The sequence below is a fragment of the Camellia sinensis genome, chromosome 12, assembly GCF_055761805.1.
Source record: "Camellia sinensis isolate YWXY chromosome 12, ASM5576180v1, whole genome shotgun sequence".
NCBI classification, from domain to species: domain Eukaryota; kingdom Viridiplantae; phylum Streptophyta; class Magnoliopsida; order Ericales; family Theaceae; genus Camellia; species Camellia sinensis.
In genome coordinates this window covers 109,541,176-109,685,354 of record NC_138972.1, presented here as the reverse complement: position 1 = coordinate 109,685,354, position 144,179 = coordinate 109,541,176, and the positions used below count along the sequence as shown (strand labels likewise).

General features: G+C 36.4%; 5 protein-coding genes across 8 annotated transcripts; 4 read left to right on the top strand and 1 right to left on the bottom strand.

Annotated features, from left to right (window-relative positions):
- Nucleotides 1-50,465: 50,465 nt before the first annotated feature.
- On the top strand, nucleotides 50,466-58,199 carry RRF (ribosome recycling factor, chloroplast precursor). 2 transcript variants are annotated; one of them, XR_003629872.2, is made up of 12 exons: nucleotides 50,466-50,812; nucleotides 51,467-51,620; nucleotides 51,739-51,808; nucleotides 51,916-52,011; nucleotides 53,999-54,096; nucleotides 54,396-54,507; nucleotides 55,790-55,831; nucleotides 56,251-56,307; nucleotides 56,402-56,452; nucleotides 56,598-56,644; nucleotides 56,832-56,888; nucleotides 57,939-58,053. XR_003629872.2 is itself a non-coding variant. In XM_028204788.2 (11 exons), exons 1-11 carry the CDS (start codon nucleotides 50,713-50,715, stop codon nucleotides 57,954-57,956), a joined length of 855 nt encoding a protein of 284 aa, XP_028060589.2. In that variant the 5' UTR covers nucleotides 50,466-50,712; the 3' UTR covers nucleotides 57,957-58,199. The 2 variants fall into 2 exon arrangements, 1 of the variants encoding a protein (XP_028060589.2); XM_028204788.2 differs by lacking the exon at nucleotides 56,598-56,644 and having other exon boundaries at nucleotides 57,939-58,199.
- A 6,801-nt stretch (nucleotides 58,200-65,000) lies between these two features.
- On the top strand, nucleotides 65,001-95,221 carry LOC114264193 (replication protein A 70 kDa DNA-binding subunit B-like). Of its 3 annotated transcripts, XR_014347017.1 has the most exons (10): nucleotides 65,001-65,255; nucleotides 65,354-65,435; nucleotides 78,674-78,727; nucleotides 89,760-89,878; nucleotides 89,976-90,246; nucleotides 90,355-90,472; nucleotides 90,618-90,742; nucleotides 94,258-94,415; nucleotides 94,613-94,733; nucleotides 94,857-95,221. XR_014347017.1 is itself a non-coding variant. In XM_082899566.1 (6 exons), the coding sequence occupies exons 1-3, from the start codon at nucleotides 89,735-89,737 to the stop codon at nucleotides 90,459-90,461; spliced, it is 522 nt and encodes a 173-aa protein (XP_082755692.1). In that variant the 5' UTR covers nucleotides 89,586-89,734; the 3' UTR covers nucleotides 90,462-90,472; nucleotides 90,618-90,742; nucleotides 91,042-91,120; nucleotides 91,198-91,325. The 3 variants fall into 3 exon arrangements, 1 of the variants encoding a protein (XP_082755692.1); XR_014347018.1 differs by lacking the exons at nucleotides 94,258-94,415; nucleotides 94,613-94,733; nucleotides 94,857-95,221 and adding exons at nucleotides 91,042-91,120; nucleotides 91,198-91,325 and having other exon boundaries at nucleotides 89,765-89,878; XM_082899566.1 differs by lacking the exons at nucleotides 65,001-65,255; nucleotides 65,354-65,435; nucleotides 78,674-78,727; ... (1 more) ...; nucleotides 94,613-94,733; nucleotides 94,857-95,221 and adding exons at nucleotides 91,042-91,120; nucleotides 91,198-91,325 and having other exon boundaries at nucleotides 89,586-89,878.
- An 8,528-nt stretch (nucleotides 95,222-103,749) lies between these two features.
- On the top strand, nucleotides 103,750-104,199 carry LOC145803803 (uncharacterized). Its single transcript, XM_082897159.1, has one exon. It carries the CDS (start codon nucleotides 103,750-103,752, stop codon nucleotides 104,197-104,199), a length of 450 nt encoding a protein of 149 aa, XP_082753285.1.
- Nucleotides 104,200-117,536: 13,337 nt separating this feature from the next.
- Nucleotides 117,537-129,389, top strand: LOC114264194 (F-box protein SKIP17). The gene is made up of 12 exons (XM_082899565.1): nucleotides 117,537-118,029; nucleotides 118,234-118,409; nucleotides 121,560-121,754; nucleotides 121,924-122,034; nucleotides 125,978-126,063; nucleotides 126,179-126,300; nucleotides 128,073-128,137; nucleotides 128,239-128,311; nucleotides 128,384-128,446; nucleotides 128,623-128,687; nucleotides 128,766-128,840; nucleotides 128,937-129,389. The coding sequence occupies exons 1-12, from the start codon at nucleotides 117,715-117,717 to the stop codon at nucleotides 129,163-129,165; spliced, it is 1,575 nt and encodes a 524-aa protein (XP_082755691.1). The 5' UTR covers nucleotides 117,537-117,714; the 3' UTR covers nucleotides 129,166-129,389.
- Nucleotides 129,390-132,602: 3,213 nt separating this feature from the next.
- On the bottom strand, nucleotides 132,603-133,841 carry LOC114264195 (uncharacterized). The gene has a single exon (XM_028204790.2). The coding sequence runs from the start codon at nucleotides 133,676-133,678 to the stop codon at nucleotides 132,758-132,760; it is 921 nt and encodes a 306-aa protein (XP_028060591.2). The 5' UTR covers nucleotides 133,679-133,841; the 3' UTR covers nucleotides 132,603-132,757.
- Between the last annotated feature and the right edge of the window lie 10,338 nt (nucleotides 133,842-144,179).

Here is a 144,179-nt window from a genome sequence, read left to right as displayed (position 1 = left end):
AATGCAGTTAGTATGATGCGCCGAGCCCGGTGCATGCAAAACAGATGAATGAATGCAAACATGTTGTCATACTGTATGCTAATTGAAACATGCCCTAATCTAACCATCATAAGCGGATAAATAAAAGGGAGAAAAACGTGGTGTTGGAAGACATACATCACACACATGCACACTTATTACAGTTGTGCCCTCGCGCAGAGGGTCCGAATAAATAATATACAGTCCCAAATGAATAATTACAATCCAAATATGTACAAAACCCTAAGTAATTAACAAATTACATTAGGAAAGCAATAAATTGGCATGCAAGCCAGGGACTACCTCAAATCTGCTTCGGATGTTGAATGATGCATGCTCGGGTTGCCTTATGCGGAGAATCCCTCGCGATGCCCCGGTTTGCCTCTGTTTGCAATTGTTCTTGGAATGCGTATCAAGCTCCAGAAGGCGCCGATTTTTTATTTTTTGTAACAGAGAGCAACAAAGGGGCATGACAAAGTATTTTCACATATGTATGCATGACTACTCTTCAGGGGGTGTAGTCCTCGATCCTCGTGCCACCAATCACGCATATCGATGCATGATGGCTGAGGAGTCGAATTGCACGACTCAATATGAAATGAATGCACATATAAACACAACAAGACCTAGACTCCATCATGGATAATCCGGAGTGTCGGCGACCGGGAATTGAGACACGTTCCGTCACTCGGAGTACGAAACGTCCCTCATTTCCTGTGCTTGGGCTAACTCCTGTCCCAAGCACAATGCAATATGCATGACATGCATGAATGCAATTCTAACATGCAACCTAGCATACACAATGCTATGAAATGGCATACACGATGCACGAGATAACATGGCATGCACAATGCGCTAATATACAACCTAGCATACACAATACTATGAAATGAAATGGCATACACAATGCATAATGGACTTACACCAACATGAGTGGACCTCAGCCACACTCACATTAGTGGCCATGGGATGAAAAATGAGACTCTTGAAATATGTGCACGCATGCATGCAAACCGAGGACCGAACCTAAGGCAACAAATGCCACTCTACCAAAGCATGGCAAGGCATGGAATATGGTATGCAAACATGCAAATTTCAGCACTGAAATGTGATACAAAACAGTCCCGAAACATGGAAACATGGCACCCGATACATGGAATGAACCCCGAAATTCGAACTAGGCACATGGAATGACTTATAGCTATACAAAGCATGCATTATTTGATCATGAAGCATCAAGAAAGATGCAAGACAGTCCCAAAACATGCATATTTCCAGTTTATAACAAGCCTCAAAAATGAACACAAATAGGGCTAATCTATCATGCAAAAATGGCCCTAAAAGAGAGATTAAACACAAGGGACAGCAGCTGACCCCAAATGGAAAAGAGCCCTTCAAAAATTTTGAAGAGGGGCTCAAAACAAGGCACTTTATAGTTTACATCAAGGCATGAAAATAATCACAAATAAGGCCAAACTATCATGCAAGAAAAGGCCTAAAAGAGAAGTAAAGAGACAAGTGGTAGCTTCTGTTCTCAAACAGAGGAGAGCCCTTCAACAAAGTTGAAGAGGGGCTCAAAAAAAGATATTTCACAGTTTACAGAAAAGTCCAAAACAGCTCACAAATAAGCCTAAAATACTATGCAAAAATTGTCCTAAAAGAGAGATAAAGAGGCAAGTGATAGTAGGAGACCTCAAATAGAGGAGAGTCCTTCAACAATGTTGAAGAGGGGCTCAAAAAAAGTTATTTTACAGTTTATGACCAAGTCCAAAACAACTCACAAATTAGCCTAAAATACTATGCAAAAATTGGCCTAAAAGAGAGATAAAGAGGCAAGTGGTAGTAGGAGACCTCAAACAGCTTGAGGTCCTTGATCAAACATGAAAAGGAGGTCAAAATATGACTATTTAAAGTTTGGGTCGGAGCCCAAAAAAACTTGCAAGTATGGCTTAGATAGCATGCAAAACAAGACAAGAAAGAGGGAAAAAGGGACTCGCCCTTGTAGAGCCAAGCTTTAACAACTTTTGGGCCAAGTTTGGGAGCTTTTCACCTCTGGAAAGTAGCCTCAAGTTGCTGGAATGGAGTGTAGATTGATAGGCTAGGAGTTGATGTAGAAATGGCCAAGAACCAAGGTATTTTGAAGCTTGAATGAGAGGGATAGAGAGAAATGTGTATACCAAGCTCAAAATAATTTTTCTAACCCTCCCAAATGCAGCTGGAAGTGCTGGTTTTATAGAGGGAGGAGGGGAGGAAAAAAGGGGGAAAAACTAATTCAAATTTCCCCCCAAAAGGGAAGACCTTCGGACAGTGGGTCAAATGCAGAATAGCTGGCACAGTTGGAACACACTCAGGAGGGCAAAAATGGCCGACCAGGTTCAAAAGGTTCAAGTGGCCGGCCGGCCAGGCAAGGTTGCCGGCCGACCAGTTTAGGTGGCCGACTGACCAGTTCAAAAGGGTCAAGGTGGCCGGCCACCCCCTAGGATGAAGCCCCAGAAGTTAGCTTTCCAATGCCGTAAACCTTGCAACAAAATTCCTCCTGTGCAAAAAGTTATGCCTGTTTTGGTAAAGCCGCGCAGATTCGGTCCAAACGGACTTTAACCAACCATATCTCCCCCACCCGAACTTTTCCTTAGAAGATTCTTGAGTGAAAAATGAAGCCCCGGAAGTAAGCTTTCCAATGGTGGTAACCTCATATCTTAAATCCAAGTATGCAAAGAATTATGCTCGTTTTGGTGAAGCCGCGCAGTGTTTTCCTCCTTCCCGGATTCATGCTGAATCACTCTTGACCAAAAAAAGTTGGTTTTTCAGAAAAATTGCTGGCCTCCCACTCTCCTACAACCTTTCTAACAATGAAAATAAGGTCTCCATCAAAAATGAACCCAAACCGATGCGAAACGAAGGTTCGGGGGCCAAAACACGCGGTCCGGGGGCCCGAAAACTAACTGTTAAGCACCGGAGGTAGCGTTTGACCACGAAGTTGGTCTCTCGGACCCTAGTGTCCCACAAAAGGGAGGAGATAAGATGTATGCTAAAAACCAAAGCAAACGGAGGTGGTTAAGCGGTCCCGAACCGAGGCACACGGCCGACGGCTCTGAAAAACTGGAAACCGGGCTCCAAACGAAAAAAAAATGGCCTACGACCGCGAAACGTAGCCTACGGCCACGGAGAGATGGTCTATGAGACCTCACCCTCCCTTCAAGAAGAGAAAATAGAGAAAATAGAGCCTGGTTCGCAAACCGAGACAAGACACGAAAGAGTCCAGAAGTCCGGAGACAAGGCTTGCAGCCGGGACTCTGAAACTTCTGAACGAGCGCAATATACAATATCACCGAGCGTTCAATCAGTGATGTCTGAGTCTTAAGGTCGGTCAAAAATGGGGTGTCTACAGTACCACTTCAGTAGTGTTATGAATTCTGCCTTAGCTGCGGGAGCCATTATATCATTGATAAACACGAGCTTGCTCTACCCTAGTAAGTCGCTAAGGTTGACCTCAGCAAGTACCTCTTGCTGCGGTTTGGGTCTATTTTGCATGCATTCAGGGGTGAGCTCAGGCGTTTCCACCAACCCTTCTTGGGACTCATCACCGTCATGTTTATTCGTCTCAGGGCCACCCTCCCATAGTATGAAGTCTGGCCCCTAAGACCGTCATAGGTAATAAACTGTCTTGTTGTCCTCGCTCACCTTAACAATCTTGGGTGGAGGACTTATGGACTTGTTGCTCCTCTTCTGCCCACTACTTTCTAGAGTAGCCTCAACATCCCAAATGTCTTCCCACTTCGGCAATTTTACCACCACAACTTTACCAATCCTTGGAGTTTCATCCATTGACAACTCAGTAAAGAAAACTGCATCCGAATAGTGTGCCTCCTCCACTCCAAATGGCTTTTCAGGCGCATTTATGGTTACTGTGCGCTTTCCCAACTTTGCCTTCACACATTAGTGATAAATTGATGGAATAGCCCCATATCGAGGCATCCAAGCTCTGCCAAGTATCATATGGTAATTTGTGACCGCTTTAATCAAATGGAACTTAGTTACGAAACGGAACTCACCAACTGCTAAGTCCACGACAACATGGCCCTTAGTAACTTTCTTCACACCACCAAAACCCGTCACAATGATAGGTTAGCTAACCATCTTGAACTCTGAGATACCAGCCTTTACAAAGGTGTCAGTAGTGATGATGTTTATAGACGCTCCACCATCGAGGAAAGCACGCTTGAACTCTACATCATTGATGTACGCTGTGACAAAAAGAGAACGGTTATGAGGAAATAGGTATGCTCTGTCTGCTTCTGAGAAAGTAATGGCCTCATAATCTTCCTAGTTATGCCAAGGCACATACTCCTTGGCTTCAGCAACTTTGTCATGGTCAACTTTGGAAATGTTAATGAGGGCCTTTGTTGCTTCCAACCTAGCGGCTTGCTCAGCCTCAGCTGGTAAAAGAAGGTGCGAAACTTAATAGAGTTTTGCAAGGCCGAAACGTGAGTATCCTCTGCAGGTACTGTCTCAGGGAGCTGGACAATGGCGATTTCCTCTAACTCATCATAGTAGGACGCCATGTGCACTTGATCACATACGGGCCCAAGGTACCCAATCATATGTACATTCTTTCCCTTCTCTTTGTGGTTAGGATAAGGGTCCTTCCTTACATCACGATTAATAGCATCTTTGAACTTCAGCTGATTTTGTATCAACTTTCTTCTTGAAGATACTTTTCAAAGTCCAACAATCTCTAGTAGCGTGTTTGGTGGTTGTTTGATAGATACAATAATCTGGGCTTTCTTTGTCCTTTTTTGTTGGAGGGACATCAACTGGAGGCAAAGTAAGTTCACCATCGGCTACCCATTCTTTAACCAAGGCCTTAACATTCTCAAGGCTACAAGGATATGGATTCCTGTCCTTATAACTCTTCCTCTTTTGAGAGGATGATGCCTCCCTATGCGAGCGGCTCCCTCTTGCAGAGGTTACCGCAGTAACTCTGCTACTACGGGAGTAGCGGTGACTGTCGCGAGATCTATGTAGAGGACTGGTGGTACTGAGGTTCCTAGTTGCCTAAACAAAGGCTAACAATGTAGGCAAATTATGATTCACCAAGAAAATTTTGTAGTCGCGTATGGCACCCTCCACACATGTGCTGACTAAATGGGCCTCATCCACTGGTTCATGACAGTCAATAACCTTATCTTGGAACCGCTTAACATAGTCCAGTATATCTTCACCTTCTTTTTGGACATCTCGCCCAAGTGTGAGGGTTGTAACTTTCTCTTGAACTTGGAAGAACTTTGTGTGGAACTTGTTCACCATCTCCTCCTAACTCTTCATCGAGTTGGGAGCCAAGTTCACATACCAGCTGTAAGCCCTTTCAGTAAATGATTTGGAGAACTCCCAAAGGTGTAGAGAGTGGTCACTGCCATGGACACCAAGAGTTTCAATGAACCTCACAACGTGTTCTCTGACATTGCCTTGTTTCCAATCGAACTTAATAAACTTGGGCACTGTATACCCAGTTGGGTATGGCATGGTCAATATCTCCTGAGAGTATGGGGGTTTCACTTCAAGGTCGAGGAGAGATGGTAGTTTCTTTTTGCAGCTTTTCTGCTCGAGCATAACTTGTACATCAGCTAGAGTAACAACGTGAGTAGGCTACAATGGTCCAGTCTGCTCCTAGCTAGCTGAACCTGCGGCTGTACCGTTTGCCTGAGGTACCACCGAAGGCACTTGGATCAGAGCCCGAGCCTCAGGGAATAGGTTAGGCACTAGGTTTGGGACTGTTACAGGCAGAGGTGCTTGCGTTTGGGCTGGTCTGGAAGCCATGGCCATAATAGCCTCAGTGAGAGTTTGCAAAGCTGCCAAGATGTCCCTCTATGTGTCCTAGAGTGACTGGACTGCCTCAACTACAACACTATGGTCACAGCCCTTCGCATGTGCTGCCCCGCCATTAGAAGAGCCTTGTTGCCGTGGGGGTTGCTGAACTTCATCCTCAGCCATTTTTTCCAGTGAAGTGCATAAACCATTGCGGGTATGAACTATCAACAGAGCAACCTCCCCAGCAGAGTCGCCAGAAATGTAGAGGGGTTCAAGGTTAGGAAGATGATTAAAGAGGAAAAATTATGCTAATACTCCAAGAGTGATGGAATGACGGGAGAATGAGTAACAGCAACTGTCTGAGAAGTTGGAGAGTGAGCGGCTGGGTAAGGGTGAAGCAGGTAGCTCAAAAAGAAGACAATGGCAGTGCACAAATTGGCAACATTTCCCCTAAGTTTCCAAAATTCCTCCTCTTGAACCTTGGGAAATGGGTTCTATTTATAGGCTTTTCCTTGGTACCAAGAGGACACTAAGTGGCCAAATAGAGAGAAGACAGGTGTCCCTAAGGATCACACAGAATATTCTGCCTTGAGCCACCAGGCTGAAGGTGCCACGTGTGCCTCTCCATGTACTGTGTACTATTTGTTTTCCTTCGAAATTACCTTTTTCAGCCTCAGCAAGTGTAGTTGCGATGGGAGTGTTTGGCCCTGCGGTCGTAGTTGCTGCGGTAACCATTTCCTACTACGAGTTCAGACAGTAGGACCGACAATATTAGAGATGGTGGCACCGATAAAATGCCTCTCCAAGTTGGGCGCTGCAAATATTGCCTCTGCAACTTAGTTGCTTCAGTTTTCTTATTTCCTCAGCAACTTCGGATGGCTGCAAAACCAAAGATATTAAGAATAGCGACGCTGAGGCAAAGTGCCTCAGCAACTTTCCCACTGCATTTGTTCCCTCTGTAACTTCACTTAGGCAATTTCCTTCATGGAGTCCATTTGGACCCTACGCAAGTCGAACCTGCTTTGGCCCATTGTTGGCCCACTTTCCCTAGGCTTTAGCCCATGCTCCTTCAGTCATTCTTGCTCGCCTTAAAGGGGCGACCCCAACACTTAGGTCCCTACTGAATTTGGGGCTTAATTTCTAACCCTCTACATTTGCCCCTTGCGTGCATAGGAGACACTTTCCTTGTTTCCCACGTGTGCATGATGTCAGTAACTAACCCAGGGGTTGCATCGATTGGGTCAAAAGTTGCATCAGCTTTGAAAAGATGCCCCCTTTGACTGATGGGTCATAATGGGCCTAGGGAAGCATGTTGGCACCCTTTTGCTTCTTTCTTTATAAATAGTGCCCCTTGGGTCCACCGGTCCCCCACTTCCGCCACAACACATTTTCTTGTCTCCTTGTCTTCTTCTCTTTCTGGCCCCCACCTTCCAAAGTCTTCTTGTCTTTTATTTATTCTCCTTTATGGCCACCACTAGGTTCCTACCTGATAGGGCTGTCCCTCCTAGTACTAAGTGGAGGAGGGCCCCATATTTTGGGGAGCTAGCTGGTCCACTTTGGAAGGCAGTCAACTCCTTTGTTCCCGAAGCCCTTTCTCTAGAAGAACCTTCGCTCCCCTTTAGTGAGGCCTCTTTGGATGACGCTAACATGGCGAACCTAACCTCAATGCTGCAGTTTCGTGGGGAGCGCGGTGACTTTCATACTGAGAGCAGTCTAGGAGGTAGCGGCGTCGGTCGTTGAGGCTCACACCGCACCAAGCAAGAAAAGACTCTGGAAGGTACTCAAACTTAGAAAAATACTCTGTGTGGGGATGTGGTTTTAGGAAATACTCTTCTGATCCTGGGGGACGCTCGTGATCCACCGATAGTCACCTGAAATGAATTAAACACTCCGGTCGGGCATGCCGGAATTAGCACTCCAACGGTCAGGTCAGTCTCTCATTCTAGGTTACTTGTATTCTAAGTTAAACTCCATAATTATCACATGCCTTTCTCAGTCTGCTATTCCTTTATTTATATTCGTTCCCTAGGCCTCGGGGCCTGGTCCACTTTTCGCTCATTATGCCCATATTTACTCGGCTCCATAACTCGGTGCCTATTCGGCCCATCTACCCTTTATACTCGGCATCTTTAGGGTTCTGGATAGAGCCGGGCAATACCTATGTTAAAGTATGCCTCCTTTAAAATTCGGCTCCCACAATTGCCCCCCAAACACCCTTCTAGCATCGGTTAGTCGGCGTGTTTGGTTCTTGGTTTGGAAAAACAGAAATTCGGCGATTAATCCTCTTCCCGATGCATGTCTGAACATGTACATGCTTTTCGGTCACTGTAACGCCTTCCCGCCTCATTCGTGCTTGTCTCGCATTTATTATGATTTGAAGTTCAAGTCCCTTCGAACATACTTTTTCGAATATTTGAACCTTCTGGACCGCTTATCGGTATTTCTTCTCCGACGTATTTTCTGCAACTCCACTCCATCCTCTTTTCGTTCTCTTTGCCTCTTGTAAGTCTTCTTCTCTTTTTTTTGCAATCCTACTTTCCATATTTATTTTTTGCTTTAGAATATCCTTGAGTTCTCTCTAGAATGGCTAAACATTTGTAAGACCTCCTCTATGAGGGTCGAATTTCTGGATTCTGAAAACATTTCTCTATTCCTGATGATGTTCATCTATCTCTAGTAACGGAGAGTTCCCTGGATATGGAGAGGGATGACCCAAATACAATCGTGTTCCCTCTCCTGTCCATTGTGGAGGGCGGTGTTCGCTTTCCTCTACATCCATTTCTTAGGGCCGTCCTCTGCCACTGGGATCTAATTCCCTCGCAACTCAATGTGAATTTCTTTCGAATCGTAATGGGAATTGTTGAATTGAACCGGCGCCTCAAGATCAACCTGGGCGTTCCTGCGATTCGGCATTGCTACGCTTTAGCCAAATCCTCTGGTCAGCTCGGGCGATACTTTCTCAGGGCCAGGGATACCGATCATCACTTGGTAACCATGCTTGCTAGTTCCGGCAAACGTGTTGATGATGTAATGGTCAATGTTCGGGGCAACTAGGAATTCGGCGAAGGCGAAGATCGCCTAGACCCTATTCCCAGGCGGAGGGGTGAACTAGGTTTCCGTGTGATTTCTTGTTTGTTTTTCTTTTATTCGGCTTCTTCTCCAAATATAACCCTCCGTTTTTCGCAGGCAATAAGTTCAAGAGGGTTCTGACCTCGATTGACGACGCAGTACTTTCGGACATTAAGACTGAACTAAAGTATTTTGGCCGTCTGAACATACAAAAACAAGGCAGGGCCGCCCATATTCTTTTGAGGTACGAGCCTACCTATACTACGTTCTTGGCCGCAGACAACATTCTGATCCCAACCGGCGAACAACACCATTCGACTCTTATCTTCCCCAGCTTCAAGTCCCTGAGACAGATTGCTCTCGAGACTTTCGATTTAGAGTGAGACTTAGAGCCGAAAGTCGAGGTGGACACCGAATCAACCAAGGAGTTTATTACCGAGGCTGAAGAGGTCGACGAAGCTCTGAAATCAGCGTTTGAAACTGCCAGTCTTAACCAACCTAACTCACCGTCCATTTTAGGTTGGGTAAAGTTTTCTTTCGGAGACATTTTTACAGATTTGGGGGACCTACCCAGCGATTTTTCTAAAGGCATGGCTGGGGAAAATCTCACGCAGATGGCGAGAAAGAGAAATGTCGAGCGAATGGACGCTCGAAAGAAGGCAGATGGCGAGAAAAAGAAATGTCGAGCGAATGGCCACTCGAAAGAAGGCAGAGGCCGCTCGTTCTGAGCCTGCCTCGGTTGAAACTTTACAACCCGTTACTGCGAAAGAAACGGCTCAAATCGTTTTAGATGAGACAGAGAGGGAGGCCAAACAGCAGGTCACGGAAGAGCAACCGGTTCATAAAGAACGGGGCAAAAAACGTGATGCCGAAGGAGACGCAGGCTCGGAGGATAGTCTTGTTGGCAAAAGGCCTCATTTAGAGGAATCCGATGTGGTTGTTCCTTTTGTTGTTCAACCAAGGATCAAAAACATGCCAATCTATAATGACGCATTCGTCATAAAGGATCCGGTCGTAGCGTTGTGCTTGGCCACCTCAGTTTCACTACCGACTGATATGGCCACCTTTCAAGAGAAGCCAGATTTGGAGCTTATAGCACTCGCTGCCCAGTCTGCCCTTCTAGTGTGTATACGATATTCTCTTTTCTGCTCATTTGATTTGGTTTGCACACTATATTGCTTGATGTGATAATCCCGATTTGTTTTGCAGACGGCTGGAAGGATAGCCGAACTAGGCCGCCGGCAGCATGATGCCGTCGAAAGAATTGGCCGCTTAAAGTCTGAAGCTAAAGGTGAAAGGAGCAGGGCCGAGTTCGAGGCGATGAGGGCCACTATGGAAAATATGTGAGCCGAAGCGAAAATGCAAAGGGCTCAGACTGCTGACTAGCTCAGATCCGAAGTAGAGGATAGGGCGAACGCGAGCAAGGAATCGCTCGAGTTAGCCAGGGAGGCGCTTGCCAAGGCAGAGACTGAGTTAAAGGAGTTGAAGGCGGCCAAGGAAAAAGCCGAATCTGAAGTTTCTACGGCGCTTGAGGCTGGGAAGAGCACCGCCTTAAAGGAATACGTAGACGAAATCCCCAAATTCGAAAATCGGGGATTCAAACATGGGTGGCTCAAAGCACTTGCTGCCGTTGGAGCTACGTTGGCCGTGCCAATTCCATACGAGCAAGTGGATGTTGAGCCACTTGAGTCTGACCCCGAGGATTGATCTGGGAGACATTCTAGTTTTATTAAGTATATTCAATGTATATTTTTTGGATTTTCATATGTAAAATGTCCACTGCCAGCGCCCAGTTTATGAATGAAAATTTTATAAGCTCTCGAGTTATTTTTCGTTTTGTCTGTTGTATGAGCGTATAGTTAGGAGAGTCAGCAGTTAGAACAAAATGTCAAGCATGCGTGAGACGGCAGACTTAACGGCCGATTAGAATTAGGGATCTAATTTAGTCAGAAACAAAATGAATTCAAGACTCATGCTCAGATGAATGGCTGGGGCACTCAAGCCGTATAGATTGATGAATCTGCCCTTGCCCCAACTGGTTCATGAATGTAGAACACCGAATAAAACGTAAAAATGTTTGCACGCAAGAATCGATTCGTGGAACGGCTGGGGCACTCGAGCCGTATAGATTAATGAATCTGCCCTTGCCCCAGCTGGTTCGCGAACCGATTACGCCGTATTTTAGCGGTTGACAGGGCGATTGGGGCTTGGTTCAGTCGGCGATAGGATGGGCTATTGACGCTTCATTATTAATGAGGTAGCCTCGGAGATGCTGCCCTTTTAGGGAATAAATGGGCGTGTACTTCGTGAACGAGGGTCCTATTTACGTGCTAACTGAGCATCTCAGTCTCGCTCTTTAAGAAAGGCGAAATAAGTGCGAATGTTAAATAAGCTTTTCTTCAACAGCAGAGGGGAAGCGAAGACGCTAGCTGAGCTGGGAGGTGCCATGAATCGAAGCGGTGAACCATCACGTACGAGCGGTAGGACGTCGAGGGGTCGGGAGAGACACCAATCTCATCGACGTCGAAGTAGATCGCCTAGGAGGGATAGTCAGCCGCAGCATAAGTCTCATCCTGGAAGGGAATCTGACATAACTCCTCGCCCATTGAGTTTTGCAGTCTTCGTGGGTAATAGACCGATAACGGAGGCGAATTCCATCATTCAAGACCAAAATGTGGCAGTCGAGTTTGCTCGACAGATTTTTCTGCCCGAAGTTCAGCAGTCGATGGTAGACCGTTCGGACTTCAAAGTGTTTCGTGAAGGCATTCACGGGGTGGTGAGGGGACTTTACACGGCTTATGAGATCGGTATGCGTCTCCGCGCCGCTCGTCGAGACATAGAACAGAAAGACGAACGCATTCGGAAGTTAGAAGCTCGCGCCAAAAAGGCCGAGCGCGAGCTGAGGAAAAACATGCCTGCCTCGCCGCAATCAGCCGTCCCCCCTAACCTGGTTGTCGCAGAGAGGGTTACTCAAAGGCTGATTAGTGTTGCGATCGCCGATCATAGTACGACGAGCATGTTTGCGATCGAGACTGCGAGAAATGTGGCCTATGAAAAGGGCTTTCATGACGGCCGACTAATCGGAATTCAGAAGACCAAAGAGAAGCTCGCCGAAGAAGTTTGCCAATGTGAGAATCATGGCTTTAAGCACGATTAGATCAGGGCATGTCAAGCTACGGAAGCTCTCCGGGCATCGGGAATTGATTCAGCGCTGCCACTTTACCAACATGCTCATTTTTCGTTTTCTGCTTTTGAAGTCGAGAAGAGTGAGGATGAGGACGACGCCGTATGAAAATACTGTGTAATTGTGTAATTATTGCCTGATTGAATAAAACGTCCTATTTTAAATGTTTCATTGTAATCTATATTCGGCGCACACGTGTTTTGCATATGTTTTTCATTCTACAAACATTGTCTGGCTCAAGCAGTCATTTAATTCCGAACGGTTACATGCCGGCTTGTCGTAATCTATATTCGACACACACGTGTTTTGCATATGTTTTTCATTCTATAAACATTGTCTGGCTCAAGCAGTCATTTAATTCCGAACAGTTACATGCCGACTTGTCATGATCGTTCCACCGATTAGGGTCCGAATTCGGAGACTTGTACCGGTTGGCGTGATACGTCAACGGGGTTCCGAGTTCAGAGGCTTAATTAGCCCAAACGTGCCATGCTCCAGGGGCTTCGAATCCGGAAGCTGTCATTCCATCTTTAATTCCCATAACTAAAAAAGGCAAAAATTAGTACGTGGAATGGCTATGGCCAACATCTATTGGCATCCGTCTTTTGGAGTTCAGTATTACTGATGTTGCGTCGGGGTCACCACAAGGATTAAAAATAGATTGCCTCGAACTTTTTGCCCTAGTAATTTCACTAACTGTGTTCAGACTTGCTTTAAAACAACTTTGTTGCATGGGGTAGACAAATGTGAATGTCAAATGGAATTTTCTTCAACAGCAGAAACGGGGCTCGAACCTTGGCTGAGCTTGACACTACAATGAATCACAGCAAGGAACCCACCCGTGCGAGAGGTGGGGCGTTCAAAGAACGGGAAAAACGTCGACCTCCAAGTCGTCGAAGCAGATCACTCCGAAGGAAGGAAGCGGCCGACGTAGCGCTACAATCGTTGAATTTCACTTTTTTCATGGAAAATTCCTTTCTTGTCCTGGATCTTGGCCTTAACACTGTCAATGGTGTCAAGGCTCTCGACCTTGAGGATGATTGTCGTGCCGGTGTGAACATTGTGGTTCAAGCGCGGTCAGATCGAAGAATTTCGAGCGACGGGCACCCTCTGGGCAGCGGGCGTCGATCCGGCGCTGCCGCTGTACCTTCATGATCACTTCCCTTCTTTCGACTTTGAAATTTGAGAAGGGTGAGGATGAAGGTGGCACCGTGTGAAAGTAGACTTTGTAATGTTCAAACACGAATTGCGTTTTTGCAATTATTGTTTAATCAAATAAATTTTTTTATTTTACAAGTTTGTATTTCATTATGAATTTTTGTTAAGCATCTTATTTCGAGTGTTGGCACGTTTTGTTTCGTTTATGCCATTGTGCCAGTTCGAGTTACATGTCTGCTGTATTGTGCATTGAGGGCGCTCCGAATTCGGAATGTTATTCGACTTTTGGAAGCTTTATTGACCCAACGGTGTTATGCGCCGAGGGCGCTTCGAATCTGGAGACTTGGCCCGACGTGACGCGCCGAGGGGGTTCCAAATTCGGAGGCTTTATCGGCCCAATGGCGTCATGCGCCGAGGGGGCTCCGAATCCGGAGACTTCACTTGGCCAATCGTGATATCCACGAAGGGCGCTCTGAATCCGAAGGGTTTACTTGGCTAATCGTGATATCCACGAAGGGCGCTCCGAATCTGGAGGCTTTATCGGCCCAACGGCGTCATGTGCCGAGGGGAACTCCGAATTCGGAGGCTCTATTTGGCTAATCGTGATATCCACGAAGGGCGTTCCGAATCTGGAGGCTTTTATCGGCCCAACAGCGTCATGCTCCGAGGGGGCTCCGAATCTGGAGGCTTTACTTGGCCAATCGTGATATCCACGAAAGGCGCTCCAAATCCGGAGGCTTTATCGGCCCAACGGCGTCATACGCCGAGGGGGCTCCAACTCCGGAGACTTTATTTGGCCAATCGTGATATCCACGAAGGGCGCTCCGAATCCGGAGGCTTTTATTGGCCCAACGGCATCATGCGCCGAGGGGGCTTCGAATCCGGAGGCTTTACTTGGCCAATCATGGTATCCACGAAGGGCGCTCCGAATCCGAAGGCTTTACTTGGCCAATCGTGATATCCACGAAGGGCGCTCCGAATCCGGAGGCTTTATCGGCCCAACAACGTCATGCGTCGAGGGGGCTCTGAATCCGGAGGCTTTACTTGGCCAATCGTGATATTCACGAAGGGCGCTCCGAATTCGGAGACTTTATCTGCCCAACGGCGTCATGCGTCGAGGGGGCTCTAAATCTGGAGGCTTTATTTGGCCAATCGTGATATCCACGAAGGGCGCTCCAAATCCGGAGGCTTTATCGGCCCAACGGCGTCATGTGCCGAGGGGGCTCCGAATCCGGAGGCTTTATTTGGCCAATCGTGATATCCACGAAGGGCGCTTCAAATCCGGAGGATTTATCGGCCCAATGGCGTCATATGCCGAGGGGGCTCCGAATCCGAAGGCTTTACTTGGCCAATCGTGATATCCACGAAGGGCGCTCCAAATCCGGAGGCTTTTATTGGCCCAACATTGGCTTTTTGGTCGGAATCCCCCTTTTTAATTAGATTTTGCAGAGGATGGGATTATATCTGCCCAAGAAGAATCCTTTCATTTACAAAGAAGGAAGATATACATGGAGAATCGTTTCAAAACTGAGATCATTCCCCACAAGTCAGGTTCAATGACAATTCTCGAGTTCCAGGGCCATAACCTGTTTTTGAGCCAATATGGAACCCTTTCGATGATGATCGTGTTAATCGAGAATGCTTCGATTCGGTAGTTCGGGAGGGGGACAGAATGCTGGTGCAGAGTGCCGGGAACCACGGATTTGCTCAATACCGTGTTAGGTAGGAAAGCGCAGCAGCTGATGGTAAGTGCTAGGCACGGCTTGGATAGCATGCAACCAAGTTTACCCCATGATGATATTATACGGTGATGGGAGCTTGATGACCAAGAATTCTACATCCATCATTCGGGAGCCGGCTTGAACGGGTAGTGTGATCTTCCCCAATGGATACTCTGGATTCGCGTTGAAGCCAAACAATGGATGGGGAGTTGGAGACAGGTCTGATTGGTTGAAACCGAGTTTGATGAAGGTTTCGTAATTCATAACCTCCGAAGTGTTTCCGTAGTCTATGAAGACGCATTCAACAACGAATTGATTTACGTATAGCCCAATGACCAGTGGATCACTATGGGGGAGTGTTACGCCGATAAGATCGGAATCATTGAAGATAATACACGGAGCTTCGTGGGGCTGCTTCGATGGTGAGAGTTGCTTCAGAGGGCTTGAATTGCGTGTCCGACAAGTGGCGTTGGAAGGTCGTATATCATATGAATGATTCCGAGCGGAGGTGAATCCTACCGAAAGGCAACAGTCTTGATTGCGTTCTTTCATACGTGTTGCGGAAGCCGACCATCTTGCACCAATTCCTCAAGGTGGTCTTTCAGAGCATAACAGTTGTCCGTATCATGACCGTGATCTTTGTGGTATTCACACCGTCTATCTCGTCTTCTCGTGTCGGGAGGTCCCACCATTTTGGATGGCCATTTAAAAAACGAAAGATATTGAATTTGGGACATAACTGAGCTGATTGAATCTGACAGCTCCGTATATTTCTTGTCGGCGCGCTTTGTGCGCCTATTATCAACTTGCAGTTGCTCATTTGTTCGGTGTGGGCACTGATCGCTCGGTCGGCGAGAATCTCGTTTCTTATCTCGTTTAGTCTACTGGCGTGGTTCATGGCTCTGAGGAGGTACGGAACTTATCGGCTAGGCAATCTCAAGGGGGGCCGTTTTGGTGGTACTGTGTCCAGCTTTTACCCGCAAAGCGTCATCTTCTACTTTGCAGTATTCTTCTACTTTCTTCATTAACCCCCAGATTGTTTTGGGGGGCCTTCTAGTTAAAGAACTGCGGAGGGCACTATCTGGGTGAAGTCCCATTTTAAAGGCGGTGATGGCCATGGAGTCATTGCAAGTATCATCTACAAGATTAAAGCATTCCCAATATTGTGCCAAATATGCTCTTAATGTCTCTCTTGCCAAGATTTGCATTGCCCAGAGAGAGTCGGCTTGTTTTGGCTGGACTTCATTTGTGATGAATCTGGCCCTAAAAGACTTCTGTAATTGGTGGAAGGTTTTGATCGAAGCCGGCTCCAATTTGTAATACCACCTAACAGCCAGTGGTCCCAAACTGCTGGGGAATATTCGGCACATGAAGGCTTCGTCATCTGCATGTAATGTCATGGCTTGCTTGTAGTGGCGGATATGGTCAATGGGGTCTGACTTGCCATCATAGAGAGTGAATGACGGAGCTTTAAACTTTTTGGGCAAGATCGCCCTTGCGATCCGTCGCACAAAAGGATCATGCTGGTCCTCGTCATCTGAGTCGTTTCTCCTGCGCTTATGCCTTACGCGTGGGCTCTCTTCAGAGGAGCTGGAAGTTGTAGGTCGTCCTTTCTTTTTAGGCTCCGAAGATAGTGAGTTTGAGTCACTATCAGTGTCTTGTTGCCGGGGTTGAGGCCGTCGACCACCTGCTTTCAAAGATCGCTCCGGGTCTTGGCGCACTGCTTGTTTGGACTTTGCCACCTCCAATGCCAAATCCTGACGGAGACGCTCGTTCTCAGTGATCATGTTATCCAGCCGCTGCTCATTTTGCTTTGCCTGCTCCATGATCACCTGCATTGCCTCGTGTTCTGGAGTCGAAGGTGAACCTAAGTTCAAAGCGCGTCTTACTGGGTTAGGCTGCGGTCCGCGCGTGTTTGTTGGAGTGAAGTCGTCTATCTATGTGGTGTCATCAGCGACTATTGGAGGGTCCTCCGTCACGTCCGCCATGGATATGCTTGAGTATTCCCATAGACGGCGCCAATTGTGGGGATGTGGTCTTAGGAAACACTCTTCCGATTCTAGGGGACGCTCGTGATCCACCGATAGTCACCTGAAATGATTAAACACTCCGATCGGGGGTGCCGAAATTAGCACTCCGACGTTCAAGTCAGTCTCTCGTTCTAGGTTACTTGTATTCTAAGTTAAACTCCACAATTATCGCATGCCTTTCTCAGTCTGCTATTCCTTTATTTATATTCATTCCCTGGGCCTCGGGGCCTGGTCCACTTTTCGCTCATTATGCCCATATTTACTCGGTGCCTATTCGGCCCATCTACCCTTTATATTCGGCATCCTTAGGGTTCTGGATAGAGCCGGGCAATACTTGTGTTAAAGTATGCCTCCTTTAAGACTCGGCTCCCACACTCTGCATTTTTCATACTTCTTTGGGACTTTTTATCTTCACTTAGTAGTCACACGGTCTTCTTCCTTGTCAGGGTTTATTGGTCTCGGAGTGCGGTACCGTTTCGGTTATACCACTTTCAGGTCCCGGAGGTCCTTCGACTGTCATCGACATTTCCTCAGATTCAGACGACGATGATGAACTTCCCATTGTTTCAAGGGTCTCCAGGCTTAGAAATCGTAGAATGGTACTTCCAGATGTCGAAGAGGAACCAAGTGCTAAGACCAAACCAGTTGCAATGGCTGAGCCTGTTGCGAAGGCTGTACCAGCTGGTGAGAATAAGGTTGCAGATATGGAGAGAGATCTGATGCCCCCTTTGTTGAAAGTGAACAAGTCTCCTTGATATGGGAGTTATAGAGAGTGTAGTTGTTGAGGGTGCAGCGCCCCCAAACCTTGTTTATTCTGCCCGTTCTGACCATTCCTCTGTCGGTGGGGAGCATTTTCTCCTTGAGACGGCAAGGGAAGATCGCGGCGTAAGAAACCCACTGGAAGTTATACCACCTCTCTTTGAAGCTGTATCTGGTGGTTCTTCCCAGTCCACTAAGTCTCCATTGGTTCAACAGACCCCACTTCCAAAAGTCCAAGTGGCTGAAGGGAGTGCAAGTGTAGCGGCTACTTCCACTGTTCCTATTGTGGTCTCCCTAAATTTGGACCGACTTGCAGAGGAAGTTGTCACCCTAGCCACTCATGCTATTACTGCTGCTGCTGGGACCTCTAACCCAGTTGCTTCAACAACCTCTAAGCAGCTCGCGGACTTGTACCTCACTCATTTTCCCGAAGTGCCAGCTGACTTTGGGGTATCCCAAGATTTTTATACTGGGATGGATACTACTACTACACCAGATCTGAACGTTGGAGACTACCTAATGGATAACCTCTTCTTGGAGAGATGGAGTGATAGAGGCAGTTTTGGTTTGTCTCGCGAGATCAGCTCGTCTGGCCAACTCCCCGCGTCCACACAATCCAAAGTCGTCGAGCAGTCATCCTCGGGAGAGGTTCGTCGTCCTCAAAACTTCAGTCATTCTACAAGTCTCCCCTCACGATCCAGGCTGGCGGTGGTATGAGAGAGTCCCTACAGCCCTCATGGAGGGTTTCTTTTCTAAGTTATTGGGTTTCTTCTGAAGCTAGCCCCATCATTGCCCGCATCCAGGCATTGCGCCTTAGCACTTTCACTATTTTTAATGTTCCTAGATCTATGGTGCAAACAGCACTGTTGGAGTCACTTGCTGACTTCATTCGCGACCTCGCTACTAAGAAGATTCTGACAACCCCCAGCAACTTCGTAGAAAGTGCTAAGGCCAACTTGAGTGGCTTTAAGAGGAATGGTTTGGACCTATCGTGGATGAGGGATAGGGTTCAAGAAGTCAATGGCTTCCTTGAGCATACAAACAATGTGGCCGTGATTGCATTCTTGGAGGAGACTATCAAGGAGTGTGAGGATGCCTTGGAGTATAACCGGCATAACCTAGCTCGATTCAAAGAAAAGTACTCTACACTGGTTGCTCAGTTACCTTAGCATGTAATCCTGATGGACTTCCTCATGAAGGACTTGAATTGATGTATTGTGGCTTTGTTATGGCTCTTTTTCTTTTTACTTTTGCTATCTTTTTTCTTTCTTCTTTTCCTTTTGAACGTTGTAGTCATGCTATGGAGAACTTTGATGTTTATGATAAGAAAAGATATTGAGTCTTACTTTACTGTCTTCCTTTCACTGTCTCTTACATAACTTCTAAAGACAAGCAAAACTCGGGCCATGAATAGAACTTCGTCACGACTAAGCTTTTTACATGGACAAAATTTCACTAAGTATGGAAAACTTTCCTTGCACTAAGTGTTTACAAGAGTAACAAGTTTACTAAGTGTATAACCCTTTCTTTACACTTTGCTTTGGAAGTATTAACAAATAAACATACAACTCTTTTTTTTTTTAAACAAAAGAAATTAAGAAAATATTCTTTGACATACTTGGCGTTGATAGGGCCAGTTCTGAACCCATCATCTACTCTTGTCAACCTATAATACCCACTACTGCTTGCCTTAGCAACTTTGTAGGGGCCTTCTCATCTAGGTGAGAACTTGGGGATTGGTTGCCCTCGCACGATTGCGTCCACTGTCTTCCACACCAAATCCCCCTCCTTGAACTCCCTGTGTTGAACAGACTGATTGTAGGCGTGAGCTATGGATTGATGATACTTTTCCATTGCCCGCGAGGCCCAACCCCTTCTTTCTTCGACGGCCTCTATGTCATTCTTTCTGCTGTCCTGAACTAAGTGTGTTGATATAGCCATTCTTGCTGAGGGTACTGCCAACTCAACTGGTAACACAATTTCGGACCCATATACTAGGGAAAATGGGGTTGCCTAAGTTAGCCTCTTCTTTGACGTTCTATACGCCCAGAGTGTTACATGGAGTTGTTCAAACAATGTGCCCCCTGTTTTATCCATCATTTTACTCAATATTCAGATGAAAGTTTTGTTGGTTGCATCAGCTTGTCCGTTCCCTTGCGGGTAGTACGGGGTAGACTTATGGTGCTTGATCTGATAAGTGTCCAACAGTCTTCCCATATGGCGGTTCACAAAAGGGATCCCATTATCAGACAACATCACTTTGGGTATGCCAAACCTACAGATTATGTTTTCTTTGATGAAGTTGGCCACTGCTGCCCCATCTGCCTTCCTCATCGGTATAGCCTCTACCCACTTGGTACTAACTTCAGTCAATGCAAGTATCCATCTGTGGCCCTTAGATTGCTGCGCTATAGGACCTACCAGGTCAAATGCCCAAGTATGAAATGGGTAAGGGGTCTTGATGTTGTGCAACTCAACCACCAGTGCATGTATCAAGTTCCCAAATTTCTATCAAGATTGGCATCTCCTTACAAAGTTTTTATCATCTTCTTCCATTGTCGACCAGTAGTAGCCGAGGTGAATAAGGTGCCCATATAATCGTTGCGCTCCTTGATGCTTGTAACAGCGCCCGTGGGCCTCGTGCTACAGTTCGGACTCGATTTGTGTCACGGTTCTTAATCTGAACCAAAGAGTCCAAATCTGGCAAATCGTTTTGAGAAACAGATTTTTGAAAAAGTAGTGCCAAACATGGACTGCTTTGCCAGATACAGAGTCGCCACCTAAATATTTTAAAATGGGGAAATTTAGGAAACCCTGACTCGGTGCCGAAGGCCACGTGTCCGTCATCACCAAAGTTGCCTCGGCTCGGGAACTTGGGTACGATCGGGGAAGGTCAGCTATGAGCACCCCCTCTCGCCCGGTCTGAAGACCGGCCTCTACTAACCGTGATATCCAATTTTGAAATGTTATGTGTTCCTAAACCAATTGTTAGCCTAGAATTACTATGTTATGCGCGCAGCAAACAAGTATAGACCAAATCGCCCAAATTGGAACAAAACATTTCATGTTTGTTTTGAAAATGGTTTGCTACTCGCAAGTAGGCTAAAATGCAGATTTTGCCACCCTCAAGTGGGCTTTTAGAAAAGATGATTTTGCCACTATCTAGTGGGCTTAAAACTCACAGTTTTAATGCATTATTCCAATTTAGGTGATTCAACCTCCATCCACAGGCATTCAAGCAGTTATATCACATAAGCAGCTAGCCTCACGGTAATCATGCTATCATGGCAACATTCACACGCATGCGATATGCTAAAGCATAAAAGCTTACCTAGTACTCCGAGCCAAAACAGAAACTAGTTAGTAATCATATGCATGATCCTAGTTCATGTTAAAAATGGCTAATGCAACACATGCAAAGATGCACTCTAAACAGGCTCAGCCAACCCTAAAATGGCATATGAAATGCTACAAGTAACATGTATTCAATTTGGAATTGAAAAGTACAATGTAGTTTGTATGATGTACCGAGCCCGGTGCATGTCAACAAATGCATGAATGCACGCATGCATAGCATAAGGTATGCTAAAATAAATGTGCCCTAATCTACCATCATAAGCAGGTAAATAAAAGGGAAGAAAGAAGTGGAGGTTGGAAGACATGCACACACGCACCCACACTTATTACAAGTTTGCTCTCGCTCGGAGGGACCAAATAAATATTACAAATTAATTAACTACGCAAGCTAATTAAATATTACAAATTAATTAACAAATTAACTAATCTAGAAAAACAGGTAAACTGCCTCGGGAAATGCGCCGCCATGCATAGGCTGCCTCTGTTTTCTTTCCTGTGCTCCTCTAGAGGCTGCCAAAATTTCAGGACTGCTTCCTTGGATGCTGGGAGACACCACCAGCTGGGTGAAATTGCCACCGGCACTGAGATGTTGCCACCGGCACAAAATTGAAGCTGTCGGCAGAGAAAAGATTGCCGGCCGGCACCTTACACTGCCGGTCGGCAGAGTATTCCTGCAGAACCTGCAACCCACAGCAACAGAGGACAAGGCGAAGCATGGCAGCACATTTCAAGGCATATATGCACCAACCATGTCTCTTATCATTGTAATGACTCAAAGGGACATGTGCCTCGATTCTCAGACCACCAATCACGCATTTCCATGCATGATGGCTCAAAGAACCAAGTATGCAACTTTGATTTCAAATGCAATGCAAACCAAATAAACACACAAGGAGGCCTAACCTCTATCATACTCATCTCAAGAGGCAAGGTGATGCATGCAAGATGCAATGCAACTTAGGCATACGAGTTAAGGATGCAACATGCCGATACAAGCAAACATGCAAGATGAGCATGCAAATAAGCAAAGGATGGTCTTAAACATGAATTAGGCAGCTCTAGTTAGGCCCAAAACAGTGGCCATAATATGAAAATGAAGTGCCTCGAAATGCGTGCACACGGGCACGCAAACCGAGGCAATGGCATATGCAATGCAACGGCTAAAATGGCATATAGAATGCAACATGGACTTATACTAACATGAGAGAGCCTCAGCCACACTCACATAAGAGGCCGATGAATGAAAATGGAGTGCCTCAAAATGTGTGCACACGGGCACGCAAACTGAGGCAATGGCATACGCAATGCAATAGTATGGAAATGGCATGCAATCATGCTAATGGAATTTCAGCACTGAAATGTGGGGAAAAACAGCCCCGAAATGAGGCGAAAACACAACCGATGCGTGGAATAGTCCCGAAACATGGACTTTGGCACCCGAAATGGCCTATAGCTATATCAAACATGCACAACATGGATATGCAATGAATAGACAGTAGCAAGGCAGCCCCAAAATTAGCATTTTACTAGTACAACTCATGGCCAAACAACAAGCAAAGATAGGGCAACAAAGGCATGCAAAAATGGCCCTAAACATGAGGTTATGAAGCAACTCACGGCTGCTAACTCCAAACAGGTTAGGGCCCTTCAACAACATTGAAGAGGGGCCCAAAATAAGACTATTTACAGTTTATGGCAGCCCCAAAAACAGTATACAAATATATTAGAAATGCAATGCAAAAATGAAGCTCAAAAGTGGCTATAACATGAGGTATACAAAACATTCACCAAACAAGAAAATGCCCTTAATAAAACATGTTCAGGAGGTCAAAATAAAGCCACTTTTAGTTCGGACCAAGGTCCAAAAACAGCAACATCAGGGGCTGCCAAGACATACAAAAATGGGACCAAAAAGAGGATATAAAGGGAAGTACAACATGGAAGTCCCAAACAGTGTTGAGCCCTTCTTCAATGTTGAAGAAGGGCTCAAAATAAGCCTATATACAGTTTACTACATGCCCAAAAACAGATTACACATAAGCCAAAAATTCTATGCAAGATTATGGCATTCAAGGAGGATATTGAAGCAAGTGCAAGCTACTGTCCTCAAACAGGAAGAGGTCCTCAATCAAAATGAAGAGGACCTCAAAATATGATGATTTGAAGTTTGGGTCGGAGCCCAAAAGTTCAAGCAACTATGGCTTAGATATGAAGCAAGAAAAGGCTAGAAAGGGGAAGATGAAGACTCACCCTTGAAGACCAGCAAACCAACACCTCTTGGACCAAGTTTGGGAGCTTTTAACCTCTGGAGGACAGCCTCAAGCTGCTGGAATAGGCGTTGGATGCCTTGTGCTATGAGTTGATGAAGAAATGGCCCAAGAACAAGGGTGTTTGATGGTTGAATGGGAGAGATAGAGGGAGGTATATGGATATATGTATGTATATATCAGATATATCTATATATCTCTGGTTTTTTGTTCCAAGAATCCAACCCTAACAAAGGAGGAGGAGAGGTGCTTATATAAGGCAAGGAAAACACTTAACTTACAAGCTAAGTCAAGGGAAAGGGGTCAAAGGGGTTCAAGGGGGGTGCAAGGCTTCTAGAGGAAGCTAAAACAGCTGGCCAAGCTTCTCCAAGAAGCTTGGCCAAAAGGTTCAAGCTTCTAGAAGGTTAAGGGGTTCAAAGGCTCACAAGGTGCAAAACAAACGCACATGCACGTGGGGGATCGATTCTGTGCATTCCAGCTGGCACAGCTGGAATCCACTCAATCTGCAGAATGCTCCGGAAGGTTGTCGGCTAGCAAAAATTGCCGGTCAGCAAAATAAAGTGCCGGTCGGCACAATAAATTGCCGGCCGGATATATATAGTGCCGGTGGATGGCCGGTAAGGTCAAAAAACTGCTGATTGGTGTCCAAATTGAAGCCCCGGAAGTTAGCTTTCTAATGGCGCAAACCTTGCATCAAAATTCCTCCTGTGCAAAAAGTTATGCCCTTTTCCGTGAAGCCGCGCAGATTCGATCCAACCGGGATGATGCCCGACTTCAACTGATCATATCTCCCCCACCCGGACTTGGCTTTAAGAGATTCTTGAGTGCAAAATGAAGCCCCGAAAGTAAGCTTTCCGACGGTGGTGGCCCCATAGCTAAACTCCAAGTGTACAGATAGATAAGCTCGATTCAGCGAGGGCTGCTCGACTCGCTTCTACCCGAATTCATGCCGAACTTCTCCCAAACTAGTTTTCTCCTCTCCTTTCCTCTTTTCTTCAACTCCAAAACCCTAAACAAAGTGTTTTGAAAGATTTGCCTCTCTTCTAGCCGAAGAAACTGATTCTTTGCCCTGCACATCTCTCAACACCGAGCAAACCATCAGTAGTGCCCAAGTCTTAAGGGCGGTCAAATATGGGGTGTCTACAGCTCTGCCTTGTGGGTTTCTCTCAGCACTTTGTTTGCCTCATCCTTTGATAAACACGCCAAAGGTTTCCCTTCAAAGCTTTTGCGGTACAGCTTGCCTTGGTGAAGGAAGAAGAGGGCCCGCTCTTAACTCTAATTGCATCGGCTTTGCTCTCAGGCAATGTGCCATTTCCAAGATAGTCAATATATAGCAGCCTCCATTCCTCACTACTTAAGAAATGGGCTTCTTCCTATTTAGGGTAGGACTGACATTTTGCACATTGCCTCTGCAACTTAATGCTTTTCTTTTCCATCTCTGGCCAGTAATACCCTTGCCTCTATATCCGTCGGTATAGACTAATATCTCCATTTCCACAGGACTTAGCATGGATCTGCTTAAGTCTATAAGTTTCTTCTTGTCTGCCGACGCACCTTGCCAACAGGTTGTTGGGACTACCAAAGTACAACTCTTCTATAAGGAGCAGAAATGATGCAAGTTCTGCTGGTCTGATTGTTCCCTAGCCTGTTTTCAACTACAGGATTATTTCTGCTTTCCACCCCTCAGCAACTTGCTCTGTATGTTCTTCAGCAAACACTATTGGTGTTGTTCTTTTCTCGATGACGATGGCTATACTATCATCTAGTACATCCACCTTTGCCCCCAGTGTAGCCAAGGCATTGGGGAAACGACTATGTGTTCGATGGGTATGTTGGATTTGGACATCATCAAATCGAGTGAGCAACCTTTGAACTACGGTGCGATATGGGGCTAACAGAGGCTCCTTCAAGACGAAATCACCCATTGTTTGCTTGACAGCTAGCTTGGAGTCACCCCAAATTTTCAACTTGCGGAGGCCCTTCTTTTGGGCAGCAATTAGACCTAGTATAAACGCCTCATATTCAGCCTCATTGTTTGAACATTCAAAGTCAAGTTTATATGATAGATGAAACTTCTCTCCTTCTTAACTGTTTAGTGTTATGCCAGCTCCACCTTTCCTAGGTTTGGAAGCTCCATCAAATTTTAAGTCCCAATAAGTCTCAACTGCAGCTGCTGAGACATGGACCTCACCTGGTAGAGGTACCTCTACAGGTTCATGTCCACCAGATGGGAATTGGGCCAGTAAGTCTGCAAGTGCTTAGCTCTTAATAGCCTTGGGAGTAACACAAGTGATGTCATATTCTGCTAGAACCAAAAGCCATCTTGCCATTTTTCCAGTCAGAGCGGGCTTGCTCAGCAAGTAACGGACTGGATCACTTTGGGTCACAACCTGGATTCGGTGTGCCAAAAAATAGTGGCGCAAATTCTACGCTGTGAAGATTAAGGCTAAACAATGCCTCTCAATTGGGGTATATCGTGACTCGGCACCATTGACTTTGCGGCTGATGGAATAGACTGGCTTCTCAATGCCATCAATGTCTTAGAAAAGTAGAGCTCCAATAGACCAAGGTATAGAGGTCAGGTACAGTAGCAGAGGCTTTTCGGGTTGTGGGGCAATCATGGTAAGTGGAGAGGTAAGTGCTTTCTTCACTAAATTAAATGCATGTTGGTGTTCTTGCAACCATTCAAACTTGTGATTCCCTTTCAGTAGTGTCCCAAAGGAAAAGGTTATCTCAGCAAGGGTTGGAATGAACCTCATGAGGTATGACACTTTGCCTAGGAATTTCTTCAAGGCCTTTTGGGAGTGTGGTGGTGGCATCTCCATGATTGACTTAATCTTATCCCCATCTATTTGAATTCCCCGCTGGTATACAAGAAAGCCAAGGAACTTGCCGACGGTAACTTCGAAGGCACACTTGAGAGGGTTCATCTTTAGGCAGAATTTACGGCAACGCTGAAAAACTTTTTCCAAGTCGCAGAGGTGTCGGTTTGCCTCAGTAGACTTGACCACTAGATCATCCACATATACTTCCACTTCATGATGTAACATGTCATGGAACACTGCAGTCATAGCCCGTTGGTAGGTTGCCCCCGCATTTTTCAAACTGAAGGGTATCACCGTATAGAAAAAATTTCCCAAGGGCATTCTGAAAGCCATTTTTTCTGCATCTTCTGGTGCCATTTTGATCTGGTTATAACCACTGAACCCATCCATGAAGGAGAACATCTGATGGCCCACAGTAGAATCGACAAGTGTGTCAACATGGGGCAATGGAAACTCATCTTTTAGGCAGGCCTTATTCAAGTTGCGAAAGTCTACGCAAACCCTGATTAGGCCGTTCGACTTCTTCACAGACACAATATTTGCTAGCCTAGTTGGGTACTGCATAGGCTCAATGGACTTGGCCCTCTGCAACTTTTCTATCTCTGCCTTAATCTTTACTTCAAGATTAGGGTGATACTTTCGAGCATGCTGCTTGATTGGCTTAGAGTTGGGAAATGTCGTTGTATGTCCAAGCAAAGACCAGGCATCTCATTGTATGTCCAGATGATGAGTGACAAGGGATGGGTCAAGACCAGGCATCTCGTTGTATGTCCAAGCAAAGACGTCATCATACCACTTCAGTAGTGTTATCAATTCTGCCTTAGCTGCTAGAGCCATTGTATTCCTGATAAACACAGGCTTGCTTTGCCCTGGTAAGTCGCTAAGGTTGACCTCAGCAAGTATCTCCTGCTGCGGTTCAGGTCTATCTTGCATGCATTCAAAGGTGGGCTCAGGCGTCTCCACCAATCCTTCTTGGGACTCATCACCGTCACGTTTATTCATATCGAGGCCATCCTCCCAAGGTATGAAGTCTGGCCCCCAAGACCGTCATAGGTAGTAAACTGTCTTGCTGTCCTCACACACCTTAACAATCTTAGGCAGAGGACTTATGGACTTGCTACTCCTTTTCTGCCCACTACTTTCTAAAGCAGCCTCTAGTTCTTGGAGTTTTACCCTTGCAACTTTACTAGTCCTTGGAGTTTCATCCGTTGACAACTCGGTAAAGAAAATTGCATCCGAATAGTGTGCCTCCTCCACTCCGAATGGCTTTTCAGACGCATTTATGGTTACTGTGCGCTTTCCCAACTTTGCCTTCACACATTGGTGATAACTTGATGGGGTAGCCCCATATCGATGCATCCAAGCTCTGCCAAGTATCATATGGTAATTTGTGTCCGCTTCAATCACATGGAACTTAGTTGCAGAACGAATCTTACCAACTGCTTGGTCCACGACAACATGGCCCTTAGAAAATTTTTTCTCACCACCAAAACCCATCACGGTGATGGGTTAGCGAACCATCTTGGACTCTGAGATACCAGCCTTTGGAAAGGTGTCAGTAGTGACGATGTTTATGGACACCCCACCATCGAGGAAAGCACGCTTGAACTCTACATTATTGATGTAAGCTATGACAAAAAGAGGGCGGTTATGAGGAAATGGGTATGCTCTGTCTGCTTCTGAGAAAGTAATAGCCCCATAATTTTCCTAGATACACCGAGGCATATACTCTTGGCCTTAACAACTTCGGCATGGTGCACTTCGAAAATGTTAATGAGGATCGTTGTTACATCCAACCTGGCAGCTTAGCTCAGCCCCAGCTGGTCAAAGAAGGTGAGAAACTTAACAGAGTTTTGCAAGGCCTAAGCATAAGTATCCTTGTAGACTGCCCGAACTCGCTCCGCGCGCCACTCTTTCTAAGAGGGTGCGAATTGGGTTCTAGCTACTACAGTTCAGACTCCTATCACGGTTCTGAATCTAATCTCACAAAGTGCAATGTAAGACTGATAAATCACCAAAGAGACCAAATCTGGCAAATCACTTTGGAAAATCGATTTTAATCAAAAGCGCCAAACATGGACTGCTTTGCCGGATTTTAGAGTCGCCACCTAAATATTTTGTTTTGGGAAATTTAGGAAACCCTGACTCGTGCCTAAGGCCACGTGTCCATCATCACCAAAGTTGCCTCGGCTCGGAAACTTGGGTACGAGAGGGGAAGGTCATGAAATGAGCACCCCCGCTCGCCCGATCAAAGATCGGCCTCTACTAACATGATATGTTGTTTTTGAAAACACATGTGTTCTTATTCCGGTTTATTAACCTAACTTGCTATGTGATGCGCACAACACACAAGTATAGACTAAATCACTCAATTTGGAACAAAACATCTCATGTTTGTTTTTCGAAAATGGTTTGAAGTTGCTACCCTCAAGTAGGCTAAAGTGCGGATTTGCCACCCTTAAGTGGGCTTAAAACATGATGATTTGCCACTTCAAGTGGGCTTAAAACTCACATTTTGATGAATTGTTCCAATTCAAGTAATGAAGCCTTTATCCACAGGCATTCATGCAGTTATAGCAATTAAGCAAATAACCTCATGGCAAGCATGCTATCATGGCAGTCACTTACACACATGCAAGGATGCTAAAGTGAAAACACTTATAGTGTACTCCGAGCCAAAACAGAAAACTAGTTAGAAATCAATGCATGATTCTAGTTATGTTAAGATGCCTAATGCAACACATGCAAAATGCAACTAAGTAGGCTCGGCTACCTAAGATGGCATATGAATCCAACTCGATAACATGCTTTGAAACACGTATTCAAGTAAGTATTGAAATATAATGCAGTTTGAATGATGCATCGAGCCCGGTGCATGCAAGACAAATGAATGATGCACGCATGCAAGCATAAGGATGCTAATTGAAATATGCCCTAAACTAACCATTGAAAGCGGTTAAGTAAAAGGGAGAAAGACGTGGGGTTGGAAGACATTCACACACACACGCACAGTTATTACAACATTTGCCCTCTCGATGGAGGGTTCAAATGAAATGAATGCTAACTAGCTATGCTAATTAAGCTAACTATTACAAATCATAACTAATTAACTATCTAGTTAACTAATTACAAACACAAATGAATAGCTATACACATTAACTATTTAAGTACAGAACCAACGAATTAGCCATCTAAGCAAAACAGTTAAAAGGGCCTCGAAGGCGAAGGATGCATGCATACTCGATCGGCTTCCTCCCGAAAATTTGTCGCTTTGCCACCGGTTGCCTCTGTTTGCATTTGCCTTGATCCCGAACACCGGACCAATCTTCAGGTTGTTTCTGCTCTAGAACCAGAACAACTTTGAACCACCTTCAAGCTAGTGGGCTGTCAGCCACCAGGGGAAGCTGTAGGCCACTTAAAGTGGCCGGTCGGCCACTTGCTCCTGCACACTCCAGTTTTGCTGCAAATAGAGTACAAAAGGGGCAAGGCAAGGCATTTGCAGGATATGTGTGTATAACCACCCTCCTTATCATTTCTCAAGCTCAAAGGAGTGCAGTACTCGACTCTCGGGCCACCAACCGAGCATCGCAATGCACGATGGCCGAGAAGCCAAGTTTGTACAAGTCAATGAATGCACAAATAACACACAAGACTCAAGAGGCCTCCACCCTATCATGCACAATCAAGGGGGACGGCGACCAAGAAATAAGGCACGTTTCATCACTTCGAGTATGAAACGCCCCTCATTTCTCATGTTTGGATTAACGTCCGATCCAAACACATGTAATGCAACACACATGCAAACAACATGCTTATCCATCAATGCTAGAGAGGTATGCACAAGGCTCTATTATGTAAGCAATGCATGCAAGACAATGTTAAGGGAACAAGAGCACTAAATCAAGTGAAGAACATTACACATGAGGCATGCACTACTATGCACAAACAACCAAACCAGCGCAAAACAGAGTTATAACAGGCCAAAATAGTGGCTAAAATGAACCGAGAAGATAGCATGAAAAGCAAGAAAATGATGTTCATGCGTTGGCTCATAAACGAGGCATAAGGCTCAACTCTCAAACACAATTAAAGAGCGATATATATGAGTGTATAATGGAAGTATATGCTCTGAAATACCATGCCAAATGATGTCATAACATGCAAATAGCACAAGCTTAGCATGTTAAAGCCTTGAAACTCAAAACTAGTCAAGCTTATTACACCATAGCTATACAAAACCAAGCATAAATGACCAAGACTACTTCAAACAGATCTAAAGCATGACAAAAGATAAGCAAAAACATGCTGAAATGGCAGCTTAAAGGTTTAGACAAGCATGCATACGTATTAGCTCATAAACAAGGCATAAACCGCAACTCTTACAAGCATTGAAATAGTGGAATATGTGAGAGTGTGACCATGCTATATGCACTAAAATCATGTGAGAAATGAGGCCAAAGCATGCAAACAAGCCAAGCAAAGCATGCTAGCGACTTTGAAACTCGAAACTAGTCAAGGCCCTTTACACTACAACCATACAAGGCAAGTCTCACATGGCCGAAACCATTCAAAACAGAGCTAAGGCATGCTAAAATACTGGCAAAAACATGCTGAGATCAAGCTAACATAAGCTAGAATGAGAGGCATAAAGCATGATACATGTTAGGCCAACAAGTAGGATTGCACTACAAGTACAAAAACCAAGCAAGAGGACACCCCACCAACTAAAATTAGAGTTAAAGGATGTCAAAATAACACCAAAAACATGCTGGAGTGAAGCCAATACATGCTAGAATAACAAGCTAACTCATGAAGCATGTTAGGCTAGTGAACAAGTTTACACTACAAGTGCAAAAAGCAAACAACAAGAGGCCAAACCAACCCAGAACAAAGTTATATCATGTCAAAATAAGGCCTAAAACATGCTAAGATAGAGTCTTAAGAAGGTAGAAAAACATGCCAAAGTGTTAAGCCAACAACACATGCAAACAAAGCTCAAAAGGAGGGGACCACCCCCATCCATTTTGGGTCTCAAAACCCACTTTCCACCACTGAAATTCCTCTGGAATTCAGTGGTAAAAAGGCCAAACAAAGGTGATCTCAAAGGCCTTAAAGGATAGCACAAAGCAAAGCAAAGGAAAATAAGCCACAAAAATGGGGTAGACCACCCCTAACTCAAACAAGGCCTTAGACAACCATTTTCAACACTTTAAAACAAATGTTTTTGTAGTTGAAAGTTAGGCCTAAAATAGCATGCGAAAAGGGCCAAATAAGCAATGAAAATAAAGCTTTAAAGAGGTTATGGGACTCACCCTTGAAGTACAGCAACAACAGCACCACTTTTGAGCCAAAACCAACTTTTAGAACTCAAATAAGGCTTCCAAGTACCTCAGCAACAAGGTGAAGGTGTTTGACTAGGTGTTTGTGTGCAAAAGTATGAAGAAATAACACTTCTAAGCACAAATATAGAGAGAGGGAGAGAATTCTAGTGAGAGAGGGATATTTTTAGCTCTTCAAAAATTCTGAGCCCTTAGAAGGGAGAGGCACCTCCCTTTATATAGAATTACAAGCCTCAAGCTTGTTTGACAAGCTAGAAGCTTGTTACAATCCCTCCATATGTATGGAGGATGCCTTTTGTGCCCAACAACTGGCACAGCTGGCACCAAAAATATCTAAAAAAATAGAAAAATGGTCGTAGGCCACTTCAAGTGGGCGACCGACCACTTCCACTAGCCTATCGGCCACCTTAATTGGCCTACAGGAGGAAAAAGTGGCCTATAACCACCAAAAGTGGCCAACATGTCGTCCCCTCCCTCTAGGCAAGGGGTAACAAGGTATGGCACAAAAACAAACCAAAAGGAAGAGAGTTAAGAGACCACAAGACAAAGCACTCAGCTAGAAGCCCCGAAAACTAACCTACGGGCCACTACAAGAGGAAAAAGTAGCCTACAGCTACAAAAAGTGGCCTACAGGCCTCTCTCTCTCTCTAGGCAAAGGCACCAAGGCATGGTCCAAAAACAAACCAAAAAGAAGAGAGTTAAGAGGTCCCGAGACAAGGTGCTCAGCCGAAAGCCCCGAAAACTCGAAACGAGCACAAACATGCGCAATCATCGCGTGCACAAACAATGACGTCTGAGTCTTAAGGTCGGTCAAAAATGGGGTGTCTACAATCCTCTGCGAATTTTGCCTCTACAGGTACTATCTCAGAGAGCTGGTCGCTAGCGATTTCTTCTAACTCATCATAGTAGGACGCCATGTGCACTTGATCGCACACGGGCCTAAGGTACCCAATCATATGTACATTCTTCCCCTTCTCTTTGTGGTTAGGATAAGTGTCCTTCCTTACGTCACGATTACCGACATCTTTGAACTTCAGCTCATTTGCATCAACTTTCTTCTTGAAGATACTTTTCAAAGTCCAACAATCTCTAGTAGGGTGTCTGATGGTTCTGTGATAGATACAATAATCTAGGCATTCTTTGTTCTTTTTGGTTGGAGGGACATCAACCGAAGGCAAAGTAAGTTCACCATCGGCTACCCATTCTTTAACTAAGGCCTTAACATTCTCAAGGCTACAAGAATATGGATTCCTATCCTCATAACTCTTCCTCTTTCGAGAGGATGATGCCCTCCCTGCGAGCGGCTCCCTCCTGTAGAGGTTACCTCAGCAACTCTACTATTGCGAGAGTAGCGGTAACTGTCGCGAGATCTATGCAGAGGACCAGTGGTACTAAGGTTCCTAGCTGCCTCAACCAAGGCTGAAAAGGTAGGCAGATTATGGTTCACCAACAAAAATTTTGTAGTCGCGTATGGCACCCTCCTCACATATGCTGACTAAATGGGCCTCATCCACTGGTTCATGACAGTTAATAGCCTTATCTTGGAACCGCTTGACATAGTCCACTATATCTTTGCCTTCTTTTTGTACTTCTCGCCCAAGTATGAGGGTTGTAGCTTTCTCTTGGACTTAGAAGAACTTCGTGTGAAACTTGTTCACCATCTCCTCTCAACTCTTGATCGAGTTGGGATCCAAGTTCACATACCAACTATAAGCCCTTTCAGTAAGCGATTTGGAGAACTCTCGAAGGCGCAGAGAGTAGTCACTGCCATGGACAACAAGAGTTTCAATGAACCTCACGACATGTTCTCTGGCATTGCCTTGTTTCCCATCAAACTTAATAAACTTGGACACCGTATACCCAGTTGGGTATGGCATGGTCAATATCTCTAGAGAGTATGGGGATTTCACATCTGGGTCGGGGAAAGATGGTAGTTGCTTTTTGCTGCGCTCTTGCTCGAGCATAGCTTGTACATCGGCTAGAGTAACAAAGTGAGTGGGCTAGAATGGTCCAGTCTACTCCTGGGTTGCTGAACCAATGACCATACCGTTTGCCTGAGGTACCTGGATCGGAGCCCGAACCTCAGGGAACAGGTTAGGCACTGGGCTTGGGACTGTTACAGGCGGAGGTGCTTGCGTTGGGGCTGGTCTGGACGCCATGGCTATAATAGCCTCAGTGAGAGTTTGCAAAGTTGCCACGATCTCCCTCTGTGTGTCCTAGAGTAACTGGACTACCTCAACTACAACACTGTGGTCGCTGTCCTCCGCATGTGTTGCCCTGCCATTGGAAAAGCCTTGCTGCTGTGGGGGTTGTTGAACTTCATCCTCTGCCATTTTTTCCAGTGATGTGTCTAAACCACTGCAGGTATGCACCATCAACAGAGCAGCCTCCCCAGCAGAGTCGCCGGAAATGTAGAGGGGTTCAAGGTTAGAAAGATGATTAGAGAGGCAAAACTATGCTAGTGGTCCAAGAGTGGTGGAATGACTAGAGAATGAGCAGCGGCAACTATCTGGGAAGTTGGAGAGTGAGCAACTAGGTGAGGATGAAACAGGTAGCTCAAGAAGAAGACAATGGCAGTGCACAAATGGGCAGCATCTCCTCTAAGTTCCCAAAATTCCTCCTCTTGAACCTTGGGAAATGGGTCCTGTTTATAGGCTTTTCCTTGGTACCAAGAGGACACCAAGTGGCCAAATAGAGAGAAGACATGTGTCCCTATGGATCACACAAAATATTCTGCCTTGAGCCACTGGGCTGAAGGTGCCACATGTCCCTCTGCATGTACTGTGTACTATCTGTTTGCCTCCGCAACTACTTTTTTGAGCCTCAGCAAGTGTAGTTGCAATGGGAATGTTTGGTGCTGCAACTCCCTTTTGAGCCTCAGCAAGTGCAATTATAGCGGGAGTATTTGCCTCTGCACTTGCCTTCTCAGCCTGAACCTCAACAAGTGCACTTACAACGGTGAACCTTGCCGCTGCACTTGCCTTCTCAGTTCTATTTGGTCAGTACATGCATTATCAGGATTCCATTAGCCTGCTATCGGCTATGTTTGTGTTCACCTCAACGAAACCTTCACCCTTAGCCACCTAACCACAAATTGCCCAGCTTCCTAGGGCGAAGGCCACAGTCAAGCCTGCTATCAGTTGTGCTGTGCCTTAGCACCAAGCCTAAGGAGGGCTTCCTTGGTCCTGTCTGTGCAACCAAGGCAGGTCCATAACCTGGGTGAATGGAAAGGGAGTCCCTTGCACTCAGGCTGCCCTACTCCCATCTTCGCAGGGTCACCGCTGTATACTAGTATCTGTGGGCCTGCTATCAGTTTCAACCAGTAAACCTTGGACTATCAGCGCCCAAGTTAATAAACTTTTGCGGGGGTCTATTATCAACCCTAAGCTAGTAATGCCTTGGGGCCTGCTATCAGCGCCAAGCATTAGCCTCTACTTGCAGAGAAAAGCCTCTCTCAAAGGCTGCTATCACCTTGATAGGATATTTCCTCTGCAACTTAGTTGCTACAGTCGTAGTTGATGCGGTAACCATTTCCCGTAGCGAGTTCAGATGGTAGGACCGACAATATTAGAGATGGCGGCGCCGACAAAATGCCTTCGCAACTTGGGCGGTGCAAGTACTTCCTTTGCAACTTAGTTGCTTCGGTTTCCTCCTTCCCTCAGCAACTTCGGATGGCGGCTGAACCGAAGATATTAGGAATGGCGGCGCTGAGACAAAGTGCCTCAGTAACTTTACCGCTGCATATGTTCCCTCTGCAACTCCACTTAGGCAATTTCCTTCGTGGAGTCCATTTGAACCTTTGGCGGGTCGGACCTGCTTCGGCCCACTTCCCCTGGGCTTTAGCCCATGCTCTTTTAGTCATTCCTGGTCGCCTTAATGGAGCGACCTCAACACTTAGGTTCATACTTAATTTGGGACTTAATTTCTGACCCTCTACACCCTGATGTCAACCTTTTGGCCAGCTTGGCAGTGGCCAAGGAGGCTGCAGATGAAGTAGAAATGGTCACCCTTGGTGATGGTGAACGAGTCATTGCCACTGTTGAACCTCAAGTATGCTGCCGTTGCATTGCATGCATTGAAATTCTTGTGTGTCACTCTTACCACGTTTTGTAATTGCTTGTTGTACTCAAAAACTACATACAACTACATACATAAAGTATGCAAATCAAGTGTCATTGCTTGTTGTACTCAAAAACTACATACAACTACATACATAAAGTATGCAAATCAAGTGTCAATTATACACTGTTATTCATACACAAAAAAAAAAAATTACGTAAATGAGACGTAATCAATCACATAAAACATAAATGGATCACTTTGAGTGACTTGTATTTTTATAATAGGTCCTACCATTTGATGTATATAGTCAGGAAAGATGTTGAGTCGATTTGGTTGTTTCTATAGAAGGGGCAGTGTCCTGTGGAGTTAAGTCTTCTTAACTCTTTTTTTTTTTTTTTAATTTTTGTTGGTATTTGTTTATTTTTTAGTTTTGTTGCTTTAAAAAAATCGTGAGACTTAGGGGTGGTTGTATGGATGCGAGTAGTAATAGTAGGGGTAATTGTATTTTTCGAATCTATCTAGATGCATGTCATTTTTCTGTTTCTTTGATTTTATGATTTAATGAAATTTTTTTTATTGATCAAAAAAATATATATAGTCATGAAAGGATTGTTTTATGTAACTAGTGTTGTGTTTATAATATTAGATCAATGGCAAATTACGCACGTACCTTTTGTAGTTTGACCCTTATGTCATTTTGATTTTTGTAATTTTAATTGTATCAAATTTAGTTTAAATTTTTTTAATACTGTTTAAGTTTAGTCCTAAAAAAGTCACTTTAAAGACTAATTGAAATTATGGCACAAAATAGTCTGTTACCTATCTTTAAAACAATTTAACGGTTGGTGTCTAATTTCAAATGGTTCATTTCTTTTTAAATGAATTATTTCACTCTTGATTTCTATCTATTTTTTCTTAACAAATGTCATCAATTGAATTCAATTAATACAATGTGGAAAATAAAAAATATAAAAACTAAATTAATACAAAAAAATAAATAAATTGCTGGTCATGAGTATCATCTAACTTTAATGAAAGAATTAATTATATGTACGAACATTAACAAGGCATGTCAATAAGAGGATATGGAAAGTTTGAAGAGTTTGAAGCCAGCCAATTGATTCTTTCATGATTGGTGCCTTCGTTATGCCTGTAGATTTTCTTTTCCTTTCCAGTAATGTTTTTAATGCTTTTGTTTTACTTATTTATTTTTTTTTTTTGGAATTGTTATATGTGAAGTGTACATGCTAAGAATAATACATGCCAAGAATAATACAGCAGTACATACATAATAAATTCAATAGCATTATATAAACATTTTCTGTTCCAAAATCTTTGCAAAAATCTATCGCCATGAAATATTTTATTTCGAAGGTAGATGTGTGGTGTAGATGTAAAATTAGTGAGACGTGAGTCATACCTACAATAATTGTAAATCACCGATTATTTTTTTAAAGTTATTTTTTTGAATTTGTAATATTGTTAAAAACTTTAAATTTCTTATTTTAAAATATTCATAATTATTGAATCAAGAAAGAATCTCCAAATGACAAGAAAAATTTATGGATAGTGAATTTGTGCCATATAAAGCCACAAGAATACAACAATGCTACAAATCCAAAAAAATATCCAGAAAAATCAACATATAATGCAAGTGCAGAACACACAGCGCACAATCTTTCCCGACATATTTCCTGCTAAAAAATTATGAATGCTTAGATTGACGCATGAGGATATCCATAGATTCTACTACTTAGGAGGAACGCTACCTTCATCTCTAACCAAACATTGAAGTTTAAAACTTGAGTAGTCAAGAAGGATACGATTAAAAAAGAAAATTTCTCAAACAGCATAATAAGAGTAATATGTAATATGTTGAACAGCATAACTAAAGAATGCATTGACATGTGGAGTAGATAACAGAAGAAGAAGAAGAAGAAGAAGAAGAAGAAGAAGAAGAAGAAGAAGAAGAAGAAGAAGAAGAAGAGAAACGTACAGATGGTGTCGCCAACAAGGAAGTTCTTAGAAGAAGACCAAGTCTTGTAATCAAAATGGCCTTTGTTGGTCCAACCAGAAGAGTCCCCAACCTTATACACAACACCACCGCCACAAACATCCTTAATCATCACTATCATCATCAACAACATAACTAACCACTGCTTCCTTCTTGGCTAAACCCATGACTCAAACCACCACAGAGAGAGAGAGAGGCCGGGGAAGACAGTGAATGAATGGTTGAGAAGAATCAGTTTCCTAGTGTGAGGCCTTATATAAGCGTGGCCAACTGTACTCATCTCATCACCAGTTGTGATACGTTAGGAAAGTTTGAAGATTTTGGTTTTGTTGATTTCATTAACAAAAATAAAAATGGTAGTATGTAGTATGAAAAATTATTTTTAAATTTTATTTTCAAAGTGAGAGATAAATGTAAATTTAAAATTAGTAGAATGTTCATTATAATCCATAAATTTAGTTTGTTTAATCATTTTTCTAATTCAAATCTTCAAAAAAAAAAAAAATCTAAATACATAACATTTCAACAATTATGATACGTGATCGTCACCAATAATGAATGATTAGATTGTCCATTTGTAATGCTAAATAAATTAATTAAATTGGCACAAAGATAATATAAGATTATTAGTTTTATTATATTGTAACAGAATTCTCTCCTTTTCACCTTTGTTCAAGAAAAAAACAGAGAATAAAATTGGCCAATCTTTTCCTCTCTTTTGTTTTTTTTTTTTTTTTTCTTCTTTAAATCAAATTTACATTCATGAAATTAAATCACATAAGAAAATAATATATATATATATATTTATACTTTACTGTAATAAAAAAAAAATGTACATATGTGAATGGTATGTGACTGTTTAAACTTGAGGATCTTCTCTCGGGGTCATGCTATGAGTAATTTTCACTCAACCCCCAATGAATTTGAGCAGTTGTAACTATGAGTAATTTTGAGATCATTCAAATTAATAAATAAATTAACATGGGTGTACTTGGTATAACATCATATAGAAGGACTAATGAACAATCTAACACACCAAATTTTTTTTGATCAGTAAAAGAAAATTTATTGATGAAAATCAAATGTACTTAATACAAAGATAAATATCAATAAAGGGAGGTGAGTGCCTAAGTATCAAAGCAAACTAGACAATTTCAATTAGGTTTTGACCAGAAAGCAAGCCAATTATCTACTAGCACTACACCATGGCTGGAGAGAAACCAACCGAACAAAACAAAAAGTAAAGGAAATAATAACCATCCCCAACACCCAAAACACCAATCTTAACAGTCCATTCATCTACACCTCATACCAAACAAAACCCCCTTCCAATTCGTACCCTCATAACAAACAATCACCTCAAACCAATACCCTATCTCTTGAATTTTGGAAGTACCATTGATGTTTTCAGTAACTTCTTTTTTCCTTTCTTTATTCCTATAACTCGCATTGTTGGGATATGAGGCCATATGAACACCTCCACCCTCATACCTCTTAGAAGATTCTTCAATCTTGACCGAATTGCTACTCACTATCGGAATAGAAGACTTTTCAACAACGCCAACCCCTTCCACTATTCCTTTTGGCCCAAGAGAGAAAAGTGAACTTGGCTCATAGGATACTTGCACAATCTTATTTTCTCTAATAGGAACTCCAAGATCTACAACAGTGGATAATAAATGAATACACCCATATTTATGTTGTGGGACAAGCACACTCTTTAAATTCAGTGGTTTCATTTGCACCAAGTTTAGCACAAATCCTTCATAAAAACCATTTCTCTTCACACACTAATTGCCAGTTGATGATGACTCATTTGATTTGTTTGAATTTGAAGAAAGCACCATTTTTTTGTCTCCAAACTCTTTTTTTCCCATTAACAGAGATTGGATCTTTCCCTACACTAAATTTGAGTGCTACATCTTTATGAAAATCAAAGGTTTCACATATCCTAATAGGGTATATGTTTCCTTTGTACTCCAAACTTATCACTGCATTTATAGGCTTCATGCTATTTGTTATCAATCTGACCTTGCCATATGCAAGAGAATCTGTATTGTTAACTTCAACAAACTGGATTACCTCACCTCACAAGCTATTAATGTTTTTGAATGCGTTAGCATTCCATGAGTTCATTAGAACTCCACAACAGCACAGCCAAACATATCTCTCCTGATCGAGATTTATCTCTTTTCTCCATTCTGTCACTGAAACACACCAATCATAGATCCACCCCTTCAATTAGTCATACCCCTCCTTCATAGCTTGTGATGAGTTAAAGGTTAGGACTACACTTCTACCTCCCCCTCTCCTGACTAATATCTCACCCAAACCTTTCTTGCGTAATTCGTCTCTGAATGCCGAAAAAGAGAAGTAGTTTTTAAGCTTCATATCAAACTCACAAAGAGCCATTCATTATCTAACTCAAAAGCTTTAGCCACTAAATAATTCTTCCTATTAGTAACTACACTTTTTAGTGCTTCAACATAAGATTTTTGATCTTCAACCATTGTTATATCTTGCTTAGACCGCCTTTGTAAATCTATCTTCAAAGGTTTACTTGATTCTAGCATGTGCTGCTTTAATTGAGGCTTGGTGAACACTGCATTTTTAACTTTAAGCTCCTTATTCTCAACCCACAAACCATTTGCTTTTTGAACAGCCAAATTTTTTGCTTCCGAGCAATCGAATCTGAAGAAGCTGAATCTTGTACCTGTTACTATCCTTCTCTTCGTTGGAATGAACTCTTCACTAACCTAAATTTGTTGAACAGGAAGTACAAGCTCTTTGGACCCATTGATTCAGGAATGTTATCCACAAAAATAGTGAACAATCCATCATTTTGGACACCAATATTGCTACCCTCTTTCCTTTTCAGAACTAGGTTCTAACCTCCACTAACTCTACCATCTAGGAATCTTTTTTACATCTCGTATGACACTACTCTTTCCTCCATCCTATGGCCGAAGTTGCTCTGTATATCTCCATGTTCTTGACTTCTCCAAGTCATAAACCAAGAACAAGACCAACCTCAATATTGACACAAACAAGTCCAAACCCACTAGTGTAATTAAAGGGATACCAGAGTTTACAAACAGAGACACTAGAGTTCACAAACAAGTCCAAACACAAGTAGAGACACCGAAGGTAATATAACCTGAGTTCACAAGGATGATACCTCACCTTGCAAGATCCGTCGCCGAAGATTGAAGTTCACATGGCACGGATCTGACCTGCGAACTTGCCACACAGATCTACATCTCTTCTCCTCTTTGTTTGTCTCCAGAGAGCAGATTTGATGGAATAGATCTACGTCCACCTGCTCTGGATCGAACGAAACCGAGAGTGAAACCAAATTGATCCAATCGAACGAAGAGAGATAAAGAGAGTTTGTCACCAAATCAAACAGTGGTCTATGGTTGCTCCAACTGTGAGTAATCTAACGCACTAAATTAAACCAAGTTTTTTCTCAAATTAATTGGGATTAATTATGTTTTTTTTCTTAATAAATCAAATCAAATCAAACCTTAAATCCTATCAAATGAAATCTGTTACATGAATTCTGCTTCTCTATGAATTCTGCTTCTCTATTCTCAATCTCTTGTACATAAGAAGTGGGTGATAATCGTTAGGTTATAAGTCGGTTAACCATTCTTTTTTTGTGATATGTGTAGAGGATGTCCTTGACCAAAGTCACCCTTCTTCTCTCCCTTTTAACGGAAATTGAACTTTTAATCTCTTATATGTAAGGAGTGATGACTATACTATAAATAAGTTGGTTAGCATTATTTTTGTGATATGTGTAGAGTGCTATTAAATTGAGAATTGAATCATGAATTTTTTTTTTAAAATAGTGAATTGTAATATTTATTTTATTTAATATAATATATAAATTTATATACACTTAAAAATCTACTACTATTATAAAAGTGTGACGAGTTTTCATATTTTCTACTTTTTAAAATTCCAATTTTATCTTTTCAAATCTATTATATTTTTTAAAAGTCATGAAGAGTCTATGCCTTCGTTGGGCATAAGCTAAAATGGGCTTTTTTTGTTAAAATAACCACAAAAAAATAAAATAGATTTTTTAACGCAATAAGACAAAATGTTACATCCAAACCATAATCATTTCATTTTCTCTCTCACAAAAGTCAAAAAAGCCAAAAAGTCTATCTCAAACGAAACTTTTTAGCCACAGACTAAAATAGTCAAAAAGTCAACTCACATCTCAAATGAATCCTATATAAACCATTATCTCTTTATTTTTCAAGTATCCTATATAAATATAAAAAAATCGCCTCCCTTCTTATAATAAAAAAAAAAGTTGTCTCCTTATTTTTTACATTGATGAGAACAAAAATAATTACTCTTTATTATTTCCTATGTCTGCTTCTATACTGATATACATAATATTTACAATTGTCCATCTTGAATCAAATTACTCTGAATAATTTCAATTGAATCTTAAAGTTGTATGCATTCTTTCGAATCTAAACAGAGGAAAGCGCATGTGTTATCTTCATACACTTTTTTTTTGTTTAAATTATATTTTATGAAGTGTAATATTTTACATGGTACTTTAATAACTAAGGTATAATGTCAAAATTCTAAACAAGAACCACTTTCATTAGTTTTATTTTTCAAATCTATTTTTTAGTTTTTGATTTTTTATATTTTCTCAATTTTGGTAATTAAAGATAATAGAATTTCTTCTTATTTTATATAGATTATACTTTTACGTGAAAATCTAATATCTAATGATCTAAATAGAATTTAATAAAATATTGGTAAAAAAATTTATAAATTCAATTATGTACTGATTTTTTATTTTATATATATATATATATATATATATTGTTATTATTATTATTAATTAATATTAATAAAGAATACACAACAAATTATTTTCTAAGTGTATTTAGATTAACTGAATCTAAATCTAAAAGTAAAATTAAAAAATAAAAAAGTATTAAATTAAGTGAATCTAAAAAGAAAATAAAAGAATTATTAAAAAAACAGTGTCAAAGACAAAAAAAAAATGAAAACTAAATAATTTAAAACAAAAGTTTGAAAAAATAAACCAAACCAAGCACTATAAACTTCTCTTTTTTTTATATCTTTCTTCACTGATCTCTAATTTTATACAAATTATTCACAAATTCCTTTCAATTTTTATGTGAATTTAATAATCGAATTAAAAAATGGTGCATACACAAAAAAATATAACACTAAATATCTACATTATGACCAACTATTTAATTATGAATAATTAACTTCTCATTGCTACCTGTATTATATTGTTACAAAATATTTCATATATTACTTTTGTGATATTTTATATATGTCAATATCTATATATATAAATATAAATATGTTACTATATTCATACATTGTCAATCTATAATGCTATATTACCATCCGATATTTTAATTTTCTAACATGCATCGCTTTAGTAATATAGCTATATTTGTTAGGAAAAAATTACAAAATTATGTATTATTCTCCTATCAACTTATGTTCAATACATATACATACACATCATACAAACAAGTGTCCACAATAAATACTTTCAATAACAAATTAAGACTTTGCAAAAAATCTCCATCACAACGATAATTGTACTTTTTTTTCCTCACATAAAAAATCACATTATTGAGGAAAAATGAATTTTGAAATTCATAATAATATGATATTACCTTAAACTCTTACTCATCAAAATATTTTTATTACAACGAGTTATAATGGTGAGTAAGAAGAAAAGTAAGAAGATGGTGAAACAAAAATTAAATAAAATCTATTGCGACACGCTCTCCAAGCAAAAATTAGACAAGCTGAAATAGGAATTGTCCTATTTGTTATGAAATTCAGAAAAAAATAATGCACCTCATGCACACATTTTAGGGGGAAAAAAAATCAAATGGCACCCAAATATTATCGTAGCAACTCAATGATGTAAAAAATAAGTACACCAAATAAAAAGTTTCGATCAATTTTTGTCATATGCTGATTCCTCATAGATGACATAATAAATTATGTAATTTGACCATTTCATGAAAGTGGCTCTGCAAATACTTATAAGCATGAATCTATAAATATCGTAAAAACAATTATAAAATTCCTATATCGGTCGAAATATTAAGCTATAATATTATTCTATTTTCTTTAAAAAAAAACTATTATTTTCCATATAAACGAAAATAAACAAATAACTAATGTTATATTTTTCATTGTGTAAGATATTTATGACATAAAAAATGAGACTCAATAACTCTTGATGTATAAAAATATATTACATATTAATATTAATGTATTCTTACACTAATAGTATGCAAATAGTATGTAATAGTGGGTTCAATGAATTTGTATTATGAGATGAACTATTAAAGAAATTATATAATTGTGCAATTAATTTTATACATTCAATTGTATTATAGGTACGGATTATGAAAAATTGAAGTGGAAAGTTAATAGAAAAAGATTTGTATAATATTATATATTTAAAGGACTTGCTTATTATTTATTGTTTAAGATAAGATTGTGATTTCAACAATTTAACTATAAATTAATATTCATATTTATAAAATTTCTCATTTATCATTTAAATTCTTCAACCAAGTATGTATTCATTTCTTACTTAGTTGTATTTTGGATATAAATCAATTTATCCATACAAGTTTCTATACTTTGTATACATCATATACCAATTTAAGAGACATGCATAATTACAATACTACCAGTTAATAACAAAATCACGTGTCACGTGCAATCATGAGTACATTAAAAAATATTTAAACCTGAAAAAAAATATCAACATAATTAAATTATACATGTACATACAAAATAATGTAGATTAATTGATATATATTTTAATAATTTTATAAAAATAATATAATTTCACATACAAAAATAAAAATTAAAGAGAATTTTATTTTCAACTTGCTCATCATAAATTTTTAATAGTTTAAGGACGTAAACAAAAAAATTAAAAAAATTTAAAAAAAAAAAAAATTAGTTCAAGCCCTCTAACACTTCTAACGTCATTTTCGAATCAAAGTACCCGGCATAGTTTGTTATGGTGTGGGTGTTTGGTAGAACTTTCTTTCAACTTAAATCAGCTTTTGGCTTAAATTAAGCTATATAGGTGTGTTTGGTACAACTTATGGGCATAGATTATGGCTTAATTTAAGTCAAATTCGGCTTAAAAGTTGAAGTTGCTCCCCAGGTGCTTAATTTTACAGCTTATGCGGGAAGCTGTTTAGTCAAATATGTAATGACTTAAATGCCCCTCTTATATTTCAACTATTACCAAAAACCCACCTATATAACATTTGTTCTCAAGCATTGTTCATTCGAGAGGGAGAGACAGAGGCGATTTTCGACGAAGACAATTTATAGCTCTCGACGCTGTTCGTAACTCTCTCTCTCTCTCTCTCTCTCTCTCTCTCTCTCACACACACACACACACACGAACCAGACCTCTCACTCCCTCCCTCCCTCACTCTCTCTCTCCATCGCGCATGTCGTCGGCGGCTAGGGTTTCTCTCTCTCTCTCTCTCTCTCTCTCTCTCTCTCTCTCTCTCTCTCTCCATCGCGATCTGAAACTGGAAATCATCTCTGCCGTTCGCTCTCTCTTCGCTGCCTCTCGCACCTACATCGACAGCTGGTCATCTTTGCCGACCGCTGTTTGCCGGCTAGGTTGAAACCCTAGCACCGACGGCTGGGTTGAAACCCTAGAAACAAATTGAAGAAAAATAAAAATAAAAATCAATATTAATATTAATTAAAAAAGAAAAAAAATGAATTAATAATTAATAATTTTAGTGTTATATATTTTTTAAATGAATTAATAAAATGTATATTTTTTTATACTAATTAATAATTTTAGTGTTAATGACACTAATAAATTAAACAAAAATAATAATTAAAAACAATATAATAAAAATAATATTGAACAAAATAAATTAAACAAAATAAATTGAAATAAAAACAAAAAAAATAAATTAATCAAAATAATAATAAAAATAATTTATTAATATTGAAATAAATTGTGCAATTTATATCCATTAAATAAATTACACAATTTAATTGTAATGAAAAAGAATAATAAATTAAAAAAATAACAATTGTTATATTTAATTGTAATAATTTTTTTTAATAACAACAGAATCAGAAATGTCAAAAAAATTTAATATTGTATATTTTCGTAATGAATTAATTATTAATTGATACTAATTAATAACAATTGTTGATTATTAATATTATTTGATGCTAATAAAAATTAATTATTAATATTAATTGATACTAATTAATAATTTTAGTATTAATTCAAACTAATTACGCTATTAATTGATACTAATTAATAATTTTAGTATTAATTGATACTAATTAATTTATAATGGCAAAAAATTATTACAATAATACTTCTATTACATTTTTATCAAGTGTATCAATTTTATATTAGTCGATACTAATTAATACTAATTATATTAACTTTTATTAATGAAATAATTTTTTTAAATTAAAATTGAAAAGAAAATGACAAAATTATCATTTTTATATCATATAAGGGCAAAAAAGTCAATTATACAGAAAAAGTTATTTTACAGCTTATTTAACAAATACTATTCTGCTACTTAAATCTATAATCCCACAGCTACACCAAACAGGTTACCAGCTTATGCTCAGAACTGTAAACTATAATCTGTTAAGCTATAATCTATAATCACTTTCCCACAATTCTACCAATTTGTGTCTTAGAGTGGTTAAAAAAATTTTAAATTTAACAACTTTTTATTTGCATATCCGTTTTTCGAAAAGTGTATATTTTTAAAATTCTCTCATTAAAATTTATTAAATAAGATCTGAATATGAAATTTAAAAAATAAAATAAAATTTCACTGATTCAGAGAAATTTCACCAAAATTAGTAAAATGTCATTGTAATTGATTTTAAGTTTCACTGTCAAAATTGCTCAGAAAAATTTCCAAAATTACTTATTTTCTGTTAGAGAAATTTCAAAATTGCTTATTTTTTCCTAAAAAAATTATGAATTGCTTATTTTCTCTCAAATAAATTTCAGAAAATTAAACAATTTAGAAGTCAGTGAAATTTCTTTGACTTTTAGTAAGAAAACTCAGTAAAAAAAAAATTCAAAATTTCATATAAATCATGGATCTTGTTTGATAAATCTTGACAAGATAATTTTATAAAATATATACTTTCAGATCAAAAATTATTAAATTTTAAAATTTTAAAACACATTTCAAAATAGTTATATATGAAGAGAGAAAGCATTAGAATTTGATGATACCAATTGGTAAACAGGGCATTATTGACATTTACAATTAAAATTTGTCCTTATCTTCATGGAATTTCAAATCTTAAAGACTTTAACTACTAAACAAATTATGACTATCGTTAAATTCTTACACAAATATATATAATGATCCCTCCAAATTTTTTCTAAATTAAATAGTAATAAATCACAATAAATTACACAATTTACTCAAATTTTAATTTAACAAGACGATTAAAGTGATTGTTTGTTACAACTTTTGAGGTGATTATAATTTATTTTGATTTGAAAGTCTGTGTCAGACTATTTAGTACAACTTTTACTTATAGTTTTATTAGACAAAAATAATTTAAATAAATTAAAAAAATAAATATTTAAAAATTAAGATAAAAATACTTTTAACTTCTAATTTTTAATTATCAACTTTTAATTTTTAAAAAAATTCACCAGGACCCAAATCGTTTTTATTATGAGAAATGTTTGGAACCCCTTTTTGGGGGTTCGATGACTCTCAATTTCATCTTGGCCCTTGATATGTGTGTGGAATATACTCATGTATTTGTGGACCCCAAATTATAAATAGCTAGAATGAAAGCATCTCCAATGGTTAAACCATTGGAGTTGCCATTGCTATAATATAGCAGATGTGTTGAATTTTCATGCTCCAATGGCAAAACATAGCAGCTGCCAAATTTGAGAAATGCAGATGTCATTTATGTCAACTTAGCCAAAACCAACTATTTCCCTCACTCCTTATTTCATTCCCTCCCTCCCTCACTCTCTCCCCCAACAACTGTTTCACTATTTTTATGTTTCAGAATTCACCAAAAAAAATTTCATGAATAATGCAACATTTTACCATTTTACCCGAAATCAAATGGTAAAAAAACAGATTCATAGAAAAATTATAGATTCAAAAATTACAGATTCATCAAATTCAAACAGATTCAAAGAAGAAAAAAAAAATCAAACAGATTCAGAATTCACCATTTTACCCGAAATCAGCACATTCAGATTCACAGAACAGATTCACAAAACAAATTCACAAAACAAATTCATTGAAAATGAGAAATACCTGGTTTTTGAGCATCTTTTTGAGCGTATACCATCGCCGGTGGCCGATCGTATTTTTGAGCATATACCGTCGCCGATCGAAGACAGAGAGATGAGAGATAGAGTGACAGTAAGAGAGGGGTAGATCTGGATAGCCAATCGAAGAGAGAGAAAATATATGGAGACAGAGTGAGAATGAGAGGGAGAGAGAGATGGAGAGGGAGTGAGAGAGAAGAGAGAAGAGAGAAGAGAGAGAGAGAGTGAGAGTAAAAGACGAATCTGAGAGTGAGAGACAAAGTGAGAGACGAATCTGAGAGTGAGAAGATTCAAGGTTCTTCATCACCGATCGAAGAGAGAGAGGAGAGTGAGAGGGAGACAAATCTGAGAGTTAGAGAAGAGAGTGGGAAGATTCAATGTTCTTCATCACCGATTGAAGAGAGTGAGAAGATTCAATGTTCTTCATCACCGATCGAAAAGAGAGAGAGAAGTTAGAGACAAATCTGAGCATGAAAGGGACGTGGAGGAGGAATGAGAGAGACAGTGAGAGGGAGAAGAAGAAAATGTTGATGATTCTACACAAATCATCTCAACCATTCAAGACCAACACGTGGACGATAGGGATGGCATTTGATAGAGCCGTTGGGCTCTGTTTGGCTTTAAAAAAAAAAAGAAACTCAACTTGATTATAAACTTAATTTTTTATAAATAGAGTCGTTGGGCTCTGTTTGGCATTTGATAGAGCCGTTAGGCTCTGTTTGAATTTTTATAAATAGAAACTCTTTATCTGAATTTTTTTCACGGTAACCATTGTATATTTCATTTTTCTTTTCTTCTTTCTTCATCTCAATTTGATTTCATAATAAACTTTCGAAATTATATTATTTTTAGTTTTTTCACGCAATCACTATGGAAGGTTCATCAAAAACAAAGAAAGGAAAATCATTTATTACTGAAGAAGATGTGGCAATTTGTAGAGCTTGGTGTCACATTACTAAAGACCTAATTGTTGGAAATTCGCAAGCGCATACTCATTTTTTGGGAAGAATTTTTTAAAATTATTGCTTGTTGCAGAATGATCACTCAAGAACACAAGTGTCTATCTCATCTCGATGGGGTGTAATCATGAAATGTTGCAACAAATTTTGTGGATGTCTAGTACAAGTCGAAAATCTACATCCAAGTGGGGCGTCACAAGTTGATATAGTAAGATTTCATTTTTATTTATTATGTTAGTTTTTTTTATTTTGTCTTACATAAAAATTAACTAATTAATTAATTTAATATTTTATTGATATAGGTGCTTCAAGTAAAATTGTTATACCATCAAGATGAAAGCAGACATTTTGTTTTTGAACATTGCTGGCCAATTTTGCAAAACAATATCAAGTGGCAAGATGTAACTCTAACGAACACGGTGAAGTCAAGAATACATACACCGTTTTCCCCTAATTCAACCCCCAATTCCCCTATAGATAACTGCATTTCTCTTGAAGATGACACCAGTCCAAGTGTTGGTAACAATCCAACTGTTGGTGAGGGCAGTGTCTCTGCAAAATGTAAAAGGCCTATGGGTAGGAAAGCTGCAAAAGAATTATTTCGGAAAAATCAAGTCGTTCAAGCTGAAGTTAAAAAAATAAGCACTTAATTGGACACATTTAACCAATACCTTGCTAAGTAGGAAAAGAAAAAAGATGAAAGAGAAGAAAAAAGGATTCAAGCATTGCAGGAGATGAAAGAACTTGAGATGAAAAAAACATGACTTTGAGATCAAAAGGCAAGAACATGAGATGAAAAAGGAAGAACATATGATAATGACTACAGACATTTTTCATTTAGACCTTCAAACGAAAGCGTATTACCCAATGCGAAAACATGAGATTTTTGCCAAGTGGTCCTCAAATGTTGGCAGCCCAAATTATTATTTCCCCTGCCTCCTAATGAATAATTACGGGATAATGTAATGAAATCTTCACCAAGTGGTCCTCATATTTTTATTTTGTAATGAAATTTCATATTTGTTTTTATTTTTGAGTATTTTCTACAAAAAAATATAATATTATTTTTGCAATGTATAATGTAGCAAAATAGTTTAGTATAATTTAATTTTTTCAATAAAGTATAATAAGAAAATAAATATATTTTTTCAAATGAAGGCAATAAAAAGATAAAATTTATTTATTTATTTATTTTTCCAATTTTTAATTTTTTTTTCATTTTTTATATTTGTTTAGTCGGGAATAATATAAATATATAATTTTTTTTTTACAAACAGTTAAAAAAAGTTACAAAAGACAAAAAATAAAGTAAAATAAAATAAAATTACAAAAAAATCTATATTCAAACAACACTTACAAATTTGAAGGCAAATTTAGTTGAAATTTGTCAAAATAATAAATAACTATTGAAACACTATTACTATAATTTAATAAAATAATATTATTTATTATCAAATTATAACAATAATAATGACAATATAAAAATAAGCATGGGAGATGCTATGAGAGTGGGGATTATGAGGTGATATATGTGTTGTTTTATTATTTTGACATGTTGGGGTTTTTCGGCAGAGTAGTATCTTATCCACAGCAACTCCGTCTTGGAGTTGGTTGACAGCCTCTCAGACCACAGTCCCATCCCCCACCCTCCCTTAGCTCCATTTCTAACCAGAGTTGTCTTCTCTCTTATCATTTCAACATATACATACAAATATATATATATATATAATCTTCAATCCTAAATCTGCATCAACAATGGCGATGTCGTTCTCGCCTGCGACTCCTGTACGCACAATCTACCACCATACCAACACCAACAAGCCAAACCCTCTCAAAACCCTCCTCTCCCTCCGAGGTTCGTAACACTTCTATCTCCTCAATCTTTCTCTCTCTTTCTTCATAATTTTTGTTTAATTGTTCATACTTCGAATCAAGAGGTTTGCGGCATGTGATTTGAACCTGTAATTAGGTCTGTATGGGTACATGGTTAGGCCATATCAAAAATTTACTCAAATTTGAGTAAAAGCTTTATTTGATATGAAACACTCCAATAATGAACAAACTCAGATTTAAGTATAAATATATAAGTAGAAGTTTCACTAAGATATATTTGAGAGTTACAAGATGGCCTTGAAAATTTTGAATAAACATTTGAGTTTCCTTGATTTGGTTGAAAATTTGAGTAAAACTTTATTTGGGTCAAGGAGAAGGGGATATTGTTTTGTGTGGTTTTTACCCAAATTTAAATTTGATATAGGTTTGAACTTTGAGTTAAGGATTGGAGATGTCCTTACGGGACATCTTTTTATCTCATCATTTTATTTATTTATTGAAGATTTTCACTGTGACTCGGACTTGGTCAGTGGGGATTTGCTGTTTGTTTACTGACTCTGCCGCTAATTGAAAAATCTTTCATTTTAACATGGTTACTGGACTGATTGTGTGTTAGTATTACGAACGCCACTGATGTACATATGAGAATCTTTGTTGTTGACAAACATTGTTGCAGATACTAACCCCAGAGGTCCTGATTGTGCAAAATGTAATTCAACTTTTCGCAATGCCATTTCGTGGAGCTCGGCTGCAAATTACGTGACACTTTATGCTGGTGCAAGAAGATTTGCAGGGAAACCCCACTCTGTGAAGGAATTGTCTGAAAGAAGGCAAGTTGATTGTCTCGCATTTGGTTCTTTGTAGTTGCTATGGTTGTGAATTAAGTTTAAAAAAATCTCTGGCTTGTTGGTTTTTACTTGGGTCTTGTTTTTGTTGATTACTCTTCAGAACAGGAATTTTTAGGTGTGCAACTATTGAAGAAATTGAAGCTGAGAAATATTTGATTGAAAAAAGTGTTGTAAGTTTTTAATGATTGTACATGGTACATTCTAAAAAATTTAAAATCATTGTTGGGATTTCCTTTTCTTTGAGACTTCTAATATGCAATGTCACTTAATTCACTAGAAAGAAAAGATGGAGAAGACTATTGAAACTGTTCGGTCCAATTTCAATTCCATAAGGACAGGGAGAGCAAACCCATCCATGTTAGATCGGGTTGAGGTATGAATTGCTGTGCAGTGTATTTGTGATTTAGTTTTTTCTGATGATTGTTTATTGAAAATTTTCAAGGTAATTCAACTAAAGGCCTTTTCTTTCTTTTCTTCCCATGATGCCATCAAGTTGAAATGTTTCACTCCTTAAAATAAGCTTCCAATCTAGAATCAAAGAATTAAAACTATCTATAATTAACTGTGCAAGATTGATGCTTTAATGGCTATTAAAACACAGATGTTAAAGTCAGTTATTTGCAGTATGCACAACAGTGATGTTGATGGTGTCACAAAAGAGGATGGGGATACATTGGGACACATTGTGGGAGGGGTAGCATGTTACATACAAAGCAACCAAATTATGTATTTCGTTGGTTTGAAGTGGCTTCCGTGTATGCAAATTTATAGCACAAGTTTCTTGAATTAATAAGGATGGTTTACTCTTGCAATTGAATAATCCGATGTAGTCATGTTAGCTCCTTTGTCATATCCTACCAATATTGACTGGGATTTAAAAGTGTCATATAATAATGATGAAAGTTGTATCATGATTGGATTGTACATGTGGTTAGAAAGTTAATTTTTCCAAATATGATGAACTAGATTTTGAGCTTATCCATTCCTGGACTAGAGTGAAGGTACCTAAACAAATTTCTTCCTGCATCAAAGAGAATTTAGAACCCAAGCCACGGCCAAAGGTTACCAATATTATGTGGTTGTGATATTAGGGTGTCAAAAATTAAGTTTCTGCTTAATTGGGGAATTTGAAACCCTGTGAGTAATGTTGTGGCTGGCAAAATGTGGTGGAGGATCATACTTAATGTACCACTAACTTTGATAGCTATAACTGAGTGATTTAAAGCTTATATAAGCTCTTTATCCAACATTCCTAGGAGAAGGTTCTGTTATTGACTGCTGATACTAAAAAATGTTTGATAGCTATACTTAATTTGAAATCCTGTGAGTAATCTTGTGGCTGGCAAAATGTGATGGAGGACCATACTTAATGTACCACTATGTTTGATAGCTATAACTGAGTGATTTAAAGCTTATATAAGCTCTTTATCCAACATTCCTAGGAGAAGGTTCTGTTATTGAGTGGCTGTTGATACTAAAAAATGTCGAATCCCATGAGAGTAGTAAGACTTCTTAACAAGTTGTGAGCATTGTTTGGCAACTTTGGAGATAAGAAAGGAAGCTACATTTAGAAAACTTCACTTTTACTATTTTAGTCAGCGACAAATATGTTTAATGATGACTACTATAAGACTTAGTATATCTACATCAGCAGTGATTTGATTTTTTTAATTAAAGAAAATGGCATGGTGTGCATGAAACTAGTTTTAAAACAAGTAATTGATGGACTCTTCTCTTTACTGAACAAAAGAGTAATTTTGATGTATGTCAGTGATTTTGTATGAGTTCCTAAACGATCTCTCTTAAAAAAGGTGATGGTGAAGTCATATCTTAGTGGGTGCTATTTAGTATTATGCCTAAAATATTGGAAAATCATTAGCCTATTCATTGAAAAATGTTATCATGCTGTGGAAGAAATCAATATGGCTGAACCATTCATATGTTGCAGTGGTTAATATGGTTGTAAACTGGCTAGCAAATAAAACTTACACTAGTAAATTAGCAGCGTGTTTCTGTAATCATCCTTTGGAGGTCAAAACATTGCTCAAACTCAACCAAGGAGGGAGAGATTTTCTCTTTTCATGTTACTATTAATTTGATTATACTGGAAATCAAGTACTCACACTCAACAAAAAATTTGCAGACATTTTTTTTGTTTGTTAGTTTTGACTTATGTAATTCCTATGCCGTCTATTTTGTTTGAATTTTTTAATTAGTTTTGACTTATATTGAGATATGCATAGTGCTCTTTCTGATATGAGGTCACTCTGGCAACTTTTGTCGAGAGCACCATCAAAAAATCAATATGCATCTATGGTGTATGGTTCAGCATTTTCATTTCTTTTTATTTTTATTTTTAGGTGGAGTACTATGGGACTCCAGTCAGCTTGAAGAGCATAGCGCAAATTAGTACCCCTGAAGCAAGTTCTCTACTGGTGCAGCCTTACGATAAATCCAGGTACAATTGCCAAGAATTGAAACCTCATGGGGCTAATTACAAGTTGGATGAGGGGAACGGGTTTTATGCCTTGTTTGTTCCTCTGCAATGTATTTGGCATGCACAAGCTTAATTGAGGACTTCCATGCATACAAATTCTTTTTAGGAGAACAACATGACTGTTGAATTCAGTAAATTTTCTCTGACCTGTGGGCTGCCTGCCTATAACATTGTAAAAGATATAGAATAAGATAATTATGGTCCATCTCTTTTCTGCTCTCTATTATCCATGTATCTTTTGACACTTAATGGTTTTTCAGCTTAAAGGCTATAGAGAAGGCAATAGTTAGCTCTGATCTTGGTTTTACTCCAAATAATGATGGAGAAGTCATCCGATTGTCCCTTCCTCAGCTGACATCTGAAAGAAGGAAGGTATTATTAGTTTGTTTTGCTTGATCTGGTGCATTGTGAACAGTGTTTCACAATAAAGCTGATTCAGGATGTTTTCTTTGGGTTATTTTTTTTCTGAACCATATATATGCTGATGCAGATAGAGTAATTGCTTTTGTAAGAACTCTTTTCTTCTTCTGTTATTTTTTTTTGGGGGGTGAAAGTACGAATGAATTTTCCTGTCGGAGTACAAGTTGTATTTTTATTTTCATTTCCAATTCATCTGTATGTTGGGAGCAAAGTTGTTATCTACATATGGACAACAAGAGCAACCTTGCATTGCTTAAAGTATCAAAACAATTCTTTTTATCTGTCTATTAATTAAAGGTCTTGTTTTTTCAAGTGTTTTCACTATTGAGTGTAAAACTGCACACCCCCATACAGTTTACATGAAATATTTGATACCATTAAAGATAAAAGAGTCCATACTGTTTGTTGACTGACATCTCAATAAGCACCAACTTATTGTGCACTGTTATGGCAATCCTCAGGGCCACTTTTCCATTTTCCGTGTTTTCATGGTTGAGATTTAATTCTCCTCCATATGTTTGGGATTGAGCACTCGGATTCTGTTCCCCCCTTTCACCATGTCCAGGGTTGGCAAACCTCAAGCATTCTGCCCATGGAAATTTCTGCATATCTTTAATGTGAACCTATTTGTTTTCTAGAACACTGAAATGACTAGTTACTAAGTTGGCTATTCAAAGTAGGCTCTCTTTTGACTATAAATAGATGAAATTTTTGCTCATGTCCTGTTTGTGTTTTTGAAGTTTTCATATATTTATTCAGAATATAGAAATTATCATGTTTGGTTTGGTTTTCAAAAACTTTTTTAAGTTTTTTTTCTAATAAAATAAAAATTAATTTGGTGAAAGAAATAAAAAAATTAAAAATACTTATCATTTTTATATAATTTTATCTTCTAAGAGGTCAGAAATAATTTTTAAAATATCTTTTTTATATTTTTATCAAATTAATTTTCATTTTTTCAATAAAATTTCTGAAATTTTTTTCTGAGAAACAAACCAAACAAGCCTATATGTTTCCTGATTTTTTTTTTCCTGACTAGAGCCCTGGCTAGACATGTTATAATCAAATGCTGAATTGTGACAAAATCAATGCTAAAACTAAGTTTGCTGAATTGTGGTATTGGATGATGATCATGTAGCATTTTGTGAAGACATGAAGTAGTCAGCGTATTTGCCTAAAGCATGCTACCAATAATTTTGATACTTACTAGTCTTGTCTTCTTTGTTTTGTGTAGGAATTATTAAAAGTTGTATCTAAACAAGTCGAGGAAGGCAAGGTACATTTTTGTGAAAGTTGGTTTGAGATTGCTTATCCGTTGCTGATTTGTTAAGAATACCATCATGATAGTTCTCTTGATTTTTGTGATCTATTTCGAGTGGATATGCTTGGAGCATGCAGAAAGGGAAATGGCACATTTGGACGTACATTTCCTACTTAAATTTAAGTTCAAGTATCCCAACAGAGATGATATTTGACCTTGTCAATGATTTATGTAGTTGTGGAAAACTTATGTTGGAGACACAACTCCTTTTTGTCCTCCTAACATGGAATATCCACATTGATTTATGTAGTCTATAGGCCATGTTTGTTTTCATTTGGAAATACTAGACTACTTTCAACTGTATCTGTACTGCTCATCTCTATCGTCGTTGTTTTCAAAACCTGTTACTGAGTTGCCTGATCCATCATTTGTAGGTAGCATTGAGGAATATAAGAAGAGATGCCATAAAAGCCTATGAAAAACTCCAGAAGGTTTTAATCTCCATAGATATTTTTTCAATTATTATTTCTCTTTCTCTTCATTTTTAAGGGCTCCTCTCTTATGATTCATCACCATATTTTGCAGGAGAAAAAGCTCTCAGAAGACAATGTAAAAGATTTGTCAAGTGATTTGCAGGTGTGTAACTCTGATCATTACTTTTCTGCCATCCAACTACTGTGGGGTTGGTTGGGACTTTAGAAACACAATTCAGAAATATTATTATTTTTACCAGTAATTTAAGTTTTTGTTGGTGAATACTAGTATTTTTTTTTTTTTTCAACACTTGCAAACATATGGCTGAAAGTCGAAGTCTCTGAAGATTTTGCAGTAAAAACATTTAGTTCTGGAATAATATAAAAATTCTGAATGATATATGCCTATAGTTTTGCAGCTTTTGCGCTTGACACCTTTTTGCTGTTATAAATTTTATTTGTTTATCAAGAGTTGCATTCTAACACATCCTTATTTTTGGGTGCTCTTGTCCTCGAGTTCTGAACTCTTTGTTCTTATGCAGAAAATGATAGATGAATATATGAAGAAAATTGACTCCATCTACAAACAGAAAGAGAAGGTATTGTCAGCATCAACAAACCCTATGACTTTGGATAAAGCTATATGGTAAATCTAAGAAGGAAATTCATCCTTTTGGGGGATGCTAGGGAGACGCACGTCCACGTTTTGGACACATCATGTGGCGTGTCAATATTTTTTGTAGGACACTTCATGGGCATGCGTGTCCTATGTTTTGACACTCCTTAGGACACCTTTGTGAGTTTGTTTTTTTTATAATTTTAAAAAGCTAATTTGGGGTCAAAGTAAAGTATTGAAAACAAAGGGGGAGAAAAGTGAAATATCTATGTACACCCACATATATGCTTCTTATATCTATGTGCTTTAAATTTATTTTCGTGTACATAGAAAATAAAAATATTTTTTCCCATATCCTTTTGTTCATATTCCAATTTTTTTCAAAATCACCATGTCCTGTGTCCGCACATGCATATGTGTTCTTGTCCATGCTTCTTAGGTTATCAATCTATAGATGTGCCAAGTATGAGTGCTCTTGAATTGCACTCAGGTTCATGCCACGCTGCTTAAACATGGCTATTTAACCTATTCATCAGTTGTAAATTTCTTCTCATTTTTTCCCCTTTCGAGAAGAAAGCAGGGAAACGGTAAAGAAGTTTGGTCTAACTAAAGTTGGGTAGGATTGGTTCAAGTTGTGTCAGATTGTTTAGCCCTTGTCTCCCTTACCCAGGCAGAAAACAAAGAAATGAACAAAGGTCATAGGAACTCAAATCTCCAATGAAGGAGAAAAGTAAAAGTTCTTCATGAGAAGCCGACACATACAAATGTTTTTTTGGAGATACAATAAGATGTATTTTTCCGAGGCTGACAAATTGAACTATATATTAGCTTGCATTGAAATGATTTGGAAATTTTAAGAATGCCATGTGCAATTCTGTTAACGGGACTATTAAATTAGCTATCTGGCACATCTGTGATCCATTTTATTTGAATTCCAGCTATCTGCTGCTAAGAATTTTTATTTCTTACTAGAATTACTTTTTTCTTTCCTTGATCACGTTTAATTTTTATTGTTCCTGCATTTGTCTTTCAGGAGTTGCTGACAGTTTAACAACAGCTCGCATGAAGACGTGAATCAGTGACCTTCCTATAAAATTAGCTTCAAGGACTGTCCATGTTTGGTTATTACCGGTGCATAGTATTTGTGACATTTTTGTTTAAAAATCATGTAGGAATGTACTTTATTTTTTTATCAAAATTCCCATTTTAGGATGGAGAAAAAGGTTGAGGAGCAGTGGAATGTATCTCTTTAATTTACATATTAATAGACCATATCCTTAGTTCACAGAGGATATATTGATGAGTGTTTGTTTGTTGAGCAATAGGTTGCACATGAGAAACGCAGTGGCACGGTCTCCCTCTATTACTCCATTCTTTTGTTTCTATTTTATATATATACTAGCGTATGACCGTACCTAAAAATACGATGTAAATAATATTAAGATTAAAATATAGTTATAAAAATATATTTAACAGATTGTACTCTACAATTCCAAACAAATCAAATATAAAAAAAAGTTAAATATCAAATAATGTACATCAGCCAATGCTCTACAATTTAAAAGAAATTAAAATTAAAATGCACACTAGTTAGTACTATATCCTATGAAGCACGGATACGGACACAACACACGACATGGATAGGCAAATTTTCAAAAAATAAGGGACACGACACGCTGAGGACACGTTTAATATACATAATTAAATTTATTTATTATGTCATGAAATTTTAAAATTAATAAATACATATCATTAAAATTTAAAAAAAAAAATTTGTTCTTAAAAACTAATCAGGAAAAAATATATATATATATATATATATATTTAAGGTTGTCATCAACAACTCAAGCTCTCCACCCCACAGATAAGGTGATTCTTTCCACATACGCATCAAAATCTCCTTCAATGAACCTAAAACCCATGAAGAGAATGAATAAACACTTCCATTCCAATTTAACCATGTGCAATAACACTACATATACACTTATCAGAAAGCTCACCATTCGGTCTCTTTCCGCCTCATTAAGAGTTCATCCACAACCTACAAATCACAATCTGTTGAAAGAAGACACTAAGCAAATGAGAAATTTTGCTGGTAATGGTATTTAAAACCTACTAGAGCTCTTAGAACATCAGCTAGTTCTCTCTGACAATTCTCATCAGTAGCAATTTCTCCGTTTCTTAACCAAGCCACATGAGCTATTGCTCTAAATAGGCATCCACTTCGACAATAATTTAAAACTATGTGCATAAAATGAAGTTAGGATGTTATCAAAAGAGCAATTTTTGTTTCTTAAAATGATACTTTTTCGATAAATCAGAAGGAAATTATATGAATGAACATCTCCCAATGTGGAAGAGGAGTCTAACCCTGACCTCCTCTATTGTGGAACAATGTAGCATATGGTAATAGACGCTCAAAGACCATGCCTCAGATTTTTTTTTACCAAACACTCGCATATAAATCCAAGTGCATAGAAAAAATTCACAAAATTGGATACAAATGTGAGACAAAAGGTGGGTCCCCATCCCATTTTGAGACATTCTATGAAAATCATTTGTCTTAATGGTGTTCATGGTAGAACTGAATATCTATAGTATAGATGGCTTGTTTGCTTAGAATTGGAATTGCGAAGTTAATAAATAGAACTTTAATATACAATTGTGAAGTTAGATTTAACCGGTAAGTCTGTAATTAGTAGAGCCACCAAATTCTAATAAAAACAGTATTGGCTACCAAATTTTAATAAAAACAGGAAATTAAACTCCAAATTACATAGATTGGAAAATCATAAAATTGAACAAAGAAAATCAGCGAACTTGATACCATACTTGAACATGCGAACTAAATTACTCAATTATTCAAAGGGAGAAAGGGAGAGAAAGAGAAATCAAATTACCTTTGAACAGCGGTACAACAATGATGTGGCTGTGGCTAAAACAAAGAAATCTAGGAAAGGAGAGCCAAATTTCACAGCAAAATCATGAAGTTGAACAAAGAAAACTTGATACCAAACTCGATGAATGGAGGTTAGTGGACAAAGCTGTAGTGGTGCATTGGCAGTTAAATGAGTAGTTAGTTCTACATGGATAACAGGATGCTTTAGACATGGAACAAACCCTCAATTTTGCATCATGGAACAAACATGCATTATGGTCCTAAAATTTTCCATGAACTATCCAAAATGTAATTATAATTGTTAGGATAAAAATGTAACCCATTATAAAACTGATGTGCCAAACCAAACCAAATCAAACCAAACAAAACCAAACCAAATTCATTGAATAACCCATTACAAAAAATCAATACTTAAAATTCAATACAAAACATGTAAATTCTAAAAGCAAACTTCAAAATTCAATATCAAAACATTCACATAACTATTTTTGTGCTTTACTTTTTGAAAAATCAAATAAATAAACAATCATTCAAACAATTAATTGTGAAGTTAGATTAAACCTATAAGTCTGTAATTAATAAATAGAACTTTAATATACAATTGTGAAGTTAGATTTAACCAAATTCTAATAAAAACAGTATTGGCCACCAAATTCTAACAAAAACATGAAATTAAACTCCAAATTACACAGATTGGAAGGGTCAAGAAACCCAATTTTAAACCCAAATGATGAAACTAAAAATATATCAATGTATTCATGAATGTATGTATTAATGAAATGAAGAAGAAGAACAGAGAGAGAAGGGGAAAAAATATCAAATAAATAACCCTAAAAATGTATGTATTCAATAAAGGAGAATAATAAAGAGAGAATGGAAAAAAATATCAAACCCAAATCACACCAATCAAGGAAGTGTACAATACCTCCGTTGTTGAAGACGACAGTGGGGTTTGAACTGCAACAAGGGAAATTAACCACACACAAAAAAAGAAGAAGAGAATTTTCCCAAACATGGCCAAATTACTTATGCAACAACCAAACCAAACTGATGTGCAAAATCCAAACAACCAAACCAAACTAAATTCACTGAATAGCCCATTATAAAAATCAATCACATACTTAAAATTCAATACAAAACATATAAATTCTAAAAACAAACTTCAAAATTCAAACAATTAATAAACAAAACTTTAATATACAATTGTGAAGTCTGTAATTACGATCTCCTTACTATATATTCATGAAATGAAGGAGAAGAACAGAGAGAGAAGGGTAAAAAATATTAAACCCAAATCACACCAATCAAACTCAATGTATCTATACTATATATATAAACAAATGTAGTGGAGTATGAGAATTCTTCAAACTCTTAATACTAAATTCTTATGGATTCTCTCTCCTGCGTGTCACTTCTCAAGTCTCCCCTCCCACTTTTCCTAATTTTTAATCATTTGTCAATTATCTAAATCTTAAAAGCCAAAAGGATTATATATGTAGTGGAGTATGAGAATTCTTCAAACTCTTAATACTAAATTCTTATGGATTCTCTCTCCTACGTGTCACTTCTCAAGTCTCCTCTCCCACTTTTCTTAATTTTTAATCATTTGTCAATTATCTAAATCTTAAAAGCCAAAAGGATTATATATATTTAAATAAAATGATAAATATTTAAATATGAACAACAAAGAGGTAGAGATAAAAATATAAAATAAATAAAATAAAAAGATAACTATTCAAATTTCAACTACAAAATAATATAAAGAGTCAAATAAAAGATAAAAAAAAATAACTAAATAAAAAATATTACGAGTCAATTAATTATAAAAATAAAAAGCTAACTATTTATATATGAACAATTAAAAAAATTAAGTAAAAAAATATTACGAGTAAAATGATTTTTAAAATAAAAAGGTAATTATGTATATATGAATAACAAATAAATATAGATGAAAAAATATACAAAAATAAAAATATAACTATTTAATGAAAATTCAAATAAAAGATAACAAAATATTTAAATAAAAAAAAGAATAAGATTGGGATATAAACATCCAAAAAGATGATAATTTTTTTAACGATCTATATTTATTTTTTGTTAGTTTGTTATAGAATTTCTATATATTTCAACTTAATCTTTTTAAAGTTTATCTTTAAGTAGAACTTAATATTTTATCATAAAAAAATATTACAAGTCAATTAATTATGAAAATAAAAAGTTAACTATTTATATATGAACAATTAAAAAAATTAAATAAAAAAATTACGAGACAAATGATTTTTAAAATAAAAAGATAATTATGTATATATGAATAACAAATAAATGTAGATGAAAAAATATACAAAAATAAAAATATAACTATTTAATGAAAATTCAAATAAAAGATAACAAAATATTTAAATAAAAAAAAAGAATAAGATAGGGATATAAAATATCCCAAAAAGATGATAATTTTTTTAACGATCTATATTTATCTTTTGTTAGTTTGTTATAGAATTTCTATATATTTCAACTTATTCTTTTTAAAGTTTATCTTTAAGTGGAACTTAATATTTTATCTTTTAAAATCATCAATTATTTATCCATACAAATTTTAAATTTGATAGAATTCCATATATATCTTTTGTTTAAGCATAATTTTTTTAATATAAAAACAAGTTCCTGCAAAAGAAACCATGAATAGAAAATGGGGGGGGGGGGGGAAACAATCAACATTGAGCCATTTTCGGTGCCTAAAAATCTTAAATATTTGCTTTACATTTGAAATATGTACTTGCATGAGTTTTTACATTTGTACGAAAGTGAGTTAATATAAATGAATATTGTTACTATTTTTAATTTTTTTTTGGTTACAATCTGTATTTTTCCTTATTTCTTTCTTTTTGTTAATAATGTGTTAATTGAGATTTTATTCTTTTTTTATATTTATAAAAGCACTGCAATTATCAATTTGTAACTCTCTCACTTATTGATTATTTGTGTTTAATTTTTTTTTGGTGTAGATGTTAGATTGAAAATGAAGAACACATCAAAATTTATTGGATATGGGTTATACTTTAAATGTATTCATCAGTTAATTTTTTATTGCTGATTATCCTATTGAAATAACTCATGATTAAATTTATTTTTAGTAACTCATTTCCTTTGAGAACTAAACCACAAATTTCTTCTTTGTTTAAATTTTTTATTTATTTATTTAGATTCAAAGTTTGAGCAAATGGAAGATATCTCATATTTAAAATGTTAATTTTTTTTTTTGAATAATTTAAATATTTATATTCTTTATGTTTGTCAATTCAAGTATAATGCATTTTCAAACATTTTTTTTAAAATTTTTTTATAATCATTCCAAACCTATTTGTGTTTAATGAATCAATATAACGAAAAAACAAATAGCATGTAAAAAATTTTAACTACTAACTAAATATAGTGGGAATTAAAATTAATTTTATTTTAATTTATTATATTATATGAGATGATTAATGTAATATCTACTATTGATTAAGCAAAATTAGTGTTACTTAAATTTAATATATTAGTCATTTTGATTAATTATAATATGCCTTTATTACTCTATTTTTGGTTGTCTGAGCTAATTCTTAGATAAATTAGCTATTATATATGTGATGATTTACTAATGTATGATAGTTTTTTAAAATTTTTAAAAATGTGAAATATTAAATATTTTTAATGATGTGAAGTAAGATTTATATACACAAACCAAATAAAAATGTTAAAAAATATAAACAAATAGTAATTTTTTTTATAGTAATTATTGACTTTTTAAAAACTTGTGCATCGCACGGGTGACCACTAGTATAACTTGAAGCGAATGTAAAATAAAGAACTGCAGCAAGCCTGAAATTGGGGTAAATTACCTCTGTTCTTGAAGACGACAGTGGGCTTGGAATTGCAGCAAGCCAAATTGCAGTAAGGAAAATTAGTCGAAAACAAAAACAGAGAGAGAAGGGGGGAGGCATAAATCGAGTGAAGCAGTGTAGCGAAGAGGGAGGGTGGGTATCGAAGGATTGGGTTTTTGCTGAATTCGATCTTCCTCTTCAATGGTTGTGGTGATGAGCAGCAGTGGGCTATTTTGTGAGAACGTGAGAGAGAATGTGACACAGAGCGTGGGAGAGAGGGAGTTGAAGAGAACGTGTTTGGGGACGTGGGAGAGAGAGATGAGGTCAAACGGGCGGGAACTAAATTCATATAGACCATTGATCTAAATGTATATGTACTTAGATTCATCTCAACCGTTGAAATGAACTGTATCTCTGATATATTTTATACATTTTCAAAAATTGTTCTATTTTATTATATAGATATTCTTTCTTTTTTCTTTTTTATAGATTTTTTCTCTACTCATTTGGTTTGTTTGTAAACAAATAATAAAACTCTGATGATCAGCCCAAGGCTCTTGTGGACTCCAAATCATGCCCAAAATTAGTTTATAGCGGTTTTAGACTTTTTTCGAATTTTACTCAATTTTTGTGCAAAAATTATACAATTATAATAATTAAATCCTTGTTTCACATAATCTATCTATACTATATATTAAGTAAAATGGGGGTTTTTAACTCTAAGTCTTGCGAGAGCTCCAATCTTCCAATCTAAATTTCCTGATTTTTTGATTTTTTTTAAAAAAAAATCTTAGCATTTATTAACTTCTCTCAACTCCTAAGTTTGATCCTCATAATAGCACTTTAATGCATTAAGAACAAGCATAAAAAAAATTCTTTGAAATCCAACACATATGAATTCCTTAAAAAGTCCCAACACATATGATTATTATCCCTCAAAATAACACTTTAATACATTAAGAACAAGGATAAAAAAAAAATTTGAAAAGTCCAACACATATGATTATTATCAAAATATTAAACTTTAATATAATATAATAAAAAAAAGACATTTAATTCCTTGAAAAGTTCAACACATATGATTATTATTAAAATATTAAACTTTAATATAATATAAAAAAGAAAAAAAAGAAGATATTTAAAAATATATATATATATATATATATTTAAAAATCACAATTTCTATATATAAATAATTGTAAATACAATCCATGCATAGCACGGGTGTTATACTAGTAACCTATATATAATTGAATGAAAGTAAGCAGGTCTTTGTATCTAACGCACGAAATTGTCTAAAGTGCCCTAATATATTGGCTGGTTGAGGTTTCAACATAGGAACAAAAATACAAACATCTGCCACTGGAAGTTTCTTCTGATGACTGTTCCCCTTGACTTGTGAGTTCCAAGGAGGTGAGACGGTGTGCTTTGTTGTCTTTCTCAAACAGTGATGATGGTGCATGCGCAAGGGTTGTGCGGCAATAGCTCATTATATGTATGTCCATACATTCCCTGTTTGGTGAATCGGTACGGTTTGTTTTTTCCTCCCCTGCTTGCCCTGGTGTTTTTCTCGAGATGCAGAATGAAGTAGGTGAGTCATGCTGAGTAATAAATTGGTATTCAGAAATTATGTGGTTCTAATTTTCCAATCTGCAACTCACTATTTGTTTTACATGTGATTTGCATCAGTTGGCCAAGTGTATAAGATTATATATATACCTTCTGCGGCTGATATTGGTGCTATCTGCATATGTAGCAAACAAAGTAACCGGTATGCTCATCTTCTTTGTCTCTCTCTGTCTCTCTGTCTTTGTTATGATATACATTCATGGGCTTATTTTATTGAGGTTGTGTTTGTTTTGTTATGAGAGATGATATGGCCCATGTGTTTGCAAATATGTTTGACTAAAAGATTGAGATGTTTCGGCTTCCACACATTGTGCCTATTTTATTGATGTTGTGTTTGTTTTGTTATGAGATGATTGGTCCACCATGTGTTTGCAAATATGTTTGACTAAGAGATTGAGATGTTTTGGTTTCCCTACATTGATCACCATGTGTTTGATCAAATCCTAAGAAAAAATTAACAAAGCTACTAGCAGTGAAAGTTGTTTATGACAAGTGTTCTTTTGTGACCCATAAATTAATTAGTGATTGAAATTTTTAGGGATTAGGACTCATGGTTTGAAGTATATGAATATAGTAGTGGCAAGAACAAGTTACTGGCAGTGAAAAGTGATTTCTCACATACACTTTAATTGGAGCAAAAAAAAAATTCAGGTATGCAAATTCTCTTTAAAAAGAGTGTTGCCAATCAACTAAGAAATAAGCAAAGGATGAAAAGCAACTTGAAAAACAAGTTCTGGGTTTACAATCTAAAGCGGCTGAAAAATCCACTTAAAATCCACTTTGATGTTGAGAAAAAAAAAATAGCAGCAAAAAAAAAACCAGCAAACCAGGAAAACAAGAGCAGGAAAAAAAAAGGGCAAACCAAGAAAAAAAAAAAAAAAGGAAGCCCAACTTGACAATCAAAACAACTTATCCCAATGTCTAAGTGGCCAATAAATATTTAAGCCTAGAAAATTGAGCATAAAACCATATCATGATGTTGGCCAATAAATATTTCACCTAAATAGCTCTACACTCCACAGTATTTGTTTTCCATCCAAGACATAACCTTATTGGAAACAATATCAAATGAGATCCACCAATTAAAATTTGCCACTGATTTTGCGTAGATATAAACACAAACTTTTAGTAGTTGATAACTAACCTTTGGCAGCCAGCAACTTTTTACTTATGTGCAGGAAGAACATTTCTCCAAACCTGATATAACTCACCTAGATGAAGTTTTTATGCTTCTAGGAAAAGAAGAAAATCTTAATGAACTTGAAAAATCATAATAGTTAAAATGTAGATGTAGTTTACATGTGATTTTAAGATTGGTATGATTTTGATTTGAATAGTTGAATTTTTCATTGAATTTAATGAAATGTGAATGGATAATAATAAAAAAAAAAATCAAACACAATTGATTGGGAATGTGTAAAAATAAAGGGAATGGAATAATGTGAAATGTGAATGTGAATGGCTTAAAAAAAAAGAATAACGTGGAATGTGAATGGTTTAAGAACTAAATATTTGATAGCATAACTGAGAGGAAGATATCCTAATTCGGCAAATTCATTTTAACGTTAGTGGAACTTTTAGTGATGCCAACAGAGGTTTTTTTTTTTTTTTTTAATTTTTTTTCCTTTTTGATTCGTTAGTTGTTTGTAACTTTTAGGTGTTAAAATTATGGGCATTTGTGAATCTTCCCAGCTCTCGTATTCCCTCTTTAGATGAGATGAGTCCACTGTGTCCTTTGAAAGCATTTGAATATTTGTATAATTGTTGTTAACTTTGTTCAAGATTATGACAGAAATTTCAGAGGCTTGAATTTCTCCAAACCTGATGTAGCTCACCTAGATGAAGTTTTTATGCTTCTAGGAAAAGAAGAAAATCATAATGAACTTGAAAAATCGTAATAGTTAAAATGTAGATGTAGTTTACATGTGATTTTAAGATTGGTATAATTTTGATTTGAATAGTTGAATTTTTCATTGAATTTAATGAAATATGAATGGATAAAAAATATATATATTTGATGTTGTAAATCAAAAAACACAGAATATGCAGCGGATTAAAATGATCAGATCATACCTTCTTGATGATAGAACCTTCTTGGATAAATCACGTGCTTCCAGGAAACTTCTTGATGAACCAACCCAGCAGTGGAGTGATATCACAGATTGAATATCACCCACACTAACCACAGTGTCAAAGACTTGATCGTTGTGTTTTTGGGAGAGAGTCAGTGTATGGGTTGAAACAGACTCAACGTTGTTTTTCTCTTAGATTACCCATAACCATATAACAAATATTTAATATATTATAATATCTATCCATATCAGTTAAGATACAGATAATATCTAATATATATTATATCTATCTATATCAGTTCAAACTGATAACGTCTGTTTCAAGAGTGGTTATCCTAAATAGGTTTGATTTCAAAATCAAAACCTATTTGGATAAGGATTCAAAATCAAATTTAATGGTCATGCCACATGGGCGCCCATTACTAACATCTCCCACTCGCACATGAGTTGGCATGACACTGCCACATCTCTATCTCAATCTCCCCAAAAACAAACAATCTCATACTAGCCACTGCACCGTGCGACTGCTGAGAACACCTGCATGTGGGAGCTCTATACTAGAAACTCAAAATGAGCCAGCATAGAGACATCAACCCAAAAAGAAAAGAAATAGTGTCTCATATACCCCAGACCCATCTAATTACACCGGTCCAAAAAACATCTCTAATCCCTCAAAAAGAGCATGTTTGACCCTCTTAATTCTTGCAATATATTCACACTCAATTCGCCTCTCATACAGAGCGATGTGAGTTGCCGGCAGTGAATATACAACAGTGGTGTAATACTAGATGATCTTCCCTTTGCACTCATGCCATTTAGTTTAGGATTGACCGCTTTCCCAGTGATGTCCCTTAAGGCCGAATCATGCATGACCGCAGGCAACATACCAAAGTAGCAGAACATCAACCCCTTACCTTATGACATAGTCAAAAGTCACAAAAGGGTACATAAATGAAAGTCATATCAATAATGACTCGTAAGACTCACACGGTGAGGAAGCATGGATCCATTCTCTCACCTCATTACTCGGTCGCCAAGCACATATAGTATGAATACATGCTACGGTGGAGTAACTCTTCCATAAAGAGTGACGTCATACTCGATACACCGTACAGATATTAGTCTAGTCGCTTTCTAGCGCCTAACCCGAATTCTCTATTTGCTCGCCTTCTAGGCGCCAAATGAGATCTCGAATCTGGCTAATCATAACAGGCACAACATGGAAAGTGGGTACTAACATCCATGTTTGGTCCTTAACACGACCTCATCTTGGTTATAACCAAGGCGACATACATAGTGGATGATTTAAGCCTCTCTTGGCTCCGAATAAAAATAAACCACCAGTCTCATCCTTGCTCGCTCCCAAGCGCCAAGGGCGATTGCTCGTGTGAGTGAGCCAATCTTGCCTGCTGACATCATCATTTGCTAATCATTATGACACAAACCATAATAGTGTCAACATCCCATCATCTCAAAATAAGTGATCGATTTAAAAAAAAATTGACCACAGCTTGCGCAATTATAGACTCCAAACATAAGCCTTATCAGCACCTCTTGCGATAAGTATATACAACGGAATCCACCATGTGCGCCTCACATGAAATGATTTAAGATCACTACCTCTTGCGCTATAACCTCTCTAAAGATATTTTTGGTGACCAATTTGCGTTCATTCTTAATGCGCCCAACTAGCGCAGATGCGCCCAACTAGCGCATTGAATTTTACAAGGAGCAAATTAATATGCTTCTAATAAAGCATTTTATCCACAGTCTAATGAGCAAGGTCAATGTCTGAACAACTCAGTTAACCATTTATCAAAGATAACACTTATCATGCCGAATACGCCCACATAGCGTACTTTAGGCTCCCACAACAAAGAAAAGATCAAGGAATATAGGTCATCTGTTTCTCCCAAAGACAATCTGAGGATTCACTCAATAGCTAAGGCTCTGGCTTTTACCGATAGGTAAGTCAATGGATTTGCAATTTTGCATCTAGAATCATTCTAGGATATTCTCTATGTAAGTCATCGAAGACAAACCGAGAATTTTCCTAAAACAATCCCTAAGGATCGTACATCCGAGCATATAAATTACATCACCCATGTCCATCATATCTAAAATAGAGGACTGCCCACCCTAGATGGCGACTACCTTATAAATTCCTGGCTCATAATGACTAAGTAAGGAAAAACTTCTTTTGGACCATTGATCATGCCTCAGTGGTCTTCATCGATCATCGTTGCCCTATCATGGCTTTACGAAATCTAAGAACCACTGTTTGGATAACTGCTTTAGGCTGTAAAAGATTTATTGGAACCAGCAACCTTTTTGCGCTCCTAACTTTTCACTATAAAAGCAGAAGGTAAATCCTTACGGATCTACTTATCCAATTCTCTAATGAGAAATCAGGTCACAATGTCCACAAATCAATGTTCCGAACTTATGTCAATTATAGCCTAAGTCAAAATAACCTCACTCCCCAGGAGGAAGTCTTCTCATGGTCTACACTTTCCTCAATGGTGCGACCATTCGGTATCTAGCGAGCCTTATGCCTCAACAATGACTATCCAAATTACGCATAACTTTATAACAGTTTTGCGTCATAATGGAAAGTCAACCAAATTATAAAAATGGTTAATCCTCAAAGACTTTGTCTTAAACTGCGCAACATGGATCCACTTTCTAAAAACAGGGGACTAGAGCCTTTGGCATTATCCTAGGCTCTTTATCATCTTGCGGAGCAATCATGAATGTTTCCCTCTCAATCACCCAGTGATGACGTGGAAAATTTTCACATTTGCTACCACGCAACTAAGAATGTAGAGTATTCTGTTCTAATGGAGTAATCCATTAGTAGACACATCGCTCCCACTGTCCCTAGGATATTGGAAATTTCTTTCCATTCTCAACTAGGCTACATAGAGCGCTATGCTTGGAATTCTCCATCTTATAGAGTTCCGAAAACTCTATTCACGTCACCTTTACTAATAAAACTTTTATCTAATTGATCTCGACCTTATATGTGCAATGTCAAAAATCATCTCAAAAATTTTTGACTTATGGGAGATCAAATAGTCTTGACTCAGATGCGTATCGTAATCTATAAATGTGTCGAGATTGAGGCTTAGCTATTGTACCCTCACACATATCTAGTCACAAAATATCATAGTGGACTAAATGCGCCAAAACAAATGACCTTCTGCGGCTTTCCTACTTACTTGTGCGCACCCATTGCGAACAAAGTTACACATTCACATGAGAGCAGGATGTCATAAGCGAGTGGGCCCGAGAAGGCCTACTCAAACCATCGTGTCATCATCTCATTAATGTGATTAAGTATAATAAGCCACTGGTTCATGACCAATGTCATAAACTAATTCCAATCATCTTAATGTGTGAGTTCTCGAAGACAAGTTTTAAAGGTTTAGGCCCAACTAGGTAATGACTCACGACTAAGTCATATTCACTAGATCATAAAAAGGATGTCATGGAGATATCAACTGCACCTAAGTCGCAAATTTAACTAGTAAGTGCTAATCCCCTGCACCTTCAAGTCAATTTTATTCTCCATACACTTTAATACATCTAGTTGAAAGATGACGATACTCCTGTTGCCATCTCTATTTCTCGCTTCATAGTTACTTGCAATTAATTCTACTATCCACAAGAAGGAGAGAATAAGCTATCAACTATGATAGCTCCTGAAGTAACTTAAGCGCGAATTAGGCTAAAGAGTCTAATTCAACACAATGCTCTTACAAGCGATGCGTTAAATTCTTAGAGTCATAACAACCTTGTCTGCCTTAACCTTTTCATTACTATGCTGCAACGTTTGCGCTTAGTGGTAAATGTTATTCAAAACGTTAGCCTAGTAAAGGAATCACACAAAGAAGCACCTCATCCATGTTTCACACTCAAGTGTGGAAACAGTAAGTGTCCACACTTAGACAAGTTGGCAATGCTAATAGATTTTGCAGCCACTAAGCGCTAATCTTTTCACTCAGTGTTAATAGATTTTGCAGCTTCTAAGCGCTAATCTTTTAACTTCACGTGATATTTCAACGCACACTATTATAGTGCATGAAATTTCGCTCAATCCACTCCCAATAATTGGGTAGAGAGCAAAACACTGCTCGTACTGGCTACTCGTCTTACACTTAATGACTAATTTATTTAAGCTCGCATTTCTTGGATGACGTGACTCTTGAATGTTACTTCATCCAATGATGTAACATTATTTACAAGTCAAATTACAAAGTCAATCCGCGCAGCTCATTAGTCAAGATCATATACAGATCTATTGAGGGCTTACTAATTTCATAACTCCAAAACTCGCCAACCAAAACTATGTAGCGTGCCGCTAACTATAGCGCACACATTAGTTTTTATTGTGCCAAACAAGGCAACAAAAACACGGCGACTTTGAGTCATGTTTCCTTACTTTGGCTCAATTAAGGTTTGACCTAAAGTCTCCAAGACTTTTTCTCATCTAAAGAATGGGATTAGTTTGTTCACATTTGAACATCTCTACTAAGTCTAGGTCAACCAAATTAACTTCCATAAACTAAATCAATTTAGAGAGAAATTCGCATTGGGATTAATTTGATTAGCATAATATAATTTTGCCGCAAAAATCTAAATTAAATAGTGACAATATTACACAAGTCGCAAGATCGAAAATCCGCTATGCTCGTAATCATCTCTTGCGCCACAAGTGACAATTATCCAAAATTTAGTTTAATTTATGCGCAAAATATTGGTTTTCGGGAGTTAATCTACAAAGATTTCTCTCAACCGAATAACCTCCCACTGACTATGGCATATACAAAGCATGATAAATTCCATACAATAGCATTTTAATGTAAATCTACAAATAACTCATGCTATATTTATTTAATAATGGAATTCTAATAAATAAATAAATAATAATCATGCTCTTCTAATTACAACATATTACAAACCCAAAAAAATATGCTGTATTCAATATTTAAATTATGCCATAACAGAAAGTACATCATCCTGAAATTTTCTGGAATTTTCTGGTATTTTCTGGAATTTTAAATAACTAATTAAACACACATAAAATTAGAAATAAAAAATCCAGAAACTAGTAAACAGAAACAATATTCAGATTATGCCATAATTAAAATGTACATTGTTCTGAAATATTCTGAAATTTTTCTGAAATATTCTGGAATTTTAAATGACTAATAAATACACATAAAATTAGAAATAAAAAATCCAGAAACTGATAAAATGAGACAATATTACCAGTAGATATTAAAACATTTCAGAAGTCCACAATAAAAATTTCAACCCCAGAAAATTAATCATGCAACACCAGATGCATTTTAAAGCAAAAAAAAATGCATTATTAACACAGGAAAAATATTACATATTTTTGTAAAATTTTCAAAATTTTACATAATATAGAAAAATTAATTCTGAGTCTAAGGGTACCAACTATGCTTAAAACAAAGCTATAACGAATAAATTATGGCCAATTAACGCAATTCAGAATTAAAAAACAAACAAACAGAGCCTTAGAGCCAAGCCAGCGCGGAAAAACGGCTCGGCTCGGCTCGGCGCCGCTCAGCGCAAGTCGGCTCAAGGATCGGCTCGGCGCGCGGCTCAGCCTCGGCTCGGCGTGCGGCTCAGCCTCGGCTCGGCGCGCGGCTCCAGCACGCGGCGCGCGTGCGGGCGCGGACGGCTCGCGTGCGTGGACAGCACCGCCGACGCGCGCGTGATAGCGCGTGCAGGCGCGTCAGCATGGCATCCGGCGCGTGTAGGCGCGTGGAAGCGCGTGGGCGCGCGTGTCTTCGGCGTGGTGGCGCGTGAAAGACACGCGCCGCCTTCCAGTGTGCTGACTGTTCCGATTTTTGTACTGCCGGACTCCTTTTTCCAAAATAAAATCATTTATGCTCTTAAAAATGACATTAATGATCATAAAAATAAAATATTTTGGATCTCCACATCTTTTATAAATATACACATGATAAAAGAAAGCACGAAAATATCCATTATTGGCTCTGATACCAATGTAAATCAAAAAACACAGAATATGCAGCGGATTAAAATGATCAGATCATACCTTCTTGATGATAGAACCTTCTTGGATAAATCACGTGCTTCCAGGAAACTTCTTGATGAACCAACCCAGCAGTGGAGTGATATCACAGATTGAATATCACCCACACTAACCACAGTGTCAAAGACTTGATCGTTGTGTTTTTGGGAGAGAGTCAGTGTATGGGTTGAAACAGACTCAACGTTGTTTTTCTCTTAGATTACCCATAACCATATAACAAATATTTAATATATTATAATATCTATCCATATCAGTTAAGATACAGATAATATCTAATATATATTATATCTATCTATATCAGTTCAAACTGATAACGTCTGTTTCAAGAGTGGTTATCCTAAATAGGTTTGATTTCAAAATCAAAACCTATTTGGATAAGGATTCAAAATCAAATTTAATGGTCATGCCACATGGGCGCCCATTACTAACAGATGTTGATGATCAACTACTAAAAGTTGGTGTTCTATCTAAGCAAAAAAATTAAGGTATGCAAACTCTCTTTCAAAAGAGTGTTGCCAATCAACTAAGAAATAAGCAAAGGATGAAAAGCAACTTGAAAAACAAGTTCTGGGCTTACAATCTAAAGCAGGTGAAAAATCCACTTAGAATCCACCTTGATGTTGAGAAAAAAAAAAAAAAAAAAAAAAACCAGCAAACTAGGAAAACAAGAGCAGGAAAAAAAGAGGGCAAACCAAGAAAAAAAAAAGAAAAAGGAAGCCCAACTTGACAATCAAAACAACTTATCCCAATGTCTACGTGGCCAATAATTATTTAAGCCTAGAAAATTGAGCATAAAACCATATCATGATGTTGGGGCTTAATGAATGTGAACGAAATTATCTTACTAATTTGTCAATAACATATTTGTGACCAAATATGTACAAATTTGGAAGCGATGTGGTTGCACATATTGCTTTCACCTAAATAACTCTACACTCCACAGTATTTGTTTTACATCCAAGACATAACCTTATTGGAAACAATATCAATTGAGATCCACTAATTAAAATTTGCCACTGATTTTGCTTAGATAGAAACACAAACGTTTAGAAGCTGATAACTAACCTTTGGCAGCTAGCAACTTTTTACCTATGTGCAGGAAGAACATTTCTCCAAAATGTGAATGGTTTAAGAACTAAATATTTGATAGCATAACTGGAAGAAAGATATCCTAAGAACAACAAGTATTCAAACATTTGAAAAACAACTTCATTCGAGAACATATAATGTTGAATAGAGCGGGAAAAAAAAAAAAAAAAAAAAAAACAAGTATGCAAACTCTCTTTAAAAAGAGTCTTGCCAATCAACTAAGAAATAAGTAAATGATGACGAAATAAAAAAAAATAAAAAAAATAAAAAGGAGCAGGGAAAAAAAAACCCAGCAAACTAGGGGGAAAAAACAGGCACACCAGGAAGAAGAAAAAAAGGGGGGGAGGGGCAGCAAACCAGGGGAAAAAAAAAGGGGCAATCCAGCAACAAAAAGAGCAGAAAAAAAAAAACTCAACAAATTGATTTCTCACATGCACTTTCACTTTCATAAACTTTGTTAATTCATCAATCCAACTTTACAATCAAAACAGCTTATCCCAATGTCTAAGTGGCCAGCAAATATTTAAGCGTAGAAAATTGAGCCTAAAACCATATCATGATGTTTTTATCTTACTAATTTGTCAATAACATATTTCTGACAAAATATGTACAAATTTGGAGGTGATGTGGTTGCACATATTGCCTTCACCTAAATAGCTCTACACTCCACAGTATTTGTTTTCCATCAAAGACATAACCTTATTGTAAACAATATCAATTGAGATCCACCAATTAAAATTGGCCACTTATTTTGCTTAGACAGAAACACAAACTTTTAGTAGTTAATAACTAACCTTTGGCAGCCAGCAACTTTGTACTTATGAGCAGGAAGAACATTTATCTAAACCTGATTTAGTTCACCTAGATGATGTTTGTATGCTTTTAGGAAAAGAAGAAAATCATAACGACCTTTAGAAATCATAATAGTTAAAATTTAGATGTAATTTACATGTGATTTTAAGATTGCTATGATTTTGATTTGAATAGTTGAATTTTTTAAGATTGATTTGAGCAGTTGAAATTTTTCAGATTTTACTTTGAATGTGATTTTAGGATTTTAATAATTTATGATTCGAGAATGCCAAAATATCAAACTAGGAGAAATTTATGATTAGAAATTTACCTTCTTAGTTAAAAATATATGATTACAAATTTACCTTCTTAGAAATTTATCAAACACAAGCATATTCAATTGCTATAAATCTATAACCCACAAAATAAGTTATTGTTATTGTTAACTAACAATAACAATCAAATGAAAGACATGCAATCTTAGACACAAAAAAGCCATATAAGTTATTGTTTAATTGTTAACTAACATTGTCTAAGGCTCTTCTTCAACTTCATGGGCATTAGAAATGGAGCTAATCACAAAATAAATTTTTTTACTCACCTGAACAAGACCATTTTGATAGTGAACATTGTTTGAAAGAGGAAATTAAAAACCAACATTGTCGTCCAAACTCTGACCGACAATGATGTGATACTGTTTTAAAGTGGAAAAGAATTTTTTTGTAAAAAAACATGAGAAAACTTACTCTACCACCAACACACCAAAAATTAAACACAAAAAATGAAAAAACATAGCGCTATTTGAATCTCATATGAACATTTATTTATTTCCCCAAAGAAAGGAAGAAAGAAGTTTAAAATCTTGTGTCAAAAACTACAGTGTCATTGAACCCTCATCCAATCCATCAATGTCATACTTGATAGGAAAATGGCTCTGAGATATAGTTGTATCAAATATTAATGAGTAGAATGCCCAGAAAATTAAGATGCTATTGATCACTTATTCGATTTGATGGTGTATGCTCAAAAAACTAACATAAACTTAACCGTTTGGTTATAACACAAAGATAAACATGAATATGGTCTCACCAATGAAAATAATGAATTCCTCAAATTTATAATTAACCACATTTGTAAAACAGAATTAATATATCAAAATTAAAATCAAACCATAAACAGTAGCTCTACACTTTAGAGTATTTGTTTTCCATCCAAGACATAACCTTATTGTAAACACTATCACTTGAGATCCATGAATTAAAATTTGCCACTGATTTTTGCTTAGATAGAAACACAAACTTTTAGTAGTTGATAACTAACCTTTGGCAACTAGCAAATTTTTACTTATGAGCAGGAAGAACATTTATCTAAACGTGATTTAGTTCACCTAGATTAATGATTTTGATTTGAATAGTTGAATTTTTTGAGATTGATTTGAGCAATTGAAAATTTTCAGATTTTACTTTGAATGTGATTTTAGGATTTCAATAATTTATGATTAGAGAGTGCCAAAATATCAAACTAGGAAATCTTGTGTCAAAAACTACAGTGTTATTGAACTCTCATCCAATCCATCAATGCCATGCTTGATAGGAAAATGGTTCTGAGATTTAGTACCATCAAGTATTAATGAGTAGAATGCCCAGGAAATTAAGATGCTATTGATCACTTATTCGACTTGATGCTGTATGCTCAAAAAATTGACGTAAAGTTAACCGTTTGGTTATAACATTTGTGCTTTAGTTTCTTTCGTGCCTATGATATGAACATGAATGCAATTGAATGTGATTTTAGGATTTCAATAATTTAAGATTTTATTTTGAATGTGATTTTAGGATTTCAATAATTTATGATTAGAAAGTGCCAAAATATCAAACAGTGAGAAATAATAGGAAACCAAGTAATCTATAGAAGCAAGGCAAGAAATAATAGTGATTGAACAATTAGTACAGCTTACAAAAAACACCTCAGTTTTAAATATTTTGTAAAACATGAGAAAGCTTAGTCTACCGCCAACACACCAAAAATTAAACACAAAAAATGAAAAAACATAGAGCTATTTCAACCTCATATGAACATTTATTTATTTTCCCAAAGAGAGGAAAAAAGAAGCTTGAAATCTTGTGTCAAAAACTACAGTGTAATTGAATCCTCATCCAATCCATCAATGCCATACTTGATAGAAAAATGGCCATAAAATTATTAATGAATAGAATGCCCAGAAAATTAAGATCCTATTGATTAGTTATTCGACTTGATGGTGTATGCTCAAAAAATTAACATAACTCACAAATATGAACATGAATATGCTAAGATTGAAATACAATTCTTAATCCCTTATTTATCAATATATATATATATATGTACATAATTCCTAATCCCTAAACATTTCAATCCCAAATAATTTCTGAGTCACAAAAGAATAAAGAACGGCACAAAGATGAACATGAATATGGTCTCGCCAATGAAAATAATGTACTCCTCAAATTTATAATTAACCGCAATTATAAAACAAAATTAATATATCAAATTAACATTAGAGCATAAAGAATAAATTGTTTACCAAGACATCCATAAATATATAGACAACAAGCATGGGGACAGAAGCTTGGATTTTTTCAAACAAGTGAATGAACCTTACCCAAGAGTTGAGTGATTGACTTTGCAGTAGCAAGAATTAGAAGCAAAAGTTCAGACAGACTTGCTAAACAATTACTGAAGAAATAAAAAAAAAAAGGCTTGAATTATCAAGTTCACAAATCCAAAAATAAAAAAAAAAGGCGGGGTAACCACATAGAAGAAATAATAAGAAACCAAGTAATCTAAAGAAGTAGGATAAGAAAAAAAGCCTTAAAAATCAAATTAAACAGCAAAGAAAATATTAAATTCAAGCAAAACACTAGCCATTGAACCATTTCTATAGGCCACCATGAATATTGTATTATTCCTGAGTTAGTCTTAAGAATTCTTGCTACTGCTATTTTCATATTGATTGAAATATAATTCCTAATCCTTTATTTATCAAAACAAATATATATATATATATATATATAATTCCTAATCTTTAACATTTCAATCCCAAACAATCTCTGAGTGACAAAAGAATGAAAAACAGCTCAAAAATGAACATGAATTACTAAGAATGAATATTGCGTGAATATAATAGTATGTATACATTACATAAAGAAAGTTAGTAAATCATGCATAAAGGAACTAAATATTTCTCTTTCTTCTATTTTTCGATTGCTTCTTTGGTTTTTCAAAATGCTTATCCCACATAGTTAACAAAGCTTTTGCGTTATCTAAATAATCTTACCGAAATCTTGTATTTCAAAGGTGGCTTGTTGGACTAAACCTTGCTTGCATTCACGATCGCTTCTTCATCAAAAGGTTAGTTATGTATATTTGTGATAATATATATATATATATTTTTTTTATTTTTGCTTTATAGTTTGTCAATAGATTATGCATTTGAACTTCAATATTATTAGAAAATATGATACAATAAAAACATTGTTGTCTTTTTTGTATTTATGCAAGCATGAGTGATTGACAACAAAACAAAATAAAACGTGATATCGATGAACAAACAGGTACGCTTAAACTTAAAATACTCATAACCTTGTCACAACATAAGTAATAATCAAATATAGTTTACATAAGTAATAATCAAATATAGTTTTCCAACTCGTTGACGCGAAAAGAATCAAGAACGTCAACGTGCATATTATGCACAATTAATAGATGAGCAAAAAAAAAACAAAGGGCACAATGTCAAAACAAAATCGTGCAAAAGCTAAATCACAATTAACATATGGAGTGACAACAAACAATGGTGAAATTATTCAATCTATAGCCACAAAAAAAAAAACCCAAAAATTCTAATGTCCAATTCTTACCACTATGAACCTATTAATTCTTTTCAACTTTCATGCGAAACATTGTATAAATACCACCTCAACATCAAGTAATACAAGCACAAGTGGCATTCATGCAATTCCTTCAAGTGCTACAATCCAAAATGTTATTGCAGTATCTCCCTCTCTAACTGGTAAGTTTGCCAGATATCACATGAAAAAATTTATTCATTTGATTGTCCAAAAAAATATATGTATATCTTAAATATTCAACTTACGTGTTTGACAACTTCGTTATCTTTTTACGAGATTAGGTGGCTCATCCTCGCAAAAAGCCACTCTGACCCAGTTGCAAGGAACACCATTCACAACTGGTGCTGCAAACACGTTAGCAAAACCAACACCGAAATGTAAGCATCCAATATTTTGTCACAAATTGACAAATATTTTATAATAAATGTTCTAACATGACATTTTTATTGTCATGGAAGGCCCTCGAACAACTCATAGAATTTATCATAGCTTTCCAATTCCGCCATCCAAAGCTTCTTCTCTTCCTAGGACATCATCTTGCCGATTTTATCAAGCAAAACTTTTTGCATACGAACCTAGAGGACTATGTTGTGAAAAAGGCAATATACAATGTTAGGTTTTATTCTTGGCTATCCCGTTTGACAAAACTCCTTTCAGTTGCATTTGTTTTCGCACCTTTTATTTCAATGAGGGTATGAGTTTATTAGATGCGAATCCAACCCGAATCGTGCCTTTGTCAGTTTCCATGGATCAAAACCGAAGTTGTAAGAGGATCAAGTTTTCTAGATTTTCCAATTTTGGTCGTCCCGCTCGAGCGGGGATTGCTAACTCACAGCATCTTTGTTTCGCCTGAAAATGTACTGGATGGTGTGATTCGACGCTCGAGCGTGAAGCCTATATGAATCACACAATTTTGAAGCCTCCGCCAGAGCGAGAATTCCCACGCTCGAGTAGACCGCGCGAACACAGATTCTTGGATTTCCATAAGGAATTCGTTTTCTTCCAAAACTAAGATTTCTTTGGTTTTCTATAAGTAGTTGGTTTTCTCCCAAAACTGGGACAAGTCCTCTAGATCTTCTTTTTGGATTCTAAGGTTTATATCTGGGGATTTTTTACTAGTTATCTTTGATGTTTTCATTGAGTATTCAACTCATGGTTTAAGAAGCATACATCAAAAGTTTGTTTGTTTATTCTACACAAAAGAGAAAGTTGTTCTTCAGTGGATTCTGAAGAATTCGAGCCTGAAGCTTTGGTAGATTCCGGAGTGGCTCATCGTCAAGATAATTCCGAGGTGAAGAAGGGATTGGAAGAGGCACATAGAGGTTGGTTCAATTCGAGCATGGATTCGCTAGGTAATTGAAAGTATACCTATGTAATTCCTTTATATCTTCTTAGTGGATTGTTTTGTGGCTGTTGCCCGTGGTTTTTTTTATCACAATTGGAGGTGTCCAATTGTGATTTTTCCACGTAAAATCGTTGTGTTGATTTGTCTTGATTGTTTGATTGGGATTGTTATATACTGCTTAAAATTGATACATAATCACAAATCAACATCTAGGGAATTTCTAGATTTTTCATTTGGTATTAGAGCAGGTCGTTCTATCTTCTTCTTTTTTAAAATATATTCTTTTAGAACGAGATCTTGTTTGATTTGTGATAATGGATTCAATTCGTGAGGGAAATTCTATGGTTCGACCACCCCTACTTGATGGATCCAATTATTCTTTTTGGAAAGCTCAGATGAGATCGTTTTTGAAATCTATAGATGAAAAAGTTTGGCAATCTGTCATGAATGGGTGGACCGAACCAACAATTACCGTTGATGGAGTAACTTTCCCCAAACCAATTGAAAAGTAGGACACAATTGATTACCAAAATAGTAGCTGGAATAGTAAAGCTATCTATTCTCTCTTTTGCGCTATCACACCTGAAGAGTTTAGTCGTATTTGTAATTGTGAAGTCGCAAAAGAGGCTTGGGATATCTTACAAACTGTTCATGAAGGCACTCCTTCTGTGAAACGCTCAAAACTTCAAAGGCTCACATCAAGTTTCGAAAACCTTTCAATGAGAGATAGTGAAACCTTTGATGAATTTTATGCGAAGTTGAGTGACATTGTAAATTCCAGCTTCAATTTAGGTGAAAAAATATCAGAATCCAAAGTTGTGGGGAAAATTTTGAGATCCTTGCCCGATTGGTTCCAATCAAAAGTTACGGCTATTGAGGAGGCTCAAGATGTTGACAACCTCAAGCTAGATCAGTTGGTTGAAAATCTCCAAACTTATGAGGCACATAAGAATTTCAAAAAGAAATAAAAAGATATTGCTTTTAGTATTACTCATAGAGTTGGAGAAGATTCTAATGAGGATTGTGAGATAGATTCCAAGATTACGGCTGCTTTGGTTAAACAATTTAAAAAATCTTTTTTGAAAAAGAATCCTAATCTTTTGGAATCTACTCATGCTCATAAATCTAAAGGCAAAGATAAACTCAAAATAACTCTATAGCCAAGAAGGAGAAAGGAAAGATACAAGGGAACTCTGAAAGAATCCAATGCTATGAATGCCAAGGATTTGGCCACTTTGCTTCAGAATGGCCTACTCGTTTGAGGAAGAAAAAAGCCCTCGCCATCACTTGGGATGATGAATCAGAATCTAATGAAGATGAAAGTGAAAACCAAGATCAAGGCGAAGACGGACATAAACAATTCCTTGCTTTCATGGCGGCTTCTGAAATTGAAGGACAAACAGAGTATCCGAAGAGCCCGATTGAGAATACCACTGATGATGAATCCTCAGGAAGTGATGATGAAGAGTTTGAGCAAGCTTATGAAAAGTTGTATAAGGAATCTCTTAAGTTATCCAAATTGAATGACAAACTCACTATGAAACTCACAGCATGTAAAAGTGAGAATGTCAAACTAAAGGAGGAGATTTTTGAGGCTAGGATTGATGCCATCAAGATAGCTAATGATCGACAAGCTCTTTGTGCAAAATTCTTGACTTGTGAGACAGAGAGGAACGAGCTACAACAAATCTATGCAACATATGAAGAAAAAATTGAAACTCTCGAGATGTCTCAAGTTGCTTTGGAAGAACTAATGATCAAGAAAGAAGAAGAACTCAAGCGTGCCATGGTTACCATTGGTCTTTGGAACAAAGGATCAAAGATTTTGGACAATATCATTGGGTCTCAACAAATCTATTCTGACAAGAGTGGCATTGGCTTTGGTGGTAAGAAAGAGCAAAAACAGAGTGCATCAACATCTCATGATACAAGAACTCAAGGAAAGGGAGAACAAAAAATTCAACATAAGGATGGACTTCTCAAACTTCCTAGAGTTGGTAAGGTAAAAGAAAAGAAGGTACACCCTGTTTTTATTTGTCATCATTGTGGTATAAATGATCATATTCGCCCTTATTGTTATAAGTTGCATGGGAGAGTGTATTTACCTAGACCTAAAAGTAGGATGTTGGAAACCAAGTTGAGACGGGTTCCCATTGAAAGCAAAGGGAACCACAACGTCAAGACACCACCCAAGAACCGCAATGCTCACAACTTTGTTCGTACTAAAGCAGTTTGGGTGAGAAAACTTGACTTGTGTTAATTTGTTTTGTCATTTTAGTTTTTGGGTTTCTGTTTTTTTTTTTTTTTTTTTTTTTTCATTACATGTGTGCTTGTTCGTTTTTTGTCTTGCTTTGGTTAAGAAAAAAAAAATTTTAAAAAAAACCCAAAAAGATTTTCTTAGTATGATTTTGCAAGCTTGAAATTTTTGAGTGGTCCTTGGTGCATATTGGAATTGATGAGAATATTTATTACATGTTAATATATGTGTGCTTTCTGTGGTCAGTACTCGTTTTGGAGTGTGTGTTTTTTGATTAGTATGTCTCATTCTGTACACACTCTTGGATTAGCAAATTTTGGAGTCTTCCGCCTTAATGATAATATTTTCGCTATGGACTTCTGTCATTGATTTTTTGCATTTCTAGAGGAATTGACCTATACTAGCATATCATGGGTGATGTTGAGTCTCTTAACCACCTACCATCTTTTTGCATCTCCATGGCTTTCCCCTCTATTCTTTATAGTCCAGCCATGAGGAAAAGGCTACCTCAGAGTCACCAACCAGGCCATCCTTATTATATCCATGTTTCTCTGGTTTGGTTTCCATACTCTTGAACGTGTCAGCCGCCAATGAGTGTGTAAAAGAAAAAGAAAAAGAAAAAGAAAAAGAAAAAGGAAAAGAAAGAGTAGAAGAAAAAATATGCAAAAGAAAGAAAAAATGTGCAAAAGAAAGAAAAGAAAAAAAAAATTCATTGATTGAGGGGGAGCCTCCACCTTTACTCACCAAATACCCCTTGATTCCTAGTGGTTTGACTTTCCTTTGTTGTGCTTAGATTCTCTTGTCGGAGGTCCAACTTTCATATCACTACTAGGGTTGAATCTAGTGTTTGTCGAACTCCAAGAGTCACACACACACTTTTATCATGGGTTCTATGCTTTTCACATAATGCATCATTTTCTTTCATGAAGAATCTTCTACAGACTGTGCACATTGTGTTTACTAGTAATTGTGCTTCTTGGATAGTCTTGTGTGTTTTAAGGTACTAATCTGAAATTTCTTACTTGCTTCACCATATTATTTTTGTCGTTTTCTTTTTGTTCACTGTTTTCAGTGTTTGTGGTTGCTTTTAGTGAGGGGGAGTTTGGTTCACCTTGATTTGGGTTGGTAAGGGAGTTTGGTTTTTCATTGCAAGAGTTTGTTAGCATAAACATTTTGTTTTGTTTGGTAAGGGAGATTGGCTATAGTTGTTTTGCATGTTGCTATGCACTGTTTGCGTATTATTTCCTTCTTGCATGTTTCTGGTATTTACATCGTCATATCATTGCTTGTGTGGTTTATGACCTTGCTTTTGTTGTTTGAGAGTTGTTTTTCATGAGTCTTAGTTTTCATCTATTCATGTTTTCCATCTCATGTTTCAAGATAATCGTGTCATATGTCTATTGCTTTTTTCATATACTCTTGTGGGACTAATAGTTATTTTGAAGATTGTGGCACTAATAACTGTTTTGCAGATCAAGACCTTGAGAAAGAAGTTGGGTTTTGTTGGCTGTAATGGGTTGGGGTGTTTAGGATTTTATTTGTTAGGTGTGTTTTGTCACGGCATTGCCAAAGGGGGAGATTGTTAGGTTTTATTCTTGGCAACCCTGTTTGACAAAACTCCTTTCAGTTGTATTTGTTTTCGCACCTTTTATTTCAGTGAGGGTATGAGTTTATTAGATGCGAATCCAACTCGAATCATGCCTTTGTCAATTTCCATGGATCAAAACCGAGGTTGTAAGAGGATCAAGTTTTCCAGATTTTCCAATTTTGGTGGTCCCGCTCGAGCGGGGAAAGTGACGCTCGAGCGGGGATTGCTGGCTCACAGCATCTCTGTTTCGCCTGAAAATGTACTGGATGGTGTGATTCGACGCTCGAGCGTGGAAACTTCCGCTCGAGCGTGAAGCCTATATGAATCACACAATTTTGAAGCCTCCGCTCGAGCGGGAATTCCCACGCTCGAGCGGACCGCGCGAACACAGATTCTTGGATTTCTATAAGGAATTGGTTTTCTTCCAAAACTAGGATTACTTTGGTTTTCTATAAGTAGTTGGTTTTCTCCCAAAACTGGGACAAGTCCTCTAGATCTTCTTTTTGGATTCTAAGGTTTATATCTGGAGATTTTTTGCTAGTTTTCTTTGATGTTTTCATTGAGTATTCAAGTCATGGTTTAAGAAACATACATCAAAAGTTTGTTTGTTTATTCTACACAAAAGAGAAAGTTGTTCTTCAGTGGATTCTGAAGAATTCGAGCCTGAAGCTTTGGTAGATTCCGGAGTGGCTCATCGTCAAGACAATTCCGAGGTGAAGATGGGGTTAGAAGAGGCACATAGAGGTTGGTTCAATTCGAGCGTGGATTCGCTAGGTAATTGAGAGCATACCTGTGTAATTCCTTTATATCTTCTTAGTGGATTGTTTTGTAGCTGTTGCCCGTGGTTTTTTTATCACAATTGGAGGTGTCCAATTGTGATTTTTTCATGTAAAATCGTTGTGTTGATTTGTCTTGATTGTTTGATTGGGATTGTTATATACTGCTTAAAATTGATATATAATCACAAATCAACATCTAGGGGATTTCTAGATTTTTCATACAACTTGCTACTAATCATCCACTTGAAGCTCTATATGAATTGCTAACTACTCCCAATGATGATGTCCAACATTTTCGAACTAATATTCGTACATACAATAATCTTTTTGCTTTTACCTCAATGGGTGTCAAACTTGATACTAACGTAGCAAGAAAACAAAAAGGCATATATACTTTTCGAGCTCAAGGACAAATATATCATTATATCAATTCCTTGGAATCACCCATTACAACTCCAAAATATCTTCAACTTTATTTCTTCGATACTGATCATGAATTACAACATCGTTGCCAAGTTTCCCCTCAGCTACGCCCAACTATTATTCAAACAATTATGAATATATTGTCACAAAATCCTTATGTTCAATTCTTACGTAGCTTAAGAGATCTTGACATTGATGAAGAACAAAGCATTGTCATTCGCACGAACCCCAACTTAGATCAAAGAATATACAATGTACCTACTGCTTCACAAGTTGCAGCTATTTGGGTCGAAGAAGAAACTACAAGTAATAAAACTTGTGACATTATTGTACATCGGAAATCAGGTGGCAGCCAAAGAGTTTTGCATTACTGTGGTTGTTATGATCCTCTCCAATATCCACTATTATTTCCTTATGGTGAAATTGGATGGTATCGTGGTGTGAGAAAAAAAACAATAGCATATCAAACAAATCTGCTACAAAGAATTCTGACTCGATGTTTTTGCCAACAACCTCATCAGAGTTTTGGAGTGTACAAAAATAAGGTAAATTACAAATAATTTAGATCAAAATGTATGCCTCCAAAATATAGAATTATCTACTGCTACAAAATTTACTAACTAATAAAACTTATGTTCATTATTTGTTATCGAGTGCAGCATCCCAATTACCGACGACTTCTCAACCACCAATTTCATGTTGCGCGTACTATTGTTACCTCTTGCAAATTAGATCAACAAATCCTTCTATCTTACTACATTTTGGCCGATTATTACGACAATTTATTGTTGACATGTACATTAAGATTAAAAGTACTTGACTAGATTACATACGAGCAAACCAAGATACTATTCGGGCTAACCTTTATCAAGGAATTGCAAATAGTGTAACACTAGGCGAAACGAAGGCATCAAATGTAGGTCGCCGAGTTGTTCTTCCAGCATTATTTATTGGTGGCCCAAGGGATATGAAGCGGAGATATTTAGATGCTATGACTTTAGTTCAACGATATGGAAAGCCTGATATATTCCTGACAATGACATGCAACCCTTCTTGGCCCGAAATCAAAGCTAAATTAAATCCTATAGAATAAGCTCAAAATAGACCAGATCTTATTGCTCGTATTTTTCATGCCAAAATAGCTGAGCTAAAAGTTGAAATTATCGAAAAAGAACTTTTTGGACCTGTAATTGCTTACACATTTGTCATTGAGTATCAAAAACGTGAACTTCCTCATATCCACTTTCTAATCATTCTAAAAAGACATGCGAAGATATTAAATCCTGATGAATATGACAAATATATCTTCGCGAAAATTCCTGACAAAAACATAAACCCATATTTATACAATGCAGTTGTAAAACATATGATGCATGGCCCATGTGGAATTCTAAATCCACACAATGTATGTATGAACAAAAAACATGAATACAAGAACAAATATCCTAGAGAATTTTCAGAAGTGACCAAAAGTGGCGAAAACTCTTATCCAATTTATCGTAGAAGAAACTCTGGAATAGTTGTCAATGTTCGTAGATCTCTTCTAGATAATCGATGGGTTGTTCCTTATAATCCATACTTACTTGCTAAAATCGATTGCCATATTAATGTCGAAATCTGCTCAACAATAGAAGCAGTAAAATATCTTTACAAATATATATACAAAGGTCATGACCGTGTTGCTTTTCAACTTGTCGCAAATGAGAGCGAAACTTTAGTTGATGAAATCACCACATTTCGAAATGGTCGTTGGATATCTCCACCAGAAGCCGTATGGCGTATTTTCAAATTTTCATTAAATGATATTTCGCCAGCTGTAATAGCCCTCCAATTGCACTTACCAAACATGCAATCAATAAATTTTCGACAACATGAAAACCTATACAACATTTTAAATTCAGAACATGCCTCAAAAACAATGCTTACGGAATATTTTGCAACAAATAGTTCAAGCTCACATGCTCGACAATTGTTATATTGCGAATTTCCTGAACATTATGTTTGGAACAATCAAAGCAAACATTGGAAACCTAGGAAAAAACACAGAACAATTGGTCGAATTGTAGCAACTAACCCTTTAGAAGGAGAGTGCTATTTTTTACGAATACTTCTAACACATATTAAAGGAGCTACGAGTTTCACAAACTTTTGTACCATTAATGGAATAACATATAATTCCATTAGAGAAACCGCTGAAAAATATGGCGTACTTGAAAAAGATAATGCTACTGAAGAATGCCTAACTGAAGCAAGCACTTTCCAAATGCCATTCGCTTTGCGCCACTTGTTTGCCACATTATTAGTGTTCTGTGAGCTTAACAACCCAAGAACATTATGGGATAAATTTTATGACAATTTATTAGAAGATTATAAGCAAATGCCACATCTAACAAATGATCAAATACAAAGCCACACTCTTAACCACATTGCCAATTTCATTGAATCAATGGGCAAAAAAATTAGTGATTATGATCTCCCAGCATATAACAAAGCTTATATTCCTATAGAAAAAACAAGATATTGAAGCTGAACTAAACATACCAATATCTGTTGAAGATCTTGCCATCATAAATCTATTAAACAATGAACAGCGAATAACATATAACATCATTATGCATCATATCACCGAAAAAATTGGCGAATGTTTCTTTATTGATGGCCCTAGTGGTACAGGAAAGACTTTCTTATATAAAGCACTACTGACTACATTACGATCCAAAGGATTAATAGCGCTAGCAACAGCAAGTACTGGCATTGCAACTTCTAACCTTCCAGGTGGCCGTACTGCCCATTCTCGCTTTAAAATCCCCCTAGATGCAGACAATTACTCTGGTTGTAATGTCGACAAACAAAGCTCTTTAGCCATTCTTATTCGAAAAGCAAAATTGATTATCTGGGATGAAGCATCCATGTCTAAAAAACAAAGTATTGAAGCTTTTGAAAGTATGCTTCGTGACATATGCTCTAATGAAAATCGTTTTGCTGACAAAGTTGTAGTTTTTGGTGGCGATTTTCTCCTAGTCTTACCAGTTACTCCTCGAGCTACACATGAAGAATGCATTAATAATAGTTTAGTGGAATCAGTATTGTGGCCGAAATTTCATATTCTTCATCTCACAAAAAATATGCAAGCCTTGCATGACCCACAATTTTGCGAATTCCTTCTACAAGTAGGCAATGGCAATGAAACAAATACAAATGAGGAAATTATTACCATACCTGAAGATATGCTTGCTACCATTGAAGATGAAACCAATCTTACACAAAATCTAATATATTCAGTTTATCCAAATTTCAAAAAAAATGCTACCGACTCTACATATTTAACATCACGTGCTATTTTAACTTCAAAAAATGATTTGTCGATGAAATCAATTCAATTTTGATCAATAAATTTCCAGGCGAGCTACACACATATACTAGCTTTGACAAGCAAACACAACACAATCAACACAGTTGTCAACCAGAATTCCTTCATACCTTAACCCCAAATGGGATGCCACCTCATGAATTACATTTAAAAGAACATTGTCCAATCATGCTCCTTCGAAACATAGATCCATCTGCTGGAATGTGCAATGGTATCCGGCTCATATGCAAAGCTCTAAAATCTAATGTCATCCACGCAGAAATCGCAACAGGCCATTACAAAGGCCGTCCTGTTTTCATTCCTAGAATCCCACTCCAACTCGCAAAAACAGACAACTTCCCATTCCCATTCGAACGGAAACAATTTCCAGTGCGATCTTGTTTTGCAATGACAATTAACAAATCTCAAGGACAAACATTAGGCAAGTTACAAACAAAATATTATTTTCTGCCCATTTTTTTACTTCTTCATTTAAGAAACGAAATGAATTAAAGGGGTTAGGCATATATCTTCCTCAACCTGTTTTTTCACATGGCCAATTATATGTCGCACTTTCTCGAGCACAACGTAGTAGCAATGTAATTGTTCTAATCAAATCTCTTAACCAAAGAATTCATTCACATAACCAAACAAGAAATGTTGTGTACAAAGATTTCCTTAAAAGAACATTACAGGTATACACATTGCATTGCACACAAATATGGCTCAAAAGAAATTACTAATTCATTATCTTTCTCCATAAAAAATGGCAAACAACATCATGACAATAGACCAGTTGACAGATCGTACAAGAACTTGGAAAGCTCAACTTCGTGTGGTAGAAAAGCAAGCACCACATACTCCCAAATCTGGCACAACAATTCAACGACTCATTCTAGCCGACACTAAGGTACATTTTTTTTTATAGTATAATCAAATTGGATTATCTAAAATACAATTTGAAGTATAAATATTTACTTACTAATTATGTGACTATTCAATCTCAGGGCTTCAGAATCCAAGCAACTTGTTTTGGAGATGACATTGCGACATTTGATGCGCTATTACATGTGCATAAATCATATTACTTTTCAAATGGTGTCATCAGACGTATTGAACCTCGACATAGAATTGTTGATAACAACATTCAGATCATGTTAAATTCAAGATTATCAATTGAGGAGATCAATGAGCCAATCGAGAAACCAACTGAGGAACCATATAATTTCACCAAAATATCATGCACATCAAGATTTTTAGAGACAAACATATATTTCGGTAGGAAAAAGATAATATGTCCGCATAAATGATTTACGCAAGATGATATCATCTCATTGGATATTCACAAAAGCAAACAAACTAATTCCTCGTACTCAATTTTGACAGATATAGTTGCAATTGTCATACATGCTCTACCAAGTCGAACTATCACAAAGCGCATGGATGGAAGCTCAGCTCAAGTTCGAGATCTACTACTCCTTGATGACTCATAAGTTCATTACAAGTTAGTAAATACAGATTCAAAAAAATTAACAAAATCTTAATAAACACTATTACACCACTAAATATATAAAAAGAAAAAACAAAAATAAAAACAAAAGCATTGCATAACATATTTGTATTATGCTGTTTCTTTTTCTTCTTTGTAGCTTGCATCCTATCAAACTATCAGCATAGGATGAATTCACTAGCAATGAATGCGAGCAAATTGCATCAAATATTACACAGCAGCCAACTGTTATCATTACCAAGCTAAGAGCAACAAAATTTAACGGTAACTTAACATTTCCTCTCTACTCAACAACTTTGTGTACATTATTGTTTGTTTAGTTTGTGATTAATAATATATTTTACCAATTGTCACACTAACATAAGACAAAATTAGTTCAAATACAAAATGTCATGAAGTTTTCGCATTTCTGTTGACATTTCAATTTCTCATTATATCGGAAATTAGTTCATAATCCTTATATTATAATTTCAATTTGACTTATAAATCCATCATAAGGTTCTTTTAAATAGCATAACATTATATAAAACTCACTTTTTAAAATACAATTGTCTTACTTATAGGTTGCTCCCAGTCAACTACTCCTACAACTAATTTCATTTTCAACAACAGCATTCCAGAACTTCATGCTCTACAAATCTGGTAAATTCAAAACAACATTTCCAAGTTTCCAATTTGAAACTACATAAACTAATACCTACACGATTTGATACATGCAGGAAAGAAACTAGCCGATTGAAGATTGAAAAAATTTGTGCTCACAAAGAAATACTTCTTCCTTCCTCCACAACACCATCTTCTGAAAATTTTGAAATAGTTGATATCAATAGTTTGCCATCACAATAGGTATATTCTGTAAAAATAAATTGATAGAGAGATGTAAAATAAATTGATAGAGAGAGAATAAATTTGGTATCAGAGCAAGGTTAAGCTCTTGGTATTCTTCGCCTTCCGGCGGGCGGCAACTTTGCCTTGACCGCCCGCCGGACCTCAACCAATTTGAGACCTCCATCAACTCGCAAGAGCTCTCTCATACTTTCTCTTTCTAGAACAAGCCATGGCTCGAAACCATGCGGGTTGAAGTCAGATCTGTCATCGAATAACACCAGCTTTTTCTCCTCCTTGTTTCTGAAATCCCTGAAGCTGAAGACGAAGCAGCAGGCTCTCCTGATCCGAGTCACTATCCTCGACCTGCTTCTACATCTTCAAGCTTGCCTCCTGCTGTTAGCGGATCTCTTACAGATCTTAGTTCCCATACTGCACAGTTGGGACATCCAGGATCAAGTTTCCAAGGTAGTTTACCTCTGTATCAACCTGGGGCAAATTTAGGGTCACGGGGGCCTTCACCCCCTATTCCAAGTGCGAATGGAAGTGGATTAGCTATGCCAATGTACTGGCAAGGATTTTATGGCCCCCCAAATGGTCTCCCTCAGTTGCACCAGCAAACTTTACTTAGGCCACCACCTGGACTATCAATGCCTCCTTCCATGCAGCAGCCGATGCAGTATTCTGGATTCAATGCCCCTTTTCCAACTGGAGCATCTAACTTGCCTGGTTCAAACTTGCCAGAATATCCTTCTCCCCCCTCTCTCTCGGCATCTCTACTCTCTCTAAAAAACCAGGGGACTGCAGTTTGATTTCTTGCTTGGTCTGCTCTGCTGCTGCAACTATGGCGGCAGAGACTTCTAGATCTACTTCATCGGCCGATTCTTACATCGGCAGCTTGATTAGCTTGACTTCCAAGAGTGAAATGAGATACGAGGGCGTTTTGTACAACATCAACACTGAAGAGTCCAGTATTGGATTGCGAAACGTGAGATCATTTGGAACGGAAGGACGAAAAAAAGATGGTCCACAAGTTCCTCCGAGTGACAAGGTTTATGAGTACATACTATTCCGTGGAAGTGATATCAAGGATTTACAGGTTAAATCTTCTGCACCTGTTCAGACCTCACCTCCCATTAACAATGATCCAGCTATTATTCAGTCTCCCTTTACACCCTCTCTTTTCCTTTCTTTTTCTTTTAATATTTACCTCCACTACCTTTTGTCTTTCAAATAAAGCCACCACCTTACACCACACACTACCAGCGCACATGCTTTCCATTAATATATTATTATTATTATTATTATTAAAAAAAAAAAAAAACGATTTTATTATTCCACCACTCTTCTTTTCTTTAAACATAACACCCTCTCTCCACTCATTCCTTTTATTATTTTTATTATGCACACACTCAGACTCCATGTGCTCTTTGACCCTTTTTATCCACCCTTACACACACCCACAAATATATTTTGATTACCCTTCCAAACCAAACACTCTTCATTTTTGTTTTTTTTTTTTTTATTTGTTCTGATATTCAACGTTGAAAAAAAAAAAAAAAAACAAACAAACGAAGAAGACGAACTGCACACCAAACTCATTTTATTCATGTCGGGGCTCACCCCGATCACCATTTTACACCACCAAAAAAAAAAAAAAAAAAAAAAAACCAAAAAAAAAACAAAAATCAACCCACACACAACAACCTCATCCACAGGCGGGGTTTTTTTCTTCTCTACTCTGCTGCCGGTCTTTTCTTCTTGCCTCCGTCCTGAGTGGCCCTTGCCGGTGTTGCCTCCGTGTTTCCCACTCCACTAGGCACGATCACTACTCCCTGCTCCTCCACTGCAGCATATGGCGGCCCTCCAAATCGGAACATCACGGTGGCCTTCCGCTTCAGCTCCTTATTTTCCGCCTTTAGCACACTTATCTCTGCTCGCGCATCCTTATACATGCGTTGGAGCGGAGCCAGTTGGGCGTTTAACTGCTGCACCTCATTTGTCCTACTCTGCAGCCGGTGCGACAAGTTTGTGACCGCAGTCATGGTTTCAACACATGACTTCAATGTATACTGATTCGCCTCAATATCTGATTGCGCTGCCATTCTTTGCTCCACAGACCGCATAGGAAAGGTCAACGGAGCAAACTCAGGGGCGCTTGGTTGAGGTTCACGGGCAACCGCACCAATTACCTCTCTTGTGGACTCGTTGAGGTCGGGAAAGAGAGTGAGCAGACTACGGGACGAAGAGGCCATGTTATGGGTTGCTGAGTGTTTCAGAGAAGGGTTGGTTACAGAGTGTTACAGAGTATCTCTCTCAAGACAACGAAGAGTTTCTCAGAGGTTTTTAGCCAGTTTTTTGTCTTAGCCTCTGCCTCAGCCTCAGCATCCGTCTTGGTTAAATAGCCAAGGCAGACACGCGCATCGCGCGCCACTTGACGCCAGACGACAAAACGGGCGCGCAAGCCAATGTGGTGACGCGCCTCGCCATCATGTCTGGCACATCTTTTTATGACTTGGGCTCGCCTTTTGATGGCACGCCTTTTTATGGATTGGGCACGCCTTTTGATGGCACGCCTTTTGAAAGATTGGGCACACCTTTTGAGGGTGCGACTTTTTAAGGGTCCGACAAGACTCTGTAAACTGTCCCGACATTGATTCCGGTTAGCTCCTTCATGGGTCCGACAAGACTCTGTAAACTGTCCCGACATTGATTCCAGTTAGTTTCTACAAGGGTCCAGCAAGACTCCATAAACTGTCACAACAACTGTCACAACATTGTCTACTACAACGGTCCGACATGACCCCATAAGAATGCATTTCACATTATCGAATATTGAAAATAAGTCTACGTGTCCCCCCAAAAATTAGATATATATATATATATATACACATGCTCATACACATATACATACACATACACATTAAATTTACAACTATTTTTATGACAAATAGGGCAATGTTTGGATCAAAGGCAAAATCAGTGCGGATCCGTTAACACAACGGTCTTGGTATATTGCTTGCAACAAATGCAATCGAAACACCATCAACGACATAAGAACAACATTCAACTGCTTAGAATGCAATGCAGATGCATGCATAACAACACCAAGGTACAAATCAATTTGTTCAAGTTTTATTTATGATTGGTGTGTTTGAATGACTGGTTTTGCAATAAATGATTAATCTTGAACAGTTTGATTTTGGGTTCACTTTACTTCATTCGAATTGTAGATTTCAAATTTCTTAAAAAATGAGCTCCATTTTTCTTATTCACCTTATTTGATTCCAATATCTTGATTTCATATAGATGCATCTTCAGAACAGAGATAACGGACAACAGTGGCACTCTACAAGTCCCTATATTGGGCACCTATGCAAAAAAATTAATAGGCCATTCCGCAGAAAATTTAAGCCAACTTAGCACAAAGGCAAGTATTCTACTATCCTTAAAATCAAAATGAGAGCGCCCACAAATATGAATAGCATGAAAATATCATCCACATGCTTAACATATTGTAAACTAACACAATAAAATTGCATTTTATATGTAGGCCCATATCGAAATACTAGCTGCAATGAACATCAACTGCAAAGAAAAAGAATATTACATCAAGCTTACTCCACCAACCACAAGTAGCAGCTCATCTGGGACAAACAAGTGGACTGTCAGACAAGTAAAAGATATCTAATTCTATCACTAGATGTTATATACAAACATATCTATATGTGTGTGTGTCTGTGTCTGTGTCTGTGTGTTGATAGTCTACTCATATATATATATATATATACATATATATAATTATATACTATAACTAGACAATATAAGTATATATATATAATTATGTACTATAACTAGACATATTTGTGTATGTGTATACTAGCACTCTACTCCTAATATATATCTAGACATATTTGTGTATGTGTGCACTAGCACTCTACTCCTAATATATGTGTGCTTCAGGTTCTCGTTAATGAATGTGAAAAGTGGCTACTATTATTTTTGGTCTGAACATACTGAATATGAGAAGTGGCTGTTGTTATTATTGGTCTGAACATACTCTCAAGGATTGTAAGTGATTGGGGTTTGTAATGCTTCTAATGTTGGGAATGTTATTTTGGGGTGCTAATAAAAATAGGAGCTATTTGGCTATTGCAGATTTCACTTCAAACATGTTTATGTTGCTGCAAATGTAGCAGAACACTCATGAAAACTTCTTTCTTCATGGAACAATTTGTGGCTACTGGGAGTTTGGAAGTGTTCTATTCTTTTATTTTTTTGGTAATCTTGTTGGACCTATAGTCACATTACAATGGTGATTCTATTACAAACCATTAAGATGTCAAATGGAATTTCATAAACTTTATCTTTGTTTCGTTATTGAGAATTTGCGGGAAACGAATGAAATTTTGGAATAGTTGAATAAGATGACAATGTGGAGAAATTATTTTGATGAGTTTTTGTTCTTTTATTTGGAGAAATTATGTTTATTTGTAGGTTATTTTTATTAAACACAATTTGGCTCAATTTGGACTTTCATTTTTACATAAAACGCAGTATTTCAATAATTTGGTCACAATGTTTATAAAAAAAATTATATTCAATAATTTTATGAAATTTAATTGGCAAAAATTATGTTCAATAAAATTTAAAATTATACCTTCGATGGCATATATAAAAAATTGCAAGAAATTAAATTAAATCTCACGTTCCAATTTAAAGATAAACCAATTTTTAATTAAATGAAGAATAAATCAAATTTTATATCAGATTTCCAAAAAAAAAAAATTACCAATGAAATTTCATACAATTATCAACACATTAAGAGTTGGATGCCAAATTTTGAACAAAAATTCCTAAAAAAAATTTTGGTAATAATAAAATAATTGTTCAAAATATTTCAGATTATGAAATTTATTTAATACAAATGCTCACACTACCAAGAGTTAAAAAAAATAATAATAATACATAAAATAGCTTAAAGATAAATACTAAATTCTCAAAAATCAAATACTAAAAAAATAACACTTAAAAAAATAATTAAAAAAATCCCAAAAAATTCAACTATATTCAAATATAATGAAAGATTAGAATAAAACATAACTAATCAAAATTATAAATTACTTAATTTTACCAACACAACAACTTATAAAAAAATGAGATTTTTATTAATAAATCCATTTTAGAGTTGTTATAACCCATTAGGTCCACAAAGGAATATTATAACCTAATTAGCTCCATATATATTTTTTTTATTCCATAAGGTCCATTTTTCTAATTTAATATTTTTATCTGGACTATTATGCCCTTGTATATATATATATATATATATATATACAGTGTTAATACATATCACGTTGCCTGTTTCTTCGTTGATTCAATTTTGACAGTTTCTATTTTACGCTTTTCATCATCATTCTAATTCAGAGGGATACGTTTCTATTTTGCATGCTCGTTCCAAGGCTTTGATGTGCTAGGGTTTCATTCTTGCTGTTGTAGTCTAGTTCGGTGATTTTCGAGTGAAGACGACGAATTGGAAGGTGTTCGGTTGTCACATTTTCTGAAGTATAACTAGTTCAAATCAGTTGTTTTCGAGTTTCTGGACGATTGTAGGATTGCATGATTAAGGTTAGTATCATTTTGGTTATGAATACATGTTCAGTTTATGGTTTCATTTGTATGATGGATCAAATGCTCTGTTTTTGGATTGATATGGATCGGATGCTCTGTTTTTTCAATTATATGCATTTTACGTAGTCCTGTGGAGGGAAGTTCTTTCAGATTATGTAAAGAATGTGTAGTTCTCATTTTACTTTGATGTGTCCATAATGAGGCTCTGTGTGGATGATATAATTCTGAGTATATGTATCAATGTGAATGTTTACATCTTGTTAATGTGAAATATGTGAAATATGTGGATGTTCTCATTTTAAATTGATGTTTGCTTAATGAGGCTATGTGTGTGTAATATAATTCAAAGTATATGTGTCAATGTAAATGTTGACATCTTGTTAATATTATGTGAAGAATGTGGATGTTCTCATTTTACTTTGATATTTGCTTAATGAGGCTTTGTGTGGGTGATATAATTCGAAGTATATGTATATGTATCAATGTGAATGTTTACATCTTGTTAATGTGAATTATGGATTTAGCACTTGAACTGTACACATAGTCATCTAATTTTTGCACAATGTGAATTTTCATATCGATTTGGATTACTGTTCATTGTTGTGTTTTTGTGTTTTTACAGGAGATGGATACCTTTATGATGTTGGTGTGTACATATGGTTGCAGTACAACTGTAATAAATGTTGCCCGCGCATTGTGTTATTCTCGTTTGATGGAGTGTTTGTGTGAAAAATGGGATGAGTTGCCTGCTGGTTCTATTTCATTGTTCTGTAAACTACCTGGGATTAATAGGTGTGATTTGGACAATGAGGAAGAATTTCAGAACATGTTACTAGTTGCTAAATCAATGGGGGTACAACATGTAGAAGGTATTGTTGAGTTGAAAAGTGATATTGGTCAGTCAAATAGCTCTGGGTCGTTGCGTATGGGGGTTGAGGAAGAAATTGATGCACTACGGAGATTTTGCCACCATAAGGAGAAGGTGTTGTTGTTAGCCCCTTGGGCAAATGGTATTACGCATGCGAGACAACGATTTGTTGGAGGTGCACAAGAATTTCGTGATGTTTTATGTAAGTATGCCATCTGTAGACACCCCATTTTTGACCGTCCTCAATACTTGGATGTCACCGTTGGAACACTCGGTGATCATCTGTGCTTGTGTTCGTCCCGAGTTCCCGAAAGTCTCGGCTGCGCGCCTCGCCTCAAGATCTCTCGACTCGGCTTTTTGGTGTCTGGTTTTGCACCAAACACTTGTGTTTTCACTTTGAAAGGCAGGGAATGGCTTGTTGGCCATTCCCACACCCCACCGGCTGTCCCCTCACATCACCGGCCGTTTATTGGTGCCACCGGCAGTGGTTTCTTAAAACCAATGGCCGATCGGCACTATATTTTGCCGACCGGCACTTTGTTTTGGGCCGGTGACCTATTTTGCTGGCCGGTGTGCCCCGTTTGCACCCTTGAGACTTGGTGCATGCCAGTTGTACCAGCTAGAATGCACCAACACTCCTCTCCGTGCATGAAGTGGCTGTTTTGCCCCTTTTGGTCAAAGCTTCCTCAAGAAGCTTGGCCAGCTGTCCTAGCTTCCTCAAGAAGCCTTGACTCCTCTTGCACCCTTTGCCCCTTTTTACTTAGCTTCTTTGAGAAGCTTAAGCCTTTGCCTTTGCCTTTGCCTATATAAAGAGCTCTCCTCCACCATGTTTAGGGTTGGAGTTTTGAACATAAAAACCAGAGCTTATATACATATACATCTGTTATACACACTCTCTCTCTATATTTCCCTCTCTCTCCTCCCTTGTGTGTGTTTTCTTGGCTTAAAAGTGCATTTTGACCTTACTTTTGCACTAATACACACACCATTACACCTTGCTCCGAGATTGAGAGGCATTGAGGGTTGTTTTTTGAGATTTTGGACTGATTTTGCTCAGTAGAGTGTGGCTGGACCAACTGTTCTTGAAGTGTTCTTCAAGGGTAAGACTTTCATTTTATTATCCCCAATCTTGCATTGGCTTTTGACCTATCTTGCATATTGATTTGAGCTTTGTGTATAACTAAAAAAAGTCTTATATTTTCATGCTTAAGAACTGTCATTAAGGGTGTTTTGGCATTGGGGGTCGAAATCTCTCTCTTAGGTCTCTTTTGGCCCCTTTTGGTGTCTTTTTCTTTAAGCCTTATTTGCTTTGTTGTATTAGCCTTCTCACCACTGAAATCCAATGGATTTTCAGTGGTGAAGAAGATGGTTTGAAGTCTTGTATAGGGGAGGGGCACCCCTCTCCCTTTGTGTCTCATTTGTGCATGTTTTGGGCTCATAAGGGTAGCATATATTCTTGATTGTTTCTGGCTCCATATCAGATGTTTTTGGTGCTATTTAGGTCACATGTTATCTCTATTTTTGGTCGGATTTGCGGCCCTTTGCATGCTTAGCATACTTGCTTTGTATTCCCTTGTTTGTGCCTAGAAATGCATCGTGACTTTTGACTACCATGCTCTCATATTTTGGCTTCACTTTGTGAAGTTCTTGACCATGTTTTGTCATGTATAAGGTCTGTTGGCCACTGATTTGGTCTTGTTTACTATGCTTGATATAGTTGCTTTGCATTTTGGATCATGAGCCTTGAGTGTATGGACCATTAACATGCCTAGCTTGGCCTATTATCATCATTTGGCATTAGTTGAGATCATATTCCAGTCCATATAATGTGGTCTTACATTGTCCTTTGTGTCTCTTTCAATGCCTTGAAGTGTTGTGTTTTCATGCCTTGACATGTGCATTGTGTATGCCTATGTGTTTGGGCCACTTTAGGGCTGCCATACCAGCGGGTTTTGGAGCTATTTTGCATACTAAAATTCTGCTTTTGGGTTGTATAGTTCACGCCATGCTTGTTTGGGTTAGTGGTGGTAGAATGCCCTTTGTTATGCCTTAGCTTTGGCCCCCCCCCTTTTGGCTCGCATGTTTGTGGTGCATTTTGTCCATCACTTGAGGCACTTTTGGCCACTGTTTTGGGGGTGTTTGAGGCCTCCCATTTCAGTCTAAGTCCCTTCTTGGACATGGTTGTATGTTTGACTTGTTGCCTCTAATCGCATTCTTGCATTGTACCATATTAGCATTGCATGACGAGTTGCATTGTAGCATTGCATGTTAGGAACATTGCATGCTTGCCATGATATGTTGCATTACATTTGGCATGCTTTGCATTTTAGTGATATGTTGCATTTTCGAGCCATGTTTGCATAACATGCATTGCATTGCTTGGTTTGGGGTGTCAAACCAAGTGTGAGGGGTGGAGAAGTGTTCATACTACAAGTGATGTAACGCGTCTCAACTCTTGGTCACCGAGGCCCTTGACTTTGGCATGATAGGGTTTTGGCATTCATTTATATGTTGCATGCATTCCCATTGAATTGCAACCTTGGCTCCTTAGGCCATCATGCATCAAAATGCATGATTGATGGCCTGAGGGTCGAGGGTCATGCTCCCTTGAGTCCCTTGCATGATAGGGAGTGTGCCCGCGCATACATTTGCTTGAAATTCCATGCCATACACTGTCTGTCCTTGTTGCTGTCAAAAACCAGTTTCTGCAGGGAGTTTCTGCCGACCGGCACTGTAGAGTGCCGACCGGCCATGGATTGGTGGCCGATAATATGAAACTCCAGCCGATGGATAAGTTACATGGCCGGTGGGTATCCCCTTCAGCCGATGGTGTGCTATAGGGTTCATGGAACCTATCCCAGGATTTTGGCAGTTTTTAGAGAAACAGGGCAGTGTAAACAGAGGCAGCAGTGGTATGGTACGGGCTTTCGGGGCAAGATAAATCCGAGCATGCATCATTCACGCATCCCGAGGTGGGGGCTGCGGCCATCTTCTCTTTGCATTTAATTTGTTAATTAGATTAGAAATTTTGTAATAATTAATTTAGTATTATTTATTCAGACTGTAATATTTATTTGGACCCTCCGAGTGAAGGTAGTTGTGTAATAAGTGTGCGTGAGTATGTGTATGTCTTCCAATCCCACGTCTTTCTTCCCTTTTATTTACCCACTTATGATGGTAGACTAGGGCATATTTAAATCAGCATACCTTATGCTTAGCATGCGTGCATCCATACATTTGTCTTACATGCACCAGGCTCGGTACATCATACTAACTACACTCGTATTTCAATTCCAAGTTGAGTATTTGTTAGTTGCAGCATTTCACATGCCATGTTTAGGATAGCCGAGCCTGTTTGGATTGCATCCTTGCATGTGTTGCATTAGCCATCTTAACATGAATTAGGATCATGCATATGATTACTAACTAGTTTTTGTTTTGGCTCGGAGTACTCGGTAAGCATTTATGCTTTAGCATACCGCATGCATATGAGTGTCGCCATAACAGCATGATTACCATGAGGCTAGCTGCTTATGTGATATAACTGCTTGAATGCCTGTGGATGGAGATTGAATTACCTAAATTGGGATAACGCATTAAAACTATGAGTTTTAAGCCCACTAGATAGTGGCAAAACCATCTTTTCTAAAAGCCCACTCGAGGATGGCAAAACCTGCATTTTAGCCTACTTGCGAATAGCAAACCATCTTCAAAACGAACATGCAATGTTTTGTTCCAATTTAGGCGATTTGGTCTATACTTGTTTGCTGTGCGCATAACATAGTAATTCTAGGCTAATAACTGGAATAAGAACATATAACGTTTTCAAAACAAGATATCACGGTTAGTAGAGGCCGATCTTTGATCGAGTGAGAGGGGGTGTTCATAGTTGACCTTCCCCAATCGTACCCAAGTTCCCGAGCCGAGGCAACTTTGGTGATGACGGACACGTGGCCTTTGGCACCGAGTCAGGGTTTCCTAAATTTCCCAAAATAAAATATTTAGGTGGCGACTCTGTATCTGGCAAAGCAGTCCATGTTTAGCACTTCTTTTTCTAAAAATCTGTTTTCTCAAAATGATTTGCCAGATTTGGACTCTTTGGTTCAGATTAAGAACCGTGACACAAATCGAGTCCGAACTGTAGTGGGGTCCCTCGCGGACGTGTTACACCATCCAATGTGGGTTTCAGTTTAAGTATGTCAAGAACGAGACAACAAGAGTTACTGATGTGTGTGCGATGCGTGAGGAGAGAGACTACTTGTAGGCTATACATTGTAAAGCACAACGAGCAAATGGTTTTTCTACATCAAGAGGTTTAGTGATGTGCATAGTTGTGGTACGGATGTCTGAACATCGAAGAATCCGTGAGTTAGTTCGGATTTGGTGTCGAGAACCATATCTGCAATTGTGAGGGACAAGCCGTTGACTCGGTCGTGTGATGTGGTGACTATTTTGAAAAGGGATTATGAGCTAGATATGAGTTACCACGTGGTATGGTTGGGCGTGGAGAAAGCAAATACTGTTATTCATGGAGATCATTCATTATCATTTGACCAGCTGTGGTGGTATTCGAATGCTGTGATCCGTTACAATCCGGGGAGTTATGTCAATATTGACTATGATGCGAGTAGTCAACAGTTTTGTCATTTCTTTGTGTCATTCGCTGCGTGTATTTCTGGGTTTGATTCTTGTCGGCCTTTATTATTCCTCGATGGAACATTCCTCAAAGGAAAGTACAAAGGTCAGCTACTTGCGACAACGGCGAAAGATGGAAACAATGGTTAGTATTTTTTTTTAGTTGTCTATTCATGTAAATATTGACATTGAGCAGCATAGATTATCAGTAATGTAAACATTCACATTAGTATATGCTGATACGAATGTTCACACCTGCGTCTGCTAATGACAGTAATGGGTACATTCACTTTATTATACACTGATGTAAATGTTCACATCAGTGTCTACTAATGTCAGTTTATCCATTATTGAGCAGTACTGTGAATGTTCACATCATCAATGACTTCAACAATCAACAATGACATTATTAATGGATGTAAATGTGAATGTTGACATCATTGATGTTTACGAACCCAAATCCAAAAACAACAATAGTAATAGGGCAATGTAGATATAAACATCCACATGACTTGTTTGCTTTATATTGTTTTCTATTCACTTTGGAATATTGTCAACAGTTGTGTAATGGTGTTGTGTTGTAGGTCTATTTCCTATTGCATTTGCGATTGTTGATTCAGAGACCACGGCCAATTGGTCGTGGTTCTTGCACGAACTTGGGAAAGTTGTTGATGGTAAGTGCTAGATTAGTTTTATTTCGGATCGTAATCTTGGTCTGTTAGAAACTATGCCAAAGGTGTTCTCATCGGCTCACCACGGTTATTGGTTACAACACTTGAAGAGCAATTTAAGAGACCGAATGAAAGGAATTGATAATGGATTTAGGGATCACCTAGTTAGTAGTTTGGGTGATTGTGCTTATAAGCCAACTGTGGTAGGGTTCCATGTAAAGCTCGCGAAATTAAAAGAGGAGGGTAAGTAACGGGCACATAATTTTTCCAAGGACTTGGCACCTGAGCACTGGGCAAATTCATACTTCAGGTAATAGTAGTTTCCTAATGTATTCCATTTGTCAAGTTTAGAATGGTAGCGATGTGAAGTTTCAGTTATATTTTGTGGCAATGTGATATTTCATATTCAGTTTAGAAGAAATTAAATTTCGTATTGTACAATGTTTGTGATGTTGTGCAGGGGCATGCGTTATGGGGAGATGACATCCAATGCGGCGGAGTTATTTAATAATTGGATTAAAGAAGCACGCAATCTTCCTATCACACAAATGGTGGACACAATTCGTACGCAGTTGATGCGGCAAATGTCTGCACGGCGTGAATAGAATGAGCTTATTTGTCCTACATTCAAAACAATCCTTATGGATTCCTTCAATGACAGCAGGTCTTGGCAAGTTAGCAAAGCCAATGAGGATGTGTTTGAAGTTCATTCGATACCATCTGTTACAGTTGATATTGCAAGGCGTACATGTTCTTGCTTCAAATGGCAAATCAACGAATTCCCATGTGACCATGCTGTGATTGCTATTCAGAAGAGCCGCTACAATCTCAATGATTGTGTGGAACATTACTTTCATGTAGAGACATATCATGCAGCCTATTCGGGTGCCACATTCCCTATACCATCGGTGAAAAAGCTACCTTTTGATCTCATGGACTTCACTATATACCCGCCAACTGTGAAAAGACCACCCGGAAGGCCGAAAAAGAATAGGATCCCATCAAAGGGTAAGAAACTGAAGCAAATAAGGTGCGGGAGATGTGATAAGTTAGGGAGCCATAATCGGAAATCATGCAAGGAGCCGATATAGGATGTACATTTTTCATTTCAACATTGTGTTTTACATTGAATTCTTATATTCATTTTTGAAATAAGATTGTGTTGTGTTGGCAAACATTGTGTTGCAATAAGATTACGTTGTGTTGGCAAGCAGAATAATGGTTTGGCAAACTTAGTATTTCATTTGTGTTTTTTCTTCTTTTTTTTTTTTGGGTACGAAACTGATATTTTGTTAAAGTTTTAATGATGAATACATGATGTGGACATTTACACTTACGTAAAAGAATCATATTATGTGAAAACTTGCACATGGGTTGAGCTTTTTTACCTTATTGTTGTCAATGTTGACATGAATATAAACTGTGATGTGAACTTTCACATGATAGAGATTGACATGGTATGAACATTCACAACTGTTATGAAGAAGAATAAATGTGAATATTTACACATGTATATGTTATCCGTAATGACGTCATGTAGACAATGTGTACATTCTTGCACAAAGTATTTGTATTACAGAAAAATCGGGTTCAAAAAATTGCATCAATTATGCTCATCACAACATAGCATTATGAATATCATAAATGATATGAATATTCACATCAGTGTTGTAACTGTGAACATTCACATCTGCAAAACATTAGTGTATATGAATATCATAAGTGAATGTTCACATTTGGCAGACAATAATAACATTCACAACTGTTATGAGCAAGAACAAATGTAAATATTCACACATGTGTATGCAATCCGTAATGATGTCATATAGACATTCCTGCAGAAAATATGTGTACTATAGAACAATCGGGTTCAAACCATCGCATAAATTATGCTCATCACAACACAGCAGTCTGAATATCATAAGTGAGTATGAACATTCACATCAGTGTTGCAACTGTGAACATTCACATCTGTAAAACATTAGTGCATATGAATATCATAAGTGAATGTTCACATTTGGCAGAGAAGAATACCATTCACAACTATTATGAATAAGAACAAATGGGAATATTCACACGTGTATGTGATCTGTAATGATGTCATGTAGACTAAGTATACAATCCTGCACAAAATATGTATATTATAGAACAATCGGGTTCAAACAATCGCATAAATTACACTCATAACAACGCAGTAGTATGAATATCATAAATGAATGTGAATATTCACATTAGTGGTGCAACTGTGAACATTCACATCTGTAAAACATAACAACACCAAAGGTAGTTCAAAATTTACCGGTGGCTTTTTCCCATTAATAGATGTTGTATCACTATTTTACAATCAGTTGTTGTGTCAAAATGTCAAAGCATTCGATATTAACATTCATATCGAGTGTTAGTTAGTTTGTAGGTGGGCACCCCCCACCTATAGGTTTTAATGAAGCTCTAATTTCTTATGATTCAAAAAACTATGTACTAACAAATCTCGTAGTCCATACCATTCTGAACTAGTAAGGCTGCCTACAATTTCTTCATAGTACATGTGCGCCTGCATGATGTAACATACTGCAGGTCCGTAGTCCACTCTGTAAATGCGAAATGGTTTTGATTAGCAGTTGACATGTATGTTTGCATAATGGTTATGGAGGATTTGTAAAAAATGTAGTGAGGCTTACGAGTCGTCGCCTTGCTGAGGACAGACATCAACTGTTATGATTGGTTGTGACGAATATTGGCCTGCTAACTTAGTGCATAGCGATGATGACTCGCCAATAACGCGCACAACATGCTCGATGTACTTTCTCTGTGTATGGAATTTCAAATTAGGTACCAATAAACATATGTGTGTGTACAGTCATTTAACGCATGAGAACAAGTCATATTTGTGTTCAAAAAGAGCCACTTACAACTTCCTGTGCTTGGTCGATATGCGGGTCATGTATGCCTGTCCTTGGGCGCAATGAGTTGTAATGCCTCCACAAATTGTCTTTAGCATCATACACAACTATCGTCCAATGGTACTCATGGTGCAATGGGAATAGTAGGTATCTCTCTCCTTGGTAGTTTTTGACATGTGCATCAATGTGTTTACTCCTTTTGCAAGGATGGTACTCTCGTATCACTTTCTGTATACATTGGATAAATAATTAATGTACTTTGAAGTTTCACATTCACATTAGCAAAAATTGAATGATAAATTTTACCAAACACATGCTTGTGAAGATGAATGACGCTTCATCTGAAGTTGGGTTGACCACCTCTTATTGTTCATGTAATAGTTCGGCATATGCATGTATGAGCTAAACAAACATAGGGTCATATTATATTTTTTGTGGTGGGTGAACAATGTGTGTCTGTGGCTGTGGGTGCGTGTGTGTGTCTGTGCATATATGCATGAAGAGTGAATCATCTTCGTAATGGCATACATTGCTGTGTATGGATTCCTCCATGATCAGGTTCACAATGTCATCAAAAAACACATGTGTAGACTTCAAGTCTCATTTTCACACAAGCAGCCTGTGCATTTTGAACAAACCAATGTGAACATTTACATTGAACAGATCTGAACAAACCAAATAAATAAGCACAGTGATAAATATTGACAATTATGGAATGTGAATGTTAACATTAGGTGTTTGTCCAGTCACTTACTGATCACCTCCACTCTTTTGTAAAGCTTGGACCTTTTGCTTGTCTTGTTTGGACATCTTGCTTCAGACTTTGAACTTGTTGGTCAAGGTTAATTTTTTTGGCTGCTTCGCTGGTGGGTGTTTCTCCACATCTTCAAACATTTCGACTGTATGGGGCTGCTTTTGGCCAGGTAAGTCTGGGTACTAGAAGTCAGGCAAGTGATGTTCTTTCGATCTTTTTCCTTTATACGCTTCACCTTAGAAGGTGGGCTGAGATTGTGTTGCATTGGGCTAGGGGGTTACTTCTGTGCCACAGCCTGTGTGACAATGTGGACTGACTGGTCATCGTAAAGGTCCTGAAGAATTGTTTTCTCACATTCTAAGTCGATGACCAGCTACGTTAAGCGTTTTATTTCTTCATCCTTCTGCTCCATGCACTTTTTTATTTCGGTATTCATGTTGGGTGGGCTTGACTGGTTGAACAATTTATGTTCAAGATCAGCTATGACTCTTGCCCTTAACTCCCATGAGAATTGAAGGTGTTTGTACTTTGCTTCCCATTGCCTTATGACGCCCCAAGCCTTCCGATTTTCTTTGATAAGCACATCACTGAAATCAGGTTGGTTTGTGTTTGGTATAACAATAGCTCTCTCATAATGTGAGCTGCTAAACGAAATATGAATGTCCTCATTACTGTCCTTTAGCTCCACTCCATCCCCTAGAAAATTGGAAGTTGCTGCCATTGTGTTGTTCTTCCTTGATGTCAGATAGGTTGGGAGATATTGTGGCTGGTTCATAAATTTTGGACTCCACCTTCAATGTTTTAAACCTGAACTTTTGTAATTCTGTTGGGATTGCAAAGAGTTCGCCGTCATTAACCTGAAAATGAAAAAATTATGTTACTTAACGTATATATTTGGGTGGTGTTATAATGTGAATGTTTTGATCAGTAGTTGAAGGCCCTACCTTATTAAAACCAATATCAGCTAAAGAGGTGGTTTTCATCTTCTTTTGTAAAACAGTCAGATCCCACTTGACACAGCGAGGAAAAGCATTGGGCTTGTGAGGTTGTAGGATGGTTGTATGCTCACACAACCAATACTTCAATAAAATAACAAAGACATATGTTATTTAGCATTTGCATAGTATTCTCAACATATGTGAACATTAATAACAGTGGCACTGTTGTGAACATTCACAGTAGTATATCATGAGTGAATATGAACATTCACATCAGTGGTACAGATGTGAACATTCACATCTGTGAAACATAAGTGCCTATGGACATTCACATCAGTGGTGCAGATGTGAATGTTCACAGTTGGCTTAGATGAACAACACTGAAGGACATGTAAGTGTTATTATTTGACAACATGGGTACTTACCATCAATAACATGACACAGCCGGTGACTTTTGCAGGGTTTTTGTGATTTTGGGAAATGGACAATGTCAACGTTGTTCTAATTTGTTTGGCCCAATTATATTCTTGCATGCTTTCCAATGAGACCATATGTGCGTAGTAGCCCATCCTATTGTCTTTCCGCTTGTTAAGAAAAAAAATTTTTGGCAAGCATACATGCAGACTAGTCGGGCGACTTCTTCGTTGTCATCTTTCTTTTTGCCTTTCAATGCCTCGGTCAAAAGGGTACGTATCAATTTTGAAGTCAACTGGCTGACATGTTTACACCTTTTGTTTATAATGTCAGTCTTTGGTTTCGCACCATATGATATGTCTATCGGCTTGCTGCCACAGTCCACACCAAAAATCAGCTTGATGTCGCTATCGTGTATGTTTATCTTCTTGTCCCCAATGTAGAAGGCATCTTTTGAAGCTTTGTACATTTGTAGGACATGCACAACAACATCATCGTACTTCATGCATTTGTCAAGGTCGATCTCATTGTTTCTCAATGCATCTAACAAATGCCAAAAAGGTGTTTGTTGCAGGCAGCCAAGCTGTGCTTGTGTGAATTTAGTGCTTTTCATTAATTTCACCAGTCCGGTCATGTTAGATCTGTAGGTCACACGCCGCATGTCAACATTGCCGCTAGTATTTGCTTGTGGGCTTTCTTCCTTGACATGGTACTCATCTCTCTTTCTCTTTGAGGTTTTCTTTTGTACAAGATCTACAAAATGAAGGATTTTAAAAAAATTAAGTCAAGGCTCATGTGATTAGCATAGTGGAACAGATGTGAACATTCACAGCATTGCCACTGATGTGCATGTTCACAGTTGTGTACATGGGTGTGAATGACAACAGTTTGTGTGTGGATGTGAATATCTACATCTGTAAATGGATGTGTATGTTGACTGTGTCAGCACAAACACAATGTACATATTGTGTGAGTGTGTAAAAAACAATGTATTTTTATACAACCATGAACAACATTCAAGAGCATGTGGATGTTAACACAAACATATAAAATGATGTTGTGAACATTTACAGTCATAATTTGTATGGCAATGCATATTCTTACTACAATCATGCAATGTCAATCTTGTAAAACAATCTCAAAATTGAAATACAATTTGAAACCTGGGATAACAAAAGTGATATATTTCCTCTAAACACAGTGGTTAATATTCACAAAGTGTCTAATTAATTTACACATGTAATGAATGTTCACAATAGAATTATGTATCCCAACAACATCTAACACAAGGAACTTTAAATGTGAATGTTCACTACGGTTAATAACAACAATTTGATAGAAGGGGGAAAGGATAGTGTCAATATTTGCAGGGACTGTAAATCATGCCACTTTCATGTAAAATAATGAAGAATTGAAGGTTCAACTTATTGGATCACCATTAACAATCAAGAATGCCAACAAGGCAAACATTCACAAAAGGGGAAAAAAAATCTAAATATCCTTATGCATTGGCCAAACATTTTCAATCCATGTGAATGTTCACAGCATAAAACAACACCACCAATAATATCTGATTATCCAAACATTTTCAATCAATGTGAATGTTCACATCTTTCACCAACAACAACAACAACAGAATTTTCAATCAATGTGAATGTTCACATCTTTCAACAACAACAATAAAAACAGAATTTGCCAAAACATTTTCAATCCATGTGAATGTTCACAGTATTGAACAACAACCCAATAACATCTGGAATTATTTGATTACCCAAAAATTTTCAATCAATGTGAATGTTCACTGCTTTCAATAGCAACCACAACAGAAACAATTTGGTTTGGCCAACATCTTTCCAAACCATTTGAATGTTCACAGTTGTGAACACGGTATAATGGCAACTATAATGTTTTTGACTAAAAAAATCAATATAATTATGGATTACGATTGAGGGGTTCAGTTTAAAGGTTAGGATATGAACAATATGGACTCCTATATATTGTATGCATAGAAACAGGGGATATTTGTAAAAGTTTGCAGTGTTGTTTGTTGATAAAGAGATTTAGGGTTTAAATACATAAATGAGTAGAATGCTTACGTTTTCGGTCCATTTCAACGTATGCGTTGTCACAAATAGTCGTTGAAGGTGATTTTGACGAAGATAGACCTTACGGATGTTCAGCAATGGTGAATCCATGATTTGGGCGACCGATGGCGTAGGGATGACGAAGAAGATGATGCGACGATGCGACAATGGAACGAAGTCAGTCTTCTGGGCATTAAGGCGATATGGAATACGGATTAGGATTTTTGGAATGTAGAGATACTGTGCGTGATTTCCTGCACAAGAATAGAGGGGAAGAGAGATGGTTATTAGATTCAAGGAGAGAGAGAGAGAGAGAGAGAGGCGCGTGTTTGTTTGAGGGTTTTTTTGGTCTTTTGGTATGAAATGGACCTAATGGAATATTCAAAAATAGTTTGGGTTTTATGGAATAAAACTGTTACAAATAGAATTTATCAAAAAAGAGCCCTAAAAAAATACATATTACAAATAATATCTTAAATGATTGCAAATATTGTCAAATAACTGGAATTATAAAATACCGGCACATTAATATTCCGAAGACCAAAAAAAAAAAAGGAAAAGAAAACACCCCACAAATTGACTTGTCCCTTCTGCTTCCATCGTGTACAAAGAAAACAACAATCTACAACTCACCAACAAACTTTTCAAATATATTGCTACACTTGAGAGTTCCAAGGATTTGATGGGTGAAGCGGTGAAGGCAATCTCATATATGCTACACCTAAAAGTTCCAAGATTGAACTATAATCTTGCAATTTCAATGTATATATATTGTTAGGTTTTTATTCTTGACAATCTCGTTTGACAAAACTCCTTTCAGTTGTACTTATTTTCGCACTTTTTATTTCAGTAAGGTTATGAGTTTTTAGATGCGAATCCAACCCAAATTGTGCCTTGCAGAGAAGTTTGTGATGTTAATGCTTTCAAGATTGCCACTTCGCTGATTATGACGGGGATCGAGCTGCCCGGTCAGCTCGCGGGGGTCCAGGGGGTAGCGCCACGACAAAGTCGAGGGGCAACACCTCCGAAGCAAAATGCAAAATTGCATTCAAAGTTGCTTGTCCGCCCTTGCTAGCTCGAGCGAAGGAGTTCTCGCTCGAGCGAAGGCTGCGTCCGTATAAAAACCTAAAAGAGATGATTTTATGCTCGAGCGCAAGTTGTTTGGCTCGAGCGAAGCCATTTATGGAAAACACGAGTTTTTGGTTCCTCGCTCGAGCGAGCATCGCGATTCAAATTTCTATAAGTACGTGATTCAGTCAGATTTTAGGATTACTGCTCCAGATCTTCTTTTTGGATATTAAGGTTTATATTTGGGGATAGTTTGCTAGTTTTCTTTGATGTTTCATTGAGTATTCAACTCATGGTTTAAGAAGCATACATCATAGGTTTGTTTGTTTATTCTACACAAAAGAGAGAGTTGTTCTTCAGTAGATTCTGGGGAATTCGAGCCTGAAGCTTTGGCGGATTTTAGAGTGGCTCATTGTCAAGACAATTCCGAGGTGAAGACGGGGTTGAAAGAGACACATAGGGGTTGGTTCAATTCGGGCGTGGATTCGCTAGGTAATTAAGAGTATACCTGTGTAATTCCTTTATGTCTTTTTAGTAGATTGTTTTGTGACTTTTGCCCGTGGTTGTTTTATCACAATTAGAGGTGTCCAATTGTGGTTTTTTCATGTAAAATCGTTGTGTCGATTTGTCTTGATTGTTTGATTGGGATTGTTATATACTGCTTAAAATTGATACATAATCACAAATCAACATCTAGAGGATTTCTAGATTTTTCATATATAGAAACACATATACACTATTCCTGTATGTTTTAGATTCTTAAACAACAAGTATGTTTGGTTCCCTCTTCTTTTGGTGTGTGTTCTTCTTTTCTTCCTCCTTGTGAAAAAAATTTGCTTAACTCATGTTCAATTATATATTCTACTCTTTTTCCATTTTTTATTTGAAAAAAATTATATATTCTTCTTTTCTTCCTACTCTCTTCCATTTAGGAGTTGCTTATTGCCTAACCATTTGCTTGCATAACAAGGAAAGCTTGCACTTGCCCCACATCTCACAGCGTATTTGTCGAATCGAAAGTTAGACTTTCAGGGAAGGCTCTTTACCCATTTGCCATTGTCACTACTGGTATGAACTACTACTTGTGCAAATTTATAATTTCATATAGGCTTTTCATCTTTTTGGACTTTTGTGAAAGAAAAAATAAAATGATTATGATTGAAATATGACATTTTATCTTATTAGTTTTTTATCTTTTTGTAACTATTTTACAATTGAAAGCGAAAGCAAGCAACGATAATGGCCGGTTATAAAAGTACAAAGCCAAAACAACATATTTCTCTATAATACATCCTGAATTTCTAATAAAGTTCAAATTCGAACCAAAACAAAACCACCTTGACAAAATGAGGGTGCTAATGTGTTTTTTGTATTTTATGTTTCCAAATCCAATACTCTTTCCTCGTTAAAAGATCCTATACTCTTTACATACAAACAAAACCATCAGACTCAATTTTTTCCTCAATTTTATTATTAACCAAACAGTTAGGACAAAATAGTATTTAATTTATTTAACTAAAAAATTGCAAAAAAACTTATAAAAATGCCAAATTTCAAGAAATAGTAGTTTATTGAAAACTAAATTGGTGACACCCTCTATGTTTTATTATCCATTTTTATATGGTTTTTCCTTTTTGGCATAGAAAATAAGAAGTCACACATTCATTGCCGAACAAATTGGTAACACCCTCTACATTGCCTACACGCAAACAGGTCAGCTACATCCTTGGCTCTTCACAAATGAACTTTTACTATTTTTTTCACCTATAGTTTAACTAATATTTTTGTCATTTTTTGGCAGCTTACCTAATCCCATATATCACAGTTCCTCATACAACCCTCAGCATGGATAACACTAACTACACACCCTTCAACATGAATACAATATATGATTCATTACCTAACTATGACAACACCCAATATAACAACCTTGACTACATCTCACAAACTGAAAATTACCACACATATTACTCCAACACACATCTCCTGCATAACCAACTAGCCACTTATATACCTCCAACCAATTATAATGATTACTCAAATATACCTACAACATCCTACTCAAACCCATACCATTATTATAATTCCGAAGCGTACTACACTTCGCCCAACATTACTATCCATACATTTGAAAGCAATAATGACTACCTATTACCCCAAATTTACTCATCACATGAACAATTCACTACAACATCTACCCACATCACTGAATAACCACAACTCATATATTGGCAACCACCAAAAGAATGATGGCTCAAATTAAATTTTGATGGTGGAACCTACCCTAACAAAGAAGTTCCACAAGAAGTTGATGTTATTCGCGCAGGAATATTTCGAAACTACGAAAGAATTTGCATTTATGCTTTCGCAGACATAATACCGATGAAATCTGCAGAATATGCTGAAGCATCAGCTTTATATCGCGGATTACAAATTGCAGCAGAAAATGAATGGCCAAAGATATGGGCAGAAGGTGATGCAAAATTCTTAATCGAAATAATTCTTCACAACACACAAAGATTATGACAGCACGACATGGAAACTCATAGGTAACATCCGAAGAAGAAGACAAAATTTTGAAGATTGCAAAATCAACTTCATTCGTAGAGAAGGCAACTCTGCAGCAGACACATTGTGCAACCACATCAAGGGAAAATATGGCAACTTCAAATACGATGACAAAATTTTACCACACAAAATTAAAAATATTGTACAGCAAGAAAGACAAGGATATATTTATACACATTGTACATAATCACTCTAACACATAGTACATCTTCTTCTTCTTACCTTTTGTAAACGAATCCCCACTGTACATATCCAATATAATGTATGAATTATGTGAAGACAATGTTAGTTAACAATTAAACAATAACTTATATAGCTTTTTTGGGTCTAAGATTGCATGTTTTTCATTTGTTTATTTCATAGTGTTTTTGTTGTGATTTATATATGGGTTATAAATTTATAGCAATTGAATATGCTTGTGTTTATAAATATATTTATATGAGAAATTATAAGCATGTTTTGTTTCTCTCAAAATATGTTTTGGGAGAAAAAACAAATTCAACATGTTTAGTTGAAAATTTTAGGGAAAAAAAATTCAAAATCACTTTTCTCTCTACTACACATCAATCAATTATTTTTTCTTTCATACCCATCTATTCAACTATAAAAAAATATCAAATCATTCAAAATTCCAAAACGCCAAAACTATTTTCAAAATATATAACCAAACAAATTTTCATATTTTCTAAACTCTCTGAAAAAAATTATTTTGCAAATAATATCTTCTTTGAAACTTAGCCACCTGTGTTGAGGATACATGTTGGCTCAGCCAACCAGAAGCCACCATGTTTTTTCACTAAAGTTACCATTGTTCGGTACACATCTGTCTAGATACTTGGCTTTTAATTGATATATTTTGTATTAAAAAAAAAATTATTGAAAATTTTGAAATTAATTTGATAAAAATAAATATTAAAAAAAATATTTTAAAAAAATGAATTTTGACCTCCCAAAAGATAAAATTATATAAAAGTGATAAATATTTTTAATTTTTTTATTTATTTCACCAAATTAATTTTTAGTTAAAAAAATTGAAACAAGCTTTTAAAAATCAAATCAAACATGGGCAAAGTGAATATGCATGGGCTGGATTTATTTGATTCTAAGGTTTTTTTGAGTGGTTAACACAATAAAGAAATTAGTAATTGCTTTAGTTATACCCATTCAAACTAATCACTCAAGCAAACAACCAATAAACAACAACGCTCAAACAAGGTCACATATTTATTTTTTTTTGGTCGGCCAAACAAGGTCACATATTTTGATGGTTAAACCATCTGTCAAACAAGACAATCTAATATATGATTTTCTGATTTGCAATTGTTTTTTGAATAAAGTACCAGGAATTTATTATTCATTAAGTCATATTTTTTGGACTTTTATTCATTAAGTCATATTGATAAATTTATCAGTCTTTCTTATTTGTATTAATAAATTTACAATGATAAATTTGTCAATAAAACATATAAATAAATAAGTCCAGTTAATAGGTTTGATTGGTAAGTATTCTTTTTTTTTTCTTCTTCTATATAGAGATAATACTTAATTTGAATTTAACGCTCTCAAACTCAATTTTTTTTTATCTAATCAAGTCTATTTGTAAATTGATATTATGACTTTAAAATTATCTAAATACATTTTAATAATACTATATATTGTGGTACATCTTATTCTCAGTTAACAGTAGCGCGACTCCCCCGCGCGAAGCTCGTGGAAGTCCAATCTTAAAGAATTCGAACATATATATACATATATATATATATATATATAACACAGAAATAATAAATTTTGGGTCCAATGAGTTCATCTCTTGAATCTCAAATTACATTGGCCGTTGTATACGCCAACTATGACGTTTTATGCGCCACTTTTCTCAGTTCATCATAATGGCTCTAAATTAATAAATTATAATATATTAATAGTATAGCATCTTATCGAAGACATGAAGAGTTCATCTATGAAATCTTAAGGCCTATTTTGAGAATCGAGTTTCAATTTTTAACTTATTTCTTTTTTTCATAAAAAAAATTAAAAAAAAATTTTAATCATCTTTTTAAAATATTCTTAAATCTTGAACCAAATTAGATTTTAAGCATACACAAAATAAAATTGTCACTACACTACAATTCTCAATAAACTAGATGAGTCTAATTTAACAAAATAAACTCAATGATTATTATAACATCGCCTACGGAGTCCGGAGGATTTATCGGTTTCGAGTCAACTTGAGAACTGATGCACGCAAACCGTGATAGTAGGCCAAAAAAATTAACTGATGGTGTATAAGGGGAAGTAATTGAAAAATTATTAAGACTTTATTATATAATTATTTAAAATTAATTAAGATGCAATTTTAATATTTCAAAATTCAAAATTTTCAATCATTACAACGCCTTAGCCTTTTGTTTTTATAAAATTATCAAATAAGTTAGAGATTATATATGAATTATTAAATATTTATATTATTGTGGGATTCACATATGATATAATAAATGTAAGAGAATTCTATTATACATATCTTCGTACCATTTGCACTCTTAGTTACACCCTTTTATTTTTTAATTATGACCAAATTTCTTCTTTAATTATGACATTATTTTGAGATATTTGATTATGATTTTTTTGTGTTTGGTTATTTATTTATTTATTTATTTTTAATTATGACTCAGAACATATGAAATTATATCATTTTCTTCTATAGTCATAAGGTGTATATGGTACACACTCCTATAATGTAAATATTTAATAATTCATTTAAATTCTTCTAGTATTACTTGTAAAATTACCCTTTTATCATAATTCACAATCTACACCTTATTTGGTTCTAATTTTTTGAATTTAATTTTTTAAAAATTGAGTTTTTTATTTTTCATATTTTTTGTTTTTAGTGAATTTCTTTAATATTTCAAGCCATTTTTTTCTTTTTTAGATGCATCTAACATAGATATACCTAAAAAATAAAATACTTGTAATTTTTTTTAAAAAAAAATCAATAAGTACACAAAAATACGAAAATATACTGAATTTTCATTTTTTTTTATATTTTTAGTATTTAGTGATTGCTCTATAAAAAAAAAATCATGAATATTATATTTTTTAATTATATTTATATTAAATGTATCTAAAAAATAAAAAAAATTTACTTAAAATATTAAAAAAATCACTAAAAATAAAATTTAAAAAAAAAACGAAAAATTAAAAATTAAAAATTTAATTTTTAATTTTTAATTTTTTTTTTTTTGTTTTGAACATGAAAAAAAAGAATGCTCTGTGGTGTCGTTACTACAACCATAGATCTTGACTCTAAGATAACCTATTGCGGGTCATATTTAATCTAATACATAAAATAAAAAATAATCTACCACCGAGATATTAATAAAGTTCAGTCACACGTCATATAAAAATTATAACTTATTACCAACCATATTTAACCTAATTCATACGAAGTGATATATCGTTGAGACACGAAAAGAATTCAACCACACGCTACAGAAGAATTCAAAGTCAATCAATCAGAGTATAATGCAAAATCTCAAAGAGAGTGAGTCAAATTAAAACCAAACAGATATTCTTCGGTGGCCAAATGGAATTTGAAATTGAAACCAGCGAGGAAAAAGGAAATTTCAACAAACGACGTCACTCTTTCTAAAACGGCGTCGGTTTGTTTGGTCAGTTAAAACAAGTACATGATCATGCCTTGATGACTGACGGTTGAAGCAAAACAGCCAAACACCTCTCTCTCTTCTCACAGAATAACCGCCGCAAGAAAGTACTCCACGTACACAAAATCCCAACACATTTTCTCTCCCCTCCCACCCACAGACTCTCTCTCTTCCCTCTGCCCAATAAGGATACCCCTCTCCTCCGCCACTTCCCATCCATGGCCAAGCGTCCCTGCACTGACCATCTCATCCTCAACCCTAGCCCTAGCCCTAGCCCTAGGGTTTCAAAATTCGATCACATGGACATCCTCTTAGAATCCTTTCTAGGTCTCTCTGATTCCTCTCCATCTCTAGGCCTCTCCTTCGATCGCCTTCTCCAATCTAGGGCTTCCGATTCCGACCAGAACGACCTCATTCATCGAGCCTTCAACTTAGGATCGAGCCTTCTCGAAGCCGCTAAAAGATCTTCCAGAAACCGCTCCTCCACTCATAACGCCCTCGTTTGGGCCCTTCCTCCTGATCTCACTATCAAAGTATGTATCTTTTTGTTTTTTATTCGTGTCCTGCATTTCTTAAAAATCGACATGTTGTGCGTATTGTGTTACGTGTCTGTGTCAATAACAAATACTATTAGGGCATTAATAACAAATTTGCTGTTGTTCAGAGAGACTTGATTGATGTGTATTTGATAAGATGCCAATTATAATGAAGATGGGTAATTTTATACTGGTCTGCAGGTTTTTTCGATGCTTGATACACAAAGTGTATGCCATGCTGCAGCCACATGTTCTTTCTTCCATAAATGTGCTATGGATCCTTTGTGCTATGCCAATATTGACTTGATGACAGTAGTTCCAAAGGTCAATAATGTGGTTGTTTCTACGATGATTCAACGAGCTGGGAATGTCCTTCAGTAAGGGTTTGTCTTTTCATTCGAGTATTTAGTTGTTGGTGTGTGACCTGTGTTACTATCTTTATCTTTCTTTTTAAGTTGTATTTCATTTTTTCAGTTGATAATGAATGTTGGTCAAGGAGGGGAAAACATTGCATGTTGTGAATCTATATGTGGCATCAAGTATGAACAGTGTAAATGTGCAATAATTAGGTCTAGATCATCGAAGGAGGTTTCGAGGGACAAGTGGCTACTAGATTATTAACGTCGTACATTTTTTGCTGTTGTGGTTGTTGTCCGTTCAGCAATATAGAGAAGACTAAATATTGGTTACTTGTATCGAAAACTGCTCACATATTGTTGAGAATGGAGTTTAGATGTGCAGTCATGAGATTTTATGAAACAAAATGGTGCAATTTGAGTGTTAGCAACACTGTAATTACAATGCTGAGGTTTGGTAATGCCACAAGCCATGCCTAGTAATTTATCTTGCTCTGAGTATACATATAACATACAGACAGACATACATCAATACAAACAAATGTAACATGTTTGTATAATTACAGATAGATTTATGTAAATATAGTTCATTAGAGAGAGAGAGAGAGTATTTTTGTCTCATGAAGATGAAGGTAGGATGTGTTGCTGCATGCGCATTTGAGCAGTCCATTAAAATAAGCAGGTACGATAGTTTCTGCTGTTTGGGGCTCTTAAAAAAACAAAAATAACAGCATTATCAGCTCATTTACTTCTCCTACAATTTATTGAGTTGGTATATCAGTTTTTTTTTTCATTGTTTAAATTCTTCAATTATCAGCTCAATTTCCGGAAACTCTTTATGCACCATTATTTTTGTTTAATTACTTTTTCTTTGGGGTTTATTTGGCCATTTCATAGTGGTCTTGGGTACCACTTCTTTTGCTGCATGTAGAGATCATCTTCGCACTTTTAGCTTCTTGAACTTAACATAGAGGTACTGCTTGGCTTGCCTTTTAAGCTATCATATTTGCTCAAATAGTTTGAGGGTTTCAACACATGTTAGTTCCAATATCTGTTATTAGAATCTTACCATTCACGATCATGCATAAATATATGTGAATATTTGGATGAATCTATTTTGAGAGATAATTGATTCGCAGGAGTCACAATTTGATTCATAGTTTACAATTCATCTTATTCTTGAAACTATCGGTTTGGATAGATTTCGATAAGGTTTACTTTTTTTTCTTGGAGACAATGTCATAATACAACTTCTAAATGTCTTTACTTCGAGAATAACCAATACTTATGCATGTTTCAATATCATTTTGGCTATGAGAGGGTTTAATAGGATCCAATCACATCCTCTTAGAACCAACAGGTTTTTAACAATTTTTTTTCTTTTGAAAATGTCAAAATACATCTTCAGAGGTTTTGAGCTAAGCATACACACACTGCAAATTGTTTTAGGTTTTAAAATAAAGGGTACCCACTTACTGTTTATTCATATTCTACTCTATTTAGTGTTTCTAAGTCCATTTGTCGAGTGTCAAGAGAATATATTATGTATTTAAATGACTTTATGTTTAGCAGGATTTAGACCCACATCTCTTGCTATGAAGGCAATGTCTTTCTAATTAGACGTTGTAATTATGTCTTATAAGAACTATTGTAAAACATGTGTCAAATCAATTTATTTTATTTATTCATATATACGATTGTTTAACATCGTCTTTTACCTTACCATTCTTGATTTGATTCAATCCATGATTTGCAAAATTTGAATTTTGATTTGCAATGCAATTCTTGATTTGATAACTATTCCAGCTAAAAAATATGAAATAGTATAGCCTTACCCAGCCCAACATTAAGTGTATGAACCTATAAATATTAGTTCAAACCTAAAATGTAGAAAAAAATTTGAGGCAACCCAAGCTTAACCCGGGGGGCTGAAGAAGACCTTGGGCTACGGGCTGCTCTCAGCACAACTTGGGTTGGGCCTTTTACCAAACAAAAACAAAAAAAAAAACTTGGGTTGGACCTAGGCAGGTGTTTAGCTCTACCTAACCCGCCTGATTTGCACCCTTACACGCTTAGTGGTAAGGGATCATATGTAGGCGTAGCAAGTGGCAACTAGGCTTGAACTAAATAGTGCTACTAACCATGATTCATTCCAATTTGGGGCTGGGACTCTGAACTCTCTCATGCTTGATCCCTGGACAGTCTTAACAAGGTTAGGGCTGTAAAAATTCCAGCTAGCCAATTAACTCTATTAGGCTAGGAATTGTTAACTTATGCTAAAGCTTTAGATGTAAATACACAAGTATTGAACAAACTTGCACTCAAGCCATTGCAAATTGGAGGCAAGATTACTTTTAAATTCTTGTGATTGATATGCTCCTCAGCCATTTCTTGTATATTACTTGTTGGAATGTGTCCCACATCACCTGGAGTTGTCCCATCTGTGCTAATTATAAGGTTTTAGTTTCCATCTCCTTAATACTTGGGTTTTAAGGCTGGTCTTTTCAATTTTACCTAGATACAAAGATGGCTTCTAAACTCTATGGCCCCGTTTGTTTTGGGAGATAGAATGGAGGGGATTGATACTGAGGGGATTGTTTGTGAGGTGAGGGGATTGATAGTGAGGGGATTAATAGTGAGGAATTGTTAAATTATTTTTATATAAAATAATAAAACAAATAAAAAATATAAAAATTAAACATTAATATTTTTAAAAAATTTCCAATATATAAAAAATAAAAAAATTTCTAATCCCCTCACTATTTTTCTAATATCATCTCTACCTCATCCTTACCAATCCCCCTTCCTCCTCCTTACTAGTCCCAAGGGATTACTAGTCCCCTCCCTATCTCTCAAAACAAACACCCCATTCTCAATCCCCTCCTCACTACTGTCAAACCCAATCCCCTCCCTATAACCCCAAACAAATGGGGCCTATATGTTGAAAGAGGATATAAAACTTGTAAATATTAATTTAGCCTTCCAATTGGCTATGGAAGTATGATTGAATATTCTATCAAAAATGAGATTTAACATCTATGATTTATGTAACCAGTTGCTGGTTTACCTCATTATGATTTTTATGTTGATTCTGTATTGAATTATATTCAGTACATAATTTTCTGCCTATTTCTTCTAATGTATAGTTACTTCTGTTTTTTCTAAATGCAGGTCTCTAAAGCTTGGTATTGCGCCTGGACCAATTGTGTCACCTGGTTCTTCTCAACCTTTAGTATATAACATCAGAAATTCTACGGATGCATCAGGCTTTTCCTGGAATGATAAGAGATCGAGACAAGGAAAGGAGTCATCTATTCTCACAAGGTCCTGCTTGAGTTTTTTGAGTGGGGACAGTGGTGCTCCTGGGTATGGTTCTAAGTAGAATTTGGTGTATATATTTATTTATTTATTGGGTTGCCTGCCAATTTCCAGGGATAGTCTCGTCATCTCATGTGCACAATCATGCACACACTACAGACAGAGAGAGATTGTTCTATTTATTTATTAATTTTGAATCTCTTTCTCTTCTTGTTAGGGCTCTTTTGAGGAGGTTACACCTTTACAATATTGAAAGAATGGATAACGCATCACTTTGTGCATCATTGTCAGCCTGCCCATCTCTTCTTGATCTTGAGATTGTTGGCCTGTAAGTTCTATTTAGTTGCTTTTCACTTTTCTTACATTAGTAGTTGGTTTAATCATGTTTTTCTACGGTTTCTAAACCCAGCATTATAATTTGTCATTGATCTGCCCCCAATATGAATAATTGTTTTCGTCTGCACATACCTGTGATGTCTTTGTTCCAGTGGAGTAACGCATGGATCAGTTGGTGTGATTATTTTTTAAAATTTATTACTTTGTTTCCTTCACAAACATCTAAATATCATGAATGGGTGATACAGGAAAAGAGATTCATGTTGAACTTTAATATCTTTGGTTGCATTACAGATTGTCAACATTAGTTGCTTTCTTCAATGTGAACTCTGATGCAAGAAAAAATCAGAATTTGGCAGAACAAAATTGCAAAGGATCAGGAAAGAAAGAGAAACTGATGAGGATAGAGTGTGCTTTAGGCAAGGAAGATGAATGTTTTGTTTTATGAAAATACAAGTAGAATGATGGAACAATAGTATGGAAAAGTAAAGATATGGACTTGAAACTTTTTTCAAGTTTACAGCCACTAAAAGATATGGAAAGGAGCACTTTTATTTTTTTTAAAGTATAAATTTTTTTTGTGCATTTCTAGAAAAGCTCAAGGAGAATTTATTTTTCGTATCTCTCAACAGAGCCTTGGCAGAAAAACAAGAAGTAAAATATAAAGATAGGAATGTTTATTAATTACAATGGTTATCGTAAAAAAAATAAAACTTAAAATTCATTGTAGTTATGTTGTTTAGTGACCAAACATTGACTGGATTTTCCCCGTAATAGAACAAATAAATACAGTAAAGCAAGAAATTTCATTCAAATGAATTCTCTTGGCTTCTGTAGGAATAATTATAGAAATTCACTAGTAAAATTAATTTCTACAACTTTTTTGAAACCAATTTGAACTTCAATCAACATTGTTATGGGTTTTGTAGTTATTTCTGAATATATTGCTCATTCACAATGTTAGAGAAATAAAAATGAGTAAAAGTTGTGAAAGAGATGGTGAAATTATTTGAATAAATATGAAAAATAAATATAATATGAAAAACATGCTGTATTGAGGAATACATTTTTAGTGTGTTCCCTTTAAGGAAAATAATTCTATGTTCTTTTCAAGTGTATGTAGTATCAATGGAACTTGATTTTTTCCTTATATGTGGATGCTGTGTTTTGCTTGTTATATCTGGTCAACAGACTGCGTTGTGTTTCAGAGTTATGAAGAGCTTGTGAATGAGGAATGCTAGAGTAGAGACCCATAAATTAGAACCCACGATTCACCCAGAATGACATTTCAAGGGAGTTGGTTCTTACATGATTGAGTTTGTGACAAATCACGTAACCTGCCATGTCATTGTGGGTAAATTCAGGAAGGCTTTTTAGGGGTCTCAAATCTGTTTTCTACTTGTGAATTTGGGAAGTTTGAGATTGTTTTGTAGATTTGGCTGTACATTATGCAAAATGTTGCAGAAGAAAGGTTTCAATCCATGGCTTGAAGATTATTATTATGGACGGTGACTTTAAATATGGATTTCTTTCTTTCTGTCTTTTTTTCTTTACTATTCTTTTTCTTTTTCTTTTTTTTGGGGGGGGGGGGGGGGGGTTAACTTGCACTTTTTCAGTGGTTATTGAAAAGAGATGGGAAAGGGAATCACTAGAATGTAAGGGGTTTTTATAGTTCATATATACAAGTCTATAAAGCTCACTTGGCAAGCTGGGCTGAAAGGGGAAAAGGGAGAGAGGAGAAAGGGTGAAAAGAAGAATAAATGGTGGGACAACTACCAAGGGGGAGAGAGGGGGAAAAGTGACCAATCCATGGTTTGTTATTCATATTTTCCAACATCACTCACGTTAATTTTGCGCAACTGATATTGTCAAATAATTATTTTTTTAACAGGTTAATACAAATGTTTGGTTGGTTTTTTCTCTTCTGGAGCAATACCTCCACTAAGGGGAAGGATAGAAGAAAGGAAAAAAGATTTTGTGTTTTGTCCGCATGTTGAGAGTGAGTTTGATACCTAAGAGCAGTACAGTTCCCTTCAAAATACATGTCAAAGAAAAAAAAATAATGAATGAAACTGTTGGTGTATTCTCTGAGCTCTCCAATGCTTACTCCAATATCAGCAGTCCTTTTCTTTGCAGTCATCCTTATTGGCTAGGTATTTAATTCTCTACTGGAAAATTATGGATCAATCCTCCATTTGGGTTTGAAGCTCTTCCCTTGAGCTGTGGGAATCAAGAGAAACAAGCTAGATTTGGAAAGAGGGAGGGGGGGATCAGCCTCATCACCATAGAGAATGAAGTTCATTTTGTATGAACTGAAAGGCCTTCTGTGAACGTATAGAGTTTTCTTTGTAGGGTGGTATTGATGGCCTTGCCTAATGTTGCTTTGATAACATGACCAGCAGCTTTAAGCAAGATTCTAACTATGGAGTGACTTTCATAAGTTGGAAATATTTTATCTCCTGTGGAGGTTTTCTTGCTTAGATGAACAGAGACGACAGAAATCTGTTGATGCATTGCAGGGCAGCTTGGTTTGTGATATGTGGAACTCGTTAGTTTTTTAGGGATTACTTGGTTGCTTGCTGTCAGGATGGGTGGAGTTTTCCTGTAGGGTGGTGGATTTGATTTGAAACATTGCAATAATTTATTGGTTTAGACATGTGCCCCTATGCAATTTTTGGCACAAGTTTTGCACTAAATTTGGAGGTTCTTTGACGGGAGTTGAGCTTCCCGTTGATGAGGTTAGGATGTCTAAATTTTCATTTTTATGGTAATTTACCAAGAGTGACTACAATAGATTTTAATGTAAGTTTATTTTCTCAATCTGGGGATTTATGGTCCTTGAATGAGTGTGTAGTACCGTTCTGTCTCTTTCTAGATACTACAATGCATGATAACAGTCTTGCCCCTTCGATAGTGTTTTATCTGTATATCTGTGTGTGCAATGTGTATAAATATATAAAAGCTATTCGTTGCTACTTCAGGTGATTTGTTTTACCCAATTCTTTTTTTTTTTTTTTTTGGGGGGGGGTGGGGGAATCTGTTAGTTGTTTTTAAATTCTAGGGGTGGATAATTTGTTATTCTGACTTCTGAATGTCCTTTCTCTCTCACTCTCTCTTTGAATCAATGTATACACTATTTTGTTTGGTTAATAAATTGATTGTACTTTAGGATAAAACATTTTTGCTTCTTGATTTGTCAATCAATCTTTCAATCATCAAACCAATGAAAGCAAGACAATCTGCCCCTCTATTTGGGTACTGTTATTACATAAAAAAAAAAAAATGCAGTATTGTGACAATATTTAGCGCTGCCGAATCTTGATTTCTATTATTGTTCTGCTTCCTGTTGGCAATTGGATGGGATGGAGAACTTGGTTTAGCATGCTGCAACCTGAGAGAAAGGATTGTAAGTTCTGAAATGGCAAAATAAGGCCTAAAAAGAACTGGTCAAAAATGGAGAAGGTTATGTTCATTTATATATTACCAACTAGAGAAAGCCAACTAACTTCAGGTGGGGAGATGTTTGCTTTCTTTTCTAAATTTTTTATGTGTATATGGTAGACATGTAATGAAAAGAATGTGTGTTTTAGTTAAACTTGCAAAGGAACTAGAATGGAATTGCATATTCTTAGGATTCATGTAGCCAGGCTTTAACGATGTTTTTGCATTTGAGGGAGGGCGGGAACTCAGGGTAGAGCATTTAACTTGGTGCTGCTTTGGTGAACAAGCATGTGACTGTAGGAGGCAGTAAGGTATTAGCTTTGAAAATTAACATTTGTCTTCTAAAAAATGTTTTTTTCTTGTGTGTTCTTATTTCTGTTTGTGTTCTGGCCCTCTTGTTTAGAAATAATCACATTTAACTACTTTTCCTGTGTGTTTTGTCCCTTTTACCTACTTGGTTAATTTTTTAAAGGAAGAAGTATTTCTTGCAACAGTTATGTTGAACTGAGGCAAACATTGGAATCAGTGAGCAAGCACTGTCGCTCAATAGAGCGTTTGTTTTTTGAATCATCAAAAACAGGTCTGTTCTTGGTCTGCATATTAACTTGTATTCTCTTTTATCAAAATAAATAAATATTGTTCATGTATTCTCATGCTTGAATAATTGTCGCTTACTTTGTTCATCTTATTTCCAGGTAGAGATGACAGTTTGAAATTTCCAACCTGCAGTGATTTAGTGAACAATTGTCCTCATCTAACTTCCTTGGCGCTTAGAGGATTTAAGCTGCAAGACTACAAAGTCCGTGTACTTGTCAAGGTGTGTTTTTGGAGATGTGAAATATGTCATTCATAATGTCGGTGCTTAATTTTTAAATAAAACAATTAAATGTAAAATGTGTGGCAAAGCCATTCGTGATCTCCTAATCTATCTTTGCAAGATTCAACCACCATATATGCAAAATCTCTTGGTATGGGGACTATGTCATTCTGAACAAAAACCAATGAATGCCCAAGTTTGCTGGGATGGGAGTTCTGGATTGTTTGGTGTCATTCCAAAACCTGCTCCTCTAAATTTTAAGGATTATCTAGTTTTGTTTTTAGTTCAGAAATATTCAAGTGGGAGAGGTTGATTCAATAATGACTGGTTTACTTCCTGAGAATTCCTTCTGTGGGTATCTTTACTTGCCACATGTCCTAGACACAGCAGCGTGGGTGTGTGCCTCATATCATCAGAAAGACCTCCACATGTCAGCCATTGCGGGGGACATGTTCAGTCTCACTCAATGACCTTCAAAAGGAACGTTAGATTGATAACACTCAGTGTGCGCACTTTGGTTTGGTCTTGTGTCCAAAGAGATGCACGAGGCGTTTTCTTAGTTTCTCACAGGAGCTAGGAGTCTTGACTCCTCATGTCTCTTCGTCTAGGCCAAACTGGTAGGGCCTCGGTGTGTTGAATGACTTGGCACCCAGGACTCAGAGGTCTTGACACATGGTGGCTAGATGTGAATGTCTGTCATGATGCCTCACCCTGCTCAGTTCAAGTTGTCTTCAGCCTATCCGACTGAGAGAGAGAGAGAGACAAGCCTCTCCATAATTTGGCTTAGAACTTTCCAGAAGTTTGGTTCCTGTACCTCCAAGGCATGCTTTCCTGCCAAAAGGCAGCACATGGGGATCTAATCGCCCAGTGGCTTTCCTTAATAACCGCCTAGATTTCCGGACATGTCGTTGCATGCATATGCTCATATGCTCACATTCTATAAATAGAAAGTTGTACTTCTGCACCAGTATTAAACTTGAGCTCTCAATCTGTACCTCTCTCTCTCGTGCTGGGTTGTTTCATCTTTCACCCAGCCCCTCCATGGTCCCCGACTCTTCAGTGCTTCAGACATGTTTTGTCACCTCCGCATCAAAAATTCATAGTATGTTCCCCCCCCAAACATGCTCACGCGGACAACTTGATTGTTTATACATGGAATTGTCACTTGGAAAAACCAGCCTCTAGCAGGATAGAGTCAACACATTGCTGTAATAGAGAAACACATTGGCCCTGTTTGGTGGAGCCTTTTTTAAGTTAAAAGTTGATAATCAAAAAGCTTAAGCTAAAAACACCCCTTCCCCAACTTCCAAATAATCAGCTTATTTAAGCTATTTCTGTCTAATAAATTATAAGCAGAAGATGTACCAAACAATCTCGCACAAGCTCTCAAATTAAAATAAGCTATAATCACCACCTAAAAGCTGTAACAAACTGCCCAATTAGTGGAAGAGAAAGGCATTGAGTGGCTTAGTAGGCAAGTGACATGAAACCATTAACACGTTATGGATTTGATGTGAATTTATCCTATATAAATGTTTTAAGATCTGCCAAAAGGAGATCAGCCTAGTATATAAAACAAAAGTTGAAGATATGCTATGTGGGTGTCTATGAGTCATGCATGTGTGTGTGTGAGATGGGGGTTCTATATTATTTCTGATAACACATATTTATGTACAAGATCAGTTTACTGGAACGGTAAATCTAGAAACTGGTTTCAAATTGCTTATGCAGAACCATTCTGATTCAAAGCTGCTGTATCAATCTCTATGTAGGGTTTTCAGAAACTGAAATATGTTGACTTCTCAACATCCTACTCAATCTCTGGTGCATTTCTAAGGTGGGTGTGTTAATGATGGTTGGCTTTTATAGAATTTGGTATGCTTTACCCGTTTGAAAGATTTCCTGAGTTGTTCTTTCTTGGAACCTTTTGTTCTTTAGGAACCTTGGAGGCAGTGCAGGGGGGAACCTTTTGGAGGTTTTAATGTTACGCGACTGTATGCATCTCAAGCAAGTGAGGATTACAATCCCCCCCCCCCCCTCTCTCTCTCTCTCTCTCTCTCTCTCTAAATTTTGTCATGTGCAGGTGGAAGTCGCACGGCTTTTGACAGCAATTCTTGCAGGAGATTATAAGGTCCTTAGACATCTTGTGAGTAAAAACCGATTATAATCATTATAATTTTCGTATCTTTTGCCTGGACTGGGTATGATAATTGGGCTTGATGCTTTGATATCTCTTTCCGTTTTTTGCTGCTTTTTCTGTTTATTTTATTTAAAAAGAAAATCATGGAGTTTCCTTTGTAAAATTCCACTGCCGTTCAACAGGACATATCTAACAGGGAAGGTTTGGCATCTGAAGGTGACTGGTATGAAAGATGTTACAGCACAAGGTAATGATTCCTCATTCTTGGACTGTTCCTTTGATTGTATTTTTGTTTTTTCAACAATTGGTTGGTGTGTACATACAGTATCATTCCTGTACAGCAACTATTGGAAGAAAGGCCTGGTCTCTGCCTGCTGGCTGAGTTCCCTCCTGAAGGAAGGTTGGTTTATGCGTTCATTTGCCCAAAAATTATTTTAAGGAGCTTAGATCCATGTCTACAACTTTTCTCTGTTGGAATTCTTGGTCTGTTTTGCAGTTTTTGCAGCTTCGATGTGATTGAACATATGAGTGGCGATGATCCACACAGTGATTTCAGCTTACCGTCACAGATGAGCAGTCATACATCAGATGGGACATCATTATTCTTGAGTTCATCAGAAAGTAGTTATAATAGCGATCAGAGTAGTGGCAATGAGGATGGTCGAGATGCCGGTTATTTAATTTATGAGGAAAGTTCAGACGAGGTGGACCTTTTTGCATTCTGACAAGAATTGGAATTTGTGGCCACTAAAAGATTTGGTAAACCCCCCCCCCCCCCCTCTCTCTCTCTCTCTCTCTCTCTCTCTCTCTCTCTCTCTCTCTCTCTCTCTCTCTCTCTCTCTCTCTCTCTCAGAGTCAGGTGGTGATTTGTGTTTGACTGCTGTATTTGTAAGATGCTGAAATTAAACCGACTACTTGTTGAAAATAATGAACCTTTTTTTATTTTTTATTATTAGGAGTTATATACATTTAGTTATGCTAGTTATGGAGGAATAATGGTATGCATTTAATGGTGGTAATGGTGTGTTAGTAGTATGTTAATGTGTTAGTGCTTACAAAGAATAGTAGAGTTAGTGGGTCTTAATGTGTGTGAGAGTTGCATGTTAGGTTCCTATATAAGTCATGCTTCTATGTAATATATAAGAATGAGGCCTCGTTTGGGAACAGATTAATTTAGTAACTTTTGGCTATTTGGCTAAAATATGAGCTAAAAAAAACTAGTTTATTTGGGATGATTTTTTGGTTTTTTATGAAAAGATGTGCAACAAGTAGAAAGAAAAGAGAATCTTTGATTTTTTTGGTATGAGTTGTTAATTTTTTGACTAATTTAGTAACTTTTTGACTTTTTAGCTACAATGAAGGGTTTCCAAATGAGGCCTGAGTATGGAGATAAGAATGAGTAGGAGAATGTAATGAAAATAATATGAGTGAAATACAAGAGCAATATTATTCTTCTTTAATTATCTTCCAAATTTGTGTGAATAGTCATTTTTATTTCTAACACTACTACATTTAGATTGAGAATTCACTACTTCATTTGGGGATTTTGAGGGTCGTGAGTTGATGGTTGTACAAAGTTGTTTTGCACCACCATTCATTACTTTGGTTACGCATTGTAAGAAGGTAATTCTTACTTGACCACAAACAGCAGCATAAGTGTGTGAATGATATCATTGTTTGGTTTCTTCTTTCGTATGTGTCTTTTTTTTTTTAATTATTATTAATAATTCTATATTGCTCAATTTCAATTCTCATAGTAATCATTTTGAAGGAGTCCTTTTTCTTTATAACTGTAAATTATAATAAAAGAGACGTGCAACTCGTATACCAAAAAAAAAAAATACTAGCTTTGCATGCATTCAAAGGCCTTTACAAAATTCAAAAATTAGTTCTCTAACCGTAATTGTTTAGTTGGACATAAAACAAGTTTTTTATTATTATTATTATTATTATTATTATTTTTGATTGCTGAATCAACTGACTTATTTACTGAATTAATGGCATAATCATCTTCTGTTCTCTCTCTCTCTCTCTCTCTCTCTTTTTTTTTTTTAATTTTAAAAATGATCAAATTAGTTTAGTTGACCGGACATGGAAAACGTTAAATTTAAGGAAAGGCTAGCAGTGGACAAAAAGTACCCAAATGTCTATCAAATGTTATAGTATTTTTGAAAAAAAGGAAAAAAATTAATTAATAACCTAATCTCATTGCATGGCTAGTTATGCCCACAAGAAATAAATAAATAAATAAAATGGTATAGTAGATTATTCTCCTTCATTCCCCAGAACACTTTCATTGAAGCCAAAAAACACAAAATAATACAAAGAGATCCAAGATTCAGCAAAATAACTTTCAATTAGAAGAACCCCACTTTCGTTAGCTTTTTGCTCCTTCCCCCCATCCATTGTTAGCCTCACCAACCAACAAAAAATTTGATTTCAGTTCAATAACCCCACAAGCATACCAACTTGTACAATTTCTTCACCATTTGAGATATTAGACTCAACCATTTTCCCATTTGAGATATTAGAAATGTTCTAAGGTTTACAACCTAAAATCTGAATTTAAATAAGATGCAATGAAGCTAGTTGCGGATCCGAAATTTTGACTAATTCTTATCGAGATTTATCAAAATTCAATTGAACCCGATTTTCATTTGGTGGTGAGACAACTGAAAATCAACATGCCAAAGTCATATTAGAGTTGTGCTCGAGTTAGTCGATCAAAATTTTTTTCTTTTGGTTTTTATTATTAATCCAATTTTTATTTTAATTTGTAAATATGGTTATATCATTATTTAAAATATGATCACATGGTACCATAAAAAGTAGAACGGATTGATATCAAGATGCACACAAAAAATAGAGATTAAGGAGGTAGAGAAAGAAATAATTTAAAATTTATAAGAGAAGAATCTAGCAAAACTCAACATTTAAAGTGACAAATTACATGGGTTTTGCTGAAAAGAAAGGAAAAAATAGAGGTACAAGAATTTAAGCGGCATACTTAAAAACTTCAAGGGAATGAATTGAAAAATATTGTTTAATCAGAGATAAGAGTAATGATTCATCCCCCTTTTCCCCCCCACCCCCTTTGACCCCCTCTCTCTCTCATTGGTTACCTTTTCTTTTTCTTTTTCTTTTTTTTCCTGCTCCACCAATCACCCCCTGCCACGTGGCAAAGGGGGGGAGGGGTGACCCCCAAAAGGGGGTCCCAAGCATTATTCCAGAGATAAAAAGTAATCTAAAAAAATTAAGAAGGGGCACATGCTGTCCTGAACTTAATGTGGCTCTGCCACTAAAGCTTCATGCTCCAGAAGAACATACAGAAAATACTGAATCTCATAGTCAAGACTTTAATTCTTTGTTGTAAGATTCTAAATTTTCATTTCTATCAAATCTTTGAATCATTAATTGAAAACAAAACAAGCACAAGTCAGATTATTTTCAAGATACTCTATATTAGCAAACAAAAGATGCACAAAATGTAATTATGCAAATCAACAAGAGTTGTGTAGTGTTCCAAAAATTGAATAGAACTAGATTCCAAATCACAGAGCAAAAACTCCAGAGAAAAAAATAAAATTAAAAACTATAACATATCGGTGGTGCTATATGCATCAATTAGTATACACACTAATATATCAACTAGTGTTGTGATATTATCATTGACCACATTTATTATACAAGTTACAAATACCCAAAACTATACAAATGATGTCACATCATCTATTAGTACACTAGTATGTATATTAATTGGTATATATAAATATTATTTATAACATAAGCATGCCCTTTGGCTAGTTCCACAAGAAAAAAAAAAAAAAAAAAAAAAAAAAAAAACATGCCCTTTGGCAAGAGTGTCGTGCACTGAGTTTTTATGTGGTCCATGTCTCGACATTGAACTCGAACACTAACCAAAAAAAAAAAATTCACTCGGTCAAAGTTTAGTTAGCAACAAACAAAAAACAGATGCATAGTACAAATGTTTCTACCTTTTGTTTTTTGAAAACACTTTTCTCTAGACTTAAAACACTGTTAAACTTGAAATTACAAGGATGAGAGGGGAAGATCTTACTGAGGTGCTTGTCACAGAGTGGTGTATGTGTCGGTAACCATGGAACCTTCACAAGTATGCTAAATTAGGCATGTAAAAACACAATTGAGATCAACAAAAAAAAAAAAAAAAATTGTAAATTCTAATTTTCCAAGCTAATTACAAGAAAATTAGAGGGGGGAAAAACCAATGGATCCAATATGAAATTGCGTCACATTCATCCATCCACTATCACACTCAAAAGAAGAATACACATCTATTCATTCATTCTTCCAAGCACACAACATGAGTGAGAAGCCAAGACCTTGTAATTGAGTCTCTCCAAATTTCTCTGAACATGACCAACTAGACAATGATGGATCAGACAAAGATTGGCTGCTCCAAAACTTCTCACAACAGGTTTGGAACATGAAAACCGCGTCGCCAACCAAGTTACCAAACAGCCAATTATGCACATCCCAGAACACCTCAACCGGAATTCCATCCACTAGAATGGTATGGTTTCCACGAAACTTCCACCTCAGTCGTTTTACCTGCATCACCGCCTTCCCGTCTACACGGATCACGAGGCTCGGATCATTATTAGTACCAGTACCAGTACCCGTAGTGTCACATTCAATTATGACATCATGAATTTTTCCCTTATCGAAAAATTGTGCCTTGGCACCATACAATTTCTTCCCAAAAATGTTCTCTCTCTTAGCAATAAAAATAGATTTGGAATTTTTAGAAATTGGGTTTGGATTTGCTTCAATCCTCTTATAAGCTTCCTTTCTCAAATCTCCCAAAAGCAGAGCAATTTCTCTGTTGCAAACAATGGCTAAATAGAAACCCTCGATTGGTTCTGGGCCAGAACCAAATTTAGCAGAAGACAAGTCCCAATAAATGTCGATTAAACTCGAATCGATTTCCAAATTCTTGGACCCTTTTCTTTTGGAGAACAACCAGGGTTTTAGATCGACTTTGCAGAGAGATTGATTGGATGAATCGTCGATTCCAATTGTGAGGCCTTGACCCATCAAGTTCTTGGTCCATGTTACTGTAATTAAGCATGAAATGCCACTGAATCGGCATTGGTACACACATGAAACTAGGTTCTGGAAAGTTCTGGATGAGTAGGGTGATGAAGAGTCTGCAATTTGAACTCCATTTTCGCCGAAACAAGAAGGGAAGTCTCTCATGGTAATAATTAATGGGTTTTGAGAGATTTACATGAAATGGGTTTGTGTTTTTTAATGTTTGTGAAACTGGAACTGAAACTGAAACAGAAACAGAAACAGAGACAGAGACAGAGAGGAGAGACAGAAAACAGAGAGAGAGAGAGAGAGAACGGTCTGAAAACGTCAACAGGGCTTGGCGCTTGATTATATAACGTTATACAAAGATAAATGTCAAAAGTGTCTATATTCATTTTCCTAATTCAATTTTTGAAAAAATAAATAATAATAAATACACTTTATTTTCTTTTTCAATTCTTTTATTTTCATTTCATTAATTAATATTTAGTGCTTGTTTGGAAAAAGTATATTTTTTTTACATATATACATTTATTTGAGTCACATCAATCAACATCTATCAATCTCTCTTTTCTACTTTTTTATTCATTTTTTTTACTTTTCTACACATCATTTTATAAAAAGTCAAAAAGCACACTTATTTAGAACATCTCAAATCACCTCGTAAACATGAAAAATATTATGATTAGTGACGGGTGAGATTCAAGATTTGATACTGGGTGATAAAAAACAGAATTACATGACATTTGATAATTTATGAAAATATTGTCACATAGTGTCTTAAGACTACCTAATAATTTTTCTGTATCTAACATCATTTTGACACATAATCAAAAATCACTTTAATAGTAATCAAAATCACCACTTTAATCATAATAAACCTCATTTTAAGACAATCAAATGACAGAGGAGATGTAATCAATTTTAAGATCATCAAATGACATAGGAGATGTAATCAATGTTAATGTGATAATGTACTAGCTTCACTATAACAATTGTCCATAACCCAAAGAGTAATGGTGGGAATCTCAAATAATTTATTAAATATTTTACCAAATCTTTGACATAGGTGTAAGACCCACACATATGTAGATTTGTGTAAATTTCACATCATATGAGAGATTTGATAAAATATTTGGTATATTATTTGAGATTCATAGCATTTTCCTAACCCAAATACTACAATATTACAAGTGTCCATTTGAACTACAACTTATATATGGTAGAGTAACCTAACATTTTTAGTTGGGGAGTGAAATTGGCCTCTTGTAATAATCTAACCTATTAATATTTTCCCCATGTAAAGTAAATAATAATAATGATAAAATAATGAAGAATTCAAAAAAAATTATGAGAAATTTTATTGAGAATTGAATATGCTGTGAAAATCTTTCTCTATTTATAAAAGAAGATTTCTTAAAAAGAAAATATACAAATAAACTCACGTGGAATTCAATTAAATTGATTGGAGGGAGAGTTCAAATTTTGATTTTCTTCTAAAATCAAATCTAGTGCATTCATTTAAATTGTTTCAAGGAGTCTTAAAAATTTGGATTTGTGTTTATATAACAAAAGCTCCTCCTTATACTTGTGTTTACATCATAAAACCTCCTGCTTATATTTATCTACTTCTATTTATACTCATTTAAAAAAAATTAAAAATAAGTTAACCTAGTATAACGTTTCTTGTCTTTTTACACCAATCTTTGAACCACTAACCCATAGCCACCATCACCTCTGACCACTACAACTATTACCTTCTCCACCCAAAAGCGCAGGCCTTAGGTATGGGTCCGTCCTAGGCATAGCTCCACCAAGTTATGGTTCAAGATCTCTCAAAATATATTTAAAAAATAAGTTTATCTTATTATAATTTAGTGTAATATATTAGGTATGTTTTGAATTTTAAAAAAAAAATTAAAGAAGATTTAAACTAATTTAAAATAAATTAACTCATTAAAAAATTAAAAAACCTATTCAAAATTAAAAGGGCTCATTTTTTCTCCATATCTAATTGCTAACCCTAACTCTTAATTCAATTTTTCCAAAAATTTGAGAATTCCGAGCAACATCATAAGCAGGTTTTTGTTTTTTTCGCTTATTCAATTAATTAAATATTTATCTTGTCTTTTGCTCAATTGTTATTATAATATTGGTATTTATTTAAATCTGCATCATCAAAAAGAATTAATCTTTTGCTACCTATACTATTATAACATTAGTTATTGTATTGTAATATTAAATATTTTTTTGTAATTTTGATACAAATATTTTGTACTTTACCTTCAAAAAAAAAAACATTGAATGAAAAAATATATATATGTGAAAGACTCCAAATGATCTAATAATATTTATTAGTTGATTATCGACTATGAATCTCGAAAATCTCTGGGTCGGGCCTGCCACACATGGCCATCACCTTCGACCACTGTAACACCCGTCATTTTTTTTCCGCCACCACCTACAACACCTTTCTCTCCCCTCCCAACTCATTCAATCTCCATCGTTACCGCTTTTTTTTCCTCTTCTTCTTTTTATTCTATTGTTGTAATTGCAAACGATACCTTAGATTTGAGAGAGAGAAATAAAGAGAGGGAAGAGGGAAAGAGAAGAAAAGAGGAAGTGGCAGAGGGTGTTGGGGTTTGGGAGGAACTGAGGAACGGCAAGAAGAAGAGGGGATGGGTTGCATGCAATTAGCGAGGAAGGGCTAGGCGGTGTTGGGTTGGAGAAGAAAGAGATTGGATCTGAGGGAGGGAGGGAATGGAGAAGGGGTGACAGTGAATGGTGGAGGGGGTAGGGAAGAAGTGGTGGCCCATGGAGGTGGTAAGGAAGAAGATGGGTGGATTGACAATGTTGGGCTTGTATTGTTAGCATTTTAGGTAATTTTATCTATAAATTGTAAATAAAAAAAAATGTAATGAAATATTTGTGTAGTGTAAATAGAAGCACAGTACACACATTCATAATGTGGATATTTTGCTCAGACCTAATGCAAAGGCACATGAACCCTAAAATATATACTATATTTTTTCTTTTGTTTTTTGGGTTACAACAAAAAGTAGCCTAGAAATGTCTTAACCTAAAAGAAGGGGAAGAAGTTACCTCTACAATGAGGGTGGGTTGCTAAGTCCCTATCTACACCCTGGCTCCTCAAAATACAAAGTTGTTAGTTTGTTTGTGTGCTACTATTTATGAACAAGGATCCTCTAGAGTTTTTTTTTTCTTAAAATTTCTTAGAGTGGTGCATTGTGTGGTTGAGATTTAATGACAAGTCACATCAATTTTTCAGCATTAAATCTCAACCACACAATACACCACTTTAAGAAACTTTAAGAAAAAAACACTCTAGAGGATCCTTGGTGACTATTTATTCCCTTATAATTAGTGTACTAATTTCTATGTTAATTTTCAATTTTTTTTTTATTTTTATTTTGTAAGATAAGGGAAATGTTATTAGTTGATGTTATCATATATGTAAAAAAGGGTATTAAAATATGTAAGAAAATATATAAAAGTGTGTGACAGTATGTAAAGTATGTATCAAAATTCAAACTATTTTGATAGTATTTAATTTTTAACGAATGTCTAATAAGCGATCATTAGCTGGATCCTACATAGAAATTGATATCTATGTAAGGTCCTTTGATCTCTTGACTTAGGTTAAATTGGTAAGAGAAGTGATTAAGACCTCCTCCAATCATCACCCCCACCACCCCTACACACGTGGGGGCTAATGATTGGAAGAGAAAAAAGAAAAAAAAAACTAGCCAATCACAGCCAGAGGGGGTCGTGGGGGTGCCTCCCTGTGGGGTCCAAATCATTTTTGAATTGATAATTGGAACATGTTTTTGTTCTGAATTTTTTTTTATTGTTTTTAGTAATTTTTTTATTATTTTAATCATTTTTTTATACTTTTTGCATCTAAAAAGTATTTTAATTTTTTTTACTAAATATGAAAAAACTTCACTAAAAACAATTGAAAACCAATCTAAATCTTTTTTTGAATAATATTTATTCGTTTTCTTCTTTTTTTTCTAATCCACCCCCCCCCCCCCAAAAAAAAGAAAGAAAAATTCATTTATATTATTTCAATTTTTTTTTTCTGTCTGCAAATCAAAGATTTAAACATAGAATTTGAAAAAAACAAAAACTGTGAAGGAATCAGAGGGTGAACCGTTCTTAACTTCTTTTTTCTTTTCTTTTTTTTGTAGTTTTCTCTGGGACCTCTCATTATTTTGGAAAATAAAAGAGCATCATTTATATGCTAATTTTTCAATATAATATTTTATTTATTTAGAACTTGTTTAGGAATTGACTATTTTAATATTTTTTTATAAAAAAATATATATATATAATAAATAATAATAATTTGATAACTTATAATAATTTTTTAACTTTTTAACTAAAAAATTATATTCCAAAACAAAGCCTAATTTGTCTTTATACGAGGGAGAGTATATGGTTTTCTTTTCCTTTTATAGTTTGATCTGAAAAGAAATTTATTTGTTTGCTTATTAGATATTTATTTATTTATTAGTAGTTGCCAAAATATATATTTTTTGGATGGGGGACCAAAATTTGGTCACTCAATTGGAGTGAGGCTCTACTTTGGATTGACAGATATGTGTTGGATGACTTTGCAGCTCCCACTGGCAAGCCCATTTGACCATCATCCTCTATTGACTATTATTAATTCTTGTTATCTCCATACCCCCAAAAAAAAAAAAAAATGCAACTTAGGGAAATTTATTATGAAAAATTTAGTATATGTAAGATATGTACATTAAATAATTGAGAAAATTATATTTTACCCCCTTCAACTATTGTTTTTAACTTATTGCACATCTGCTATATGATAGTATTAAATACAAATATATATATAAAATGTCCCCAATAAAAATATTAGACATATCTTTTAAAGAGCTCATATAATATAGCACAAATGTATGAAACAATAATTGAACCAAGTCATTGGGAAATGTTTACTATTCTAAGAATTGTAATGCTTTACAATCACACACAACTTGTATGAACTCTTCTTATAATTATAACATCACTAGCTTTGTTTTCCATGCTATAGTTGATCACTTGAGCAAAATAATAATGTAAGACACCCTTAAATCTCAAGCATACATCACTTGAGGATTTTTTTTATTTTTTTATTTATTTTTTTTAGCATGGGTGTACGAGACTTCATTCTTACTGTCGTATAAATATTAAGTAATTATCTAGATATAAACCGTAAGGGGGCTTAGCCTAAAGGAATTTTTTTTTCCTTTTTGATAGGAACCTAAATAATTTTAAACCCTGTACTATATTTTCAATAAATATTTTTTATAAAAAAAATTAAATAAAAAAAAAGGTCCATAACATGACATCAAGATTTGCAATAATATCTGCAAACTTCTATGGCTGCAAGTATATATTTGGGCATGGTTTTGCTGTTTTAATCTATACAGCCATTTACTTTTCAACATTTTCAGCAAGTAATTTAACATTTGTGAAAAAGTTAAATTAATAATTGATGTGAGGCCCATTGTAAAAGATCAACATACAAAAAAAGTCAATATAATTTAACAATTTTATTATGCCACATTTAGTTTATTAGAAAAGGAATAGAATAAAATCATTATTCTTCTTCTTACTGGTATATAATTTGTCTAACGTGGGTACCATTGTGTTTGTTTGGGATTAAGTCGCGAGTAGGGATGGCGAAATTATAAAAAATTATAATAAACTTCTTATTGGTATTTGATTTAATTCAATTCTAATAAAAAAAGAATTGGGAGAGTATTGATGTAATAGGATCAAATATAAGGATAAGTAGATCAAAATTGTCAGGGTTAAAGTATGAAATTATATTATTAAAGTAGTTAAGTTTAAAATCAAGAATTCATACACGAAATCTAAAAAAACTTGACCCGTTGTCATTCTTAATCATGAGATTTGATTACATATTTTACTCAATGATCAATCTCACATTTGAATATAAAACTAGAATTTTAGATTGACAAACTCTCCAAACTATAAATCTTTGAAATAGGAAATTATCGAATCTCATGAGGAGTGTGATACAAAATATGAGACAAACAAAGGTCTAGATTAGAACGTTAAAATATAAAAATATTCTCAAACTATGATCATTATAGATTATGTAGTGATTCCAATCAAACATGAGAAATGATAAAAATCTACTAATCTCTTACTTCATCAATGAACATTCTAAATGTCAGATAGGATACATAATTTTAAAAAATTGATAATCTCAATCATATAATCTGGTTAAATAAAATAAACATGACTATCACATCATCTTAACAAGTGATCCTAAGATATCACTAAATAAATAAACATAAGACATTTTGAATGCATTTTTTAACTTTTTAAACCAATTTTTAAAATACTTTCATCTTAATCTCAATATAAATTAATGTCATCAGTCGTCAGCATTTGTCACACACATATATTACAAAGAAATTACAGTTATGGCGGCAAGTTGCTTATGAACCTGTCATGTTGGTTTGCCTCCACCAATGCGTAACTATTATACCTAATCATAACTTTTAACAACCCTAATCAAGACTATTCACTCATTTTGTTGGGTTATTGGTGGTCAGAAAACCTAGGGTTTTGACTGTGAAAGGCCACTTGATGAGCAACAAGTGTCAAGCAATCCACCCTGAGGTCCATGTGCTGGTAGCTCCAAGTCATTGTTCGGCTGCGTGAGCATGGCCCACCCATCCTACACTCTTCAATAATGTACCATGTGACATGGTGTTTTCTCTTTTCATACCCACACCCCCCAACTCTCCATCAAACATACTCATCACAAGCACTTTCCATTGCATGTCAGAAATTCATGATCATCATTTTTTTTTTTTTTTTTTCCAGTAACAATCTTTAATGGACATTCTAAATCTTATGTTTCCATTAGGTACCTATTCCAAAGCAAATTAAAATAATAATTATTATTTTACAAATTACTAAATTAATTTAGGTCTCGTTTGGAAATAAGTTATTTTAATAATTTTTTGACTTTTTACAAAAAGATGTAGTGAAAAGTAAAGAGAGTGATGTGACAATTTATAAATTTTTTTTGACTTTTTAGCTAAAACATATAGTCGCCAAACGAGGCTTTAGTGATCAAAATCAATGTATTTTACTAAACAATCACGAGCTAAACGTCTTTCTTTTTAGTTTAATGATCAGAATTAACATATTTCACTAGGAGATCTCAAGTTCAACATCTCTTTTTTTTAACTTCCAATGTACTAAAAATATATATTATTCCTAAAAATCATTCAATCACTCAACTAAAAAAGAAAAAGAAAATAAAAAAGAAAAAGAAAAATATATTTAAAAATAGAAGCAATTTAAGGGACCTAATGCTTCCGGTAGGGTTGGGAATGGTTGCGCCAGAGGGAATGGGGGAGGGTGAGAACTAAAATTGAAAAATTAGTCTGATAGGAAGGATAAAATTGAAAAATTATTAGATAGGTTCAAAATATCATATGATATTATTTATGTAATATTTTCAGTAAAACACAATAAGTTGGTTGTTTTTTATCTATTTAATAAAAGTGAGTCAATATATTTTACTTGTAAAAAAAATTATTTTGTAATTAGTCTGCAACACCGTGTAGACAAAATACCAACAACACCGCTATATTTACCAATTTGTTCAACTCGAATTTGCCCAAATGAAACACTTTTCGGTAAAAATTTTCTGTTTTGGAAACTAGCGAGAGTCTCTTTTCAAGATGAGTCTCATTTGGACTAAATAAATAGATGAATCATTAATCAAATATCAAATAGTGCGAAGAAATTACTGCATAAAATTACCTTGGTAAAACATCATTATTAGTGGTACTCAATTATTGATATCATTAAGGTCAAAAGTTTGGATCATAGTGAATGAGTTTAGATGACAAAGATTCGCTCATGTGAATTTTGTCATAATGGTTTGTTTAAAAGCGAATCACGCCTTTGACATCTTTACCACTTCTTTTTAGTTGGTTCCTCTTAATGCAAACAAAATTGCTATATCTGTTCTCCATTTTTTTCATTATTTTGTATTATCCTCATTTTGGATTGTAGAGAAATAATATTTGGAAAAGGAGATTTTTATTGATAAATTTTATTTAGAAGTGTTTTAATTCAAGAAATCTATGAAAGAATTTGTTAACCCATTTAGTCTCATGTATTTATAGTTTTATTTCATAAAGTCATTTTTCTTGATTTACACTACTTTATTAGACTATTATACCTTTATATTTAACTAGCATATCATCCGTGCTATGCACTGAATAATTATAGATATTTATATTTGTTTTAATTTTTTTTAATATATAAATTATGTTCTTAAAGATTTTTTATAAAACTAATTTAACAATGTTATCACTAATCATAATGTACAGGAGAAATTAAAAAAACTACTGCAGCAACTATGCACAGGTTGTATCTATAATTATTTGTATGAGAGGATTTTAAACGCTAATTAGGGATTTTGACCAAATCAATAAATGCAGGTATGTGGATTGAAAAAAGTTAATAAATGCTGATCAGGGGATTTTGACCAAATCAATATATGTTGAGGTTTTTTTTTTTTTAAATCAAAAATTTAGAAAATTAAGATTGAGATATTGGAGCTCCCATAAGGTTTGGGGTTTAGAAACCCCCTTTTCTTTAATATATTTACAATTATCTATATATGTAAATTGAGATTTTTAAATGTTTTTTTTTTTTTAATGTCTTCTTTTTTCCTTTTTTATATTATATTAAAGTTTAATATTTTGATAATAATCATATGTGTTGGACTTTTCAAGGAATTAAATGTCTTCTTTTTTTATTATATTATATTAAAGTTTAATATTTTGATAATAATCATATGTGTTGGACTTTTCAAGAAATTTTTTTTATACTTGTTCCTAGGATGCATTAAAGTGTTATTATGAGGGATAATAATCATATGTGTTGGGACTTTTCAAGGAATTCATTTGTGTTGGATTTTAAAAAAAAATTTATACTTGTTCTTAATGCATTAAAGTGTTATTATGAGGGTAAGACTTGGGGGTTGAGAGAAGTTAATAAATATTAAGTTTTTTTTTTTAAATCAAAAAATCAGGAAATTTAGATTGGGAGATTGGAGCTCCCACAAGACTTGGGATTAAAAATCCCTTTTTGCTTAATATATAGTATAGATATTGATATTTAATGTTGGGGAAGGAGAGAGAATGAAAGGGATTAAGGCATAGGAAATTTCATACATAAATTAAATAACATTGATATTATTATTTTATATTATTGTTGTTGGCTTTTTTGGCTTTCGAAGGTTATTTTTGTAATTGTGAGCGTGCCAGCAAGGATCAATCAATCTTTACAGAAATTTAATTGTCAACCAATTATCAGACGATTTTGTTTTAGTTCTTTCAGCCTCAATGAAGAGGACTTTTACTGGTGGCTTTACTTAGGAGGAATAAACTGACAATTATTAAATGAAGAACAATTACAGTATTTCATTAAGTAAAACGAAAGACTTACATTGATCCAATTCTGCCTCGTAGAGGTTTACAACAACAATTTACTTGAAACTGCTCCTATGAACAAAGTGTCGTGCAGGAATTTTAAAGTACAGAAATACAAAGAACAGGAAATGTAAAACTGGAAAGGAAATAAAGTAGATAAAACTGATTTTTTAGATCTGAGTCTGGGCCTTTTCTGGGGCTTTCTCTGCTATTTATACTTCTCAAGGATGACCATCGAACTGCACTTCTAACCGTCGAATCGCTCCTCCATGATCGCTGATCATGTTGCCTTATAGTTAGCTCCACTATGCCATTACTTGCAGTTAGGCTTCCCTCATGATTTTGAATTTGAATGTGAGTAACCGTTAAAGCCACATCACTTCACACCTCTTTGCTGATCCAGTGTGACGTAGATCTGGTAAGAACCAATACTAACTGTCACATGGACGATCACGATCGAAGGTTTGAATTGTCTTCCCGTATTACCCTCAACCTACTACGTGCTGAACTGTGATTGGCTTTATACAAAATATGTAGCCAACATTACCGCACGCACTAATATACCCAATACTTGGTGATATTAGTGGATCAAGGTATTTTTCCACGTCTTTAAAACGTGCATGGGCTTTTGCATTTCTCAGAAATGCAACTGTCATTCATCATTTGCATTAAATTCTCGTCTAACCCTTGAACATTCCCACTATCTCAGTATTCGAAAAGACTGATACATCTTTTATGGCCAAGCTAATCTTCTCTTCCATTGATCGAGTATCGGAGGAGTCATCTAATGATGTTGTTCTTCCTCGAAAGAACCTTCATGCATTGATTAGTCACCTTTACCCCCCCTTCCTATATTCAAGTCATGGAAGCTTTTGCAAACTATCAACCTTTGGATTACGCACTTGTTACTCATAATTCTCTAACCCAAAATTTTGCAAAAATGGACATTGGAAGCTCTTCTTCTAATTCAAAATCTTCTACATGCGATGAGATTATGGCTTCTTCTTCTTCTGGGGCTTCTGGTTGGAGAAGTTGGTCAGAACTTGAGGCACGGGAGTTAAGGGAGCGAGTTAATCATCACTTTGTCGAGTTCACTGATCCTCTAGAATTCCCTTTTGCTGCTCGAAGTTCGGTGGTTTATC

Excerpts from the sequence above, each read along its gene's own strand:
- RRF (XM_028204788.2), top strand. The coding sequence starts at position 50,713 with ATGGCGATGTCGTTCTCGCCTGCGACTCCTGTACGCACAATCTACCAC. Across the intron at positions 50,813-51,466 it reads AACCCTCCTCTCCCTCCGAG|ATACTAACCCCAGAGGTCCT; the intron begins GTTCGTAACACT and ends ACATTGTTGCAG. Across the intron at positions 55,832-56,250 it reads AACAAGTCGAGGAAGGCAAG|GTAGCATTGAGGAATATAAG; the intron begins GTACATTTTTGT and ends CATCATTTGTAG.
- LOC114264193 (XM_082899566.1), top strand. The coding sequence starts at position 89,735 with ATGGCAAACAACATCATGACAATAGACCAGTTGACAGATCGTACAAGA. Across the intron at positions 89,879-89,975 it reads TCATTCTAGCCGACACTAAG|GGCTTCAGAATCCAAGCAAC; the intron begins GTACATTTTTTT and ends ATTCAATCTCAG. Across the intron at positions 90,247-90,354 it reads AGAGACAAACATATATTTCG|ATATAGTTGCAATTGTCATA; the intron begins GTAGGAAAAAGA and ends CAATTTTGACAG.
- LOC145803803 (XM_082897159.1), top strand. The coding sequence starts at position 103,750 with ATGGATTCCTTCAATGACAGCAGGTCTTGGCAAGTTAGCAAAGCCAAT.
- LOC114264194 (XM_082899565.1), top strand. The coding sequence starts at position 117,715 with ATGGCCAAGCGTCCCTGCACTGACCATCTCATCCTCAACCCTAGCCCT. Across the intron at positions 118,030-118,233 it reads CTCCTGATCTCACTATCAAA|GTTTTTTCGATGCTTGATAC; the intron begins GTATGTATCTTT and ends ACTGGTCTGCAG. Across the intron at positions 128,138-128,238 it reads ATCTCTGGTGCATTTCTAAG|GAACCTTGGAGGCAGTGCAG; the intron begins GTGGGTGTGTTA and ends TTTGTTCTTTAG.
- LOC114264195 (XM_028204790.2), bottom strand. The coding sequence starts at position 133,678 with ATGAGAGACTTCCCTTCTTGTTTCGGCGAAAATGGAGTTCAAATTGCA.